At 42.9% G+C, this 144,179-nt stretch overlaps 1 protein-coding gene and 3 long non-coding RNA genes across 4 annotated transcripts; all 4 read left to right on the forward strand.

The window, feature by feature from the left end:
• Positions 1 to 777: 777 nt before the first annotated feature.
• LOC140699579 (uncharacterized) lies at positions 778 to 15,272 on the forward strand. The gene is made up of 13 exons (XR_012077782.1): positions 778 to 978; positions 2,571 to 2,687; positions 3,106 to 3,280; positions 3,399 to 3,490; positions 6,715 to 6,801; positions 7,136 to 7,295; positions 8,390 to 8,477; positions 10,208 to 10,336; positions 10,680 to 10,812; positions 11,200 to 11,253; positions 11,530 to 11,724; positions 13,493 to 13,602; positions 14,998 to 15,272. It is a non-coding gene; the product is annotated as an uncharacterized lncRNA (long non-coding RNA).
• Positions 15,273 to 15,426: 154 nt separating this feature from the next.
• On the forward strand, positions 15,427 to 21,155 carry LOC140699610 (uncharacterized). The gene is made up of 3 exons (XR_012077822.1): positions 15,427 to 15,550; positions 15,651 to 15,766; positions 21,087 to 21,155. It is a non-coding gene; the product is annotated as an uncharacterized lncRNA (long non-coding RNA).
• Positions 21,156 to 25,314: 4,159 nt separating this feature from the next.
• Positions 25,315 to 116,830, forward strand: LOC140699560 (uncharacterized). Its single transcript, XM_072972212.1, has 18 exons — positions 25,315 to 25,569; positions 26,044 to 26,324; positions 26,851 to 26,929; positions 47,877 to 47,903; positions 49,708 to 49,766; positions 49,999 to 50,116; positions 50,653 to 50,776; positions 55,347 to 55,406; positions 55,941 to 56,061; positions 61,163 to 61,272; positions 62,614 to 62,737; positions 86,924 to 87,095; positions 87,513 to 87,685; positions 92,237 to 92,341; positions 115,587 to 115,710; positions 116,147 to 116,207; positions 116,366 to 116,463; positions 116,741 to 116,830. Exons 1-6 carry the CDS (start codon positions 25,377 to 25,379, stop codon positions 50,002 to 50,004), a joined length of 645 nt encoding a protein of 214 aa, XP_072828313.1. The 5' UTR covers positions 25,315 to 25,376; the 3' UTR covers positions 50,005 to 50,116; positions 50,653 to 50,776; positions 55,347 to 55,406; positions 55,941 to 56,061; positions 61,163 to 61,272; positions 62,614 to 62,737; positions 86,924 to 87,095; positions 87,513 to 87,685; positions 92,237 to 92,341; positions 115,587 to 115,710; positions 116,147 to 116,207; positions 116,366 to 116,463; positions 116,741 to 116,830.
• LOC140699602 (uncharacterized) lies at positions 32,962 to 42,638 on the forward strand. Its single transcript, XR_012077812.1, has 2 exons — positions 32,962 to 33,131; positions 42,412 to 42,638. It is a non-coding gene; the product is annotated as an uncharacterized lncRNA (long non-coding RNA).
• Positions 116,831 to 144,179: the final 27,349 nt, after the last annotated feature.

The raw sequence follows: 144,179 nt of genomic DNA on the forward strand, positions 1-144,179 counted from the left end.
CCCTTCCACCATTATGTTTTTGGAAAACCCCGCAGATGGAATGGGCCTGAGAACAGGAGAGCTGGATGCCAGAAGCCACTGCCCAGTGTGAGGCTCCTGGGAGGGGCATCTCCTCTCCGTGGGCTCTGATCTAACCTCCCCTCTCCCCCACCCCCACCCCTCTCCTCCTGCATTTCCTGATTGATCCCTGGATAATGGTCCATACCAGGAATGACCTGGGAGAGGTTTTATCAGTCTTTAAGTGGAAAAAAAAAAAAGAAATCTTTAGACAAGTTACTGAAAGTAACTTCCAGCTTTACCGGGAAAGACCTCATTCCAATGTTTAAGGCTAGTTGACAGGGTGTCAAATTGCTTAACCACTCACATCTGAGCAAGTGCTACCTCTCTCTCCAGCTCCCCGCAGCATCCACCTGTGGCAACTTGGCCAAAAGAAGGCAAGAAAGCTCTTTCCCCTCGCCAGCACCAGCGTGGCTTTGGAGTCAGTGGAGGCTGAGAGAAAGAGCCCCGCCCTGAGGTTTGAGGGGCCTCCAGCCACAGCCAGAGGAGCGGGGGTTTTCAGAGTGGCCCAGCAGGGAAACCAGGCAAGGCCACCTGGCCCAAGTCTTCCCTGCCCAGAGAGCCCCATGAACTGCTTTGGGCCACACTCCCCGTTTGGGCCCCCTGCAAAAAGTTACCACGGGAGCCACACCTGAGAAGGCAGAAGGACAGCCCTTTAGCCTGGGGTCCCAGCAGGTGTGTCCTGTGAGACCTGTGGCCACATAAGTTACTTGTCTCTCCAGGTCACTGAAGGGACTGTGCTGGGCATCTTGGTGGTCAGGGACATGGGAACACCTCTAAACTCTGAAGAAGGACAGAGAGACTCTTCCTGGAAGCAAGGATTCCAGGGAGACCCCTTGCCCAGAACTGGGGGACTGTGTCCTGAGTAGACCCCTGGGAGGCAATGTGGGGCTGTGGGGTCCTCTTCTGAGAAGGGAGCAGGTGAGTTTTCCGGGGGTGGGGTCCTGCTTTGTCCAGACATGTCCTTGTGTAAGACGCATTTACAAACACCTCCAAGTCCACCTAGGGGTGGCCCCAGAGGTGGGGGTAGAGGAGGAGAGTGAAGGGTGCAGACTTAGGGCCCCCTGAGCCACCCAGGGAGCCAAGGGTCAGTGGGAACATCTTGGGAGTCTAGTGCAGGGGTGGAGGACGAGCACTAAGAACATGCCAAGTCATGCAATAAAGTGACCCATGACCACGAGACACAGGTGGCCGTACACCAAAAGAGGCAGATAGAAATTTAGACCCAGGATCTGAGAACCTTGAGAGGGGCTGGAGGGTCCCAGGAACCCTCAGGAACAGCTCTTCTAGGGGCACAGACATCCCAATACACACATTTCTCATGGAAGCTTTTTGGGGTGCAGAGTGAGTTACCAGGATCCTGAACTTAGTATGGAATCCCACCCCCTTGTTCATCACGGTACCTGGCAATAAATTGCTGTCATTTGTCCCTGGACATGCACAGGGGAGCTGACTGCTGTGGGGGTCACTGCAGGACTAGAATCTTCTGGTGTCTGCTCTGTGACCACAGAAACCCAGGGGGATTTCTCAACGGGAGAACCTGGAGACCATGCCTGCAAGGACCACCCTCATGGGATGGCCAAGGAGCTCGTGGTACCCAGGTCACCAAGTGACGAAGTTGTGAGGTTGCCTGGGGTATCCTGGGGGCATGTAGATTTCTGAGGTCAGCACGTGGGCCCAGCACTGCTGGATGGTCTGCACAAAGAGGGCCCTGCCCTCCTGATGATGGCTCTTAACACCTGCAGGGAAACTGCTCCCAGGGCTCCTGGAGGTCCATATTGAGAGTGTCCTGCCAGCCTTGTGGGGTCACCTTCCCCTGATGCAGAAGCAGACCTCTCTCCCTTGAGGCCCAGGGGACACCTGGCTCAGGAGCCACCTGTGTGCCCTGGACACGCAGAGCCCCAGAGCTCTGGCACAGCCTGGGGTGTGGTGGTGTCCGGGCAAGAAAGGCCCTGGGAAGGGGGTCATTCAAGGGCAGAGGCCACTCTGCAGGGATGCTGGACCTGGCAGCAATGCACTGCTTCAGTACTCCCTTGGGTTGGGTCTCCAACCTGTGGGATGGAAGGGCCACTCCTTCCTGCGGTGCAGTCGGGGGATCTAGATCCATCGTCAAGGTCAGCCCTGAAAATGGAGGCTGCGCTACCTCCATTCCTGGAAAGAAAATCAGTCCCCTCCAGTCCAGGTGATTCAGAAAGTCATTCAGCAATGTTCGGGGCCTCCACTTTAGGCTTTGAATTAGAGCTGAGCGGCTTAGGAGGCCAGATCCCTGTCCGTGGCTCCAGGAGCAGGCTTTCTGCTGGGGGACAGGATCCTCACAAACACCTGTGTCTTTGTGGGACACTCCCCTCTGACAAGCTGGGAGGCAGGGTGCAGTTGTGGGAAATCGTGTTTACATGAGCAGAGTGCCACCATGTGGTGGGGGCACAGGAGACTGTGAGAATGAGTCCCACAGCCTTTCTGGAATCAAAAAACTGGCAAATGTGAAAAAGTGCATAATTTGTTTTATTGAACAGGCTGCTTATGTACGTTTGGAGGACCAGGTTCAAGGACTCAGCATCCCTCCAGGACAATAGCCTCAAGAGAAGAACAGACAGAGCAGGAGGAGATCTGGGGTTTCTCCCAGGAATGAGGTGGAACAGGGATTTCTGCAGATTTGCAAGGAGTCCCCGACCACTGAGCATGGGGTTACAGCCCCACGAGCCCCTGTCATGTTTGGCTTGGGCTCTGGTTCTGGCCTGCTCATGTATTCTTCCAGCAGAGTTCCAGAAACTCAAAGGGTGGAATTACAGGGGCTGCGTTTGGAATCTAGTGAGGAGTTGGAGGGTCCTTTATATTGAGTCCCTTCATCCTAATCACCGTAGCTGAAGCCCAACACCCCCCAGGCCCCCATGGTTGCCGTGGAGGGAGAACAAGCCTGGCAGGCGACCTAGGGGTCCCACTACTGTGTCCTTCCCTTGTCTTCGTTCCCTTTCACCGCGGAAGGTGTGATTGTCTCGTGTCATGGTGGCCTCCACAATGTCCCTCCCAGTAATCTCTCTTCTCCATCAGGTGGGGTTCCCAACCCCGCTCAGCCTTCTCTGCATGGATGCTGAAGGACCAGGCCCACCTGAAGTTCTGAGCTCGAGCAGTAAGGTGGAAACAAAGAAACCAATGGAAAAAAGAAGCAAGTGATTGTGGCAAAGCTCCCCACCACAGAGAAGCTGCCCTGAGTGGAAGGGAGAGTGTGGGCATGCCCGTTTGTTTCCTATCTCCCAGTGCTCTTAGCTTTCTTATTGCCTACCTGCATGGTTACAACAAAATGATCTGCAAAACTGAACATATTTACTCTCTCGCTTTTACAGAAAAGGCTGGCCAGCCTCTGGTCCGGTACCAGGCAAGAGATTGGAGTTCCTTTCCAGTTTGGAAACATCTTGGCAGGCCCAGGTTTGCAAAGGTCTTTAAGAGTAGTTACGGAGTTTTGCTTTTAAACTTTTTTACGGCTGTATATACTTGTGAGATGTGGTTGTGATGTATAATTCTGAGTCGGGATTTTCTCAAACTGTTTCTCACTTCTTATACCAGACATTCCTAAATTCCAAGTGGAACTGCATATTAAGGAAGCCATGGAATTTAGCAAAAGGATACAGATCTCATTTCCTTTTAAGCATCGATGTACCTCCATCATGGCAGTATTTGTTATGTGTTATTGATAGGGGAACTAAGTAGTAAACAGATTAATAGAAAATAGGGGATTTTAGGTACACAGGTTCATCTTTTCAACATTGTTTGTAATATTTGCAGTTTAAGATGACCATTCCTGAGAAACAGGCAGCCTCTTAGAATGAAATAGCATTTCCTCTGAACCATAATTAATTTTTATTTTGTAGACAGCAGGAAGGGTAATAACACATCACACATTTGGGGACGTCAAAGAGAAAATGTAACTTTCTGGGAGCGCACTCCCCCGCCTCCCCCTGCCCTTTTTACTGTCCCATTCTCCCTGGAAGGCTCTTTCTTATCTTCTGCTCATGGCTCCAGTAACTCTTTCTTCCTCCTTGTTCCTCAGCTGGTAAGGTTAGTTTTCTACTTTGAACAAGCAAACAAGCCAACAGAAGAGAAATTTCACAAGCAACTCCCAGCACATCCGCTCGCCTTCTGATGTCTGTGACCTCACTCTCGGTGCCCCACCGCTTATTAAAAGTGGCATCGAAAGCCAGTTCCTCCAAAAGTCCCCGAGGCCCCATCCCTCCCATCTTCTCTGGGTTGTCACTCCCAAAACCATCCTCTCTTTCACTGCCTCATCTATTTTGTTCTCCTGCTAGTTGGCACCATCAGTATATAAACGTCCATCCTCTTAAACCAACAGCACTCCTTGACCCTAATTCACCCCCACCAATTGCCACCCTGTGTCTTTGCAGCAAATCTTTAAGGAGTTGTTTAAACTCACTGTCTGCATCTTCTCTTGAGCCATCCCCTTTTACACCCATTCTGGCTTTTCGCCTGATCCCTCGCTCTATGGAAACTGCCCTGTCAAGGCCATCAGTGACCCCATGTTGCTAAATATAGTGGTCAATTTTGACTCCTCATCATGCTTGGCCCCTCGGCAGCATTTGACCCAGTTCTTCCATCCCTCCTACCCCGTGTTCCTGCTTCACTCAACCTCCAGCCCATCTCTCTGTCTGTTTCTGCTTTTGGCCTGCTGGCTGGTCCTTTGCCAATGTCTCCTGTTTTTTCCAAACATATACTGTGGGTGTTAACCAGGGTGGGTTCCTGGGCCTCTCCTCTCTCTCTCTGCTATTCCTTTGGTGGAAGCAACCCAGCCTTGGAAATTGGCATGCCATCAATTTCTCGATTTCTCCAAAATTCCCTGATTTCCCCTTTCCATCTGAGCCTTTATCCCTGAGACTCACATCACATTCTTTTCCTTTCATCCACCTTGCTTTCACATTCATACATATGTTCTACTATGAAATTACTTTTCCAAATTTTGAATCAGTACATATATATCATGTAAAATGCTCAAATATGTATTATTTCCACTAAGATGCTAATTCTACCTTAGAATATTTCTGCACTTCTGTATTTATGTGAATAAAGCGAATAGTATTTCTACAAGCCTCATAGTTAAACACTGTTAGTTTGGGGCTATTATGTAACATGAAATAATGGTACATCAACATAGTCGTTTTTCATTTATTTTTATGTAACACCGAGATGAGGTTTTTGCCCTGAAGACTGGTTTTATTGAAATTTTACCTACGTTACGGACAGTCAGTTTATGTGAAAGCCCTCATTTCTCCCCTTTTTGATATATGCTCCATTTGGCTATATATAACATATAACTTGGCATGAAACAAAATTCCCAAATCATTCACATAATACAATTAATATGTTTAATTATATTTTTTAAATGTTAAAAAGAAAAAGAAAACAGATTCCTCTACCTATTAGGCACTTCTGTGGCAATATGTAACACACCCCTTAACCATGACATTGAAGAACTGAGCTGATACCAGCCCCTTTCCACCTGCTCAGCCCCACCTTTTCCCATCCCCTTTCCCATCCGGAGAGGACATCCCTCCCATTGTCCAGGCCCAGATGTTGGAACCATGTCCTTTCTCTCTCTTTCTTTTACACTCACAGACAGCAAATCCATCTTGTTAGAAAATTCTGGATATTCTGTCTTAATTAAATACCTGCTCTCTGCTCCCCGCCCTCCTAAGAGCCACCTTCAGCCTTTCCTGGATACCAATAGCCTTCTGTTCCCATCTTTGCTTTCCTACAATCTCTCATCCACACAGAGTCAGAGGGAGCCTGTAAAAACATACATTGGGGGTGGTGGGTGTTGCTCAGTGGTAGGGCGCATGCTTAGCATGCTTGAGATCCTGGGTTCAATCACCAGCACATTCATTAAAATAAATAAATTACTTCCCCCCAAAAAACACAAACACAAAAGCATAAGTTGGACTACATCACCCCTCCCCTCAAAACTCACTAAACGGGTCACCATGTCATTAGGAGCCAAAGTCGTCACAAAGGCCTCAGGACCCGGCGTGCTCTGCCTCTCTGCCCACACTCTCCCCCTCACTCTGGGGGCCTCTGGCTCCGGCTCTTCCTTCTTCCTCCGGATCTATTCTGCTTCAAGTTCATTACTCCGTGAGATCTGCCAGGATTGCCTTATTCTCTCCTGCCTGCCTCCCACCCCACCGCCATCACCCGAGTTTGCTCATATCACTATTTTTTAAAAATTTATCCAAACTCTTGCTACCCCAACATGCTGCCTGTTTCCTCTGCTAAAATTCTGAGCCCCCAGTGATGGGGAGTCATGTCTATTTTGTTGACTGATAAAGCCCGAGAGCCTTGGGAATGGTCTAGTTAGGAGATTCCCGTATGTAGTAGGAGCTTATACACATTTGCTGAATGAATGTAGATGCCCTGGTCCAATCCGATGGAGCACTTCTGTGACGTGCTCAAAGAATAACTCTCCTTTCCACCTGAGAGGGGGTGACAACTTCCCTGGTGATTAAAGGCAAGAATTTTTTGCTTTATGCTGTTAACCTTAGGCGGGGAGACTGGGGGATCTTCATATATATTTTTAAATTTGGTTCACTCTGCAGTTGGTCTTTGGTCTCTGTATAATTTTGAGAAACTCTTTATGAGTGATCATTCTTTGATCAGATTGAACAGGTTCCAGGGGGAAGGACCAAGCCTGTCCCATCAGCCATTCTATGTGTCTTGTCCTGGGACCCAGTGGATGCTCAGCATGTAAGTGAACCGACAGGAGTGAGTGAAGAGATGGGAGCATCTCATTATTGTGGCGGATCTCTGTCCAATGCCTTGAGATTTGGGGAAGGGTTTACGAGTGCAGAAGGGAGAGGTCAGGTCCTCTGTGCTTTTCCTGAGTGCCCTGGCCTTACCCATTCCCCCAGCCCCCTCTGGGCAGCCAAGCCAAGGAGCTGGGCCACCAGGGGTTGTGCTGATCAATAATCCACCTTCACCCCAAGTCCGGGGGTAGGTACACATGGTTGTAGACACTGGAGTCAGGTCCTTGGAGGAATTCCTCACCGAACTATGTTTTGGACCTTTTATTTTTCTCTAGAACCTCCAGCTGAAGAAGATTGTTTTAGACACATGAAAGTTGAGGACACCTTCTGTCCCCTCGCAACCCAGGCGGGGCTGGGAGTCTGCTGTTTCTATAGCCGGTGGGCTCGTGTTGATTTGGGCATCCCTGTGCCTGAATTCCTGCAGTACACTCGGTGGTAAGGTTGGGGGTGCCTGGCAGGGAGGGAAGCGGGTTGGGAGACTGTACAGCTGGGCTGATGTTAACCTGGGGTGAGCGGGAGCTTGCTGATGCATGGCATCTCGGGGCAGGGAACTCTCCACACTCAAGAGGGGTTCCCACTCCCGCAGGGTCCCTTTGATCAGGGTGCTGGGCTGTCAGGGGACCACAGGGGTCCCAGTGAGGATTAGGGTGCCTTCAGGCAATGGGAAGTGTGGGGTCCAGTGGCAATTGAATTAACTGTGCACCCAAACCCAGCCCCCACCTCTTTCAGCCTGTTTCCTAATCTGCAAAACTGGAATGTTATTAAACATCTCACGGGGTCATTGATGGGCTGGGACAGACTAGACAGTCAGGAGCTGGAATTCCTCTGTCCCCTGATTGTTTGCCTTCTTTCTGACTATTTGCTCTCACAAGCTCAGTCTCTCTGTCTCTCGCTCTTTCACTTCTAAGTGTCTCTCATGCTCTGGTTTCATTTGATTTCCAACCACCGCCCCTCCCCTCCGCCAAACTCCAGATGAGTGAACTTGATTTCTATGTGTCAGTTCCAAATTCCCAGGAAAGATGCTCTGTCACCCTCTGGATCTGCTGTCCAACCCATGAGTTGTGGCCAGAGGAGCGAGTCCTTCTGGGACCAGCAGAGGGTCTCTGCCGAGCCCCCAGCCACCACTGTGGGAGCACATAGCTCTCCGTGGAGGAAGTACTGGCTGTGACCTTGTGTCACTAAGTGTGAATTTATGTCTTCTCTTGAACCACCTTCATCCTCCTAAACAAAGATGAAAATTAAACACTCCCGGGATTTGTGTCATGGAACACTCAGGGTGGGGGCTAATGGGGTTGAAATTTCTGCTGTATTTAAGGGGCTACACTGAATCCCCAACGAGAGCCTACAAAGGGAACAGCACCGGCCCCACCCGGCACTTAGGGCGCTGAGTCTGCGTGACGGTGAGCCAGGCTTCTGACCACAGCTCAGGGGTCTGGTCTGACCAATTAGCCTTTGAAACCAACCAGCTTTGGATTCCTCAATCCCACCCTGAGGTTTTACCTGAACCATCAGCTTCTGTATCTCTGAAGACAGATGCTGAGGACCCTTCACGTAAGCCGTTCGCACAGCCCTGTTCAGGCCTTTGTGCTGCACGGTCTGCCCGGCGAGCTGACCGAGGTTGGTATTTTACTGATGTTAGAAGTAGTCTGGTTTCCCGATGTACTGTTTCACTGAACAAGCAACAGAAGCCACTTCTCGCTGATAAAAGCAGAAAAGGGACATAATGAAAAGATACTGGGAGGGTGTGTGGAGTGGCCAGGACCGGAGCCAACCCAGGAGCTGTAGGAGGTGTTAGGGAGCCCCAGGCACCAGGCTGGAAGGGGTGCTACCGGGCCCCCTGCCACCCCAGAAGGGACCCCCCTCCACCCGACCCTCCACCTCACTCACTGCAGGTTCATGTCCCGGCAGGGCCAGGTCACACTGAAGCCACCAGCACACACCTCAGTGGGGGAGCTGGCCCCGTCTGAGCTGCGGGCGTGCCTGGTGTGGGGAGAGGCCCAGTTAGAGGAAGGCAGTTCCCCTACTGTTCCGAGATAAGGTGCAAGTCAGTGCCCATCACTCAGGAGAGCCGGGCTGGACGGACCTCATTGTGGTGACTAGGCTGTCTGAGTTCACTTATTACTTTCTATGTTTGAAGGCCCTGGAGGGAGAAAAAGTGAAGGTTCTAGTACTTATTTTGTGTTTCCCACGTACCAGGTGTGGTAAACAAGCCACTTCAGACAAGGCCCGGAGCAACCACGTAAATAGGCCACGGAGCAAGTCGTGCAGTCAGGCCTCTGTGGTCCCGAAACCCGTGTCCACATCGGCTCCATAGTTACCAGTGGAAACTAGGGGGATTTATGGGACTGTGTGCTCCTGTGAGGGCTGGGATATGTGTGTTTAAGTCCACATCTTCAGAAACTCGGCTAGAACCACAGCCACTGATTGCACGGTGGCAGAGGAAGGGAGGATTCCAGCCTCTGGTCCAGCTCGTGTGGAGCTCAGAAGTTCTTCCTCCTGTCCTGAAAATAACACCAAATCTGAGGGAGCTGCAAACCCACTGCTCTTCTTAGATCCCAGAAGACTGAGGGGGAAAGCTGCTTCCAACCCAGAGAGGTTGCAAAGGGAACAGCGGGCAGGCTTGGAGAGTCACAGCTCCCAAGGCAGAACCTGCTTTTGTAAGAACCCCGGGGGCAGGCAGATTTAACAGGTCCCTGAGGCCAGCAGGAGGCTCAGTGTGGGGAAATCAGAGTGTGACAACTCCAGGGGGCCAGTCAGAGGGGCCCCATGCTCTTTTTCATGTATTTTACATCCAGGACCGTGTCCTGTTCTCAGAATGAAGGCCAGAGGATAACTCCTCATGCTTCCTGCCTGGAGAGGAGAAAATAACTGTATTGAAATACACCCAGAACATTCTGTTTCATTGGGGGAAGTTGTTTTTTGTTTGCTTTTTTAATGAGAAATTATTTTACCAGAGCCTAACCAACCTGGGAGAAGGGAAATCCCTTCTGTGTCACCCAAATTGGGGTGGGGGGAAAGAGACACACTTGTGGAGGTCACAGCTCAGGGCACAGGCTCAATGAGAACTAATCACAGGACTGCAGATGCCCTGCTCTGTCCCGCTCCCCCAACACCTTACCTCCATGTCAGTAGGGCCCGTGTGTAATAACAGGAATAATACTAACAGAAGTAAATGTCTCAGGAGTGTCTAGGGAAAACCCAAAGACAGCGGGGAGATGAAAACAAGGACACACAGGCTGTTTTAGCCTCTCACACCAATAGCTGTAGCAAACTACACACAGCCCAGCCCCAGTAGATAAACAGACAACCTCACAGAAGAAATTATTTATTTTGGTTCTCTTACCCAGTTCATTCCATGGTGCATCCTCGCCTAGAATTGAGTGGAAGCAAGTCCATCTCAGAAGGGACATAACTGAAGAGGGATGGCTTCCCAGACTCTGACGGGCAGAGAGAGCACCAGCCTGGGTTAGAGAAAGGTGAGGGGTGGGGTAGGGTGTGGGCTGCCTTCTTCCCCATATAAGGAACCTTCCTGAGGCCAGCACAGTAGGAGGGAGGGCCATGGGGTGGAAGCAGCCAGACTTCATCCTGAGAACTGTTGGGATGCCTCAAAGGGACCATTCAGGTGCCCAAACTGGGCCCTGATTGAGGGAGCCAGTCGGTCTGACTCAGAGCCCAGGACTGAGGTGGGCTCACAGCAGGCCGGTATTACTTGGCCGGATCCATTTCACTTCTCCGAAGCCCTGTGTAAAACATGAAGCGTGGACGGCCTGGTGAGCACAGCTCTGCCCTCAAGACCGGTTTCAACTCCTCTCTTCCCAGAGAACAGCATCTCTGAACCCGTCCTGGGTGACCTCACAGAGATCACCCTAGTGGCCCAGGCTAGTGACCGGGAACATGTACCTTCCTGCAGGCAACCCCTGACGTCCACTGATGCATCATATACTGGCAAAGAGTGAGTCACTGTGCATTGGTCTAACAGCAGAGACTCTGCCAAAGGCCCAAGAGGTGGTGTGTGGGACATGCAGGGGTGCAGGAGTGTAAGCAGCGCAAAAGTGTAACTGGTGACAGGGGTGCAGGGGCTGTGGAGGGCGCAGGCATTTCAGGGGATGTGGGGGTGGAGGGATGCAGAATTGCAGAGAGTAGCAGGGGTGCAGAGGTGCAGGGAGTGTAGGGATGCAGGGAGGTGCTCAGGGACCTGGCCAGGATAAGAAGGCAAGTGCACATCCTTGCAGTCAGCCTGACCCCGGTAGGCTATTGCAATGCTTTTGGGCGGCGGCGGCGGCGGTGGCGGTTGGGAGGCTGCCCGGGCAAGCCGATCGATATCTTCTCTTCCCTGCAGCCTGGCCTGGGGTGGGGCTTGGCCGCCGGAGATTCGCCAGATGTTGCACTCCAGGTAAGCTTGCTCCTGGTAGGTGGGGCGGTTAGGTCAGAGGGCGGTGGCAGCGGCAGAGGGGCGGAGCGGGTCTACCCATGGTGAACGGGTGGAATAGCTGCCTTGTCCCGGCTGCTGGGCCTGGGAGCGGCCTCTTCTTCCCCAGGTCGCCGGACACTCCTGTCCCACTCAGCTTGCTGAGTGCGGAGTGGGGGCGGGGCCGTTAAGGTACGGGACCCACGGGGGGAGGGAGGCTGCCGCGGGGGAGCCGATCAATTCGCTCCGCTCTCCCCGGAGGCGGAGCCAGGGGCGGCTTCTGCTGCCCTAGAGGCGGGACGCGGGTCTCCAGATGAACTTGCTCCTGGGAGGCGGCGGCGGAGGCGGCAGGGGCAGGGGATGTGTTCCAGGAAGTTGCTCCATTTCTTCTCTCCCCCACGGCCTGGCTTGGGGGCGACGTCTGCCGCCGGAGATTTGCCTGAGGTCCGACTCCAGGTGAGCTTGCTCCTGGGAGATGGGTGCGGTGCGGTCAGGGGGCTGGTAAGGTGGTGGCTGCAGGCATAGGGAGGCTGCCCCGGAGGAGATTGTGGATTAGCTCCATGTCTGCACCGCGTGGCCTGAAGGCGGCCTCTGCTGCTCCAGGTCCCGGGACACCCCTGTCCCACTTTGCCTGCTGGGGGCGGGAGGCAGGGTAGTCAGGGTGCAGGGGTGGCGGTGGTCGGGGGCCTGCAGCGGGGGAGCGGACCATTTGCTCCCATCTTCCCCGCGTCTTGTCCTGGGGGCGGTCGCTGTTGCCCTGTGTTATGAGACGCGTGTATCCTAGTCGGCCTGACCCCGGGAGTTGGACTTGGTACTTTGGGGGTGGTGGCAGCAGCGGCAGGTTTTCCCATGGAACTTGTCCATTTGCTCCCACTTCCCCCCATGATTTGCCCTGGGGGCGGTCCCTGTTGTCCCAAGTTCGTCGGACGTCCAACTCCAGGTCAGCCTGCTCCCTAGAGAAGGCCACTGTGAGGTCATGGGCAAGAGTGGTGGCTGCTGCGGGGGTAGGGGCTGCCTTGGGGAGCTGGTGGATTGGCTCCCGTCTCCCCGATGGCCTGGTGTGGGAGTGGCCTCTCCTGCCCCAGGTCACCAGACGCACCTGTCCCACTCAGCCTGCTGGGGGAGGGGCGCCCTGGGCGGTGCCTTTAAGGTGCGGGGGTGGCGATGGCGGGGGTAGAAGACCTGCAGCGCGGAGCCTGTCAATTTGCTCTCCTCTTCCCCGTGACCAATCCTGGGGGCGTCCTCTGCTGCCCAAGAAGCCGGATGCCCGTCTCCAGGTCAGCTTGCTCCTGGGAGACGGGCCCGATGTGGTCGAGGGGCAGAGGCAGTTGCGACGGCCGGCTGCCCCGCCTAATGGGGCCACTTCTTCTCCTCTCCCCTGACCTGGCCTGGGGACGTCCTCTCTGGCGCAAGATTCGCCTGACACCCCACACCTGGTCTGATTGCTCCTGGAAGGTGGGCGCGGTGAGATCAGGAGGTGGAGAGGACAGGGGCTGCCCCTGGAGAGCTGGAGGATAAGCTCCAATCTCTCTGCAGGCCTGACGTGGGGGCGGCCTCTGCTGCCCCTCGTTCCCAGGTCACACTTCTTCGGGTCATATTTCCCCGGGGTTGCGGTAGGGTGCGGGGGCGTCGGGGTGTTGGCGGGGGTATGGAGCCTGCCGCTCGGGAGCTGGGGGTTTAGCTCCCATCTTTTCCGCAGATTGGCCTGAGGGCAGCCTCTGTTGCTCCAGGTCGCAAAGCAATTTCTCTGACAGCTTAGCCACCGGAGGTGGGCAGGATGGGCTGAGAGGGCTGAGGCAGCCGCCAAGGCAGCGACGGAGGGGGCTGTCCCTGGCCAGCTGGTCAATTTGTTCCCATCTCAACCTTTGCTGCCGCAGTTTCGCAGAACGCCCTTCCCCAGTTTATTCTTCTCCAGGGAGGTGGGCACAGTGCATGCAGCCCGAGGTCTGGGCTCTCCCTTGGGAGGGGCAGAACTCTCTTGTTCTCCTTTGTCTTTATTCTTCAGCGAAGTGGTTACTGGACGCAATTCTTAATTCTGAGAAAGTGTAGCCTGTGTTATGGAAGAGCTGCTGGACAGTGAGGTTTCTGGGTGGATTTTCACATCAGCTGATGCCCCAGGCAGGCAGGAAAGCTATTACTCAGAGCTTCTTAGTCTGGGGTTGGGGATGGCCCCGCCATCCTCACCATGCTTTTTAAAAATATGTTACTCCCCTCTTTTTCCTAGGTGACATTTTAGGTTATTGGGTCTCAGATTGCTGGCACACTCATCCCTGTTCTCAGACATCTTTTAAACTTGGGTGAAGTGATAAGTAGGGGAAGATGATTTACTGAAAGGTAAGAATACTTAAATTCGCATTAAAGCTACATTCTGTCAATCTTTCTAAAATGATTTTCCTCTGATTCTAAATCCACGACCTAGTGAATGTTGTACTCCTGTGTAAATTATTGATCTTCACATCACATTTGTTGAGTGGTCAACGAGATTTGTTAATTAGATTATTCCTGAAAGGAAAAGTTCAGGCTTTTCAGAATTCCTTGTCTGATGTCACCCAGGCAGTCACAGTAGAAGACAGAGCTGATATAAAAATCCCTCAGCTGCCTGAACTGCAAAGCTTCTGGGATTACTGATCCCTGAAATGCAGGTGACTCTTGATGATAATCTGGGGGATGGTTTAAATGATCAGATTCTTCCAGTCCTATAAATGGGTTCCGTGGCCCCAGCCCCGGGAGAACTGGACATAAGGGCCATATCGTGTGTGGTGGGATGGGAAGGCAAGGTGTAAGAGCTGGAATCACTGAGATTCCACACTCGCTAAACGCAGACTCCAGAGCCTAATTGTTGTCAGGTTCTGTTCTGGATTTGAGAGTGTGTTCATATATGATTCTTGCCCTTCTGGAGTCACTGCCTGGGTGGAAGTAACCTTTACATAGATCTGTGGAGGATGACATTTAAGTAGATGGGCTGTTATGGTTCTCAATGTGCCCAGGCTTGCTCTTCCAGGCACTCGTGGGACTAACGCGAGTCATGTTATTCACTCATTCACTGATTTATTACCCTTGAATTGATCACTCGTCCCACAGTAAGTGAAACAAGGTAACAGGAAGCTGAGTTTTGTCCCCTCTCCTATCACTGATTGTTTTTCAGTCGGGCGCCCTGCGTATGCATTGTGAAACGGTGGTATTTCGTGCCCAATGGGGCAGCACTGTCAGTTCTGAGAATCAGGGGAGACACATGGGTAGGACAGCACCCTGACACACATGGCACCCCCCATCCCGTGAGACAGAATTGTCGATGCTCAGGTGACCCGATGTAGACTGCGGTGCTAAACCTGAGCATGTTTAGTTATCCTGGTGGCTATGAAAATACAGACTACCAGTCGCTACCTCTGGAGACTCTGAGGGTGTGCACCCCAGAATTCTGCATTTTAAGAAGCACTTTAACGAATCCTGATGAAGAGATCTGAGTGTCCCACGGAGAAACACTGGTGTGCGAGGCACCAATATTGAGGATTCTCAGGGAACGATGTCTTTTTAGGATGGTCCATGGGCCCTCACTTTAGACTTTTGCCTTGGGTTTAATTGTATGTGTTCAGAAGTGATGTCTTTCAATTCCAGTGCATGTCAGCATGCTCTGTGCAGGGATTTACTCTCAGTAGATGGCAAAAACTATGATTCTTCAGGTCACCGAGCTACACTGTGAACGATATTTTATTTTGGTTTTCTTTGTAGCAATGCAGAGTCTCCCGAGAAGAGATTTAGACTCAACAGCTTTGTGTCAGACTTTGGAAGACCGCTGCTGCCCAAGGTGTTCTCTGGCAGTGCAATGACGAATCTAGGTCCCTCTTTCACTGCTACATCAATGAAGTGGACCACTTGGACAAGGCCAAAGCTGGTATCCCTACCATAGCCCTTTACAGTGTTATTCGGCTCCAGGAAGCCATCAGATGCAGCAGGTGGCCAGAGGAGGAGCCGAACAGACTCATGAAATGTGACATCCCCAACTTTATCAACACGGACCAGAACTCTGCCTTTGTGGAAGATGATTTCCTGATTTTGTAACTACCGATTGTTCTAGAAAATAAGCCAGTTGCCCAGAACTCACACAAAGACTTGAATTGAGAAACGTGCTTTCTCAGGTATCTTTCTGAAGATGTGAAGTCTGTCTTTGTATGGAAGGAAGTCCCCTTTCACAAAACTGAATGTGTTTGTGTCTGAGAGAGGGAAATGGAGACAGAAAGACGAAGAAGCAGAAGAGAGCCCCCTCAGAAGAGATCTAGTTAAGGTGAGTTTTTGTGCCTTTAAAAAACATTTGGGGTTTTAGGGGGAACAAAGTATTTACACTGTCTTATTCTCCTCATTGGAAACCTTGGCCCCGTCGTCAGAGTCAGCGGCCTTGAACGGGGGTTGCACGCTGCGTTTCATCTGGCCCTGCGACTTCCACGCTCTGCCTTTAGCACGTTGCTTTGCCTGTCAGGGTTGCCACCCTTTTAACTGTAAGGTGAGGAGTCTGGAGTAGATGATCCACCCCAGCTCTGCTGTTTTTCAAATTTCTGATTTCGTATTCGGATGAGTCTGGGATACACCCAGAGCAGTATAAACCAGGCCCTACCTCCTGCCTATTGCTGTGGCATCCCTCAGGTCTGTGCCTTCTACTCAACCCTTTACTGAGCCCAGCTTTTGTCAGGAGCCCAAGTGCCTACCGGGATGGCAGGGGACTTGTCTTTCGTGGTCACGGTGGCCAAGAATTCTATTGGTGTGCTGAAACAACTCTTCTGAGATCCTCCACCCACCCCTGCTCAAACCTAATGACAGCACTACGGTTCCTTTCCTAGGAGGGGAATCAATCCATGGTGCATTTTATGACAATCCTGTCCCCAGGGATGCACGGAAGTTTAACAGCTGAGTGAGGGGAGGTGCCTCTGTGTCCCTGTATTTCTGTCTGCTCACAGTTCGCTGCCACCGGCTACTGAACAAGAAAAGTGCTATTCACCATGTTGTGTGTTTTCCAAATGTGTAGGTGATGGTCTTGTGGCTCGTGCGTGGGCTTTGATTTGGGATGGTGAAGGGCTTATAAATACCTCATCAACATGTATTCGAGGTGGCCTGGTGCCACACAGATTTGATTCATGAAGGCATCAAGCCTGCACACTGGTTTGGAAACAACTTGGTTTTGATCATTCACACTGCGTGCATGACTCGCTGCTAATCTCTGGGTGGTTTTTTCATTTCAGATTTATTCACCCCATGTCTTGCTTAAGCTGAAAAATACATTTATTTCACCAGAATATTCTCTGATTCTTTGTTTACACACATCCAGTTTTTTTAATTCCTTTAAAAATGATTCTGTGTTTATAATGCCTCCTAATTTCTATCATCTCTATGTTGCCAGTGGCCTGAGACATGCACCAGATTTGATGCCGGAACAGTTCCACCAAAAGAAATCCCTTTGCCGTAATATCTTTTGAGGAAAATATTATTCTTTAAGGCTCTAACAGTAAATCGTAGAAGAAAGCATGGAACATTTCTTGTAGTTAATACATGTTCATGCGAAAAGAAATGATATTTTCATTAAACAATGTTGATTTTAATAACTTTTACAAATGTGAACATTATTATTCATAATTTAAGTAACCAGATAAAACCACAGTTATTTATTATGAAGATTGAAAACTATTTACACGGTCTCTTAATTAGAAGTAGCTTTATTAGAAGACTGAAGGGTATTTAAAAGATGGAAAAATACCCATGATGACACCATCATTTTTATTAACTAAATATCAAGAACTGTGCAGGGATAAGATTTAACTCTCTGCAAACTGCCAAGTTAGCATGAGGTAGTTTGTGGATGCTGCCAGAGGACAGGACACTCCCCCAGGATCAGAGACAAAGGACTTCCTGCCAGCACAGCAGGCAGCCTGTGGTTCAAGTTCATATTGGTTCCTGAGTTCCTTTCCTATTGCTGTTGTAACAAAGGACCACAGACTCAGTGGCTTAAAGCAATACACATTCATCTTCTCACTGTTCTAGGGTGCAGTAGTGCAAAGTCAATGTCAGTGGGCTAAAACCAACGAGTGGCCAAGGCTAAGTTCCACACCGAGGCTCTTGGGAGGGATTCGTCATCCTACCTTTCCCAGCTTGCAGAGGTGCTCACACTCCTTGGCCCAGGGCCCTGTGTCACTGTGACCTCTGCTGCCACTTTACATCTCTGTCTCTGACTATATAGATATAGAGGAAGAGTCTTCTACATCTGGTATGGACCCTTTTTCCTACATGGACATTGTATCCCTATTTATGTGCAGATGAAAACCCCTTCCCTCCAGGGTGCGGTGGCATCAGCTCACAAGATGACCACTCTGGGCTTTAAGTGTCCTCTTTGTATTGTCATCAGGGAACTTCTCTCTCCATAGTTAGCTCTGTGTTAATTTGTTGTTATATTTTACCCAGAATTACTGAAAGTTTTACTTAAAAGGGATCCTAATTAGCTCTGTTTACCTGTTTCCAGAGCTGAAAGCTTCAGTTCTAGAGTATCAGTTTGATTTTTCCTAAAAATACATTCCAGTATATTTCTCTGGTGAAAGTCTCTACCCTGTTATCTATTTTCCCATCATTTCCTTATTTTCTTGAATATATTAAAAGTATTTTATAGCCTTTATTGGTAACTCTGATGCCTACATCACCTGGGGTTTGCATCCTTTGTCTAATGCTCCTTATTCTCATGTTATCTGTCATATAGTCTGGACATGTTGCATGTCTAGAAATTCTTTATTACATGGCAGACATTGCAAATGAAAAATCCATGTTATCTTCCGTGAGAGCTTTTCTACCTTCCCGTTAGGCAGACAGTGTGAGGGACTGATCATGTCACTCCAATCAGGCGCTGAGGTGGATCAGGACTAAAGTGCCTTTTTTCTTAAAACAGCTTTGAGGTATACTTGGCAAAATAATTTTCACACGTTTAAAGTGTACAGCTTAATACGTTTTGACGTAAGTATATCCCCAAGGAACCATGACCACACTCAAGACAGTGAACATACCCATCACCCACAAAGCTTCTCTCCTGACTTTTGTTGTCCCTCCCTCCCTCCCCGTCTCTTCCCCTGGGAACCATTGATCTGCTTTCTATCACAACATAGTGGTTTGCATTTTCAAGATCCTTATATGAATGGATTCATGCAGTATCTACTCTATGTTGTCTGACTTCTTTCATTCAGTGTAATTATTTTGAGAATCATCTGTGTTGCTGTATTAATAGCTTGTTTGTCTTATAGTAGAGTATTGTTTAGTGCTGAGTTTTTACTGAAGAGTTTATTGTGAGCAGTGTTTGTATAGACCATCATTTCTTTCTGCATTTACTTCTTGATGGATGCATGGGTTATTTACAACTTGTGCTATTATAAATAAAATAGCAGTGAATGTTTGGTTACAAGTCTTTGTATGGACATATGCTTTTCCTTTCTAAAGCACCAGATGAGGAATGTCTGGATTATATGGTACACAGGTGTTTACCTTTTTAAAAGAATCTGTTAAAGACTTTTCCAAAATGGTTGTACTATTGTAAATTCCTCGTGGTGTGTATCAGTTCTGGTTGCTCTACTTCCTTGCCAGCACCTTGTAAGGTCAGTCTTTCTAACTGTATTCATTCTAGTATGTATGTGAACTAGTATCTCACTGTGGTTTTTAAAAGCATTTCTCTAATGACTAATGACACCTTTAATCAGCATCTTTTCATATGCTTATTATCCATCTGGATATCTTTACTGAAGTGTGTTTTCTGGCCTCATTCATTCAGGTGTTTGAATTATTATTGAATTTTGAGACCTCTTTATTCTGGATCAGATACAAAGAGAGACCTTTATCAGATATATGATCTGCAAATAGCTTCTGTCTATGGCTTGTCTTTTCATTTGCTTAGCAGTGTTTAGAAGAGCATTGAAGAGTCTTCATGTTCATAAAGTTCACTCTATCAGTTTCTTTTTAAAATAGATGATACTTTTGGTGTCATAGCAAAGAAAAATTTGCCAAACCCAAGGCCATAAACCTTAAGCCTATGCTTGTTCTCCTAGCTGTTTTATAGTTTTAGATTTCCTATTAAGATCTATGATCCATTTTGAGGTAAATTTTGTATATTTTGTGAGGTGTGGATCAAAGTTCATTTTTTTTTTTTTTGCGTATCACGATCTAATTGTTCCAGCACTACATGCTGAAAAGATCCTTTCTCCACAGCATCCTTTTTGAGAATCAATTGTCTGTATAAGTCTTGGTTTAGTTCTGAACATTCTATTGTGTTCCATTATTCTATTTTCCTGTTTTACACCAACACCCTAATTTCTGATTACTGTAGCTTTATAAAAAAAGTTTGAAAATCAGATAGTGCAAGTCTTCCAACTTTGTTTTTCTTGTTCAAAGTTGTTTTGGATTTTTGGGATCCTTTGAATTTTTATATGAATTATAGAATAAGTTTTTAAATTCCTTACATCCTGTTCTGCCAAAATTCCACCCATGTCTTTGGCCGTCTCCAAAGCCACATTTTCTGAAGAAGTCTCTCTAGATCCCAGGTGAAAGGAATTTCTCTTTCGTCTGTGCTCAAATCACATTTGATATTATTTGATTACACTTAATCATATTTGCCTGTATGTACTTGTCTGACCTTTCCAGCCATTTAGTAAATCTCAAAAGATTAGGAATCTTGACTTGGTTCCCTCTGTGTGCTGAGAAACTAGTTCTATGCTTTGCAGGAGTGAGCCCTGCAGTAAGAGGTATCTGCAGCACACATCTAGCTCATTGCTTGAATATTGTCAAGGAATTCTGCAGATTTAGAATTGTTTATTGATTGTTGTCTCCAAGACGGCTCAGTCTTTTTTATTTCTATTGCTACTGCTGCAGTTTCAAAGAACAATGGGCTAGTTATTTTCCAAATATCAAATCATACTCTAATTGTGTTGTCACGCAAATTATGTGCTGCTGTGTCTTAACAACCTGCTTAGTGTTCACAGGCTCCTTCACTCATGGAAAATTTGGGAGAATGTCATATCCTTAGAGATAGCAATGCTGTCTTTGGCGACCTGAGCAGCAGTATCTGAATTCACTCCTGCTGTTTTTCCAGTGTCCCCTCTAGACCTCCTCCAGCCCTCCATGGGGGGCCCTGCAGTTCTGCCCTAGAAAAGCCTGTTGCTTCTCAGGAAGACTTCCCTATGAAACATAACCATGTCCTTCTTGTGGGGACATTCAGTCCAGAGACCTGAAAGCAGGGGAAAATATTTAGCCTGCTTTTGGTAGAACCTAAATTCTTCCATACTTGTTAGAAGCAATTTCAATGAGGAAACTGTTTTGGCATCTAACAAATCAGCATAAATGACTGATGAGGAAGATCAGCTTCCCCATCCCACTCAGTCGTCATGTTGATGTGACACACACATTGGCAAACATTTTCTCCTGTGAGCAACATAAAGTTCAAGACGTTATGAATGGCTTTTTGTTTTTATTTCTTAGTCTTTCCACATTCACTGTGTCTCGTGAGATTATATGAATCCTGCTTATTTTCAGCCCAGCACTAAACTTTTTAAAAGGATCACGTGTTTAAAAGGCTAGTGGACAATTTTTAGAAGACAGAAATCCTTAGATTTTGGTCCCAGAGTTGAATCTTGGTTAGTGGTGAATGAAAATTCCCGTTAAAATTTTAAATTCAGTGATATAAAGTCTTAAAAATAGTTAAATATTAGTCAATTTCATTAAACACTATAAGAGTTATTTACCTTTAAGCCTGTTTCTGGGGCAATTTTGCAATGATTCCCTCCCTTTATCGATTCCCTCTTTATCAGAATCCTTGAGAGGCCCCTGTCATCATTGTCAGTATCATCATCATCATCATGGAACTGATTCTTCTGGAAGATTCTAGGAAAATAAAGAGATGGACGGGATTATGTGTAGGTCAGTGTGTGCATATACAATAAGAACAGCTGTCAGACATTAGATGCAAGATACCCATTTCATTTAGGGGAGAATGTGGTCATGAAATCCTGATGTGGTGAATGAAGGAAGCGGTGGGAACAGGATAGTCAATGGAAAGGAGGAGGAAGTGAGTGAATTGGAGAGCATAGATCCTTGGTTAGTTGATCAGCACATTGGTGAGAATGAGGGGAGTGTGATGGCAGAATCATGTCCCTCCCCGGCCACAGGGTAGCCACCTGTGACATGTTACTGTACATGGCAAAAGGGATGACAGATATTTTAGGATTAAAAATCTTAGAGGATTTCTGTCTCCTAAATTGTCTATTAGTTAGCCTTTAAACCCATGATACATTATTATAGATTAGTGCAGGGGCAAAAATAAAATGGATTCATATAATCTCACCAGACAAACTGAATGTAGAAAGGATAAGGAAGAAAAACAAAAAGTCACTTATAAGTGCCTTGAACCATAAATTGCTCATGAGGAAATGTTACACAAGGTGAATGTCACAGCCACATACATACTGCCTGAGTGGGATGGGACAAGGGGATCCTGAGATGAGACAATAGGGTGAGTAGTCTGGATTGTCCAGGTGGGCTGAATGTAATCACAGGGGTCCTTAAATTGGAGGATATTTCCCAGCTGAGTTTAAAATCAGAGGGAGGTGTAGCGATGGAGCAATGTTCAGAAAGGCTGCTGACCATGAAAATGGAGGAAGTTGAGGGGCACAAGCTAAGGAAGGTGGGTGACCTCTGTAAACTGGAAAAAAAAAAGGAAACATTCTCTTCTAGACCCTCTAGAAGGAAGGAACCCTGCTGGTATCTTGAATTTATCCCAATGAGAACTGTGTTGGATCTCTGACATCCACAGCCATAAGCTAATAAGTCTGTGCTGGTTTAAGCTATTAAGCTTATGGGAATTTGTTACAGTGGTAATAGGAAAATAACATAGTGAGTGGTAGTGTAAGGGATTAAAGGTCTAGGATGGGGTGTGGAGAGAATTCTGACATTTACACCTAAAAAACAACCAGGTGAAGTGGGAAGGTGTTTTAAGGAAGACCTACCTGGCAGGGCTGTCAAGCAGACTGGAGTGAGCGAATCCTTGGAGTTAGAGGAATCAATTAAACCTCACAAGGAAAATAAGAAATAAAATGTAGCAGGGCTTCAGTGTTAGTAGATGTAGGAATGGAAATGGGCAGAGAGATATAAACATTATTTTGAAATTAGCTACAGGTTTGATGACTGCATGTTTGGGAGAGTTAGCCCATGTGTGGACTGAATGCATCCCCTCAAAATCCATATGTCGAAACCTCATCTCCCAGGGTGATGATATAGGGATGCGGGGCCTTTGGGAGGTGATTAGTAGGATAAAATGAGGTCATGAGAGTAGAGCCCTCATGAATGGTATTAGTGTTCTTATACAGGGCCCCAAAGTGCTTGCTTCTCTCTCCTCTCTGGGCCATGAAGATAGTGGGAAGACAGCCATCTTCGAGCTGGCAATCCTCTCCCAGATACATTGACCTTGAAAGCCTCAGCCTCCAAACCATAAGGAATATGCTGGTTGTTTAAGCCACCCGACACACGGTAATTTGTTACAGAATCCCAGACTGACGAAGACAGTGGAGAATGCCACTGTGTTTTGCACTGATTGCCTGGAGAATGTTGAAACCCAGGGAAGTGGGCAGCACAGACGTTTACTCATTTAATCCTGCCAACACTGTAGGGGATAGAGTCTACATTTTCCTCGCTATTTAAAAGGTAAGGAAAAAGAGGCACAAACAATAACAATGACAATGACAACAACAACAACAGCAACAATAATTTGTCCAAGATTCACACAGAACTCCCTGGAGGGAGAGTGAGAATTAATACTTATGCAGGCTGGCCCCAGAGCCCCTGCTCATAACTACTAAGTCAGATCACCTTGCTTATTTAATCAGTTTTTTTCAACTGTGATATGAGTGTACTGTGTCCAGTAACTTATAATTTCAAAATACCTCACTGTAAGGGAAACATTAGTCACAGGCATTACAACCCACAGAAAGCTAGACATACAAAAATAACTTGTTAAGGCAAGATAACCAATAATGTTTTTAAATATTATACCTGCTGACCCTTTGCAATAAAGTGTTTATTTATAATTCTGTCTGGCTACAGAATAACATCATAATCCTGCATGTGGCTGGTGGCTCCCGTGTTGGACAGCACGGGTCTAGAGAATTTAAATGACTTGCCCAGCCTTGCCCAGGAAGCTCGTGGTGGGATCAGAGCTATAGTCTGGGACTGTTCCTTCCTATCCAAGTCCCTCATGGAAGTTTAGAAGCTTCTCCTTTGGTGCCCAGCTGTCTATCCGTACTTATGACATCTTGTCAGGTGCCCCGGCCTGCTCCTGAACATCAGCCAGAACCCACTTCTGCTCTTTTTTGGCCAGGTAATACCTTCTAGCAACTTCCATTGCCTTCTTGGCATCAGTTTTTACATGGAAGGGTAGTGGCTAGAGAAGGAAATGTGTCCACATGACAGGTTTTTCATAAATATAGTAGGAGTGGTCAAGAGAAGAAAACCTCAGGAATACGAGTGGAAGCAGGTCATTTAATATACCAAATGCGTACTTTCAATGTATGTTTGTGTTTCCGAGTCCACGCTTGTTCTACTCGTGCATTATAGGCCAACACATCAGGAGACAAGGATTTGGGGCAAGAAATAGCGGCTTTAATTTGTAAAGCCAGTGGAGAAGATGGTAGACCAATGTCCTGGAGAACCATCATCCCAAGTCAGAATTCAGGCTCTTCTTATATTAAAAAGGGGAAGCAGGAATGCTTGGTTGATGCAAACTTGGTGTATGAATTCTTTGTTTTTAGAATCCTTTGTTCTTGCAGCTCTTCACCTGGGTCAGATCCGTGTAAACCTCCAACAAGCAAATGTTATTTTCTATTCTGTATCTTGTTATCTTTATACGAATGGAAAAGTGATAATATCCTTCAAAGTCAGAGCCTTGAGAATAGGGTCTCCTGTATATTTCAGGATCTAGGCAACATTGTTTCACAAAAGGTGCAGAAACAGCAAGACTAAGCCTAGGAAACAGGGCACAGGTTTAAAGTCAAAGGAACAGATCTAATATGGAGTCAGATTTGTTCTTTCCTATTTCAGTAGTGCCATGGAGAAGGCACTGTGGGCAGCTTTCTGTAGGGTCCTGGAGGCTTTCTCTCTCAGCCTCTGTGCGCCTCTATTGAAAACCCGTCATCGCTATCTGGCCTGCTGGAAAACCAGTCCGCCTGTTTTGCCCTGAAGTTGTGTTCTGTTTATAACTCATCTCTACTCCTTGGAAAACAACTCAATAAAAACTCAGTTGGTTTCCCACCAGCCCTGAGCAGGGGTGAGGGATAGCATGTTATTATTTTATAAAAAAAATATATAAAAATGTTTTAAAACAGCACTGGGCACATAGGAGAGAGACAATCAATGCTTCCTGGCTTAAATCGAAAATGATGACTCAGTGAGTCTATGGCTGCTGTATTTGCTGAACTAGTTACTCCTTTGCTCCATTACACATTTATTTTAACTGAAAAAGAAATATATGCATATGGTTAAAAAAATTCAAACAGAGCAAAAAATACTCAAGTGAAAGAAGTTTTCCCTCATCCTCTGTTCTTACACGCCTCCCTGGAGATGCCAATGTTTACAATCCTTTGTGTGCTTTTCCAGATATGCTATGCAAGTTCCCACCAATGTATGTAAATTCCTTTAAAGTTTTACTTATTTTTAACTTTAAGGGATTTAAATCCTCAAGTGGCTTCTGCCACAGTAATAGAAAAGAAGAAATCTGACTCCATATTAGATCTGTTCCTTTGACTTTAACCCTGTGCTCTGTCTCCTAGGCTTCTTCTTGCTTGTAAAACAATGTTGCCTAGAGCCTAAAATATACAGGAGAGCCTATTCTGAAGGCTCTGACCTTTAAGGGTATTTAACACTTTTCCAAACATATAAAGATAACACGTTGCAGAATAGAAAATAACGTTTGTTTTGTTGGAGGTTTACAGAGATCTGACCCAGGGAGATAGCTGCAAGAACAAAGGATTCTAACAAGAAGGAATTCCTACACCAAGAAGTTTGCAAAAACCAAGCACATAGGAAAGCAGCCTGAATTCTGACTTGGGGAGATGGTTTTCCAGGACATTAGTTTGCCATCTAGGTCTACAGAAACTTGCTATTCCATGCCCCAACACTTGGTCTCCCAACTTACTGGCCTGTCCTGCACTGAGGAGAATGAATTTGGACTCAATAACACTTCTACCTACCTAGCAAGTTGGACACTGGGACTGAGGGCAGCTCTCCCACACACAGGGGCCTACGGTGAGCCCTTGATTATTCCCCGAGGTTGGGGTGTGGTTTACCCAGGAGGGATGGGGACTCTACACCAACACTCAGGCAGTCTGCTCCTTCTGGGGCTCTGACATTTTACCTCCCGCTCCCTGCCAGCCCAACATTTGGGACAGTGGAGCTAAGGCAGAGATCGTGCCTGCCTGTTTCCCAGCGTGTAAAAGGGGAATATGTACTCTTCCCAAGGTAGTTCTGAGAAACAACACCTGCGGGTGCTTGGTTCCCTGAGCAACAGTAAACCTAGCTCCTTGTGGGGGCAACGGGTATGATACCCGTAGGGTTTCTGCAGAGACCTTAGCTGGAGGGCTGGGCCAGGGACGTAAAATATGAGCTGTGGGCAATGACGGGTAAGAGAAGGGTGTATAGGCAGGACTGCTGCCTCCTTCGGGGTGCCACAAGAGGTAAAACGCTTTCTCCCCATCTCTGTTACTCCCCTCCCAATTCCAGATAACTGCCTTCCCTCTGCTCCTCCTGTCCATGTGTCTCCCTCCACTTTTCCCCGCCTCCCCTCCTCCTCCCCTATTCTCCCTCCCTCGGTTCCCCTTCTCTCTCAGGACCCAGAGCGGATCGCTGGCCCTCCTGCGCATGCGCAGTTGCTGCCAGCTGGACCGCGGGTTGGAAGCTCCAGCTCCGAGCCAGGGATCGGCCCCAATGGCTTCTCAGCTCTGTCGCCCTGTAGGCCTTTGGCTACTGCCTGGGGCCGGGGCCTCTGGCTGTGGAAGTGCAAGGTGAGGGGATATCGGGAAAGGGGTGAGGCGGCTGCGGGAGGGCGGTCGGCGTGTCACAGCCCCCCAGGGCGCCAGTCAGCGTGTGTTCAGCTGGATTGCTCGGGCCAGACCCCTCTGCCCGCGCCACCTGCCCCGGCGCACCGGCCACAGCTGCCCAGGGCCAGGTGTGCCCCTGCCGCCTCTTGGCCCAGCCGGGCTCCCCTCAGTCCGCGGCTGGCGTCCGCTTCCCCTCTCCCGCCGGCGAGTCCTCCCCTCCCGGTCTTCCTCTCCTTGGCCGCCGACCCGTCCCCACCACTGGGCGGGCTGTGTCCCGGGCGGGCGGGGTCTGCACACCCGGACGGGGCGGGCGGCTTGGGCTGGGGCTGGGGCTGGCCTCCGAGCGGGGCTGCAGCCCGCGTCCCCCACCCCGCTCTCCCTGCCCCGCGACCCCGGGGCTGCCTTCCTCTCCCTTTCCCGATCCCTGAGGTCCAGATTAGCGGCGTGGGCGCTGCTCCCCAGGCTGAGAGCCCGCGGCTGTAACTCCCAGCTTCTCCTGGTGGAGTCGGGAAAAGGGAGCGGCAGTGCTGAGGGAGCTTCTGTCTCCTTGATCAGGATTTCTGCCCCAGGTAAGTACCTTTAACACTTTCAGGTGTTATGATGGCGGTGCTTGTTGATGTCACATGTTTTTATACTGAGAGGGATTACAGTGGTGAAAGCAGGGCTTGGTTCAGTTAAAAATGAGCTGAAGGCATGAGGCTGTCTCATCCTCCATCATTCACTCTCCCAGGGTGAAACGTGAGACCGTCGATCTTAAAAAGATACTTATAGTCCCTAACTAGTCCAGCCCAGCTACTGTGTGTTAACAGGAACAGCACAACCTGAGGCGTTGGAGACCCAGGGACATTGCACTCCTAAAGAGCTCCTGGCAAAATCTGGTTTGTTTTGGTTTTTTTTGTTTGTTTGTTTTAATTAAATTGTGGGACAGACTAGTAGTATAGAGGGAAAAATAATTGGCAAGAAGGATTTTTTCATATAACAGCTTTATTGTGATATTGTTCACACACCATGAAGTCCACCCACTTGAATGTTACAATTCAGCAGCTTTTAGCATATTCACATTTGTGCAACCATTATTATTCCAGAACGTTTTCATCACATCAGAAAGACCAGTTGAAATGCATGACCTATCCACCCCTTCCCAGTGGTGGTTCTAAAGAAGTTTCTTGGCTGTTCCTGACCATAAATTAACTTGTTACATTCCATGAAATATCTGGGAGGAATTCTAATCAGAATTGCAATGAATCTGTCTATCAAAGCAGGAAGAATTAATGTCTTTATGGCATAAACTTCTTCTACACATGAATATATCTGGGACCCTATCTTTTCATCTGTCCAGAGCCAGGCCTATGGGAAATCCTCATTAATTCTTGGGTTTGTGAATGATGAGATTCAATACATCATTAGATGCAACTGTAGCCTTTCACTGAAGAGAAAAGTAACCTCGTAGAAGCCAAGTGATTCTCTGATGGTTAGAATGAGTGACCGCCAGTGCTGGAGTATTCGAGTGGACTTGGTGCTTGCAGAGTTCTCCACCACCTACAGCTAAGGGGATTACCGTGTTCTTTTACTTTTTTTTTTATGGCGTTGCTTTTATTTTTACTTATTATATAAAATTATTTTTTATTGAAGTGTTGTAAATTTACCATGTTAGCTTCAGATGTACAGCAGAGATTCAGTTATAAGCTTATGCATATGTATATAAATGTTTTTCAGATTGTTTTTAGTACAACTCATTACAAGAAATTGAAAATAGTACCCTGTGCTATATAGTAGGTCCTTGTCATTTATTTTATATTTATTAATGTGTATCTGTTAATCCTCCCTTTCCTGCCTGCTAACAACAGTTGGCTTTCTATGTCCATGAGTCTATTTCTAGCAGCACCGTTTTTGCTAGCAATATATGCTGGTTGGCTCTTTTCTGTTTCAGTAGTTCCATCTTATGTGTGGGCGTTTTTCTTCTGGTGGGCCTGTGTGTGGTTTGCACACGTGATAATAGAGATCTGTATTTGGGAGAACTCCAGGCCTCGTGTAGTCCCTCGTATGGAGCGCCCACTGAACTGATGCTTGAACTTGGAAAAAACAGTAAATGTTGGAATTTCCACTATGGTTGAGACTTCCAGGTTTCTATAACCTCTTTAGCCCACCTAAATTTTGGCTGCACCCAATACTGGATAATTTGGTGGAACTTCATGGTATGGTGGTGTAGAGACAGGGCCTTGTATGCTTCTTCTCTTTCCTTTTTCTAACAATCATTTTCCTGGGCCTTCCAGGTACTCCCCCAGAAGGGCCCAGGGCTGGCTTGGTGTTGCACTGAGGCAATATTTGTTAATAAGTCCCTTTCCTCATCTCTTCTGAGCCTCCATTTCCTTCTCTGCACAATGAGGGCTTAGACTAGATAAGTGCTTTTCAGTTTCTTTTAAAGCCATGCTTCCTTTGAGAAACAGAAAATTCAAATCTCTCCTCCCATCACAACCCTTTAGATTTTGACACGTCCTCCAAGGAGTCACATAGCTCTTTGTGGTAAATTGACGTGATTGTGATTCCACATGGCACAGAAAAGACTCTTCAGAGATTTATTGCAGGGAGAGGGCAGGAAAGGGGCAGTATGTCACACTTTCTTGTGTGAGCACTGGAGCAAAGGCTTGGGTTTAAATACAGTGTCTGATGTGGCATCTCTCTAATCTTGCACAATGTGATAAACCTCTATCCCTAGTTTCTTAATGTGTCAAGTTGGGGTGGTAATGTTTTAAGGCTTTTGTGAAACATTATACACATAAGCCATTTGTGTCTCGGTAGATACAAGACCTGCTAGAGAGTCGGAATTTCTTTAAAAATACATATATATTGTCCACATCACTCTGTCTGTGTGTATTTTGAAGTTCCTGGAGGGTGAGGGTTGAGTGTAATGTCCATCGTGGGACAGGTGGCCCATGGGTCTGTGTGCCTCAGATTGCCCCCTCCTCCCCAGTCCTCTTCCTCTCAGTCCAGGATGAAGTTCCCTAGTAGATTTACACACAGGTCTTGTGGAAATGGCTTTTCATTTTATTGTTTCACCAAGGAGGGTTGCCATCATGATCTCTGTGGTCAGGTTTTGGTGACCTGAAGGCTATGCAATTGGGGATTTCTATTTTATAAAAAGAAAAAAAATTACAAATACAAAATTAGACCTAGGTTGGTGGCAGGGGCTTTTGAAAGTGGGGACCATTAGCTTTTTTAGCTTCAGGTGCAGTGGCCTCTGGCCACGAGGACACATCCTCATGCTCTGAATTTGGAGGGACCAGTGGGTTCAGTGGGAATATTTACTGAGTGCATCTCATGGGCTGCGCATTCTCTTATTTGTACTGTGTGTTCCTTATTTGAGATGGTGAGCTGATTTAAACTCAATAGCCTCTTTAAAATAATAGACTTTTTATTTTTAGATGTAATGTAGATTCCCATGTAGTTGTAAGAGATAATATGGAGAGGGCCTATGGACTCTTTGCCCAATTTTCTTTAATAGTTCCATCTTGCAAATTTGGGGTACTATTCATTCGTGACTCACTAACCCTTTTAGGTTTGTGTTATTGCCCTCATTTCTATTTATGAATAAACTGGTGTTGAGAGAAGCACACAGGTCTGCCCAGGTCACCCACGTGGTTAGTGAAGATTTGGGTGGAACGTGGGCATGGCATTTCCAAGCAGTACCATTATGATGGTCTGTGGCAGGGAGCAGCATTCACTTTGCTTGTTTATTCATTCATTCAACAAACATTTATTGAATAAACTCTGTGGGTCAGATGCTTTCATAGGGTTATCTGATTCTTCAGCAGTATGGAGAATCAGGTAATGTTTTCTTTTTCTTTTTTTTTTTAATATGAGAAAAATATCTCTGAGAGGTTATAATCTCCCCAAAGGAAAAATAGCTCATAAATGAGGGATAGTACATTTGTACAGTTCCTTCTTCTTATGCAGGTGGTACCCTAGGCATTTTACATTTGCAAACTTCCATAATCCAGATATATTCTTGTAAGGCAAGAAGTTTTTTTTTTAATTGAAGTATAGTCAAGTTTACAATGTTGTGTCAATTGCAAGGTGGTTTTTTTTGAATTTTGAATGGAGAAAATATTTTTTGAGGGGGTTAATTAAGTTTATTTATTTGTTTCATTTTTCTAAAATGAGGTACTGAGGATTGAGCCTAGGTCCTTGAACATGCTAAGCACGTGCTCTACCACTGAACTGTACCCTCCTCCACAAAGCAAGTTTTCTTACCCATTATTCTGCACCTTAGGAGTTCAAATAAATTGGCGTTGAAATCCAGATATTTTGATCCTACTATGGTTCTTTGCATTATATCCTGCTGAGGGGTGGGGAAGCAGTTCCTTTATTCATTCATTTATTCAGCAGTTTTGAGCACCGACTTTGCATCAGGGCCTGCCTAGGTGCTTGGAAACAGAAAACAAGAAATGATCCTTTTCTGCAGGGGATGGAAGCCTAGACCAAAAGCTGGGTAATGTGATCTGAGCTTCAGTAGCCATGTGCAGATGCTGAGGACAAAATTATCCCCGATTTGCTTGGACTTCCCTTGCCTTCTGGCTGGTGCACATCAGGTCGCCGCATCCCAGTGAGGCCCGCAGCCCACAGCACAGTATGTACATCGATTTACCCTCCCTTCTCGGCAGGGCCTGCAACATGAACACCCCTGACTACGTGCAGTGCGCTGAGGACCACCAGACTCTCCCGATTGTGGTCCAACCCGTGGGGATCATCTTAGAGAATTTCTTTTGCATCTATAATGGAATCTCCTTGGTGAGCCAGATCAGACCGTGCGGCTCCCAGTGGGCACTCTGTATCTACTATAGGTATCTCTATGCGCCCGAGAATGGATGGAGTGACTTCCAGACCCACCGCAATGTCATGGGCCTTGTCACCATTACTGACTGCCTCTTGGCCAAGACCTTCTAGAAGCTCCATGCACAGAGGAGCTGTATGGCACCACGCTCTACGACTCTCAGCTCTTTGTCTTTATGCTGTATGGGGAGGTGGCCGAGCAGCCGCACACCGACGTGGCCTTCAATCTACGAGGACTGCGGGTGGTGGAGAAGAGGATCGAAGACTTCACTGAGTCACTCTTCATCTTGCCCAAGTCCAAGTGGCTGGATGGGGACCCCGAAAATTCTGGGGAGAAGACCCCCCTCCTCTACATCCTATTTGAGAAGGAGGACTTCGTGGGACTGGACACAGACAGCAGGCAAGTCAACCTGAAGGCCGGGCCACCCTGGCTGTGTGACAGATTGCTTCCTTACATCCAGAATGGGATCATCAAGGAGGAGGGCTTTCTTGTAGCCAAGGCGGGAAGGAGGTGTAGCCCGCCGGTTTTCAGACGTTTAAAACTAAATCCGCCTTTGTTTCAGAGAGATCCTTTTAGGGTTAGTGTGGACACTTACTCCCCCTTTTCAGCCAGGACACTTGGGGGGACCCCTGGAGTTGCTGTCCAATAGAGTAGCCACAGCTACTGATGTTAGTAGTGCTGGGGAGGAGGCCGGTCTGAGCTGAGATGTGCTGTAAGTTAAATGCACATCAGACGCTGAAACTTGTCTAGTAAAAAGAATATAAACTATCTTGTTACTTTCTATATTGATTACACGTCAAAATGATAGTATTTTACATACAGTAGAATAAGTAAGGTCTGTTCTTAAAATCAGTTGCTTGGTTTTTTTTTTGTTACATTTTAAACGTGGCAACTGGGAAACGTTATTTACATGACTCTCATTTCATTCCTGTTGGACAGCCTGTCCTGGGACAGTTTCATCCCTTTGCTTATAAATGAGACTCTGAATCCCGAGACGCAGAACGAGGTGCTGGTTGAGCTCAGGGTGGAGCCGATGTCTCCTGCCTCCCAGGCCCAGCACCAGCACGGCTCAGGCCCTCTCCCCTGCCTGACAGCCACCATGCCAAGTTAGGACATCAGAAACACTGCCAGGGGCTTCCGAATTAGCTCCTTACGCAGGGAAAGGCGTGTCACGGTGTATGGGACACAGCAGGGAAACATTCGTCCTCACTTTGTCCCTGTGATTAGGTCAAAGGCCCCACTCTGCCTTGGAAGTGCAGACGATCACTTCTGGGCTGCCTAACCCCTCACCCTCTACTATGTTTCCCTGTGTATCTTTCAAGCTGTCCCTCGGGCAGAAGAGGGTGAGACGTCTTTGCCGAGAGGTGGTCCCCCTTTACTGGGGAGAGTGAGGTGAGCTGTGTCCCCCCGGCCTACGGCCTCGGGCCTTGAGTCTGGAGAGCGCTCATGGCGGTCCCACAGGTGACGGTCGGAGGACATGGTACGTGCTGCCGGGCCCGCTGTGCAGGAGGGGCTCTGTGATTCTCTGTGATTCTAAGGTCAGATTCTACTTTCTTGTTGTTGGTAAGATGGAGGAGAAGATGCCAGAGAATTGATAAAAAGAAAATCCACACCAGTCCTGTGAATGACAGACACAGGGGATCCGTGTCCCACCTGCGTGTGGTGCCTGGCAGGCTCTGGAATAATTTTCACTTCCTCCCCGGACATTCCTCTATGGCTTAAGGAAGAGGAGAGGCATGTCGTGGCCATGATCTGTACTTGTCCTCACAGGGCCCTGTGATCTACATGCCCACACTACACTTCTGCTCCTTGGAGATGAGGTGTCAGGTTTAGGAAACTGGGCACTGCTGAGGGCATAGCTGCCAGAACCGTGCTACACCAAGGCTGGCTCCGTTCACCTCACCTGTCACCTCCTGTTGAGTCCTAAGGCGTCATTCAAGGTAGGTGCATCGGTGCAATGAAAGCAGGGACCTCCTTCACCCCCTGGACAGACTGGTGGGTGATCAGTGGAAGCCTGGAGCCCTGCCCCAGCCCCACGCCAGTGCCTCCTATTTTGTCATAGGAGGCACTGGTGACATTTTTGCTCAGCAACTGCTTGGCTCTGATTCTGCAGAGCCAACAGAGAATGCCAGCTTGTTTTTGCCTTTTGAAGTCTGCCCTTGGGATTTGGCGGAGTAGCTGGATGTGTGCTTAGCCCATAGTGGTTGACACTGTCACCATTGTTTACCCAGAACCTTGTGTACCAGGCATGGCTGCCGGCATCAAAATACAGCAGCGCATTAAACCTCCCTCCTGGTGGGTCTGTCTGTTCTGGTACCATAAGGGCTCAGCCAGCATCTGAACGTCAGTGAGATAACGTGGCCAATGAGCTCGGGTCAAGCACGTTCTCCGCCAGTGACTTTTACTCCATTGTTGCTTTTACTATTACACAGTCATTAATTTTTTAAACAATGCTTTGGTTCAGGAGCAGAACCTAATTCTCCCCTGTTCCTCTTGGTGGGAGTGAGTAAAGTTGTCCAGCTTGAAATGCGACCACATTTTGTAGCTCAAAAGCTGTCTACACGCATCTAGGTGAAGTTTTGGTTTGGGGCGCTGACCACGTTGGGGTCCCCCGGCAGCATCGCTCCCCTCAGGCCCCTGCCTTCCCTGGATCAGGATGTGAGGGTGGGTCTCACCGTCCCTGCGTCCCTGTCCTCATCACACTGACGTAATTTCTTGTAAATGCTGTCAAAGTCATTTTTGTTCTCGTGTGTTTCTAATTTTGGCTGTTCCTCTATTCCTTTTTCTATTTTCCTTTTTCCCTTATACCACCCCGTGAGCATGTTGTTGGGTCTGAAAATGTGGGCTGTGCACACCCTGCATTGGAATAGCCAGATCGCCCTCTGTGCCGTCTCCATCGCTATAAAAAGCAAAAACTTAACAGTTGCCATGATTCGTATATTATCCTAGTCATCTTATTTTCTACTTTTTTGGAATTTTTGCTATGTTAGCACATCACCCACTGGAGTTTGATATCTGTTAAAGTCCTTGCTTTGAGGAACCTGTTAGTTCGTCCTTATATTTGGTAACAAATGCTCTCTTACTAATTTTGTTTATTTGTTTTGAAGAAGTGAGATGCGAATTGATTTAGGCGGCTGCTGAGGGATTTTTTTCATGGAGTATTTAAACTTGGAAAGTCAAATTCTGCAGCACCTTGCTTGATTCTGGCTTTTACACAAACGTGCTCGGCACGAGGTTCCTGGCTGTTGCTGTGTGACGTGCGTGACGGCGCTTCCTGGCCGGCGGTCACTGGTGAGGAAGTGGCCGGCTCGGGGGTGAGCAGCTGCAGGGGACGCTGTTGGAGGAAGCAGTCACCGGTTTTTTGTTTTTTGGTTTTTTTTTTGCATTCACCTTCCCAGTGCCATTTACTTTACTTTGCATTCATAGAGGGGCAGGAGCGGGCCTAAAACCATGCCACTCTTTTGTTCCCTTTATGAGGCTGGTTTTTCTAAGTATCAGGAAAACATTGCCTTGTCCTAAGTAACTGGTTCACTTGGATCTGGTGGACACAGGGACCGCTAAAGGGGACCGTAGCTTCCTCTCTGCTTCAGCCAGTGGGCATTCAGAGCCAGGTCTGTGGTTTGCCTCAGCAGCCGTGCAGGCCTCCCTGCACCGGCCTTTACTTTTACCCCTTTTTGGCAGTAAATAGCTGACTCTGTGTCTGTTGCAGCTGATGTCCACCACTGACGGCCGTGTGGTTATTTTGCGGTAGTGAGTCTCCAACACCCCTGTCAGCCGTGAAGGGACCTTGCATTCTCACCCCGACCCAGGTTCATCTCACCCAGGGAAAGGGCTTGGCCACCACCGTCATGCTGGACATGAGGCCTTGTTTCTCCTTTCATGCTCTGGTCCAAATGTGGACACTTCATCCTTCACTGACTTGGTCTCGCTTGAGACAGTCCAGACTTTCTGAAAGAGTCCATCACATTCTGGGGGGGAACAGAACAGAAGTAAGTGTCGCAAGTAGGAGTCTAGGCTGTCTGGGTTGGCAAATGCAGGCTGGGATCTGTGATGGCCGGTCTGTGCCCTGGAAACTGGCCTTTCCCGTGGCTCCCGAGAGAAAAGGGGTCGGAGCGAGAACAGACTTGCCTGGGTTCCTACCATCCTCATCTGCTCACTGACAGGAGTGTCAGCTAACTAGGAGCTCCCCCAGACCTCGGGCCCTTCAAACCTCAGATCACGGGAGATCCTTGAGTCCTTTTTCTGGTCCTTCTTTGTGAGAATCCAGTGCCTTCTGAGGTGACTGGTAGCAGGAGATGCCTCCCCCTCCAGGGAACTCCCTTCGGAGGACTGTGACTCAGTGCACCTTGCTGTGAGCTTGTGGGTTTCCATCGTGCTCCCTGCAGAACAAGACTTGAGACTGGCTTAGCGACAGAAATAACAAGACTGATTCCAGGGCAGGGCCAGGTGGAGGGAACAGTGGAAATTGAATGTGACCTCAAACACCTAGGTGGGTGCTGGGGCTGTTACTAAAATGGGGAGCCTGGGAGGTACCTGCCAGGAATCGAAGTCTAGAGTAAATGGTGGACATAAGGCCTTTTTTTTTGACATATGGCATTTTTAAGATGCCATTTGTCATCCAAGTTAGGACTTCCAAGAGGCACTCGTGTCTATGAGCCTGGGGCTCAGGTGAAGGAGCCGGACTAGAGATACACATTGGGATTCGTCATTCTTAGCTGGTGTTCACAGCCGTGCAAGTGGATCAGCTCATCTCAAGAGGTGCAGACTGTGTCTGAGGGGGGGCAGGGCTGTGCCTGGTTTGGAGGAAAGCCCGGACCATGCAGCTTTGGTGTGTCAGTCAGTGGCGTTTGTGATTTTCAGAGCAATGGCATTTATCCTTAAGGTTCTGGGGGGTGGGCAGGGCCACACAGGAAGAAATCTGAAGAGAGGGTTTTGGCCACGTGTGCGCGTCTTGGGACGATCCAGAAGCTGCAGGGTCCAGAAGGGGAAACTCCTCAGAAGCTGGAGTCGGAGTGGGGAGTTGGGAGAATGTAGTCACACTCTCCTGTGATGAAGGGAGGGAGGCCTAGGGAGTCCGCACCCTAGCGGACTCTCTTTCCCACGAACAAAAGGCAATCAGACAGAAGATTTGAGGTAAGAAGGGATGGGCGTTGGGAGAGGAGCCAACCTGGAGAACGGTGGTTGAACAATTCTTGAATAGTCTCCCTGAAACATAGAGTTAAAAAAACCCAGACTCTTAAGAATATTGATAGTGACTGGGGAGGAGGCAGTTGTTTTTCTGACCTCCTAAGGGTAAGGTATGTATCCGGGGATATACAGAAGAATCGGGCAGTCTGTTCCTGGGGCTTCACCCTTACCAGGGGGAACAGTGCAAGTTTAAAGGGGGAGAAGGGCAGCGGAGGGAAACTAGCCAGGCCCCGTGTCACGTACCAGTCGGCCGCCCTACTTGCGTGTTGCATTCACATCCATGCCTCCCAAGTGGGCGGTGGCAGCCCCGTTTTGAAGATTGGGAAGCCTCCTCAGAGGTTTAAGGAATTGGTTCATTTAGCAGCTAGTAAATGCTGTAGCAGGATTCCAGCAGGGCCTTGTCAGACTTCAAGGGCATGTTCTCTCTACTAATTCCGGTTGTACCTGAAATGGTGAAGTGAGTCAGTTTCGGAGCCTTTCAGAGAAAGTACGCTTTAAGTGCCTCAGGACTGTTGCACAAAGCTCAGTGTTCTTTCATGGTTCGGAACCACCGCAGTGCTTTTTGCCCCACAGATGTAAGGTCTTACTCCTTTGACGATGGCGTGGTTGTAAATGACATACAGGTGCAAAACCACACTTAGCAGCTTCTGAAGGGAAACTCTCCTGTTCTCCCTTGATCGGCTTTCTTCCACGGGATGTAACTGTGCTGCAGCTAAGGCCTGAGCTTTCCGTATGGAGTGAGGGTTTGATATCCAAATTTAGCATAAAACAGTCAGATGGAGAAAATCGAAGATGACAATATATTTTGGGGTTTCATTAGACAAGACATACTATCTGTTAATGGCTCATAAAGCTAATGAAATTGAGTACAGAACATTACATTTCTTACTTTCTACTGAGAGCTGTCTTCCAACATAAGGTTCTCTGCTTTGGAACTTCAGCTCAGCCACTAGGGCGCCTGTCATTGTGTTGGTGTGATTGCATTTACACAGTGCATGTAATCTGGGCTTCCTTAGCCCCAAACACTCCAGTGCAGAATCATAGGCTGTAGCCATCACTTAGTTATACAAATACTTCTAAAACTATATGATACCAAAAAAAATAAATAAATAAAAATAAAGAGAGAGAGGGAGATTGCCTTTATCAAAGTTCCTTTGGATTTTAACTGCAAAGTGTTGTTGAGCAGCTCTGGTTTCCTTTGGATATGAATATATACATTTCTTTGCATGTAACTTGGATTTCAGGCTTGAACACCAAGCTCTTGTTTTCCATGAGCCACAAAAATCATAGCCAAATGACACACGTATGAAACAGTTTATTCTTTTTATCTGAGACAGAATCCTTGAATTTGGGACTTGAGCTGCGACTTTCCTGTTTGCTCTTCCCACCCCTCTTGTCACCTCACTCCTTTTTCCCACGTGGCCTCCAAGAGGTCATGGTCTCATAAGAGCAGGTGGACAAATACCAGTTGGTCACCAAGCAGTGCTGCTGTAGATGGAGCCCAGCCAAGAGCTAAAGGACATCATCAGGGAGGACTTCCTGGAAGAAATTGGCTCTACATTCAGTTCTGGGGACAGAGTAAGAGTCAGCCAGGGGAAGGAATCAAGAGGGTGACTCAGGTGGCAGGAGCAGCCCGGGTAGAGGCCTGGAGGCTTGTGGGGTGGGGACTCGGGGAGACTGCCCTGTGTGGTCCAGGGTGGTGGGTGACCCTGCTTTGAAGGACACTGGAGAGGGCCTAGGGGTGGAGGGCTTTGGAGGAGCTTGGTTTTTACTAGAACTGACACAGAAGAGGCAGTGAAGGGTGTCAGCAGGAAGTGACCCTTAGGAGAGCAGCTCTGCCTGTCATTTTGAGTCCCACCCCTTCATTCTTTTATTCACAACACACGCAATTCTGAGTGTCTAGGGGAGAGGGGGTGGACCCACAGTAGTAAGCAAAATGTACTTGCTTCTTGAGAGCTTAGCAGTGTCAGAAGTTGACTTAGATTAAAATGTTTTATTAACACAGCAGGGCACCTAATCCAAAGTGCGGAGGTTGGAGGGAAGGAAGACTTCCTTGACAAACAGTTAAAATGAGCCTGGAGGCTAGTGGGAAGTAGCAGCAGGTCACGGGGCCCCTGAGGTCACTGGGGACCTGGTACTGAGGTGAGGATGGACAAGCAGGGTCGGGGGTGGGGCTAGAACTCTACCAGGGAGCCTCTGATGGGTTTGAAGTGGGGGAGATGTAATCAAATTTGTGCTTTGGGAAGGCTGCCTTGGCTGTGTGTGTGTGTGTGTGTGTGTGTAGCGGGGAAGAGGGGGAGGGTGTCACCAACTGGGAGGGTCATTAGAAGACCATTCACAGGCTCGGAGGCCACCAGTGGGAGAGGGGCGTCGGGACTGCTTGGGGACCCCAGGGGCAGAGTGGATGCCGGGTTTCCTTGTGTGGAGGGCTTGTTAGCGGGGTCGCTCTAGCGACACCTTGTGGCTGGAAGTAAACAGATGGAGGCCGCCAGGTGGACTTACCTCTTCTCTCCTTCCCTGCCTTGTGTGATGATCTTAGCTCTGCCAACATATGGAACAGAAGAGCTAAGTTCCAGAGTAGCCCAGGACTTTGCTGGGCTCGTTCAAGTGAGAGCAGATAGGATTTAGGCTTGTGTTGAGATCTGTAAGTTAACTTAGCTAGAAACGTCCTGTCTTTTGGATTTTCATAGGGGTAGTAATTCTTGATAAAGATTGCTTTCTTGGTGAGAGGAAATTTAATACAACTGATGTCTTTCTCAAAAAATATCTTATCTTTTAAGAAATTTAATATTCAAAATAATAGGAATATTTTAAAATGATAAACTAAGGCTTTCGTGTAGTTTCTTTGGTTTCTGAGTTGATGTGTAGGTAGACCCTTTGCATTACATAATAGCACATCTTTGACAGTATTTAAAGAGCTGTTAGTGAGCGCCCCCAATTTGAAAGCATCATTAAAGCTTGCTCTGAAATAGTGAAGTCATATAGGTCTTGTTTGCAGAAGCCAGATATTTGGTTTATAATCTGCAGCATAGCTCCCTTTATAAAATAATAATAGATTCAAAATTAACAAAGTGGAAAATAATTGATTTTTTTTAAAAAATGAAACATAAACTTTCTTGTGCTATTGTTGCAACTGGAAATTTTGAAAAGAAAAATCCTATTGTAATATCATCTAAGTGAAATACATATATGTCTGTCACATTTGAATAGTAACTGCGCAGTGGTTTTCAAAGTCAGGATCATTCCAGCTCAGATACTGGCAGTGATGGTTGCTGGTTTTCAATGGAAGAGCCTAAATTTGCTTTCTTAGCTTTATTCTTTTCTTTTCTTATATTTTCTTTTCTTTTCTTTTCTTCTCTTTTCTTTTCTTTTCTCTCTCTCTCTTTTTTTTTTTTTTGGGGGGGGTAGTGCGAGGGTTGAGTAGTGCTGTGCCAGCATGATTTGGGGGCAATTTGTGGGCAGATGTCGTGCAGCAGCAGTGAGATATTTCCATGCATTTTACTTTCCGGACATCACCAGGGAACATGTGTGGTTTGTGCCTGCAGGATGGGATGCTGCAGGACTCCCTGGTCCATCAATGTTATGTCTTGGAGCTGCTCCGGTCAGTGAATGATTTTCTGTGGCTTGGAGCTAATGTGGTCTGATGCAGATGATCAGATGTGTAACTAAAGTACTGTTACTTGAAATAAGAGAAAAGCTAGCAAAAATGTCTCTAAAATACAGGATGAGGGAGGAGAATTGGCTGAGCTGCTTGCAGTGGGGAATATTCTCAGGTGACTCCCTCACTGTGTCTCCTGTCACTATCCCCCACAGCCCTGCATGGCAGTCCTACTGAAGCAACCATGCACTTTCTCAGAAACGCGCTGAATTTCCTTGTGCCTCTGATTGTTCACTTTATTTTTTGAAAGCACATCTTGCCCTTTGCTTAAATGCCATCCCTGCTAGCCACCACTTACACTCATTCTTCTGGACCTCATCCATATATAGCTGCTGAATGAAAGAACAAAATGTAGTATCTCCATTTAGTGGAATATTATTCAGACATAAGAGTGAATAAAAAAGAAAAAATAAATAAAGGGGAATATGAAAAAAGACATCTGCTCTGGGTAGTCCACCCTGACTGCTCAACCCGGCCTTTTCCCTTTGAAACCCCACCCCTTATACCCCACTCTACTATTTTTGATAGTATTTACCACCTTCTAATAAAGTTTAACATTTTCAAAAAAAAAGAGACATGCTGATACCACTTCAACATGGGAAAGCCTTGATAACAGCACGTTAACTGAAAGGAACCAGACACAAACAGCCACATATTGTTGATTTCAGTGATCTTAGAAATGCCCAGAATTGGCTCATGCAGTGGCAGAGAGCAGATGATGGTTGCAAGGGGCTGGGTGAAGGGGGGTTGTGGAGTGAGTGCTAGTGACAGGGGTGTTCTATTGGGGTGATGAAGTGTTCTGGAAATAGATGTTGGTGAGGGCTGCACAACCGTGAGTGTGCAGAAGACTGCTGAGCGCTGTCTCTGGGAGTGCTTGTTGTTGGGGCGGCTTTATTTTGTTCTCATCCTGTAATGTGAAGGGTCATCTTGTGCTGAGACCATTCAACTCCTGTGAGTGGTAAGGCTAAGAGACTTTGCAGAGTCATGTTTCTTTTTTCCCCCTTGCTGAGTGTAGGCAAAAATGGTTTAAGCCTGAGAAAGTGCTCCATATGCAGAAATGTCTTTCAGTTTTGGCTGGTGTAAAAATCTTGTGAGCTTTTTAATCATTTAGGACAGTCTGTAGGGGGAAACAGCCTGTGAAGCCTGGGTGAGACTTGGAAGAGCCGCGCTACCCTCCCAGACACGGGTGGGGATTTCACCCCCATTCAGGCAGTGAAGGGCCAAGACCCGTGAGAGGAGTTGACAGTCATGAATATTTATGTGTATCCGCTGCTTCATCTTGGATATTAATTTCTAGCTGAGTCATTTTGTGGCAGCAGCCTCATCCTACATCAGGAATTTATAGTATCTGCTCTTTGAGGTGAAGAGCTGACAGACTTGATTATTTAACAGTCTATCTTGTATTGATATCTCAGATTCCTTTGTCAACCGCAAAACAGCAGAAATACAGACGTCCTTTAATGCCGATGTGACCTGGAGCAGGTTTAGTTTCTGTACCTCAGTGACCTTATCTGCGTGTGGGGAAGATGATAACAGTGCTTCCCTCAGAGGGGCTGGTGAGAGGAGACTGAGAAGCACAAGTGGAAGACTTACACGAGATGCTCATGAATGACAAAATTTAGTGCTCTCAGCCTGGTGAGGCCTCAGGGGCAGAGATGTCAGAACAGAGCAGTCCTAGCCGGAGTTCGATCCGCATTGGCAGGTTTTATGATCACTATCACCACTGTGGGTTATCAGGTAGTTTTAAGACTTGGTAATATGAATTCATGAATAATGTTAAAGACTAGACAACTCAGATCCGGTTTACATAGTTCTCAAGATTTCCTGTGAGAAATGGATATTTTTTCCCCATCTTAAATCTGAGTGGATTCTCTAAAAAAATTCTGTAGTCCTCCATCTTTTTCCTTTAATTCTCCTTTTTTTTAAATAAAAGTTTTTAAATGGAGTTACTGGGGACTGAACTGAGGGCCTCATGCGTGCTGAGCACATACTCTCTCAACTGAGGTATACTCTCCCCCATAATTTTTTTAAACTTTACTTTCTTAGTATTCAGAGGTTAGAGGCCTCTAATTCTTTTTTTGGAGACTTGTCCATAAACCGGTAAATCTAAAATTAATGGACAAAATTTGGTTTATTAAAAAAATCATTAGAACTTTTATCAATCCATTCAAAAGGAAATGCTTATTGAGTTAAAATGTTTCTCCTTTATGGTGATTTCTAATTTTTGGTCTAGCTTAACTTATTAAAAGTAATCCTCATCATCATAATGACCAAGCTTGCTGTGAGTGGACACCTACCAAAGGCTAAACTGTTTTTCTCATGTTTTACTTCAAAGCAGGTGTTTGACGGTAGGTATCAATGTCTCCTTTTTGCAGCTGAGGGATTGAGAGGTGGGCAGCTTGTCCCAAATCAAACGCAGCTGGCGGTGCCTAGCTCGGTGCTGGAATCCAGGCTGCACAGGATGCATTCTCAATTTCTCCTCTGATCAGCCTCCCGTTGAGTGGTTTCCCGAACTCCTGTGAGTCCATAAATGACCGATTTTGGCGATCTCAGCCTGATGAGGCCTTCAAAGGAGAGACACCAGTGAGAATGTGAGACAGAGCGGCATAAATTAAAATTGTACATTTTCACAAATGTTGCATTCTCAGGTAATGACTTAAATAGTTTATGTTTTCTTTATATTAGTGCTATGTAAGCACTAAAAACAAAACATTAAAAATGATTATAGTGCAAAATAGGAGTGGGCTTTGAAAGTCCAATCATTGCTAATGATGTTGCTTGTTTTTCTCTAGTGGTGCTTATTGACAGAATAATTTACAATGACTGAATTTGTTTTATGTATGTAGTCTTAGTATGGAGGAAAAGTTTGTCAGTGCATATTGAAAGTAAAATCTTTACTCTTTTCTTTCCTGATGATAAATATGTACGTTGTTTCCATGGCTTAAGTATATTTCCTCATTTGTGAAATTTGAGTGATGCCGTTTACCATGTCTGACTGTGAGAGGTAGACGCCTTGTATACAAAGCATCCAAGAGCTGCTTAGTAAAAATGTGCTGTCACAATGACAGATAGTTTAGAAGGATCAACTGTGAATACTAAAGAGGGTGGCTTGTTTCTGATGCATATTCAATATGGATATATATGAATATGGCTTAAAGTAACAAGGATTCAGGGTTTTGTGTGTGTGTGTGTGCGTGCAGTATGAAGTTTTAATGAAATCTGTATCATTCTATTGAGACAGGGACTAGTTAAATTGACTTAAGCAGACGACCTTGAAGATTATTTACACAGAATGTGTATTGTTACAACTCAGTGTTCATGCTGCCGTGTAACTATACACTCAGACATTTAAATTCGTAGGACTCTGACCAGAAGCATTAAGTTTAGAAAAATCCACATTGATCATTTTCAGGGAATAAGCTTCTCTCTTTTGTGATTAAAGAAAATTTTGATTTATTTTTCTGCACTCTTAATAGGTTTTAAAATATCAAAACATTGATTTGACATGTCAGCTTTTTTAATAGAAAAAAGCTCATGCTGTTTTAATATGTAAATAAATGTTTTTGTATTTCAATACACTTCTATGATTTCCTGGCTCTTTGAGAAGTATTTTGCAAGATACTTAGATTACCTCCTGTTGGAAAAATACAGACATGACTTTTATGAATATAGGCCTAGTACAGGTCTGTTGGTTTTTGCTACAGTGCAAGACATGAGGACTAGGAGAGCAGTATGTGCTACATAAGCTTTTAGTTATCTGATTCTTGTTTCTGATCCACAGGCAATTTTTGTGTTGCACCTTTCCAGGCAACCAGGAAGGCCTTTTAAGCCATAGGTGGCGCTGTTACACCTTCTTACAGTCTTAACTTTCCTGTTTGTAAAGGAAGTCTTAAACAACTTTTTTTTTTTTTTTGATTCCTTTGCTTAGTGATTCAGGGTAGCACAATGTCCATGTATGTCTGACTACCTGGAACTATTATTCTGCTTATGTCTTAGTTTTATTCTATCATCTCGCTGTGAACATTTCAGACTTCCTGTGCAAACAGTTGCAACATCGGACTTTTCTTGCAGTGTTAGAAACCAGTGAGCCGGGATTTTATAAAAGAGCTAGAAGCGGCCTCTGGAGCACCTTAAAGCTGAAAAGTGTACTGAGTTCCCTAAGTATTATCCCCACCGCTGTGTGTCAATGGGTGGTAGGAGATTTGGTACATATACAAAAGGGTGTGGTGTTTTGACTTGGGTTTGCGTGCACGCGCTGCCACTGAGCTACGTGATCCTGAGTCAGTTCTTTCTGAGTTTTTCCCTCGTCTGTGAGATGGGGACACTCATTTCTGCTTTGTAGAATTGTGAGAATTAGAAATTATGTAAAGTGTTTAGCACAGTGTGTATGACAAGAGGGCTCATAATCTTAACTGCTGTTTGGTGTGAAGCCATCATTTGATATTCTTTGGCAATTACTGAGAAACAGGAAAATAAGAAAAGCTGGTTTTATGATGAAAGATATTTGAGGAGGTTCCATAGTTCCTATACACATAATTTAGCATCAGCAGAGTCAGGACAGTTACACAGTCGCCCTGAACCAATGTTAAGCCACAGAATTTTTGTTACTTCATATATGTTGGGGCTTAAGGGGACCCAATACTTATACACATGTTGTGTCCAGCAGCCAACTGAGAGATGACAAAGAAGAACAGGCAGGCGATAAATGTCTCCTTTATTACTGATGAAGCCACGTTCTCCATGAAATTCAGGGCTGTGGGAGAGTGAGTGTCATGACACTATGTCCCAGAATTAGAGACTTACGCAGTCCCAGGTAACTCTGGTCCACAGCGAGCATTCCCTTGAGAGATTCTGACCCATAATGCACAGGACTGTCTTGCCATGGAACTGAGCATCCCGGCTGCTTCCTAAGGGTGGCCAACACTGGAGGGGAAGGAAAGCTTTCATATGCCCTGCTTGTCTCCCCGGACTCACACCTCAATCTGTTAGTGTGAGGAGGGCTAGCCGTGGGCCAGTGGTCAGGGGTGTGAAGGGAGAAGCAGTCTCCCATGGACCAGAGGAGTGGGGAGGAGGGAATCCCCCCTCAGATTAAACAGGTGGTGGCTTGAAACAGAAGGGTGCTCCTCAAGAGTTTATAAGAGGGGAAATAAGGATTTCCTTTGGGACTCAGAATAGTCATGAAACACAGAAGATGATTAGATGGGAGACTTGTAAATCACTTTCTTATTAAATTGAAATTTGTTGGGCACCAAAAATGTGCTACATTCTTTTCTGAGAGTTTTACAGAAATGAATCCTCCAATTTTCACAACAAGTGAGTAAGAAAGATTTGATTGTTATCCCAGGTTTACAGTGTGGAAATTGAGGCACACAGAGGGTAAGTAATTTGGCCAAGGTAACAGAGCTAGTAAGTGGCAGAGCTGGGATTTAAATCCTGGCTATCTGGTTTCCAGGCTCCCAGGGATGGGCTTTGGGTGTTTACAGGTATCTGCATCCCTGGATCTCTGTACCTCTGCATCAGTTAGACCAGAAAGGACAGGGAAAGTGGAGTTATACAGGTACTCACAGTCGTGTTTCAGCCACTGTCCATGGAGTGTGCCCCGTGATTGGCATTAATTGTTTTCCAGGCAGTAGATCTGTTCTTATAACAGAAATTTAGTCCATTGAGTTAATCTAGAAACCCTTCCTGCTCTGCTTCTGTCCACGCTTGCCATGTGACTGCCTGCCCGAGATTGGGCCGTGGAGGAGAATCTGTACTCATGGTTGAACTCTGATATTTCAATCTGGTTTGTAGTTTCACATCTCCTGTTACATTAATAAATTAAATTTCTGGTTTTCTTGCATCAGTGTGTCATAAGTTTGCTTAATGTGAAACCAGTCCATGGGAGCCGAGGGGTGCTGACGGAATAATTTCTGAGCATGTGGCATTTCTACCCGTGCAGAAATGGCTGGAGGATGTCCACCTTCCTCACTGATTTCTCCCAGCAGCAGGGTCCTCTCCCACCCCCGGATGTGAGGATGGGATCTCTCTGAGTAGGCCATTCAGAGGCCGAGTCCACCAATCAGATGAAGTACCTGGAAGTGGGTTTAATAGAAGAAAAGGGCTTCCAGGTAGTCCGATGGGCTGTTTGAGTCCGTTTGGTGAAAAGATGTCCACTGTCTATGGTTGAGCTGCTTCTTTGCTGTTTAAAAGTCTGTATTACATGAAGGGATTTTAAAAAGCAGAAAGGTGTGATTTCAGGTGGTACATCCGCACCGGTGAGTAGTGCTGGATGACCGCCTGTGTGAGGAATAGACAGAGTCTTACAAACTTCATAAAACAGCTTTTAAAGCTCTTCCATCTGAGTGCACTTCGTATGGGGTCCAGTTCATGACTGGTCGCGCTGAGAGGGCACGTAACTGATGATGGCAGAAAGGACACGGAGGCATCAAAAAGGTCCCAGACATGTTCTGTGTTTAGAGGATGGGGCACAGAGTAACATATTTGAGCTGGTTTTTCATTGAACACTTTTGAGTATTTTCTAGGACTCCCCAATCCCCCATGGTTCCATGCAGCTGGGTGTCCCCTCAGTGCAGCTCTGTCAGCGCTTGCCCTGGGCTGACGCGGTGTCACGGGGAGCAGGACGGTCAGTGTCCCTGGCTCCTCCGAGCTCCGTCTCCTCATCCGCAGAGCCGGGTTTCTCATCCGTGTCTACTTAGTAGGATTGCTGAGACTCACACGTGATGGTTGTCAGGTGTGACTTTTGGTTGTCTCTGTGATTGGCGTATAGTCAATATTTGATAGAAACACTTGTTTTTTATTATAATTGTGGCTCCTAGATTGCAGTGGTTTTTAGTCTGCATTTATTTTTTTATATAAATATATTCTTATTTTTAAGTAAGCACTTGTATTTATTTATTTTCATGAAGGTACAGGGGATTGAAGCCAGGAACATGTGCGTGCACAAAAGGTGCTCTACAATGGAGTAATACCCACCCTCCTTGTCTGCACTTAAAAATAAATATTTCAATACACAAAATATTTCTTAAACACCATCATGGGTCCTATTTTCTGCATAGACAATTGAATACATATGCCATCTCAATAAGAATAAATGTCATGGGGACATACCTTTCTAAATCTGTTTACGTGTTTTAAAACGATCATAGCTAGTGAAAAACACGAGTCTTGGATCCACTACTTCTTAGGGTCTGCTTTGCCATCATGGGGAATTACATTCTGCAGAGAAGGCTTATTGGATCTCATTGATATTTGGATGATTTTGCAATGTTCAAGGCTTTCAAAAGCTGACCGTTTTGTATTTTAAACTAACTACAAAGTTATCTTCTAGAAGTTGTAAGTCCTTAGCTTGTGAAGTGCCCAGTAATTCAGTTTGTATATGTCTGTGTCTCTGTGAACGTGTATGTGTGTGATTTCAGGAATGTAGCAATAAGTTCCATATAGCGTTCTGAAATCTTTCTCCTCCAGTTCAAGGTGTAGGTATATATTTACACAAATAAATTGATACTCTTTTGTGATTTGGCATATTGGTGGGAATAAGAGGTTCTCATAATTGTTTCAGAAGGGTTGGGGAGCATGAGCTTAGAAAATGGGAGGAGATAGAGGCAGGGAGGTTCTTTAAACTTTGTGCAAGATGAGAAACAGTAGCTTTTCTTTTTTCTTCTAAAGCAAACTGGCACTGAATTGTAACATACTAATACTCAGAATTGCTTTTCTGATCAGAGACAAGTGCCTCAGATTTTTCAAGGCAACATGAATGATGAAATGTGTTTTAGCAGTTATCTTTAAAAGTAGTTTTATTTTTCAAGTATAAGTCTATAGACTGTTCTTTTTTTCCCAGCTGTACAAGAATTTCTCATTGATCCAGGTACGTGATCAATGTGTTTAGTTTCTTTGGGTTATTTATTTTTTTTAAGTGCTTGATTCATTCTGGTGTGAATGAATGTTTAAAATTTCTGGATTTTGATCTTTAAAACTTGCTGATTTATCAGAACTGCAAAAAACCTGATGTTTGTTCCTTGTTTGGTGGGGCAACCTATTGATTTATGTTGTCTGTTATAGAGGGAAATTCTTCCTCTAGCCTGTAGATAATTAAGTGAATGGTTTGCAGTGTGCCTTAAAAATTATTTGAATGCATTGAGCACGTTTGTCCAGTGAATTTTGGATTGAGTCATAATAATGACTTTGCTTTGATTCTGTGGCTTTTGTCCTCTCCACAAGAATTTGAATTCTCTGTTGCATTTTGTATTCGTGTTCTTAACAGGGGAAGGAATTTTGCATTTTTTACAGAGGTGGGTTTTCCTATCCCCTCTGTATTCCTTCTGTAATTGATACAGCGAAAATCTGTTATTGCAGTGCTTAATTATTTCATAAAAAATTTTTTGGCTTAATCAGAAACAATGACAAAGAATGATAATAAAAAATACGAAAACCTTCCTTCCTTTGAAGAATAGAAATGAGGTGGTCAGGCTCACGCATGCTTTGTACCTGACACACTTACTCTCATGTCATTGTGTATCATGAGTCGGAGATGGAGTTGCTTCAGGTTTATAGATTTTTGTTTTAACATTTGTGTTGAATTCATTCTCTAGGCATGATGATTCCTGTTGCCTTTGTGGAAAGTGTAGATGAAGGGAAACAAATGCTTTGTTTTGTTTTCAGGAGGCCTGAGATGCTGATGAGAAAAGAGTAGAGGGTGGGCTGAGGAAAATAGTGATAGACCCTAACCTCCAGGCTGAAATTGATGAACAAAGAAATCAATTAAGTGTATCGGTATTTGACTAATAGAAGTCAGACAGCCCAGACTGTCTAGTTATGCCCAAAGGAAAGTACTGAATTCACCTGCAGAATTAGGTGCTTTACCATGTAGAAGCAGCTTAGAGCAATCAGAAAAATCAGTGATGAGATATAAAAAGAATATAATATCTTTTATTTCTGAAACTTTTCTACATTAAGTTGTGTAGAGCTAAAATTAAGTTTCAAGCACCAGGAGTTAAGAGTTTAGGTGGTTCTGTGGGATCGTTATTCAGGGATGTGTCTAGACCCTGCTGGAGTGGCCGAAGCTGGCAGGAAAAGATCCAGAGCCAGGATTTGTCATCCTAGGATGTCCTCCATAATGGTTCCATGTGGGAGCCCATGATTGAGTTAACAAGTTGTAACACATCCCAGCCGCCTGTCAACTTTAAGAAAAAAAATGTGCTTATTAACTGCTTTAAAGCAAACACCTGTGCATCCTCACTCCTGTCTCCTTGCCATAAAAAGCAGAGACAATGCCTTGCTTGCATATTTGAGGTTATAGATAGCACACTGCTTATTGCAGAGCAATGACCCAGGCCCTCAGCTATAAACGCCAGGCCTGCGTGGTGTTAGATAGTCTATTATCCCCAAAACAGGGACCAGGCTGGTCTGGTGGTCTGCTTTGTAATGAACATGTCTAAAAAATGTATCTTGTTCCCCTCAGCCCATGACTTCCCTAAAGGTAAACTAAGCCTTAGTACTCATGGTGGAGTCTACAATCTCTGTCTCATCCCTTCTTTCCCCAAGTTCCTGCCTACTATCTCACAACTGTTATTGACTTTTTACTTTGATTATACACAATAAATATGGGAGCATTTGAGAGACTCGTGGATTTGGCTCCCTAATCCCTCTCGCTTTCTTTCCTTTTTCCACAGTCTTGAGAAATTCATTCCGTGTCGGTAAGACTTCCGCCAGCCAGAACCCACAGTTCCAGGTGAGAAGGATGCAGGCTTTATCCCTCCTACCCGAGGGAGAGAGAGGAGATAATTGAGATATGCTCCCCTGTGGTCCCTTCCTGCCCCAGGGCCACTCCAGTTCACCTGCAGCCTTCTGGCCTCTGCTCACAGGGCCTCTGTCCCAGGATTGACCGCAGCCTTTTATTCCCTTGTCAACATTCCCTGTGCCTTTCAGAGGTTGCTCTCTTCTCTGCAATTCAACCCTGGCAGATGTGATGGTGGTCAGCGTGCTGATGGGCAGTTACTTGGGGACTCCCAGGAGCCATGCTGATTCTCCTGAGTCATTCGGGGTTACAGAACTGTCAAGCACTGCAGGAAGCCCATTCACGTGAGTTCAACACAGCATTACATCACTTTCATTTTATTTTTGAATTTTCAGTGGAGAAATTATTTGTAGCACACTGTTCCAGATTTTAGGCCGCCTGCTTTCCTCACCACCATTCCCTTGTTGGCTCTGGTGCTTGTTTTAAGAACCAGGTTTCTTCTCTGGTCATTTGTAGCAGCTGGGCTTGCCGAATCCTTGATTTGCATTTGAAGCAGAATGCTTCTTCGTGATGTCAAACTGATTTTCCTTGTCATGTCTGAATATTTCTTGTACACTCAGCAACAGTTTCAAGTGAAATGCTCTTGTCCAATTTCAGTTAACTAATATTTGCTGATCTCCTGCTTTCATGCTGAGGGCAGTTTCTTCTTCCTGTAATAAATGTTAGCAATTTGCATTTACTATGGAAGGTACTAATCCGAGGTGCTTTTGTTCTTAACAGTTTTAATACAAATCACCCATTAAAATGTACAGCGGATTTTACTCTATGCCCAGAAATGTGCATCCCAGTCAATCTTAGAATATTTTCTTCCCCCCAACAGGAAACCCAGTACGCATAAGCAGACATTATCAACTTCCCCATCCTCCCCAAGCCCCAGGGAGCCACTCTTCTGTCTCTGTGGATTTGCCTGTGCTGAACATTTCATGCAAATCGAGTCACTTCATGTAAGTGGAACCATCTATTTTGACTGACTTCTTTCACACTGAGTAACGTTTTCAATGTTTGTCCACGTTGTGGCCTGGGTCAGTACTCTATGCTTTGCTATTGCTGAATAATATTTCACTGTATGGCTGGGCCCCTTTGTTTACCCATTCATCACGTGATAGACATTTGGGTTGTTTCTGTTTTTTGGCTCTGAAAATTAATGGCGAAAAGTAATGGTGAATATTCCTGTAGGAGTTTTTATGTTAACATTTGTTTTCAGTTCTCTTACTTGTGTGCCCAGGAAGCAGAATTGCTGGATCATTCAGAAGCCAAATGTTCAACTCTCTGAGGACGTGCCAGGATGTTTTCCAAAGTGGTCACGCTGTGTTACATCCTCACCAGCAATGGCTGCGGGCTCCGCTTCCTCTGTGTCCTCATTAGTGCTTGTTAATCTTTTTTTGATTTTAACCTATTGTAGTGAATGTGAAGTGGTTTCTCCTAGTTGTTTTGACTTGATTTCCTTTAGAGCTAATGTTATTGAACACCGTTTCATTGTGCTTATTGGCCATTTGTATATTTTCCTTGAAAAATATCTTTTCAGATTCTTTTTTCTTTTTTTAATTGAGTTGCCTTTTTATTGTTGAGCTGTGGAATTTTTTTTTTTGATACACAAATTCCTTATCAGATAAATGATTTGAAAAAATTTTCTCCTGAGTGTTGTTTTTTCACTTTCTGGATGGTGTTTTTTGAAGCAAAGTTTTAAAGTTTAATGAACTCCAATTTATCTCTGTTTTCATTTTTCCTTTTGCTTTTGGGGTAATATTTAATATCTGATGTATTTTATTAAAACTTGTATATATAAAATAACTTAATTCTTAGGACCGTTCTAGGAGATGGGTGCGGTTGTTGTCCCCAGTCTATGCATCGGAGACTGAGGTGCAGAGAATTTGACTGACATATTAGTGTCAAAGCTACCCAGTGCTGTGGGAATTCAGACCCTCATGTTTTTCCCTAGCATCTGAGCTCAACACCACCATGCTCCAATCTTTCCAGGAAACGTTAATGAAAAAATCTTTACTTTTTTGATTTCTTGTTAGATTTTTTTCTTATTGGGGACCTCAAATTCTCATTTTCTTTTCGGATATCAGTGTCGATTTATTTTAGGTCTCATGTAGGGAGAAGCATTGCTATCTGTAAACTTCTTTATTACTCACTCTCCAGTGATGATTGTTGCTAGTTGATCTAATCAAGTCATGCTTAAGTCTTTCCTGCTCATGACACTAACAGCAGAGTCATGACTTATAGAATGCTCAAAGAAGAAAGTACTTGATTGATTTTATTTTGCCAACCAATCAAACCAATCAAATAAAACCCTGGTGTTGACACAGACTATAAGCCCTCCAAAATAGGGTCACTGTCTTCATTGTGTTTCATTTGTTGGGTCACAGTGTCTGGATAGTGCCTTGCTGTCCAGCAGTTTTGTGAGGATACGGTGCTCGTGAATCATTGTAAGGACAGAATTTTGACAACAGACTGTGTTGTTCATTTCACGACGGGAAAGGTAATATAGAATTACTGTTCAGATCTGTTTTAAAATTAAGCTTTGAATTTTGAGAATAGTTCAAGAAGCCATACAAAGCTCTTTTTCACTAATTTTAGATCTATCTTAGACACATTATGTTTACATAGCAGAGTAACTTATCAAGTAGATTTGACAAAGGAATGTTATATTGATTATTTGTTTTAGTTGAAATATTCTACCAGGGATAAAGTCATAAGTGCCCATAAATGAACAAATATATTTGTATTTAAATGCAACATGGGAGCAGACTACATATGTTTCTATATAATATATATGACTGTGTGTTTTAATCTTTCTGTCAGTGTTTTAATAGTTTTTCAGCAATTTTGTAACTTTAGAATTCTTCTAAAAAATTCACCCCCAATTCTAGTGCAGTTTGTACTGTGTATCCTGTCTTATGCATGGGATTCCACTGTCCCCTCAGTGAGGAATTTCCTCTCCTATTGTGTTAGGAGCAGAGTTAAAGGAACTGTGATTTCTAGGCCTTTGCTCTCCATGTGTTTGCAGTTGGCTCTCAGTCACGATTTTCCCTTTCCAGAGTTTTCATTGTTAAATTAGAATTTCTGAAAATAACTATTAATATGTTGCATTGGTCTCCCTAGAAACTTGACGTCTTTGTGCTTTTCAGTTTTCAATTTATGAAAAATGCAAATGCACTCTTGTTTTTAAGTTGTCCTTTTTCAATAGATATTTATCTCTTAATTGATAGAATAATTTTTCCCAATGAATGAATTGGTGTGCATGTTTTAAAGGATAACTTACTTTTTATTTTTCTTATTGTAACAGTAATATTCATTGTAGAGAATTTAGTAAATAAGGATTAACACAGTAATAACTTCACAATGGCCTCTAATCTCACCTGGAGATACAGTTGTAAGGTTTGAAATTGAGAATTATATGTCCTCTCAAATTTTTCTTTTTCAAGTACGTATAGGTTACTGAGATCCTCGAATTCCCATATGAATTGTAGCAGCAGATAGTCAGTTTCTGCAGAGGAGCCCGCTGGGATTGTGATCGAGACCACGTTGAATATACGGATCGCTCTGGGGAGCACTGCCATTCCAAGAGCACTTTCTTTTGATAGGGGAATGTGTGTGGAGTGTCTGTCCTGGTATTTAGGTCTTCTTTAACTTTTTTTTTCAACAATGCTTTGAGTTTACAGAGTATTATTTTACTTTAATTATCTTTGCCTTTATATTGAGGACAAGTGTGCAAGGTACTGGGATCAGAAGTGTATTTGAGCCCCGCAACTTGCTGCCACCATGGACGCTGCGCTCTTGCTTCACCCGCTGTACAATCTTGCACAGAATACGACCTCAGTAACTCTCTCTTGAATGAATGATTATATGATTGTTGGATGATGCTTGAGAGTCCTTGTGATGATTTTTTTCCCCAGCCTTTCCCCAGTTCTTAACTATGCCCTTTCTCTTCCTAAACTCCAGCCTGGGTTTCAGCCTGCCTGTGGCATTGATTTTCCTTGTCTGTGGACTCTTCCTTTCACTGGTTCCCGATAATGTTACATGTGGGCTGTGGAAACTTGCTAGATGTCAAGAAAGAGCTAATCCATTGTAGGCCAGTATTTTTAGAGTTTGTTATTGTTTTATTGATTGAAATTAAATGAGGCTGCCCCCTGAGCCCTCCCATGAGCACTTTTGACCTTCCTACAGCTGATACTGCTCTAGTTGCTGCATGTGCCCTTTCCCCAGCCTTGATTTTGTAATTGAATAAGTCACCATCACTGGAGCCCTCTCTTTAAAAGATAAAGAGAACATTTGCTCCTTTTCCCTGTTTGGGGACTTCAATGAGATGAGATCCCAGATAAAGAATGGAGCCCCACCTCTTTCTGACCCCCGCTGTTTCCGTTCCTTTCTTCAGGGGAAAAGAGTACAATTCAACAGTATAAAGATTGATTGTGAGCTAATGAGATAGACAAGACAACCGATCATTTATTAAATAACCTTTCATGATAGAAACAAATGTATTATACACACAAACAGCACACAAAGCACTGTAGTACCATGGTTACAATCGTGGGTCCGAGTTCGTGTCCTGCTCTGGAGAGACCAGTCCTGTGAGATGGAGAACTGGTAAGTCGGCTTAGCCTCTCCAGAACTGGTTTTCTGTCCTGCAGAGACGGGGCTCGCTAGGCGTCCCCCCCGTAGAGGTGCTGTGGGGTGTAAATGACGCGCGTGGGCAGCCTGAGCACAGCTGCTCATTCCTCGTAAGTGCAGGGTAGCATAGCTTTTGCGGTGATGGCTTTATGACCGCCCCATGTAGACTGTCAGTGCTCTGAAGGGATGCCTTGTGGTTTGGAGATGGGATTCTCACTTCTGTAAATACCCAAGTATAGTGTTATTGGGTCCTGCTGATTTCAGTCTATTCTTTAGAAAGTACATATTGTAGATATATTTTTCAAGCATGCGTGCTTTTTTTCTTTTACTATTAAAGTTCTACCCTCTCATCTCTTGGTGTTACTTTTCATGGAATCCAGGAAACAGTCCTAAGCTACCTGCCTCTTCACACTTTTCCGTGGTGGTTTCCTTCCCTGATTAGAAGAGGGTTTTGCATAGGAAATTTTATTTGTTCCCCTTTTCTTGGAGTCTCTCTCTCTGTCTGCCCATCTCTCACCTCTCAATCTGTCCATTTCTCAACCCACTGCTTCTTCTGACATGTTCCAAAACGCATTTCAGGTAGCTTACAGAAGAACAGATACCAAATAAACAGGTGAGAAAATGGGGCCCAGTTCAGACAGTGAGGCTAGGAGGCGAGCCTGTGTGAGGGTTGCAGGCGTGAGACACATGCCTCTGCCATGTGACTTATAAGATCGACAGCAGCAGTGTGTTTCAAGCTCCCAGCAGACACAGGGAAGCAGGATTTGAGGGAGATGCTTACTGGCTGTGAAATAAATAAGTGACTTAGGAGAAGCCCAGCCTTTCCAGCTACTAAGGCTTAGGAGAATATTTTGAGTGTCTTCCAAAATCAGAGTATGGCATCTTTTCTTTTTTCAGAGTTCTATGTATAGTTGGTTACATTCTATACCTGGAAATTTCTCCAAAACTGCTTCCCACGTGAGTCCCATGGCTCGGGGATTGGGTGGTTCTGCTCATTGATGGGGGTTGGCCAGAAACAGAAAATGAGAGCCTCAAAGGGGCCTGGGATTTGTCAGTTATGTTTTGTCAGTGCTGTAGGGTTCAAGAAATGCTTTCACCGTTTCTCTCCATCTGAGGCGGCAGCGTAATCTCTTACCAGCATCAGGAGCTCAGGGCCACGGGATGGTGGGGGCTGACTGCACTGCCGTCAAGACAGCTGAGCTAGTCACTGCAGGTGTGGTTCTTTTACATACTGCAGTTCATGCTCTTTACTAGAATGTTTCAACAGGGAGTTAATTAACTGAGTTAATTAACATTTAATAAATATGATCTTTGTTGAAAAGACAGTTATAGGCAGAATATAAGCTGTGAAGTCTTTAAAAACGGTTTCATTACTGAAATTTCATTTGGGGAGATACACGGTTTATCTTATATATGGCTCTCTTTTAAAGTAACAAAGAAACAAGACAGAAAAGGCAGAGGATGATTTCTGTTCTTCCTCTCGGCTTGCAGGTGCCTTCACCTCCAGTGGCATCCATCCAGACACCAGCACTGACACTGGCCGTGCTCAGAACTGCCTCAGCCCTGAAGACACTGCTGACAAATAGAAGGGGGCCACGCCCTGTTACAGCAGGTGCTCTCACTTTGTGGGTCCTTATGTAACTGCGTGGTGTTAATCAGGATCGCCCGTCCTACATTGTGTGATGCTGCTGCTTTGTCTCCTAGTTACTTGTTTCTCTAAGTATTCTTGTATTATTCTCCAATGCATAGTACTACACACCTAAAAATGCTTTTTTTCAGATGAAAAAGAATGTGCATTTAAAATAATAACTCTGAAAAAGGGGGCAAAAAAGGCTATCCTTGTCCCGCTATTCAAAGATAATAATTAACACGTTAACGTATATTTTCATCAGTGTGGATCACCTCTGTCATAAAAAACCAGAGAGCACTCTGTGACTGTTTACTGTGTGGACACCTCCATTTTCCATTCGGCTTTTTATATGTTTTTCTACAATATTCTATCTCCTCTGGCATGATTTTTGATGAACAGTATAGCATTCTGCCTTGTGGAGGCATTGTCCATTTTACTTCGGACTTAAATAAACTTTTAAATTCCAAGTATACTTAACTGAAATACTGAAAAGAGAACTGTGGTGGTAGAGGAAGGCCCTACCTCCCTTCCCCTTATTTCCGAAGAGTAAAAACTGTTGAAAATTTGATATATATGTTTCATGACCTTTATGCCTATGACATACATATATACACACATATGAGAATTCCATGTATACGTGTGTGTATATATGCTTTATTTAAAAATGAGACCATACTATATGTTTTTCTGCAGCTCGCTTTAATCACTCAGGTGTATATCATAGACGTCCTCCCACTCCAGACTCACCCGGTCCTTTCAGATAGAGTGGAGGGGTCTCCTGATTTGCGGGTGTGGTCTCTTTCCCACGTACACCTTTGGTGAGAGAATGCTGTGGACAAGGCCCTGGACCACGGCGAAATGCCGGCTCCCTCATTGCTCGCAGCTCGTCGTGATTTAACGCATCATTGTCTTGATGGTGGACAGTTAAGTTTTCTCCATTTTCCACTGTCAGAAAGGATATTTGACTGGCATCCTTCTTGTACAGACATTCCTGTGATCTTTTATGAGTATTCCTTTAGTTAAGGCTTCTGGAAATTTAGTCCCTGGATGTGACATTTACATTCATCACAGACTCCATTCAAGTAACTCTAGAAATTCCTTCCATAGGGGAATGAAAAGATGCACAATTACTTATGTAACCAATTCTCTATTGCTGGATATGATTTCACTTCAGTTTTTCTTCCCACCATTGTAAACAGTGCTGTGTAAATGCCCTGATGGGTACATCTTTTTGGACTAAATTTGTTTTTTCCTAGAGGAAACGATTCGTAGAAGTGGTGTTGAGTCAGTGTGTACGTACGTTTTTCAGAGTTTACATATCCATTGTCATGTCGTCCTCTGAAAATGTCGCTCATGGTTTCTTCTCCCACAGATGGACACTAGATAGAATATCTTTTAAAAATATTTGCCAATATGATGAGCAAAAGTGCTTTTTCATTGTTTTAGTTTGCATTTGATGACCAGTGAGGTATTGAGCATTTTTCACTCATTAGCCATTTGACTTTTTTAAAATGAATGATTCCTTTTATCCTTTGCACACATTTAAGTGGGGGAGCTTCTTGTTGGTTTGTGACAGCTCTTTGTATGTTATGAACATTAACTTCTTGTCTTCAACAACATGTATCACAGAGCTTTTTCTTGTCATTTCTTGCCTTTCATTTTGTTTAGGAGGATTTTAATTTTGGTAGTGTCTCAAAATATTCTTATGATAATAAATGTATTCCTTATGTGTTTTATCTTTGAAATTATTCTTAAAAATAATTTCTTATACTGGAATAAATCTCCTCTGTAGGTTTTTTTTAATCTCTAAGATGGAGATGATAATAGTACTTGTTAATGTAAGGGTAAGTTGAGTTAATAAGAGCAAAGTGTTGTATTTGCTGTTATTAGTACTTTTTTATATTTACATCACTGTCTGTAAATTATCTTGTGGTCCTTATGAGAGGAATAGTATTTATTCTTTCTAGGTGATTGTCTGATTGTCTCAGGACAATTACTGAAGTCATACTTTTCTCTTTGATTTGAAATCCCACCTTTACAAAATACTTATGTACACTAGAGTCTCTTTTTGAGCTCATGGTTCCCTTCTGTCAATCTGCCTTTCTTACTCCAGCACCATAACTTACATATTGTAAAAATTTATTTAATAATTGGCAGTCTGAGTTTTTTTTCATTCTTTTCTTCCATCCCAAATTTTCTTGTCTAGTATTATGATTTTATTATTCCTGAAGAATTCCAAAATATTTTGTTCAAGTTAAAAAAAAATCAGATTGGAGTTGTCATGGGAGTTTTCAGTAAGTTTTGAATTATTCTGATGAGAACTTACATCTTTACAAAACTGCTTTCCTCCATGCAATTTGTTGATGTCTCTACATTCTCACCTCTTACTTTACCCCTCAGTACAGCCCTGAAGTTTCTCCATTTAGAACATGGGCATTATTTTTTAACTTATTCCAGATTATTGTTTATGTTTTTGTCAATTTTGTAAGTGAAAATTTTTTGCTATTATATTTTTAAACGCTTAAAACTGAAATTTAGAAAGGAAGATTCGGTTTGTAAATACTCACTATGTAATTTGTCATTTAAAATTGTAAGTATTAAGTAGTTGTTCCAGAATCCTTTCTTTTTTGTTTTTAAAAATTTGTGTCGAAGATTCTCAAAATGTTCATAGCTAAGTAGTATAGGTGGGGAGACAGATGGAGAGAGGTAGTGTGGCTCATGTACAAACTGTGAGCAGTTTCATGGCTGCCTTTAGGCTGGAGAAACCACAGAAGAGCCCAGGTTAGACAAGGAATGGCTTTGTATGCACTTGAAAGCCAGCTTTCCTGCCTGTATGGTGAAGCCTGGTGGGCGTGGCAGGTAGATGATCAAGGTCTGATCAAGGTCATTTGCTGCACAGAGCGCTGTGTCTGTGAGAAATGGTGACCATTGCCATGGCAAATGCTTGGTGCCAGGAACAATGCAGGGGAGCTGGGGAGCCTGTGTTAAGGATTTTCCAGTCCTGGGAGTGGGAAGATAAGACTCTGCATTCAGATCTGAGTTTGAATTAATCCTCTTTAGTTTACTGGACCTCTGACTTTTGTCAAGTTATGCATCCTGTTTGAACTCCTGCTTTGTTGTCTCTCAAAACAGAAGAATTACAGCCTGCTGCTAGAGTGTTTGATCAGGGTAAATGATTTGTGTCTATAAGATGCCACGTACAGTCACAAGCTCAGTGAGCAATGAGCTGTCCCCTCTTCTCCTGCAACTCAGTGCTCGATAAGTCATCAGCAGAAAGCGAGTCCCTAATTTGTATGTGGTGCAAGGAAGAACAAAACTAACGTCTTGCCTTTCCCTGGCAGTATTCTTAGTTCTTTGCTTCATGTACCTCTTTCCTCCTTCACTCTCCCCTTTCACCTCCTCCACCAAGAGCCCGAGACTCTCTCAGAACACTAGATTCAAATTATTTAAATGTTGGCTCATTCCCATGAAATGACAGTGACTTAAAAAAACTGTACACATCCCAGAATTCATTGTATTTGATTTACACACACACACACGTGCACACACACACACACACACATCAGGCTACCTCCCATTTACTGAGGGAGAAGGGCCACTTTTTCTGAGTTTTCATTTACTCAGCGTGAGAGCAGTCTCTTAAGCAGAATTTCACCTGGCTTCGTGCATGGTTTTTTAAATTGGATTTCTGCTTTTTGTCCATAAAAATATTCTCCTATTAGAAGACAGGAAGTGGAGACATAGATATTCTGCTGAGATATTGGTGTTATCATATTTGAGTTTTAATGGACATAAGGCGGCATAGAGTCATACATTATTATGGATGAGAATCCTTGATGATGTAACTTGGACAAGAATCTGGGTCTCCTGCCATCGTGTCCATGCGGGTGAAGAGGCAACTGGGTGGGGGATGGCAGGGAACCTTCTTGCTTGAGTTCCAGGTTCTTGTTAGTTTTCATTGCTCAGCTGCCTTTAGTTTATGTCCATGAGGCCTCTCATGGGAAGGTCACTATGTCCTGAGAGACTGAGTTACTAATCAGCAGAAAGCTCTGGACCCACTCATATTTTCCAGAGTTTTTCTGCTGACCTGCTGACACTTTATATAAATGAGACCTAACAAACTACTGGATATAAAATCCTTATTGTTATCATTTGCCCTCAAGTTCCATAGGAATGGGGTGCTGTCTCAGGCTGTCTAAGGCTAGATCTGAACAAAGATAGGGTGATAGGCTCCACTGCTGGACCCTCCCCAGTCGAATGGGATTTCCACCTTAGTTTTTAGAATCAGGCAGATGAGTTCAAATCTTGTCTTTACCAGTTATTAGCTTTGTGACCTTGGGGAAATAACTACTTTTTTGGTTCCAATTTTCTTTATCTGTAAATAAGTTCAGTATTTATTTTAGGGTTTTTGTTTTAGAATTGAATGTGCTAATTCCCTAATTTATTCCTAAAATACTGATCACATGGTTCTATGCTGGTGCCTTAGTAGTTGATTGCTAAGGGACTCAACAGTGAGAATGGGGATGGGGCCCCCTGGATCATACAGCTTATATTCCAGGATATGCTTGTAAAAGACAAGATTGCAGTGGATTTTTAGTAAATGTCCATTCCTTTCCTAATCCCCATTGATTGTGTATATATCTTTATACTAATATATGAACAATTTTTTTTGCAGTTTAAATCTCTTTGTAGTATTTAAAGAATGTAACTATAACAAAAATACGTGAAATAAAATGACTTGACTTTTATTTTCCTTTCAATAAGCAAAACAAAATAAAATAGAAAAGAAAAGAAAAAGTATTGAAGGAGTAGAAATAATTTTATTTCCGTGGAATCAACTCCCTATGTTAGGTTTTTCCATTGTGTTGTTCAACATCATATAAAATTGACAGGTTGTGACTTCAGTGTTGATAGCTAGGTGAGTATAGTTTCTTTTTGTGGTTGTCTTTGATGAATTATTTGCACTAGATCATAAATGATGTGCATGTTACATATTGGAAACGAGGAAACATTGGAGACATACTACCTCCAATGCAGTCATTTTGTTACCGAGTCCAAACTCGTTCTGCTCGCCGCATGACAGGCCAATAAACCGGGAGATGAGGTGTTGGAGCAAGGAATAGTGACTTCACTTGCAATGCTGGCAGACCCAGAAGACGGCAGACTGATGTCCTGGAGAACTATCTTCCCCAAGTAAGAATTCAGTCTCCTTTTATACTAAAAAGGGGCGGGGTTGTGGTTGGTTGTTGCATACTTCTTGCTTTATGAATTGTTTGTCCTTTGAATCCGCTGTTCTTGCAGCTGTCCATGTGGATCAAATCATGGTACCCCTGTAAATCCTCCAAAAAAACAAAGGCTATTCTCTATTATGCAACTTGCCATCTCTACAGAAGTGCAGATGAGCTAACATTTTTAAAGATCAGGGCCAGGAGAATAGGCTTTCCTGCAGATTTCAGGCTAAAGGCAACTTTCTTTTTCAAATGGTGCAGAGCTACCAAGTCTGAGCCTAGGAAACAGGGCACAGGTTTAAACTCAAAGGAACAGATTTAACATAGGGTAAAAACTGTTACATTTTATTACAATTCCGTTTCCAGCTTCATAGATAATATTAGTAAGAAATATGAGCAATTTTGTATTTTTGCTTCTTAATAACCGATAAGTGTACCAACTATATTTTGTGAGCAGGGATGCTGTGCAGGCATTGGGGTGACAGCAAACTCTTGTAGGGGGTGGCCGACCCTGCAACATCTCTGATGCCCCGTGAGTGTTGGTGAGGGTCCCCGTAGCCAGGGGCTCTCTTCAGGAACCAGCATATGGGCATTGACCTCTGGAGACCTCTTTTTCGGCTGCAGGAATTTTTTCAGATATTGAGATTGAAAAATCACTCCAGCTGGGAATAATTAGGGAAAAAAAAGAAAAGGAAAAGGGTTTGGAGTAGAGTAGAAGAGTAGGACTTAAGATCACGGAGCCTGAGTGCTTGGCAGCGGAGCCTCGGGAGAGAGGGGAGCAGAGGTGGGGAGGGGCCTGGCTCCGGAACCAGCTCCTGTAATTGTCCCTGCACGCAAGCCACATAGCTTTAAATTGGCCTGGGCCACCTCTCTGGGCTGGATATCACCCTGGGCAGAACCGTGGTATCTGTAAAGTAAAATGACTTCACAACTATTGCACAGAGCTGCAGGTGTAAGAGAGCCTAAGCCTGTCTCAGAGTGCAGGGGACAAGCGGAAAGGAATGGCAAAATTTCCACTGACAATTGAAATTTTGTTAAATAGCCTGCTACAGTTGTTTGCATCACTTGAATGAATGCAGGCATATTTCTGTGGGCATTTATAGGTTCACTGAACCCCACCAGCCCCTCTTGCCCCCATCGGAGATGGGCTTTCTCAAGCACAGTGCCCCTCCTGCTTGGGTGGAAAACGCTGCTGGTCCTTGCCTGGGGCCGGGCTGCTGCAGGGCACTGAATCCCCGAGGCACGGCCTGTGAGACACGACAGGAACATCTCTGCTCTTGACTGGGTGCCTCCGTTTCCCCTGCAGTGTAAAAATGCCGGTGACTGAGTTAGAAGCATGCTTCCAAGCTGTCCATGTCCTTGGCATCCAGAAGCGGAGCCTGGAAGCTTTCGAATTTATCCAGAATGCGGTTTACATTCACCTTCAGCAGGTGAGTGTATGTCCTTACACAAGTGGAGGAATTACTGCAGTTTTCCTGGAACTTTCTCACTACAAGTCCATTTGATTTTTCTGTGCTAGGATTCAGTATGGCCTGCTAAAAACTCTGGAGTGAGATCTTGAAACCCTGATGAAGAGCATTATTTATTTCATTTCTCTATATGATACTCTTTTACTTTTAAAATTCAGAATTTTTGGTTGTTTCAAAAATTTTTGGGGGGGTTGGAGAATCATGTTTACTCTTACCATCTTTGCAACCTGTTGCTTTGTGCCTCTCACCTGTCTTCTGTCACTTGTGAGGCGGTTCCATTTGTGACCCTGTCCGGGTTGTTCATGTTATAAAACATAAAGCCTGTAAAAGTACAGTCCCTTTTCCTCCGAAGACATTCCACAAATACTCCTTTAACCTGGGTGTGGTTTTAAGAAGACAGAATCTTTAGAACATGTCCTTGCAGGTTGCTAGTGCAAAATCCCAAAATCAATAGTCTAGCTCAACATCTAAAATCTTTCTAATTTACCTTGGAATTGTATGGATAAGTGAAGCAGTTTGCTAAGAACTCAGACCAGGTTTAGAATACAGGTTGGTGTAGCTCAGCAGGTCCTCCCAAGCTGATGCTCTGCCAGAGGGTGGGGCCGAGGGGAGAGGGCGGGTCCTGCCCTCCCTGAGGTGACAATTTCATGGCAAAGACTTTCACCTGGTGAAGAACTTGGAGTTTCTTCTAAGAAGAGTGGGTCTTAAAAGAGTCCAAAAAGCGCGGGAGTGGCACAGTCCCATTTGTCTCAAGTAGGGGAGAGCGGCTGTGGGGCCACTTAGGAGACTCGTGAGTCCAGGTGGGCAGTGTTGGTGGCTTCCACTTGAGCTGTGGGACGGTCAGTGTTTAAAAGCGAACATATTGAAGGCATGTTTAGATGGTAAAAAGGAAAGGATGAAGGCTGGCTGTGAATGCAGGATGGAGTAAGGCCCAGGTTTCTGGGTGGATTAATGAGGTAAATGATGGTCCTTCTGTGCTCTGAGGAGGGAAAGCTGCAGAGGGAGTTCTGGGGGAAAACTGATGAGTTCAGCTGTGGGTAAAGTGAAAGGTTGTTAGATGTGTGGTCTGGGAGCTCAGGTGAGAGCCAGTAGTGAGTAGGGGGAGGTGAGAGAGACTTTCAAATAATTTTGTATTGTGAACATACAAATAAGTATGAGTAATGACACATTTAACACCTCTATATTCTGGATTTAAAGCCCAGTAACATTTTGCTATACTGACTGCAGAGGTTCTTAATATTTTTTAATAGAAATAAGTAGAAACAAAATAGTGGAGTTAGTGAGCATCTTAGAGTAGATGTGTGTCCTTGTATGTATTTTTATACCTCATCTGTTTATAACCATAATCTACAAAAAGTTATCTTGCTTAGCATAAGAGTTAAACACAGGGACGTGACACACATTGTTGGGGGTTGAAGCTGATCTTCTCGGGCAAATTATGGACCCTCTCTTTGCCTTAGTTGCATCGTCTGTGACTGCCCCAGGGCCCCTCATCACAGCTGATTTCCTAGAGTAGATGTTGGGAGGGAGGCTGCTGAAGGGAGTAAGAGGTGGCAACTGCTAGGGATATTGAAGAGAGACAAAAACAGATTAAAGCCGATAAACTGAGTACAAATACCCTCTAAATAGAAGGAATCCCGCAGTGTTTTGAGCCGCTTATCATAAGGGAAAGAAAATCACTTGGATCCAAAGCTCTTGAGCATATGAGTATTGTGGGTGGGAGGGTGTCATTATAAAAGTGTTGAGAAAAGGCCTCTTTGTTTTCCTTGACATTACCAGTAAGGATGGGGAGCAGAAGCGAAACCCTCTGCTTACCGGTTGAAGGTGCTGTTTTGTGCGAAACTGACCAAAGTTTGGAAACCAGTCATCAGCGATGCTGGCAAATGAAGAGGCTTCTGGATTGGGTGGGGCACTTGCTGTGACTTCCAGGTGACCTGCTGGCTGGGGGCTGTGTGGCGGGCAGTAGTTTTGCAGGGTAGCCCGGGCATAATCCCTAGCTCTGATGCTGCTGGTCTGATTAACAGACCTGGGCGCACACTGTCCTAATGGGGCAGCTCGGGATGTGGCCCTGCCGTGCTGAGAGCGAGAAGAGGGCTCCCCTGAGGAGGTGTCCCTGCAGAGACTGGAAACGTCCTCCTGCAGGGGAGGAAGAGCCTCTGAGCAGCGGGCCGGATGCACAGGCAAGACCAGCATGAGCACTGATGTTTCCGGGAGCCGAAAGTCATACAGTGGCCCAAACGGCCTTGTTCCTGAGAGACTGGAGGAAATAGATGCTGAAAAGGCAGGCTAGGGTCAGACCCTGTGGTGGGCTATGAGTGACAGGAGAGGATTGTTCAGGCAGGCATGAGACAACCCTGTGGGCGTCCCAGCTGGGGCGTCACGCCGAAGGGAAGAGCAGAGTTATAGACTTTGCCACTTATTAGCTGTGTGACTTTGAGCAATATCACCCCACCTCTCTATATATATATCTTCATCTGTAAAGTGACACAGTGACAAGGTCGTGTCATCAGAAGTATTAGCTTAGCTCTGATCCTCTTTGTCGACTCCTGTCAGTGCTTCCCTGCAAGGTTCTGCAACGGCTGCTTTTACCCTGAGACGGGAGGGCATAGAGGGACACTGTAATACCCGAGGGAAGGAAGGGGTTGCTTTAAAAGCAGACATGTAACAGCCTGCAGCTGCAGACCTGCAGGCAGTTTGGTTGACGGTCCTTGAGAGGACTTTGGAGGCCTTAGCGTCGTCTTAAGTCTTGTTTCCTCTTGGGGACCGGATTTGCCTTTGGGGATTGATGTTGAAGATTTGAGCTTCTGCAAAGTTGTTTTCAGAGATGTGTATATACGTAAAATATCATATAAAATAAAATGATTTATTTAACGTGTGCGAATTTGTAGCTGTTAGGAACAGCTCTGTTGGCCTGGTCTCCACGGAGGACACCAAGGGTCAGCAGAGCGTGCAGGAGGGCAGGCAGCCTGCAGTGCTTCTGCGGGGTGTTCTCCCCAGCAGGGTGCTCTGCTGAGTTGAGTCTTCTACGAGTTTTGTTGCCAGAGGAGCAGACAGCAAATTAATGAGTTCTAGAGGGATTGTATAATGACAGGAAGAAATAGGAACCCGGAGATTTTCTGGACTAAAACACGCTTTGGTTCCTGATTCAGTGTGTTCCATTACAGAATTGATGAGTTGTGTCTATTCTGGAACGTCATTGAAATAAACGTTCAGCCTATATGTTAAGGGCTTTGTTTTATTTGGCTGGAGGACTCGAGCCGGGATGACAGCCTCTCAGATCACTCTGAGGGACTGCTCCCAAGAGGTAGGGGAGGAGCTAGGATATATAGAAGCTTACAACAAAGACCAGGTAATTGGAACAATAAAATATTGCTTGTTATCTAAAGAAAACCAGATATCTCAAGTTCAAGTATTTACTGCTTTTCTATGTATGGTGAGAAGCAAACATTTGAGTCATTGAATTCATTCCTTTGGCAAGCCCCTGGCTATCTAGGGCCAGTATCCTGTCCCTTCTTACTCTGAGTCTGCTCAGAGGGCACCACTGTGAGTGGCTGAGAGGCCGGGCTGTAGGCATGTACTCGCTGGGGGTTGGCAGCAGCCGCTGATGACTCGGATTCAGCATTCTTTGTTTACTGTCATGGTTGCAGTATTTTCATGCACATTGTAGTATTTTCATTCACAGTGCTCCCACTTGGTCCTAAATTTGACCAATATTTTGAGAGAAATTTCATGACCAATTTTGTCCCACGGTGCTAGGATGGCTCATTCCTAGTTCAGGTGAAGAATCTTCTAAGTTGCCATTCAAGGTGTAAGTTTTTTTTTGTCAGACCCTGTTGATACTAAAACTTCTCTGGATCACCTGTCTTACTAGTCTATTATGATACAGAAAGTGTTTACCCATCTTTGCTCATTCCCATAAATAGAATCACACTATTATATTTATTTTATTCAGGGTTATAAATTTTATCTGTTTCTTCAAGATGTTTAGCCATCATCAATCTTGTGGGCCTAGTTACACATTGGGAAATGTAACAGACAACAATTTTATAAAATAGACAGGATATAAGTAATACAGCTAGTAACGTTAATAAAGTCACGAGTAAGAATTTAATAGTCGAGAAGTTGTATTTTTGGGTTAAAATTTTGCTTGTGTTTCTGAGTTTGATCCTATGAGAAAGTTCATATTTATGGTCAGGGTCAGAGCAGGTATTAATTGGCCAGTTGAAATCTCCCACATTGTAAGATCAACAGTGGCCTAAACAGAACTATAAATTCTTTTTAGAATAACGTTTCTGAGGGCTATCTAATTAGAGCCTTGGAGTAGGGAAACCCACCAAGGTAACACAGAAGTACTAGACATAGGTAATTTATCATAAACTTAACAAGTGGAGTAGATCATAATCAAAGGTTGGAGAAATTATCAAAGTAATTGGTATACAGTCCTGGTCCGGTGTCTTGGGTCAGCTGTCTAGCTCAGATGTCGTCTTCTTCTCATCCTGGTCTGGTAGCTTTTTCTCCATTTGGGCATTGTTTTAAGGTGAGCAGCACTCGATAGGCCAGTGCAGTGCAGGGGATGTTTCAGATAGGAAATGAATCGGAGACTCCGTTTCCTTCAGCTTTGGTGTGTATGGTCTGGTAAAGAGTACCTGAAAAAGGGTCTTTCCATTCAGGTTGGAGACAGTTCTTTAAGTCATGCCTGTTGCAGTATGTATAATCCCCTGGCTGCAGGTCATGGGGCATTGGAACTTTACCCAAGGATAGATTTCTGAGCTTCAGAAACAAACCTAGAGTATCCTTTTCATAATTCAATTAAACCGTACAGTAATGTGACATGACAGCAAGGAATAATCTGGGAAGTGTCTTAGTAAATATGGACCTCAATTAACAAAACTAGAATTTAATATCCACTAAAATATAATTTATTTTCTCTCTTAAGTTACCCTCAGTTTTCTCAAATATAGCCAAATCAAGATTAATTTTTTACAAGTTAAGTCTGATTATTTGATCATATAGGCTTTTTTAAATTGGCTGTGTTGGAAGTTTTAATACGGAGTCTCAGGGTAGAATGTTAAGGTTTGCTAAGGCCAAGAAAGACACGTCAAGGCTTTTCATGGGTTTCTGCCTTACAGATTTAGGTAAATTCTTTTCTCTTTAAAATCCTTAAAATATCTTTATACTCCTATATCTGTTAGGAGATGATCTCCCTAATTTGTTTGATAGAGCCACTGGGGACCTAAGTGTTTTTAGTCTCTTGAGGGATCAGATAGAGAGAAAAGATAAGTGTTCCAAGTGTGATTACATAGGTATAATTTATCAAATTGCTGTGAACCATAACTAGCTTAAGGAGAAGAGATTCTTTACGTCTGGGAAACAGGTTAAAAGCCAGTAGTATTTCAAACAATATCAAAAATTATAACCATATTCAGCAGGTTAATCAGTCCCATGTAACTAATTCTTTTAATGAGAGTTTTCATTAGAACTTTAAAATGTCTTACCCAGTTTAGTTCAGTGCTATAGTGTGAAATTTATTAGGAATCAGTAAATCTCCTTGAAGAGAAAGCATTTTGCAAAACCATCAGAAGAAAACAATTAACTGTCTATAAATGACAAAAGATTTAAAAGCATGGTTAAACACCGTTACACTATAATCAATAAAGAAATCTGTTCACTATACCCATAATTATCACTGGTAACATTTCAGATATACCAGAATTTTAGGGAGTCCATATAATTTCTACAATATCTATATTAATAATATTGTCTCATTCAATATAACCTTAGAAGTTTTATGATTCATTTGACAATTCCATGTTATTTAAAATGCCAAATGAAACTTTATAGTTAAAAATCTCTCTTTGGGATGTTTCAGGGGCCTTCTGTAGCATCCCAAACTTAACTGGAGATTAAAAGAATTTTAATTAATTAAATTAATTTTTATTTAATTAATTAGAATTTTATATTTGGGGAGCTTTTTGAAAGATTTCAGAACACTTGATCAGATAAACATATAGATCACTGTAAAGTAGTACTAATTCATTAACAAGAAAATACGTCAAAGGTAAAGGCAGAACAGATCAGCTAAGTGGTATAAGAAGTTTTACAATCTGTTACTGAAGGAGGATTAACATTTTAAGAAAATTTTTTCCTCTTAACAGAGAGAAAAACAATTCTAATCTTGTACCAGCTTACTTCTAAGATTCATTTACGTTGCCCAATTTGTTTCTAAACTTAGCCAATTCTGACCATGTACAAAACTCTTCCCTCAGGGTTCCTTTTCCACAAGCCTTCCACAGCTTTCTATACTTATATTAGTGTGTCCCTTATTTTTCTTCTATTCAGAAGTAACCAGGTTCAGGAGAAAGTCACTATTTTTCATTAACAAAATATAATTCCATTCTTATATCTTCCTTTACGCATTTATATTACTTTCCTAGGATACTGAGATCATTCCCTTACTAATAGAGACTATTTCAGTGTGGCACCAACCATTTATTAATATTTCTATATACCTTTAGTTTCACTGTAAGAGGAAGTTAAATGTTAAGTAATTTGTATTTCAATGTTATTTTATCTGAAAATGGCATATCTATTTAATAAAATCTTGTCATTTAACTTAATTTAGCACAACACTAGAATTTAAAGATACCAAACACTTAGAGATTATCTTAAACATACATTTTAAAAATATATTTTAAATATTTACCCAAAGCTCTCATCTCATTTGCATTTAATTTAATTAAAATTTTACCACAGCACATTACTTTTATTTTTTTTTTGACAAATCTGCAACAGATATAACAGGATCTTATTTGACTTTCATTAAACCTAGGTACAGTAAAGGTATTATACATAATATTGATGACTTTAAAGATGTCTATATTAATTAGAACATACTTAAACTAAACAATATCAAATATTATCTTAATATTGAATATTTTCCATTTCACATGACGCTGAAAGTCAATTTGTTCAGTTGTTATTTTAAAAATACTTAATGTTTAAGCTCTTATATTTTTACGTCAATTAAGCAGAGCTCTATGACTTTGAAATTTTTTTCTTTAGCAGTAGAAATATCTCACTCCTATAATGTGTACACAGGCTTATAATCGGAAAAAAGCTAGAGATCTCATAACTTCACTTTAAAACTTACTTATAAGATAGGTATAATAATAGTTGGAGTAAGCTGAATTTGCTTGCTCAAATTATTAAGGCTTACTATTTATGAAACAGACAGTTAAAATTTCTTCACAATGTCTGAAGGACCCTTCAGAGTTCTGAGTTCTAATATGCCAAAAATTTCTTGGCCTTAAGGTTTATTTCGTTGAGCTAATTAGACTCAGTCCTAGGTCACTGTTTGTTGTATTTATATTTCTGATGTGCAAGACAAAGACACTGTCCTCCAGGTCCCCAGAGAACTGCTCTCTCACCCAGGCCGTATTTTATCTCCTTAAATGGCATTTTTGTATCAGTGAGAAGAGCTGTAAACAAAGAATTCCATGTTTTAAAACTTTAAGGCTTACTTAAATATGTCTTCCAAAACTTGCATAAGGCATTTAGTAAGATCTCTTTTCCTTGTGTTATAAGTTAAACCCAGGGTAAACCTGTATTTTTTTATTAGCCACTCAAATTAGTTTTTAGTTTTACATTATATTGGACGGCTTATGTAACTATATTGGTTTATTTTAATTTGTTCAATTAATATTTTCAGAGGGACAGATATGTGCCTAGCCTTATAATACCAAGAAGGGGAAGTGTTTTTCCTCTTAAACATATGTATCCCACAACACAAGCAAAAGTTTTGTATAAAGACCACTTAAATATACCAATTTCACAAACTTTTATCTCAATTTTATTAAATCTTATACCTTTAATTTTTATATTTATTAAGTTTAATCAATAATTCTTATTTCTAGAAGGAGTGCCAGAAACCTTTTTTTGTGTGTGTGTGCATTGTATATAATTTTATAGAAGTCTCTAGGATGCCCAAGATTCAGCCAAAGAGCTTAGGCACTTCTCAGTTTTTAATTTCATTAATTGGTCTGTTATCCCAATTATTGATCAAGTATTTCAGTCTATATATACATATATTTCAAACTGTGGTAAGTAAAATGGGCTTGTTTGAACTTTAATCTTGGGGGGGAGTAGGTGAACTCTTTGGCCCTTTTTTTTTTAACTTTACGTTGTGTAGTATCAAAACCCTGTATGTAAACCCAAAAATGTCCATTTTATTTATTTGATTCAAAATAACCATATAAAAATATTTATCCTTTTGGGATAAGCCACTTATTTTTTTTTTTCGACATTTTTACAATCATTTTTCCAGTTATTCAACCTAATTAACATTAATTATTCTAAGTTTTTATTAGCATATCTAGAAACATTTATCAGAAAAGAAAACACAAACGTAGCTTTTCAAACCAGTTTTATTTTTTTAACTAAGTTCTTAGGTTAAACATTAGATATATTTTTCTACTTTTAAACTTGATTTTAATAGAAACCATAAAACAACTGTTTATAATGAGATCTCTTTAAACTTTCACCAATTAAAAAGTTTTTCCAAATTAAAAAATCCATCATATGGCCGTCAATTTATATACAAATATAATATATATATAGTGATTTTAAACCAATAAGATGCAGAGGCCCTTCCACATGAGAGTCGGGGTGTTGCCTAAATAAAATTCAAAGGTTTACTCTCCAAAAGCTAAAAGCCTTTGTGGTCCAGGCTGATGCAGCAAAGTTTAAGATGGCAAAATATCTGAAAATTGGTACAATCAAAGAATTGCTTAGAATCCCAATTTATTTGCGTGGCCACCATATGTACACAATACTTGAAACTTTTGTATGGTGGAGTCCAAGGTTTCCTTTAAAAAATAAACTAAACATACATATACATACATACACACACTTAAAACACCCAGAGAAAGATAAAACATTTACATTTCAAGGACACAGGAAGAGAAATCCAAGTTACCCCTAAAGGGGATTTTGTTTTTATAAGTTCAGAATTCCAAAAAATGTTTTTATCAGGCCTGGTTAGTTATTTTCAGAGTGAGTTTTTTTTTTTCTTATTCCCAATTAATGTTGTAAATTTTGTATGTACATAAACCTGGCTGGGGTAATAGTTGGAGACTGGCAATCTGTCATTTCTTTTTCTTTTCTTTTCTGTTCTTTATTTTTTTTTTTTGAAAGTTCTATTCCCCATTGTAAGGTTGGGTTCTCAGAATAAATTTGCTAGTAAGATTTCCCACAGGGACAACTCTGTGTCATGAAGTCTTTGTGTCTACCACTCCTGGAAGATTCTCTGTCACCCGAGAAAGCTGTTACCAGCCAGGAGGATGGTCCGAATTTTGGAGTTGAAAGTTTCCTCATAGGAGTTTTACTTTTATCCTGAAAAATTCAATGGAGGTAACCAAATTGAGGAAAATATTAGACCAGACTCTTACCTAACCACTCAGTCCTGAACCCAGTGTCTTTCAACTTGGACTCACTCAGGATGTCTCCACTGGGTGAGTATTTTCCTCATATGTTTCCACCAGCCCCACTTTGGACATATCCTCAAGGTGGATATTTCCTGTTATCTTTCAACCAGGCCCCACTCAATATGTCTCCACTGGGTGGGTAATTCACCTCAGTTTCTTTCAACTGGAGGGCCACGTACCTGGATACACCGCCAGATAAAACTTAGGATCATCAACCAATATGTGAGATCCGAGAACCTAGAGAGACTCACCCAAATTCATCTGGACTCCCCGAGGAGGTGGATGGGCACAAAGGGCCACTGCTGGTACCAAGGCTCCAGTTACTTGGAGAGTTCAGGTGGAGAGAAATCTGCTGTGGTGCTTCATGGTGTCCAAAACTGTTGACTGAAATACATGTGCAGCCTAAAAGTTAAGAGTTATGTTTCATTTGGCGGGAGGACTCGAGCCAGGATGACAGCCTGTCAGAACTCTCTGAGGGACTGCTCCCAAGAGGTTGAGGCAGAGCTAGGATATATAGGAGCTTTACAACAAAGACCAGGTTGTTGGAACAATAAAAGATTGCTTGTTATCTAAAGAAAGCCAGGTATCTCAAGTTCAAGAATTTAGTACTTTTGTATGTGTGAGAGGAAGCAAATATTTGGACTCACTGAATTCATTTTTTAGACAAGCACCTAGCTATCTCGGGCCAGTAGCCTGTCCTTTCTTATTCTGAGTCTGCTCAGATGACACCATTGTGAGTTGCTGTAACAGCTGAGCTGCAGGCCTGTCCTAGCTGGGGGGTGGCGGCAGCCTTTAATGACTTGGTTTCAGTATTCTTTGTTTACTGTCATGGTTGCAGTATTTTCATTCACATTGTAGTATTTTCGTTCACAGACTGATTATGGATAATCTGCAACCTTGGAAAGCAACCGAGATGGAATTACTGCAGGTACCTTCTGCTTTAATAAGCCGTGTGCAAACATAAACAGGGAGGAAGCATACACTTGGATTTGGAGGTGTAGGAAAGGGATCCTGCACATTGCAGGAGAACGCAATGCAGAATTCCTTAAGTCCACCTTTCTTTACTGTAGTGGTTTCTGAGAACAGTTTATGGTAATTAACCAACATTGACAAACTGCACAAATTGCATTTAAGAGCTGGCCGGCTGAAACTTGTGTATTGGAGAGGTGGAATTCAAAGGCAAGTGGTCAGGTGGATTGGAGAGAGATGGAGCCAAGGCCTGGGCCCAGATTCCGGTTTAAATTGCCATTTCTTCACCATAGGGCCTTGGAATAGAATTCAAAATCTCTTAACCTGTTGGTGAATCTGTGAAATGGGCATAATATTCGTTTCACCCTGGGATTGTTGTAAGATCTAAAGAGTATTATAGCACACATGAAGCACTTAACCCACTGGCACTTAGCAGTGTTCACTGTGTGGGGCCGCCCCGCTTAGCATGTGTCAGAGCCGTAAAGGCAGCATTTGTCTGTTGAGGATGCACTTGCAGCCCCTTGGCTAGGTTATGAATTTGGTGATTTCCTATAATCCTTGTAATTCTATGTGCCATGGACAGTTATTTTCATGGACAGATGAGGAATCTCATGGTAAAAAGACTATATAATTTGCCCAAAATCAGACCATAATTTTGGGTTCAGAGGCCTCGGTTCAGCATGGGCCCCTGGGCCTTCTGCCCTCTCTGTTCAGCACCAGAGCCAGATATGGAGTCGGCTGTTTCCCTGCCCAGAATATCCGGCAGGCCGCAAGACACATCTGGCCCTGTGCTGCTTGAGCAAAAACTCCGAAGGAGAGACAGTTACAAAAGGGATAAACATAAAAACAGACGACAGCAAATTGTGATCAGCTCTGAGAAGGAAAGGAACATGTCTCGCCGTGCAGAGCTGGGAGCTTTCCCGTCTGGGCTGCTCTGGGGGTGTTCATCTCAGCTAAACAAGTTCTGCTGCTGCACCAAGGCAGGAAGGCAGGGCGCGTTTGGCCAGGTAGACAGGGCCTCGTTGATCTTACTCATTCCCCATTAAGCGACAGTTGTCTCGGGCACTTAACTAATAAACAGATGTTGGCCATAATCATCACGCACTTTGCTTGGTAGTTTTATTGGCCCCAGCATTGAGATGAGGTCATTGAAGCTGGGGAGTTTGCTGCATGCCCGTGATTACCTTGCAAATACCCCGACTGTTCTTTCAATCTAGACTGGTGTGGCTGTCATGTCCCAGCCCTGTGAATGGCATCGTGTAGCTTCTCCCAAGTGGCCCAAATGACTGACATTGATATGCTTAATTCGTTGGAAATAGTATGTGACAATAATAGAAAAAGGTAGTAAGAAATTGTTTGGAAAACTGGAAAAAACCTTTTCTTCCCCAGCTGGGGGAGCGTAACCTGTATCACTCACCCTACTCACTGCCTGTCACCTCCTGCCCGCCGACTCCGTGTTCATAAGCCACACTGAGTCTTGGGAGAACATTTTGCCTCATGACACTTTTGACTAGGACCTGCAACTTCTTTGTCCCTGGTTAACTCTCTCTTCAAAGCCATTCAACTTTTTTGCAGGCTCCTCCACTCAGATGTAAGAATAGCCTCTTTAAACTTCTTGATGCAGCTCCTTAATGAAGATCTTGTGATGGAAACCTAGCCAAAACTGGGATGTATGCATATAGTGACTGCAAACTCAGCACTTTGTTAGTTCAGAATCAGAGGGGTGAGTGACTCAGGAAATGCTTTTTTAAGGTAACAAGGGGAAAGTGAAAGGACGCTTGCTGTGTGAGAAAGAAACATCTCAATCACAGCCAGTAAGGCACCTGTGTTCAGGATGGGGTGTGGCGAGTGCAGAGTTCTCACAAAGAAAATAGTGGTGTGATGGGAGCGAGGACAGTTGGGTACTTTATTGGGGAGGAAAAAAAGTGGGCTGAACATTTCCTTGTTGAACAAGAGGATTGTGACATGATGTGCTTGTATTTTGGAGAGAAGGGTTTTGTGGGGACAAGCCTAGGAGTACGCTGTATGTCTGGGGAGTCAGCACAACAGAGAAACACAGAGAACCGGGCAGACCCCAAGACCCATGCTGGGGGAGAGACTGCCCACCAATTGGAGCCCTGGAGGCTGCTTCTGTCCCTTAGCTGTGGCCACAGACCTCCCTTCACAGCCCAGTCCTGTTGATACAAGAATAAAAAACGTTGGGCATGAGAAGGGCTGTGTCCCAGGCTTTCATTGAGCCCCTGGGATGTGCCCCACCAGATTTTGTTCCTTAACTTCATGCAGTAAAGAATTCAAGAGAAAGCCAGTGTTGAGTAAAGGTAGATTTATTCAGAGAGATACATTGATAGGCAAGAGAAACTTCACGAGGTGTGGGGGTTTGATGCTCATATTAGAAGTAGGTACACACTCCACACATTGTGGGCCTTCCCCAAAGAGGGAGAGAGAGTGGTGACCGCGAGGTGGCGCTGTGTTGCTTGTTTTCTTGGGCTTGGTGGTTTCATATGCTAATAAGTAGAAGGACCAGCCTTAGGGCAAGGGGCTAGGATTCCCAGGGAGTTGGCCATTTCCCACCCTTTGACCTTTTGTGGCTAGCATTGGGACTGCCATGTTGCCTGGGGCATGTTATTCACCAAGTTACTATTACAATGGATGTTTACTGAAGCTCAAGATCTGCTAGAAGTTAAATCTCTTCATCCTGAGCCTCAAGGCCTATTGGGGTTTGAATCCTTTAACATTTTGATGTTAATTGCTGTGGCCTTCCTTGAATGGCTGTGCTCTTCCCCCTTCCATCCTGTCTCACTGTGATGACACAGAGACAGCAAAGGTCGGGCCCTACCTGTGCTCCTGCATTTAAAGGTGTGAGGTGTGAGGTGGGCTTATGATGACCCTGAATGGTAAGAGAAATGTTTCAGATTTTCCTACGTGAGACATGGGGACCTGACATCAACCTCCGCAGATTTATCTCACGGGCATTATCGCTTGTGTTGTTATAGAAACAACAGGCAAGCCAAGAAACAAGTATAACTCACAAGGTTGTAGTACTGAGATTTATTTCGCTGGCACGCTCAGAGGGGCTTCATTTCCAAAGCTCTGAGCACCTCCAAGACGTGCACATGAGGTTTTATAGGGTTAATTACAAGTATGGGGCTATTAGCCAATAAGGCTCAAACAACAAAAAGCAAGGACTCAGTACACTGAAGCTTATCAATTTGGAACAGATCCCGTTACTGACAATTGTTGTCCTTGGATTTACGTGTTAGCTTATTAGCCCATTAAACTGACACTAAACTTCAGGTTTACCAGGTAGCTCAGCAAAACTTAGATCAGTAAACCGACACTTATCACACTTAGATTTGTGACTTAGCTTGTTAGCCCAGCTGGGGTTTTCCTTCACAGTGTCACTTATATTTTTTATTTTTCTTTTTATCTTTTTTTAAGTATTTAACCCAAATTTAATATCAGGGTTCTTTGGGAAAGAAATTTCTCTTTATCTTTTCTTTGGGGTTCTTTTTGGGGGGAGGTAATTAGATGTATTTATCTGTTAGTGGAGGCCCTGGGGCTTGAAACCAGGACCCCGTGCACGCTAAGCACATGCTCTACCACCGGCCCCTTCATCATTTTCTTTTTGCTTTAGCTGCCAAGAATCTTACAGCTGAATTTGTAGTCGGCCTTTAACACTTGCCCTGACTTCATGGAATCCATTTTTATGAGTTTATCTCCCCCTGGTTTCATTTAAGTATTGAATCTCCATTTTCTCTTCACTCTCCGTTTTGCATTTTTGTTGTTATGGTTGTTAAGCTGTGTTTAACAGAATTGTTTAAATTCTCTTTTAGCAAGAGGCTGAATGTAAATAAATATGTAAGCAAACAGCACAATTAAATGCTTTTATACATTCTGAGCTGTTTAGTAGTAACTTAAAAACCGAATTGAATATTAAAGTGATAGCATTTTAAAAATATTTTTTAATTTTTCATAAAAATATAGCTGATTTAAAATATGATATTAGTTTCAGGTGTACAATAGATGCTCCATTTATAGTTACTGTAAAACATTGTCTGTATTCCCTGTGTTGTAAGATACATCCCTCTAGCGTGTTTACATTACATGTTGCAGTTTGTATAAGAAAGTTGGGTAACGCAGAGTCTGGAACGTGGCTGTGTATGACTCAGGTTCACGCTCACCCTGCCTGTCAGAGCTCAGGCCTTCACTCCTTTCTGCAGGGGAGCGAGTGGAGGCAGCTCTCATCAGCGCTGGCACCACCCTCTGAGTGGCAGTGACAGCAGTGACTGTGTGTGGACGTGCAAATTGTTTTTCCAAGAGCTTTATATGCGTTTCTGCATTTAATAATTAAAGCCCTCCTGTGAGGAAGCGTTTTTAATGCATAATACATTTTATTTTGATATTGATAGATTTCAAACCTCTGGAAAATTTACAGTAGTACAATAAACGCTTAGATACAGTTCACCTTATAGGCACTATTTGGCTTTCTGTGTCTGGCTTATTTTAGCATAAAATTTCAAGGTTCTTCCATATTGTAGCCTGAATCAGTACTTTATTCTTTTTGTTTGATAATATCCTTTTCCATTTTTTTTGGTTTTAGTTTATTTAAAAATATTTTCATTGAAGTCTAGTCAGTTTATAATGTTGTGTCAGTTTCTTGTCTACAGCACAAGACTTCAGTTAAAAAGGAACATACCTGCATTCATTTTCATACTGTTTTTAAACATAAGTTACTATAAGATATTAAATATATTCTCCTGTGCTATACAGTATAAACTTGCTGTTTATTCTTTACGTACTCAGTAACTGCAAATCTTGAACTCCCAATTTATTCCTTCCCCCACCCTCCCCCCTCTGGTAACCACAGTTTGTTTTCTGTGACTCTGTGTCTGTTTCTGTTCTGTAGATAAGTTTATTTTTTTGTTCCTTTCTTTTTTTTTTTTTTAGATTCCACATGTCAGCAATCTCATGTGGTATTTTCCTTTCTCTTTCTGGCTTACTTCACTTAGAATGACATTCTCCATGTCCATTGATGTTGCTGCAAATGGCATTATTTTATTATTATTTTATGGCTGAATAGTAGTCTATTGGACAAATATGCTACAACCTCTTTATCCAGCCATCTGTCAGTGGACATTTCGGTTGTTTCCATGTCTTGCTATTGTAAATAGTGCTGCTGTGAACATTGGGGTGTAGGTGTCTTTTTTAATTAGGGTTCCTTCTGGATATATGCCCAGGAGTGGGATTGCTGGGTCATCTGGGAGGTCAAGGTTTTGTCTTTTGATGAACCTCTATACATTTTTCCACAATGGCTCCACCAAACTGCATTCCCACCACAGTGTAGGAGGGTTCCCAATTCTCCGCAGCCTCTCCAGTATTTATTGTCTGTGAACTTCTCAATGATGGCTATTCTGACTGGTGAGAGGTGATATTTGATTGCAGTTTTGATTTGCATTTCTCTGATAATGATATTGAACATTTTTTCATGTGCCTACTGGCCATTTGTGCGTCTTCATTGGAGAAATGTTTCTTTAGGACTTCTGCCATTTTTTGAATTGAATTGTTTGTTTTTCTTTCTTATTAAGTGTAAAAGCTGTTTACATATTCTGGGAATTAAGCCCCTAGCAGTTTCATTTATTGCAAATATTTTCTCCCATTCCATAGGTTGGTTGTCTTTTTGTTTTGCTTACTGTTTCCTTAGCTGTGCAAAAGTTTGTAAGTTTAATTAGATCCCTCTTGTATATTTTTGGTTGTTTTTCTATTGCTTGAGTAGACTGCTCTAGGAAAACATTGCTGAGATGTATGTCACATGTTTTGCCTATGGTTGCTTCTAAGAGGTTTATAGTGTCTTGTCTATATGTTTAATTCTTTAACACATTTTGAATTCATTTTTGTGTATGCTGTGAGGGAGTAGTCTAACTTCATTGATTTACATGCAGCTGTGCAGTTTTCCCTGCACCATTTGCTGAAGAGGCTGTCTTTACTCCATTGTATGTTCTCACCTCCTTTGTCAAAGTTTCAATGACCAAAAGTTTGTGGGCCTATTCTTGGTAAATGTGTTTATCCGTTCATTGATGGATGGATATTGTTAGTAACTTTTGGCTCCTCTGAATGATACTGCTATGAATATTGATGTGAAATTTTTATGAGAATATGTTTTCATTCTGTTGGCTGTACAGTTGGCCCTCCATATCTGTAGTTTCCACTACATGGATCCAGATGGCTGATTGTAAAGGGACTCGAACATCCTTGGATTATGGTATCCAGGGTGTGGGGTTCCTGAAACCAACCCCCCAAGGGTATTGAGGGATGACTCTACATATAGGAGTGGAATTGCTGAGCCGTATAACTCTAAGCTTTTGAGGAAATACCAGGCTTCTCCAAAGAAGTTGCACAATTGTCCCTTTCCCCTGGCCGCATATGAGGTTTCTCTGCCTCCTGAATGACATTTGTTATTGTCCGTGATTTGGTAATAACCATCCTAGTGGGTGTAAAATGAGATCTCATTTTGATTTTGATTTGTCTAGTGATGTTGAGCATCTTTTCATATGCTTATTGGCCATTTGTATATGTATCTAAATTCGTGGTAAATTTAAAAATTGGGTCTGTTTTATTGTATTGTTCAGTTGTAAGAATTCGTTATATATCCTGGATGCTACTCTCTTATTAGATACATGTTTTGCAAAATTGTTCTTCTATTCTGCACATTGTCTTTCACTATATTTTTTTAAACATTAAAACAATTTCTTTACAGGGGAGGTAGTTAGATGTACTGATTTATTTTATTTTTCTTGCTAAGCAAGCACTCTCTGACTTGATATACCCATTTCCCCTGTCATTTCACTTTCTTGATGATGTCCTTTGTAAGAAAAGGGTTTTAATTTTGATGAAGTCCAGTTTATCTGCTTTTATCTTCTATCACTTGTGCTCTTTGTATTGTATCCAGGAAACCAAAGCCTATCCTAGGACCACAAAGATTTATACTGTGTCTTCTTTTAGAAAGTTTATAGGTTTAATTTTTACATTTCTGTCTGTGATCTACTTTGTTTTAATTTTTATTTGTTATATAAAATATGGGTGTTCAGATTCCAGATTGATTCTTTTGCCTGCAGACACCCAGCTGTCCCTGCACAATTTGTTGAATAGACTATTCTTTCAATGGGGTGTTTTTGGCCCCCTAGTGGAAAACTGTCTGTAAATGTAAGTTTTTCCCCGTGGGTTTTTATTGTGTCTCATAGATTTATTTATCCAAACTTAGGCCAGCAACATACTGACTTATTACTGTAGCATTTTAGTACCTTTTAAAGTGAGTCCTCCAACTTTACTCTTCTTTTGCAAGGTTGTTTTGGCTATCCTGGGCCCCTTGCACGTCCATATTAATTTTGGGATCAGTTTTTCAATTTTTGCAAAGAAGTCAGCTGGAATTTTGATAGGGATTCCACTGTATATGTAGATCATTTTGAGGAGTCTTAATATTTTTAATAATACTGTCTATCATTCCATGGAAATGGGATGTCTTCCATATATGTAGATCTTTTAAAATTTATTTTGGTGATACTTCAAAAAGTTCAATGTACAAATCTTGTAAATTTTTGTTAAATGTATCTCTCATTTTATTTTTAATGCTGCTGTAATTGGAAATGCTGAGTTTCTTATGGGTGGGACTATATATCAATCTTCTTATTTCTAGAATTCCTTAACAGCAATTACCCTAGTTATATATTTGCTACTTAAATCTATCCACAACAATTCCCCACCCCGTGTTATAAGAAACCAAGACCCAAGTTAAGCTACCTGAACACCTATGTGGAAATGTGAAATGAGACCCTTGGGTGGGGCTTTGTGCAGATGATACTGGAGCTTATTCAGGATGGCTTCATCGTTATTTCTTTTAAACAACCCTATCGGTGTATTTAGTCAGATACATTAAGAACATGCCCTTTTGATGTGCGGAGTAGCTAAGACTATGATTTTCAAATAATTTCTAATGAGAGTGTTGTTCTTGAAACCTAATTTGCATCAATCTTTGAAGATTTATGTTTCAGGGGCTTTGACTAAAGAACACCTGTCTTTAATCAATAACGACAACTAAATGCTCAAGCAACATGTAAGAGCTTGAGCAAACTGCCCCTACCCCATAGTGCTGGGTGGCTGCAGCTGCAACTGGAGTCAGCGCTTACCTATCCCAGTACGCTTGTGTTGATCTGCTCAAAGTGGTTCGTCCAACAGTTTGTCAGTAGTCTGTTGGACAAAATCATTAAAAATTGATTGAAGGTTGCTGGAATGCAATATAATCTTATTAATATTAATTAAGCACATATTGAGTGCTTATTGTATGATGGAATTGTCCCTCAGCCTCACATGAATATTATTTCTCATAAAACCTCACATATTTCCTTGTTAATCTCACTTTACAGATAAGGAGACGGACAATTAGGTCTTCTCTCTTTTGGGGGAGCTCATTATCAATGATGGGAAGTTATAAGGAAAAAGATATTGATTCATCATGAGAAAACATTTTTCTGAGGGTCAGCAAAGAAGAAGATGAACACTGAAGAAGGTGATCATTGTTCAAGTGAGACAAGCCCTTGGTTGTGCGGAGTCAGCATCCCTGTCCTAGAGAAGGCACGTGTAGAGCTGCGTACTGGGTGAGGCGGCGCGGCCGCGCAGGGAACGCGGATGCTGGACCGTTGGGCTGTGCTCAGGCCCGGTGGGGCTTTCTCCTAAGGGCAGTGGACCATCATTGACAGATTTTATGTTGGAGAGTGGGGTGCTCTCGTAGTTCACTTTTGTCTTGTAGAGTGCTTGGAAACATTTAGAAGGCTTGGCAGGAGGTGATGTGATGAGTCAGAGTAGGGTGGCTGCGAGGTGTAGCAGTGTTCAATTTTCAAGTTGTTTTCAGGCCCAGGCTTGTGGCTCAGTAGCCGTGTCAGTTTGAATGACGCACTCAAGGAAGTGAAACAATTTATCTAATCAATTGAAGCAGTGATGTACCCAATTCCCAGGACTGTTGTGGAGATCCAGTGAGATACACTGTGCAGTGTGCAGCATGGTCCCAGCACAGAGTCAGTGCTGAGTGAGTGCCAGTGAGTATCTGGTAGGTCAGGTGTGGGTGGTGGGACTCGGTGTCTGAGGATATCTGGGCCCTGAAGGAGGGGTCCATTCACATCTGTGAGTGATGGGTCTGAGTTGGGAGAGGCACGGAGAACTTAGCCCCGGACCAGAGGCCCTGGGCAGGACGGCTATTGGAGGAGCACCGTGAAGTCAGCTCTTTGCAGGTGGAGTTGGAGGTGCCCTTGTGACATCTAAGTGCAGTGTCACGAGCTGAAAGAGGAGGTCTGGGCCAAGGCTGTGCATTTTCGAATAATGTCAACTCCTGAGGACACCGAAGTATTGATCACTGAACGGAAGTCATACTTTACAGGACAAATGAATAGTAGTATCACCTCTGTCATCAAAGCTCACGTCTATTTATTCATCACTCAGTTTGCTAATTGGGTACTTACAGAGCTCACTTCACCGTCCTCCCGTGGGCTCAGGCTCCACAGAAAAGAGCTGGTGTGTCTTCCTCTTTTCCAGAAGAAGACACATTTAGCTTGTAGACTTCTGTACCTCGCCAGACTTAGGATATTAGTTTGTTGGTTTAATTGTATTTTCTGTTGGCCATGTCCTGACAGGAGAGAAATTTTACCTCATGGTCATGTTTCAATTAGCTGTTACTGAGAATTGCTGATCTGATACATAGTGTATGTATTATATTAACTTTGTAGAGTAGTTATCATTTTTCTGTCTTTGCCCTTTAATTTTGATTGCCCCTTCAGTGTTCTATCCTTTTTGGGGCCTTATTTTTTTTTAATTAAAAAATGTCTGTTAACAGTTAAGAAAACTAAAACAAAGAAAAAATGCACATGGGAGCTAAATTTAGAAAATGTCTAGTGTGTTTTCTATCTCGGCAATGGAGGGTTCTAGAAACTCGTGAAAACTTTCATTACACAAGTTCCTTAAAGTGCTGATTAAGAAATAAAACCTTCCTTCCTCATCTTTCAAGCTGCACAACAAATTGTCAAGAAAGTGAGGGGAAATTCTCAGAAGCCAAGACAAATGAGAAAGCAGGGTTTCTGGGAGATATGCGAGCCTTAGAATCCCTGGGGTGCTGGTTCGATCCTGAACTGATTTTCAGTTGCCTTGACAGGAGGGCAGGATGTGAGCCCCAGGCCTCTGACACTAGGAGTTGGATGGGGGATCATATTATGGGCCAAGCCCATCCTGAGGATCTTGGTTTACTAAAGGGTGAAATAGGAAAAAAAAAATTCCTCAAGGCAAGAAAATAAGGAAAGTCAATTTTGTTGGAAGAGGGGAAAAATAACAAATCCAAAGTAAGGATATAGTTTAAAGTTGTTCTGGCATGAGAGTGACCACAAACACCTGGCAGAAAAGCACAGCTACTCCTTGATTGATAAGTTGTGTTTTGAATGAATCAGTGAACAGCCATTCTGAAAAAGGCCTCCAGAGTCTTGTGGATCAAGATACTGGACAGCAAACACCTCCCTTCCAAGGTCTCATTCAAATAACCAGAAAGGTTTTAAAGGAAAGAAGCCATGATCATAGTTCTATTTATTAACATTTCTATATGCTACGAATTCAGAGGTGACTATGTAGTTGTCTCCTCTATTATGGACCTTACTTTCTCTTTGGGGAGACAAAATGACATAGTTGGTAATCTTGGTGGAGGGAGGTGTTAGTCTGTTGCACTTAGCCAGGAGAGGAGATTAAGAAAACAGTGAAGGGTGGGTGAAATTTTTAGCTGAGGACAGTCTTGTTCACTTGGCTTTTAATTGCAGGCTCAATGAGCTGTCACTGGAGGGACTAGATCTTACAGAGGATGGACTTAGCTCAGGCCTCATTGGAATGGACAAATGAACCTGGAGAAAGACAGTCAAATCTGTGCAGACATTAAAGTTCACTTGAACGTGCTGCATCCCTGAGCCAAAGATAGGACAAATATGCAGCAATTCTTGAGGACAGAAGAGTGGTTTTTAAGGTTCTCCAAGAATGAATCCCATGGAACCGAGATGGCCAGTTGTCAAACTGAGACTTTGTTCTTTGGACGGTGTACCCAGCAAGGGTATTGGCCTTTTATATGTTTCCATTTGTCTTTAATACATGTCTGTTGATGAGGACATGGGCACAAATGTTTGACACCTTGTCGAGGCGATTTTGGATACCTGCCTAGAAGCATGGGCACAGTTGTGGCTGCTTCATACATCTTGCAGCCCGTCCCTTTCCCCGGCTCCGTGATCACGGCAGAGTGGTTCCTTGTTGACCTGTCCGTTTCCTCTGTGACATCATAACCCATGAAAAGACCGGAGCATATTAACTTGGCTTTTTAAAGTCAAAGAAACAGATCAAATATGGAGTCAGATTTGTTCTTTCCTATTTCAGTAGTACCATGGAGATGGCAGTTTGGGCAGCTTTTTGTAGTGTCCTGGAGGCTTTCTCTCTCAGCTTCTGGGCGCCTCTATTGAAAACCCTTCTTTGCTGTCTGGCCTGCTGGTAATGCACACTGCCTGTTTTGCCCTGAAGATGTGTTCTGTTTATAAACTCATCTCTACTCCTTGGAAAACAGCTCAAGAAAAACTCAGTTGGTTTTCCACCAGCCATGGGCAGGGGTGAGGTATACCATGTTATTATTTCATAAAATAATAGTAATAATAGTAATAGTAATAGTACTAGAAATAATAATAGTATTATAATAATAATAATAATATAAAAGAAGTCTTAAAACAGGACTGAGCACACTGGAGAGAGTCAATAAATGCTTTCTGGCTTAAATCAAAAGTGATGACTTAGTGATTCCATGGCTGCTGTATTTGCTAAGCTAGTTACTCCTTTGCTCCATTACACATTATTTTAACTGAAAAAGAAATGCAAGCAAATGGTTAAAAAAAAAACTCAGACAGAGCACAAAAATACACAAGTGAAAGAAGTTTTCCCTCATCCTCTGTTCTTTCAGCCCTGTCTGGAGATGCCACTGTTTACTATCTTTTGGGTGCTTTTCCAGATATGTTTTGCACATTCCCACCTATGTATGTAAATTCCTTTAAAATTTTAGTTATTTTTAACTTAAAGAGATTTAAATCCTCAAGTGGCTTCTGCCCGGGTAATATAACAGAACAAATCTGACTCCATATTAGATCTGTTCCTTTGAATTTAACCCTATGCTCTGTCTCCTAGGCTTCATCTTGCTTGTAAAAAATTGTTGCCTAGAGCCTGAAATACACAGGAGAGCTTATTCTGAAGCTCTGACCTTTAAGGATATTTAAAATTTTTTCATTCATTAAAAGATAGCAAATTGCAGAATAGAAAATAACGTTTGTTTTGTTGGAGATTTACAGGGATCTGACCCACGCAGATAGCTGTAAGAACAAAGGATTCTAACAAGAAGGAATTCCTACACTAAGAAGTTTGCAACAACCAAGCGCGTAGGAAAGGAGCCTGAATTGTGACTTGGGGAGATGGTTTTCCAGAACATTAGTTTGCCAACTAGGTCTACAGAAACTTGCTATTCCAAGCCCCAACATCTAGTTTCCAAACTTATTGGCCTGTCCTGCACTGAGGAGAATGAATTTGGACTTGGTAACACCCCTATCTACCTAGAAAGCTGGGCACTGGAGCTGAGTGTTATGGAAACAGGCCAGCCAAGAAACAAGCACCAATCGGAGTGCTGGAGTACTCAGAATTATTATGCCGGCGGGCTCAGAGGGGCTTCTGCTCCGAAGTTCTGAGCACCTCCAAGACGTGCACATGAGGTTTTAAATACTTCAATACAAGTAAGGGGATATTAGCCAATAAGACTTAAAGAACAAAAAGCAAGGAATCAGTACACTGGAGCTTATCAATTTGTAATAGATCACGTTACTGACACTTGTTGAGCTTGGAATTACGAGTTAGGTTGTTAGGCCAATAAACTGACAGTAAACTTCAGATTTACGAGATAGCCCAGCAGAACTTAGATCAGTAAACCGACACTTATCACACTTAGATTTGTGACTTAGCTTGTTAGCCCAGCTGGACTTTTCCTTCACATGAGGACAGCTCTCCCACCCCCACGAAACCACTGTGAGCCCTTGATGTTTCCACTAGGGTGGGGTATGGTTTACCCAGGAGGGATGGGGACTATGCACCAACACTCAGGCAGTCTGCTCTGTCTGGGGCTCTGATCTTGTACCACACCACTCCCCCCAGCCCAACACCTGGGACAGTGGAGCTAAGGCAGTGATCCTTCCTGCCTGTTTCCCAGCGTGTAAAAGGGGAATATGTGCTCTTCCCAAGGAAGTTCTGAGCGACAACACCTGCGGGTGCTTGGTTCTCAGAGCAACAGAAAACCCAGCTCCGCATGGGGGCAACGGGTGTGATCCCCGTAGTGTTTCTGCAGAAGCATCTGATGGAGGGCTGGATCAGGGAGGTAAAACATGAGCTGCGAGACTTGAACGGTTACAGAAGGGTACAGAGGTAGGTCTGCCATCTCAGGGTGCCCTAGAGGTAAAGCTTTTTCTCTCCAACTCCGCTACGACACTCCCCTATCCAGACCCATCCCTTCTCTGCTCTTCCTGTCCATCTGTATCCCTCCACTTTTCCCCTCTTCTCCACCCGCTCCCATCTTCTCCCTCCCTCGCTGTCCCACCTTCTCTCGCAGAATCCAGAGGATCCATGTCCCTCCTGCGCATGCGCTGTCGGTGCCTGGTGGTCCGCTGGTTCGAAGCTCCATGTCCAAGCCGGGGATTGGCCCCAAATGCTTCTCAACTCTGTCGCCCGTTAGGCCTTTGGTTCCTGCCTGGGGCCGGGGCTTCTGGCTGTGGAAGTGCAAGGTGGGGGGCTCCCGGGAAAGGGTTCAGGCGGCTTCGGGAGGGTGATCCGCCTTTCACAGCCCCCAAGGGCGCCAGTCAGCCCGTGTTCAGCTGAATTTCTCTGGCCAGACCCTTCTGACAGCACCACCTGCCCCGGCGCCCCGGCCACAGCTGTCCAGGTCCAGGTGTGCGCCTGCCACCTCTCACGCAGCCGGGATCCCCTCAGTCCACGGCTGGCGTCCCCTTCCCCTCTCCCGCCCGCGAGTCCTCTCCCGGGCTTCCTCTCCTCGGCCGCCTGCCCGTCCCCACCAATGGGCGGGCTGTTTCCCGGGCGGGCGTGGTCTGCGGACATGGACGGGAGCGGGCGGCTTATGCTGGTGCTGGGGCTGGCCTCCGAGCAGGGCTGCAGCCCGCACCCCCCCTTTCCCTCCCCCCTAGGGCTGCCCTCCTTTCCCTTTCACCCTCCCTCAGGACCAGCTCAGTGGCGTGTGTGCTGCTCCCCGGGCTGAGAGCCTCTGGCTGTAGCGCCCAGCTTCACCTGGTGGAGTCGGGAAAAGGGAGCATCAGTGCTGAGCAAGCTTCTGTCTCCTCCCTCAGTGTTTCTGCCGCAGGTAAGTACCTTGAACACTTTCAGGTGTTATGATGGCGGTGCTTGTTGATGTCACGTGTTTTTATAGTGAGAGGGATTAACAGTGGTGAAAGCAGGGCTTGGTTCTGTTAAAAATGAGCTGAAGGCATGAAGCTGTGATATCCTCCTTCCTTCCCTCTCCAAGGGTGAAACGTGTGACCGTCGATTTTAAAAAGACAGTTACAGTCCCTAACTAGCCCAGCCCAGCTAGTGTGTGTTAACAGGAACAGCATCACCAGAGGCCTTGGAGACCCAGGGATATTGCAGTCCTAAAGAACTCCTGGCACAGTTTGGTTTGTATTGGTTTTTTGTTTTTCTTAAATTGTGGGACAGACTAGTGGTATAAAAAGAAAAATATTTGTCAAGAAATATTTTTTCATATAACAGCGTTATTGTGATATAGTTCACACACCATGAATTCCATCCATTTAAATGGTAAAATTCAGCAGCTTTTAGCATATTCACAGTTGTGCAACCATTATTATTCCAGAACGTTTTTATCACTTCAGAAAGAGCAGTGGAAATTAATGACCTATCCACCCCTCCCCAGTGGTGGTTCTAAAGAAATTTCTTGGCTAATCTTGACCATAAATTCACTTGTTACATTCCAAGAAAAATCTGGTAGGAATTCTAATCAGAATTGCAATGAATCTGTCTATCAAAACAGGAAGAATTAACGTCTTTATGGCACAAACTTCTTCTACCCATGAATATATTTCGGACCCTATATTTTCCTCTGTCCAGAGCCTGGCCCATGGGAAGTCCTCACTACTTGTTGGGCTTGTGAATGATGAGATTCTATACATCGTTAGTTGCAGCTGTAGCCTTTCACAGAAGAGAAAAGAAACCTCAGTGAAACAAGTGACTCTCTGATGGTCAGAAAGAGTGACAGCCATTGCTGGAGTGATCCAGTGGACTTGGTGTTTGCAACCAGAATTCTCCACCACCTACAGCTAACGGGATTAGAGTGTTCTTTTATTTTTTCTTAATGGCGTTGCTTGTATTTTTACTTATTTTTTAAATTATTTTTTATTTAAGTGTAGTCAATTTACAATGTTAGTTTCAGGTGTACAGCAGAGATTCAGTTATAAACATATGCATATGTATATACATATGTTTTAGATTGTTTTTAGTATAACTCATTACAAGAAATTGAATATAGTTCCCCTGTGTTATATAGCAGGTCCTTGTCATTTATTTTATATTTACTAATTTGTATCTGTTAATCCCTCCTTTCCTGCCTGCTAAATACAGTTTGCTTTCTATGTCCATGAGTCCATTTATAGGAGCACCATTTTTCCTAGTAATATATGCTCTTTGGCTGCTTTCAGTTTCAGTAATTCCATCTTATCTGTGGGCGCTTTTCTTCTGGTGGCCTTTATGTGGTTTGCACAAGTGGTAATAGAGATCTTTATTTGGGAGAACTCCAGGTCTCGTGTAGTCCCTGGTACAGAATGCCCACTGAATTGATGATTGAACTGGGAAAAAAGCACAGTAAATGCTGGAATTTCCACTATGGTTGAGAATCCCATGTTTCAATAACCTGTTTAGACAACCTTACTATTGGCTGCACCCATACTGGGTAATTTGGTGGAAATTCATGGTATGGTGGTGTAGAGACGGGGCCTTATATTCTTCTTCTCTTTCTATTTTCTAACACTCATTCTCCTGGGCCTTCCAGATCCTCCCCCAGAAGTGCCCAGGGCTGGCTTGGTGCTGCACTGAGGCAATATTTGTTAATAACGCCCTTTCCTCTTCTCCTCTGAGCCTCCGTTTCTTTCTGTGCACAATGAGCGCTTAGACTAGATAACTACTTTTCAGTTTCTTTTAAAGCCATGTTTCCTTTGAGAAACAGAAAATGCAAATCTCTCCTCTCAACCCAACCCTTTAGATTTTGGTATGTCCTCCAAGGAGTGACATAGCTCTTTGTGAAAAATTGATGTGATTTTGATTGCAGGTGACACAGAAAAGACTCTTCAGAGATTTATTGCAGGGAGAGGGCAGGAAAGAGGCAGTATGTGACACTTTCTAGTGTGAGCAACGGAGCAGGGACTTGGATTTAAATACGGTGTCTGACGTGGCCTCTCTCTAATCTTGTAGAATGTGATAAACTTCTCTACCTCAGTTTCTTGATGTGTCAAGTTGGGGTGATAATATTTTAAGGCTTCTGTGAAACATTATACAAATAAGACATTTGTGTCTCGGTAGAAACAAGATCTGCTAGGGATTCAGTGATTTGTTTAAAAATAATTCTTGTCCATAGCACTCTGTCTGTGTGTATTTAGACGTTCCTGGAGGGTGAGGGTGAGTCTAAAGTCCATTGTGGGAGAGGTGGCCCATATTTCTCCGTGTCCCAGTTTACCCCCTACTCCCCAGTCCTCTTCCTCAGTCCAGGATGAAGTTCCCTAGTAGATTTACACAGAGGTCTTGTGGAAATGGCTTTTCATTTTATTGTTTCACCAAGAAGGGCTGCCATCATGATCTCTGTGGTCAGGTTTTGAAGGGCTGCCATCATGATATCTGGTAAGAATTCTATGCAATTTGGAGTTCCAATTTAATGAAAAGAAAAAAATTACAAATAGAAAATTAGAACAAGGGTGGTGACAGGGGCTCTTTTAAGTGGACACCATTAGCTTTGTTAGCTTCAGGTGCTGTGGCCTGTTGCCACGAGGACCCATCCTCTTGCTCTGAAGTTGGAGGGACTAGTGGGCTCAGTGGGAATGTTAACTGAGTGTATCTCATGGGCTGGGCATTGTCCTATTTGTACTGTGTGTTCCTTATTTGAGACAGTGAGCTCACATAACCTCGATAAACTCTTTAAAATATTAGACTTTTAATTTTGAGATGTAATGTAGATTCTCATGTGGTAGTAAGAGATTATATGGAGAGGGCCTATGGACCCTTTGCCCAGTTTTCTTAATGGTTCCATCTTGCAGTGTTGGGGTACAATTCATTACTGACTCACTAACAATTTGAGGTTTGTGTTATTGCCCTTATTTCTATTCACGATTAAATTAGGGCTTCGAGAAGCACACAGGCCTGTCCAGGTCACCCACATTGTTAATGCAGAGTCGGGTGAACGTGGGCTTGGGATTTCCAGGCAGTACCATTATGATGGTTTGTGGCAGGGAGCAGCATTCACTTTGCTTGTTTATTCATTCATTCAACAAACATTTATTGAGTAAACTCTGTGGGTCAGATGCTTTCATAGAGTTATCTGATTCTTCAGCAGTACTGAGAATCAGGTAATGTTTATATTTTTTAATCTGAGAAAATTAGCTCTGAGAGGTTATAACCCCCCAAAGGAAGTATAACTCATAAAGGAGGGATAGAACATGTGTACAGTCACCTCCTTTTATGCAGGTGGTACCCTATGCATTTTACATTTTCAAACATCCGTAATCCAGATATATTCTTGTAAGGCAAGGCTTTTTTTTTTAATTGAAGTATAGTCAAGTTTACAATGTTGTGTCAATTGCAAGGTGTTTTTTGACTTTTGAATTAAAAAATACTTTTTCAGCTGGGTAATTAGGTGTATTTACTTGTTTCATTTTTAAAATGAGGTACTGGGGTTTGAACCCAGGACCTCGTACATGCTAAGCATATGCTCTACCAATGAACAGTACCCTCTACCCCAAGGCAAGTTTTCTTATCCATTATTATGAAGCTTAGGAGTTCAAATAAATTGAATAGTAATCCAGATCTTTTGATCCTACTGTGGTCCTTTTCTTTATATTCTGCTGAAGGGGGTTGGGGAAGCATTTCCTTTGTTCATTTCTTTATTCAGCATTTTTGAGCAGTGACTTTGCATCAGGGCCTTGCTAGGTGCTTGGAAATAGAAAATAAGAAATGACCTTTCTCTGCAGAGGCAGGAAGCCTAGACCAAAAGCTGGGTAATGTGATCGAGCTACAGTAGCCATATGCAGACTCTGAGGACAAACTGTACCCTTGGATTTGCTTTGGCTTCCCTTGTCTTCTGGCTGGTACACACCAGGTCACCGCAACCCAGATGGGCCTGTAGAACACAGCAGAGAATGTACCTCGATCTCCTCTCCCCTCTCGGCAGGGCCTGCAAAATGAGCATCCCTGACTACGTGCAGTGTGCTGAGGACCACCAGACTCGTCCCGTTGTGGTCCAATCCATAGAGATCATCTCAGAGGAGAATTTCTTTTGCATCTATCAGCTACTCACCTCAGTTAGCCATATCAGCCCTTCTGGCTCCCAGTGGACACTCTGTATCCACTACAGGCACCGCTATTTGCCCGAGAATCGGTGGAGCGTCTTCCAGAAACACCCCAAGGTCGTGGGCCTTGTCACCATTACCGAATGTCTCTCTGCCAAGGCCTTCGAGAAGCTCCACATGCAGAGGAGCTGTATGGCACATCGCTTAATTACTCTCAGCTTTTTGTCTTTGTGCAGCATGGGGAGGTAGCCGAGCAGCCGCGCACCGACGTTGCCTTCAAATTTAGAGGACTGCAGGGTGGTGGAGAAGAGGATCGAGGACTTCACTGAGTCGCTCTTCATCTTGCTCAGGTCCAAGTGGCTGGACGGTGGCCCCACGAATTCTGGGGACAAGATCCCCCTCCCCTGCATCCCGTTTGAGAAGGAGGACTTCATGGGACTGGACACAGACAGCAGGTAAATTTACCTGGAAGCCAGTCCACTTTGGCTGTGTGCTGGATTGCTTCCCTACATCCAGAAAGGGATCAGCAAGGAAGAAGTTAATCTTGTAGCCAAGGGGGGAGGGAGGTGCAGCCCGCCGGTTTCCAGACATTTCAAAGTGAATCCGCCTTTATTTCAGAGAGATCCTTTTAGGGTTAGTGTGGACACTTACTCCCGCTTTACAGCCAGGAACATGGTGGGACCCCTGGAGTTGCTGTCCAACAAAGTAGCCAAAGCCACTGATGCTAGGAGCACTGGGGAGGAGGCTGGACTCAGCTGAGATGTGCTGTAGGTCAAATGCACATCAGACGCTGAGGCTTGTCTAGTAAAAGTACATAAACTATCTCTTTACTTCCTATATTGATTACATGTCAAAATAATAGTATTTTACATACAGTAGATTAAGTAAGATCTGTTCTTAAAATCACATTCTAGTATTTGTTTTTTGTTTGTTGGTTTGTTTCTTTGTTTCAAATTTTAAACGTGGCAACTGGGAAACTTTCTTTACATGGCTCTCATTTCATTTCTGTTGGGCAGCCTGTCCTGGTACATGCTCATCCCTTTGCTTATAGATGAGATGCTGAGCCCCGAGAGGCAGAACGAGGCGCTGGTTGAGCTGCGGCTGGAGCCGCTGTCACCTGCCTCCCAGGCCCAGCACCTTTTCAACTCAGGCCGTCTCTTCCTGCCCGACAGCCACCATGCCAAGTTAGGACATCAGAAACACCGCCAGGGACTTCCGAATGAACTCCTTATGCAGGGAAAGGCGTATCACGGTGTATGGGACAGAGCAGGGAAATGTTCATTCCCACTTTGTCCCTGTGATTAAGTCAATGGCCCCACTTTGCGTCGGAAGTACAGATGAGCTCTTCTGGGCTGCCTACCCCCCACCTTCTGCTCTGTTTCCCCGTATATCTATCGTGTGGTCCCTCGGGCTCAAGAGGGTGAGATGCCTTTGCCGAGACGTGGAAACCTTTGCTGGCGTGAGTGAGGGAAGCTGTGTCCCCCCGGCCTACGGCCTCGGTCCTTGAGTCTGGAGAGGGCTCATGGTGGTCCCACAGGTGGCGGTCAGAAGACCTGGCATGTGCTACCGGGCCCACTTTGGAGGTGGTGCTCTGTGATCCTTGAACTTACCTAAGATCAGATCCTACTTTCTGGTTGTTTGTAAGTTGGAGGAGAAGATGCTAGAGAATTAATAAAAAGAATGTCTAGACCAGCCCTGTGAGTGAGAAGCACAGGGGACACTAGTCCCACCTGCGAGAGCCCACCTAGCAGGCTCTGGATGAATTTTCTGTTCCTCCCCGGAAATACATCTATGGCTTAAGGAAGAGGAGAGGCATGTCGTGGCCATGATCTGTACTTGTCCTCACAGGGCCCTGTGATCTACATGCCCTCACTCCCCATCTGCTTCTTGGAGATGAGTTGACATGTTTAGGAGCCTGGGCACTGCTGAGGGCATAGCTCCCAGCACCGTGCTACACAGAGTCTGGCTCTGTTCACCTCACCTGTCAACTCCTGCTGAGGCCCCAGACATTAGTCAAGGTAGGTGCATCAGCGAAAACTAAGCAGGGACCACCTTCTCCCCCTGGACAGACTGGTGAGTGAGCAGTGGAAGCCTGGAGCCCTGCCCCAGCCCCCAAGCCAGTGCCACTTCTTTTGTCATAGGAGGCACTGGTAACATTTTTGCTCAACAAATGCTTGTCTCTGAGTCTGCAGACCCACCAGAGAATGCCAGCTTGTTTTTGCCTTTTGAAGTCTGCCCTTGGGACTTGGCGGAGTAGCCGGATGTGTACTTAACCCACAGTGGTTCAGCGCATTAAACCTGCCTCCTTGTGGGTCTGTCTATTGTGGTACCATAAGGGCTCAGCCAGCATCTGAAAGTCATTGAGATAACGCGGCCAGTGAGCTAGGGTCAAGCACATTCTCCTCCAGTCACTTTTACTCCATTGTTTCTTTTAATATTCCACAGTCATTAATTTTTTAAACAATGCTTTGGTGCAGGAGCAGAGCCTCATTCTCTCCTGCTACTCTTGGTGGAAGTGAGTAAAACGGTCCAGACTGAAATGCGACAAGAATTTGTAGCTCAAAACCTACCTAGACGCTTGTAGGTCGAATTTTGGTTAGGGGAGCTGAACACGTTGTGGTCCCCCGGCAGCGCCGCTCCCCTCAGGCCCCTGCTTTCCCTTGAGCAGGAGGTGAGGTTGGGCCTCACCATCCCCGTGTCCCTGGCCTCACACACTCACATAAATTCTTGTACATGCAGTCAAAATCATTTTTGTTCTTTTGTGATTCTAATTTTCTCTTGTTCCTCTTTTCCTTTTTCTTTACTCCTTTTTCACTTGTACTGCCCAGTGAGCATGTTGTTGCTTCTGAAAATGTGGGCTGTGCACACCCTGCATTGGAAATAGCCAGATTGCCCTCCGTACAGTCTCCATTGCTTTAAAAAGCAACAACTTAACAGCTGTTTTGATCCATCTATTATCTTAGTCATTTTTTATTTTCTAATTTTTTGGAATATTTGCTTTGTTAGCTCATCACCCACTGGTGTTTGATACCTGTTGAAATCCTTGCTTTTGAGGAACATGTTTGGTCCTCCTTTTATTTGGTGACAAATGCGCCCTTATTAAATTTGTTTGATTGTTTTGAAGAAGTAAGATGCGAATTGATTTAGTCGGCTGCTCAGGGATTCTTTTCATGGAGTATTTAAACTTGTAAGGTCAAACTCTGCAGCATTTTGCTCGATTCCTGCTTTTACACAAACGTGCTCGGCACGCGGTTCCTGGCTGTCGCTGTGTGACGTGCGTGACGGCGCTTCCTGGCCGGCGGTCACTGGTGAGGAAGTGGCCGCCACGGAGGTGACAGCTGCAGGGGACGCTGTTGGAGGAAGCGGTCACCGTTTGGTTCTTTAATTTTTTTTTTTGCATTCAACTTCCCCGTGCCATTTACTTTACTTTGCCTTCATAAAGGGGCAGAATTGGGTCTAAAATCCATGACACTATTTGTTCCCTTTACGAGGCTGGTTTTTCTGGGTATCAGGACAACATGACCTTCTCCTAAGTAGCTGGCTCACCTGGATCTGTTGGACACAGGGACAGCTAAAAGGGCCGTAGCTTCCTCTCTGCTCCAGCCAGTGGGCATTCAGAGCTGGGTCTGTGGTTTGCCTCAGCAGCCGTGCAGACCTCCCTGCCCCGGCCTTTACTTTTAACCCATGTTGGCAGTAAAGAGTTGAATCCGTTTCTGTTGCAGCTGACATCCACCACTGACAGCCGTGTCGTTAGTTTGTGGTAGTCAGTCTCCAACACCCCAGACAACCGTGAAGGAAGATGATTTGGCCGACCTAGGACCCTGGATTCTCACCCTCACCATGGTTCATCTCACCCGGTGGAAGGGTTTGGCCACCACCATCATGCTGACCATGAGGCCTTGTTTCTCCTTTCATGCTCTGGTCCAAATGTGGACACTTCATTTTTCACTGAATTTGTCTCGCTTGAGACAGGCCAGAATATCTGAATGAGTCCATCACATTCTGGGTGGGGAACAGAACAGAAGTAAGTGTCGCAAGTAGATGGAGTCTAGGCTGTGCGGGTTGGCAAATGCAGGCTGGGATCTGTGATGGCTGGGCTGTACACTGGACACAGGCCTTTCCCGTGGCTCCCGAGAGCCCATGAGTTGAAGTGATAACAGCCTTGCGTGGGTTCCCCCATCCTCATCTGCTCATTGGCAAGTGTGTCTGCTAATTAGGAGCTCCCCCAGACCTCGGGCCCTTCAAAGCTCAGACCATAGGAGAACCTTGAGTCCCTTCTCCTGGACATCCTGTGTGAGAATCCACTGCCTTCTGAGGTGAACAGCAGCAGGAGATGCCTCCCCCTCCAGGGAGCACCCTACGGAGGACTGTTAGTGCACCATGCTGTGAGCTTGTGTGTTTCCGGCCATGGTCCCTACAGAACTACAGTTGAGATGGGCTTATTGATGGAAATAACAGGACTGATTCCAGGGCAGGGCCTGGGGGAGGGAACAGTGGAAATTGAATGTGACCTCAGACACCTCGGTGGGTGCTGGGGCTGTTACTAAAATGGGGAGTCTGGGAGATACCTGCCAGGAATGGAATTCTAGAGTAAATGGTGGACATGAGGCATTTTTAAGATGCCATTTTTCATCCAAGTTAGGACTTCAAAGAGGCACTCGGCTCTATGAGACTGGGGCTCAGGTGAAGGAGCTGGACTAGAGATACACGTTGGGAGTCGTCATTCTTAGCTGGTGTTCACAGCCTTGCATGTGAATTAGATCATCTCGAGAGCTGCAGACTGAGGCTGAGGGGGGCAGGGCTGTGTCTTGGTTGGAGGAAAGCCCAGACCATACAGCTTTCGTGTGTCAGTCAGTGGCGTTTGCCATTTTCAAAGCAATGCCAGTTATCCTTAAGGGGCCAGGGGCTGGGCAGGGCCAGCCAGGAAGAAATCTGAAGGGAGGGTCGTGGCCACGTGTGCATCTTGGGAAGGTGCAGAGTCTGCAGGGTACGGGAGTGTAGACTCCTCAGATGCTAGAGTTGCAGTGAGGAGTGGGGAGAAGTTAGTCACAATCACCTGTGAGGGAGGGAGGGAGGTCTAGGGAGCCCCACCTTACCGGACTCGCTTTCCCATGAACAGAAGGCAGTCAGACAGAGGATCTGAGGTGAGAAGGGATGGGCACTGTGAGGGGAGCCAACCTGGAGAATGGTGCTTGCAAAATTCTGGAATAGTCTCCCTGAAAAATAGAGTTAAAAATACCCAGACTCTTAAGAACATTGTTAGTGACTTGGGAGGAGGCAGTTGTTTTTCTGGCCTCCTAAGGGTAAGGCATGTATCCAGGGATACACAGAAGATACGGGCAATCTGTTCCGGGGGCTTGATCGTTACCGGGGGAACAGTGCAAGTTTAAAGGGGGAAAAGGGCAGCGGAGGGAAACTAGCCAGGCCCCGTGTCAGGTACCAGTCGGCCGCCCTACTTGCGTGTTGCATTCACATCCATGCCTCCCAGGTGGGCGCTGACAGCCCCCTTTTGGGGATTGGGAAGCCTTCTCAGAGGGGTTAAAGAATTGGTCCATTTAGTGACTAGTAAATGCTGTAGCAGGATTCAAGCAGGGCCTTGTCAGAATTCAAGGGCATGTTCTCTCTACTGTTTCCAGTACTTCCCTGTTATACCTGGAATGGTGAAGTGGGTCAGATTTGGAGCCTTTCAGAAAAAGTATGATTTAAGCGCCTCTGGACTGTTTCACAAAGCTCAGCATTCTTTGATGGTTCTGAAGCACGCAGTGATTTTCGCCCCAGAGAGGTAACGTCTAACTCCTTTGATGATGACGTGGTTGCAAATGGTGTACAGGTGCAAAACCAGACTTTGCAGCTTCTGAAGGGAAACTCTCCAGTTCTCCCTTGGTCGGCTTTCTTCCACGGGATGTAACTGTGCTGCAGCATAGGCCTGAGCTTTCCATATGGAGTGAGAGTTTAATATCCGATGTTAGCATAAAACGGTCAGATGAAGAAAATCGACGTTGACAATTTATTTTTGGGTTTAATTAGTCAAAATATACTATCAGTTAATGGCCCATATAGCAAATGAAATTGAGTACAGGACATTGCATTTCTTACTTTCTATTTAGAGTTCTCTTACAGAATAATGTTGCCTGCTTTGGAACATCAGCTCCACCACTCACGGCACCTATCAGTGTGTTGGTGTGATTGCATTTACAGAGTGAATGTAATCTGGGCTTCCTCAGCCCCAAACACTTCAGTGCAGAATCACGGGCTGTAGCCGTCTGTTAGTCACGCAAATACTTCTAAAATTATATGATTCCAGAAAAGAAAGAAGAGAGAGAGAGAGATTGCCTTTATCAAATTTCCTTTCAGTTCTAACTGAAAACTGTTGTTGAGCAGCTCTGGTTTCCTTTGGATAAGAGTATATACATTTCTTTGCATGTAACCTGGGTTTTGGGCTAGAACACCAAGTTCTTGCTGTCCACAAGCCACAAAAATAGTAGCCAAATTGCACACGTGTGAAATAGTTTATACTTATTTCTGAGAAAGTATCCTTGAATTTGGGACTTGGACTGTGATTTCTGCTTTTTGCTTCCCCCACCTGTCTTGTAATCTCTCACTCCTTCCCACGTGGTTCCCAAGTGTTCGTGGTCTCAAAGGAGCGGGCAAACACCCAGTTGGTCACCATGTACTGCTGCTATAGATAGAGCCCAGTCAAGACCTAAAGGACATTATCAGAGAGGACTTCCTGGAATAAATGGGCTGTACATTCAGTTGTGAGGACAGAGTAAGAGTCAGCCAAGAGAAGGAGTCAAGAATGTGGCTCAGGTCGCACGTGCAGCCCGGGCAGAGGCCTGGAGGCTTTTGGCGTGGGGACCAGGGGAGAGTGCCCTGTGCGGTCCAGGGTGGAGGGAGTCCCTGCTGGGGAGGACACTGGAGAGAGTCCGGGGTGTAGGGCTTTGGAAGAAGTTGAGTTTTACTAGAACTGACACAGTAGGCAGTGAAGGGTGTCAACAGAAGTGACCCTCAGGAAAGGTACTTCTGGTTTTGCTTCTGATATACTACAGACAAAAGGGTCGGGACAGGCGAGAGCAGGTATGTCTGTCCCTTTGAGATCCAACCCGTCATTCATTTATTCATAACACGTGCACTTCAGTGAGTCTAGGGGAGAGAGAGTGTAGCCACATAAATAAGCAAAATATATTTGCTTCTTGAGAGCTTAGCATTGTCAGAAGTTGACTTAGCCTAGAATGTTCTAGGAAGAGAGGAACAAATTGTGGAGGTTGGAGGGAGGGAAGGCTTCCTTGGGAAACAGTCAAAATGAACCTGGAGGCAAGTGGGAAGTAGGAGCAGGTCAGGGGGCTCCTGAGGTCACTGGGGACCTATGTACTGAGATGAGGCTGGGCGAGCAGGGTCTGGGGTGGGGCTAGAACTCTACCAGGGAGCCTCTGAATTGTTTGAAGTGGGGTTGATGTAATCAAATTTGTGCTTTGGGAAGGCTGTCGTGGCTTTGTGTGTGTGTGTAGCGGGAAAGAGGTGGAGGGTGCCACCAACTGGGGGATCATTTGAAGACCATTCACAGGCTGGGATATGGGCTTCGGGGCTACTTGGGGACGGCAGGGGCAGTGTGGATGCCGGCTTTCCTTATGGGGGACTTGTTAGCGGGGCTGCCCTAGAGGCACCTTGTTGCTGGAAGAAAACTGATGGAGGCTGCCAGGTGGACATTCCTCTTCTCTCCTTCCCTGCCTAGTGTGATGATCTTAGCTCAGCCAACATTTGGAACAAAAGAGCTAATCTCCAGGGTTGCCCAGGCCTTTGTAGAGCTCCTTCGAGTGAGATCTGATAGGATTTAGGTTTGTGTTCAGATCTGGATGTTCACTTAGTTAGAAACATCCTGTCATTTCGATTTCCATAGGGGTTTTTATTCCTGATAAAGATTGCTTTCTTGGTGAGAGGAAAATTATTACAGCTGTTGTCTTTTTCAAAAAAAATCATATGTTTTAAGAGCTTTAATATTCAAAAGAATAGGAATATATAAAATATTTAAGGAAGTCTTTGGTGTAGTTTATTTGCTTTCTGAGCTAATGTGGAGTTAGAGCCTTTGCATTACTTAATAGCACATCCTTGTCAGTATTTAAAGAGCTGTTAGTGAGCACCCCAGGCCCCACCTCTCAAAGAATCGTTAAAGTTTGGTCTGAAATAGTGAGGTCATAAACGTCTTGTTTTCAGAAATCAAAAGGTTTTAAATACGCACCATAGCTCCATTTATAAAATAATAATAAGTTCAAAATTAAGAAAATGGAGGATAATTGATTTTTTTTAAAGCCTAAACATAAAATTTCTTGTGCTAATGTTGCAACTGGAAATTTTGAAAAGAAAAATCCTACTGCAATATCATCTACGTGGTATATATATATGAGTTTCACGTTTGAAAAGTAACTGCGCAGTGGTTTTCAAAGTCAGGAGCATTCCAGCTCAGATACTGGCAGTGATGGTTGCTGGTTTTCAATGGAAGAGCCTAAATTTGCCTTCTTAGCTTTTTTTTTTTTTTGTACTGAGAAGGTTGAGTAGTGCTTTGCCAGGATGATTTTCGGGCAATTTGAGGGCAGATGTCGTGTTCCAGCAGTGAGATATTTCCATGCATTTTATTTTCTGGACATCACCAGGGCACATGTGGGGTTTGTGCCTGCAGGCTGGAATGCTGCAGGACTCCCTAATCCATCACCATTATGTCCTGGTGCTGCTCCGGTCAGTGAATGATTTTCTGTGACTTGGAGGTAATGTGGTCTGATGGTGATGATCAGACGTGCAGTTAAATGCTATTAATTGAAATAAGAGTAACCTAGAAACATTGCTCTAACAATACAGGATGAGGGAGGAGGATTGGCTGAGCTGCTTGCAGTGGGGTGTCTTCTCAGGTGACTCCCTCACCGTGATTCCTGCCAATATCCGCCCCAGCCCTGCACGGTAGTCCTGCCGAAGCAAGCAAGCACTTTGCTCAGAAACGCACTGAATTTCCTTGTGCCTCTGTTTGTTGGCTTTTTTTTGAAAGCACATTTTGCCCTTTGCTTAAATGCCATCCATGCTAGTCATCCCTTACACTCATTCTTCTGGACCTCGTCCATACATAGCTGCTGAATGGATGAACAGAATGTAGTATCTCCATGTAGTGGAACATTATTCACACGTAAGAGTGAATAAAAAAGAAAAAAAAAAGAGGAAAATGAAAAATGCCACCTGTTTTGGGAAGTCCACCCTGACTGTTCAACCCACACTTTTCCCTTTGAAACCCAATCACTTATGCTCCACTCTACTCTTTTTGATAGTACTTACCACCTTCTAATAATCTTTAACGTTTCCAAAAAAAATAAATAAATAAAGAGATGCTGATGCCACTTCAAAATATACAAGCCTTGCTAACAGCATGTTAATTGAAAGGAAGCAGACACAAACGGCCACATATTGTTGATTTCAGTGATCTGAAAAGCCCAGAAAAGGCACATGCAGAGGCAGAGAGCAGGTGATGGTTGGAAGGATCTGGGTGGAGGGGGATTGCGGGGTGAATGCTAGTGATAGGGGGATTCTTTTGGGCTGATGAAGTGTTCTGGAAATAGAAGGTGTTGAGGGCTGCACAACCGTGATTGTGCAGAAGACTGCTGAGCGCTGTGTCTGGGAGTGCCTGTTGTTGGGGCATCTTTATTTTGTTCACATCCTGCAATGTGAAGGGCCATCTTCTGCTGTGGTCATTCTACTCCTGTGAGTGGTGAGGGTCAGAGACTTTGTAGAGTCCTGTTTCTTTTCTCCCTCTGGCTGAGTGTAGGCAAAAAATTTAAGCCTGAGAAAGTGCTCCATCTGCAGAAAAGTCTTTCAGTTTTGCCTGGTGTAAAAATCTTGAGAGCTTTTAACCGTTGAGGCTAGTCTGTGGGGGTAAATAGCCTATGAAGCCTGGGTGAGCCCGGGAAGAGCCGCGCTTCCCTCCCAGACACGGGTGGGGATTTCACCCCCTTTCAGGCAGTGAAGGGCCCAGACCCGTGGGCAGACTTGACAATCGTGAATATTTACGTGTATCCGCTGCTTCATCTTGGATATTAATTTCAAGCTGAGTCAGTTTGTGGCGGCAGCCTCATCCTACAGCAGGAATTTTTAGTATCTGCTCTTTGAGGTGAAGACCTGACAGACTTGATTATTTAACAGTCTGCTTTGAATTGATATCTCAGATTCCTTTGTCAAAAGCAAAACAGCAGAAATACAGACGTCCTTTAATTCCAATGTGGCCTGGAACGGGTTTAGTGTCTGTGCCTCAGTGGCCTTATTTGCGGGTGGGGAAGATGATAACAGTGCTTCCCTCAGAGGAGCTGGTGAGGGGAGAGTGAGAAGCACAAATGGAGGACTTACACGAGATGCTCATAAATGACCGAATTTAGTGCTCTCCGCCTGGTGAGGCCTTAGGGGCAGAGATGTCAGAACAGAGCAGTCCTAGCCGGAGCTCGATACGTGATGGTAGCTGTTATGATCAGTATCACCACTGTGGGTTATCAGGTAGTTTTAAGACTTGGTAATATGATTTCATGAATAATGTTAAAAGACTAGACATCTCAGATCCAGTTTACATAGTCCTGAAGATTTCTTCTGAGAATTGGATGGTTTCTTCCCCATCTTAAATCTGAGATGAGTCTCTAAAAATTTCCGTATTCCTCCATCCTTTTGTTTTAATTCTCTATTTCTTAAAAAACAAAGTTTTTAGATGGAGTTACTGGGGAATGAACTGAGGGCCTCATGCATGCTAAGCACATACACTCCAAATGAGGTATAATCTCTTCCCTGATTTTTTTTAAAATTTACATCTTAATTTTCAGAGGTTAGAGGCCTCTAATTATTTTTCTGGAGACTTGTCCATGAACCTGTAAGTCTACAATTAATGGACAAAATTTGGTTTATTAAAAAAAATCTATAGAATATTCTGCAGTCCATCCAAAAGGAAATGCTCATGGACTTAGAATGTTTCTCCTTTAAGGTGATTTCTCCTGTTTGGTCGAGCTTAATTTGTTAACAGCCATCCTCATCATCATAATGACCAAACTCGCTGTGAGTGGACGCCTAACTGAGGCTAAAATGCTTTGCTCATGTTTTACTTCATAGCAAGTGTTTGATTGTAGGTATCAGTGTCTCCTTTTTTGTAGCTGAGGGATTGAGAGATGGGTCAGCTTCCCCCAAATCACACGCAGCTGGTGGTGGCTAGCTCGATGCTGGAATCCAGGCTGCACAGGATGAATTCTCAATTGCTCCTCTAATCAGCTTCCCGTTGAGTGTTTTCCCGAACTCCTGTGAGCCCATAAATGACCGATTTTAGCTATCTCAGCCTGATGAGGTCTTCAAAGGAGAGACACCAGTGAGAATGAGAGGCAGAGTGGCATAAATTAAAATTGTACATTTTCACAAATGTTTTATTCTCAGGTAATGACTTTAAAGGTAATATTTTTTTAATTTAGTGCTTTGTGAGAACTAAAAACAAAACATTTAAAATAATTATTGTGCAAGAGAGAAGTGGTCTTTGAAAGTCCAACTGTTGCTAATGATGTTACTTGTTTTTTCTAGTGGTGCTTATTTACTGAAAAATTTCCAAACACTGAATTTGTTTTATGTAGTCTTAGTATGAAAGAAAACTTTGTCAGTGAGTATTGTAAGTAAAATCCTTACTCTTTTCTTTCCTGATGATGAATATCTTAGTTGTTTACATGGCTTAAGTATATTTCGTCATTTGTGAAATTTGAGTAATATGGTTTACCTTGTCTGACTGTGAGAGCTGGACGCCTTGTATACAAAGCACCGTAGAGGTGCTTAATAAAAATGTGCTGTCACAGTGACTGATAGTTTAGAAGTATCAACTCTGAATACTAAAAAGGGTAGCTTATTTCTGATGCATATTCAATATGTATATATATGATATACATTAATATGGCTTAAAGTAACTAGGATTGTTTTTTTTTTAAGTGCAGTATGAAGCTTTAATGAAATCTGTGTCATTCTAGTGAGACAGGGACTACTTAAATTGCCTTAAGCAGACGACCTTGAAGATTATTTACACAGAATGTGTATTGTTACAGCTCAGAATTCATGTTGCCGTGTAACCATCCATCAGACATTTAATTTCTCGGGATTCTGACCAGAACCATTAAGTTTAGAAAAACCCACATTGATTATTATCAGGGAATAAGCTCCTCTCTTTTGTGACTAAAGAAAATTTTGATTTTTTTCTGCACTCTTTTCAGGTTTTAAAATTTCAAAATTTTGATTTGACATGTCACTTTTTTAATAGAGAGAATAAAGCTCATGCTGTTTTAATATGTAAATAAATGTTTTTGTATTTCAATACCCTTCTATGATTTCCTGGCTCTTTGAGAAGTATTTTGCAAGATACTTAGATTACCTACTGTTGGAAAAATACAGACGTGACTTTTATGAATATAGGCGTAGTACAGTTCTGTTGGTTTTTACTACAGTGCAAGACATGAGACCTAGGAGAGCTTTGCTGCTGATTGCCAGGAGGACAGATCTCAGGTCTCAGTCTCCCCTGGTGTAAAATGAAGTGGCTGGACTGGATTCTTTCCTCTTCTAAGATGAGCTTCCATGAGCCTATGTCTTTTGTTTATATTTAGGAGTATTAGCAATATCAGATTAAATACTGAATACCCCTCCATCCCTCCGAAGCAAAGTGCAGTATATGCTACATAAGCTTCTAGTTATCTGATTCTCGTTTCTCATCTTACAGTCAATTTTTGTGTTGCATGTTTCCCGGCAACCTGGAAGGTCTTTTTAGCCATAGGTGGCGCTGTTGCAACTTTTTACAGTCTTAATTTTTCTGTTTGTAAAATAAGGCTTAAACAATGTGATTTTATTTTGATACCTTTGCTTAATGCTTCAGAATAGCACAACGTCCATTATGTCTTTCTACCTGGAAAATTTTTTCTGCTTATATCATAGTTTTATTCTTTTATCTCGCTGTGAACATTTCAGACTTGCTGTGCAAACAATGGCAAAATCGGGCTTTTCTTCTAGTGTTAGAAACCAGTGAGCCGGGATATTTTAAAACAGCTAGAAGCTGCCTCTGGAGCACCATAAAGCTGAAAAGTGTGTTGAGTTCCCTGAGTATTGACCCCGCCGCTGTGTGTTAATTGGTGGGAGTTGATTTGGTACATATATGATGGGGTGTAGTTTCTTGACTTGGGTTTGCCTGCACGTGCTGACACTGAACCACGTGATCCTGAGTCAGCTCGTTCTGAGTTTTCCCCTCGTCTGTGAGAAGGGGACACTCATATCTGCTTTGTAGAATTGTGAGAATTAGTAATTATGTAACATGTTTACCACAGTGGGTATGTCAAGAGAGCTCATAAACTTTAGCTGCTGTTTTGTGTGCAGCCATCATTTTATAGTCTTTGGTAATTACAAAGAAACAAGAAAATAAGAAAAGCTGATTTTATGATGAAAGATATTTGAGGAGGTTCCATAATTCCTACACCCATAATTTAGCATCAGCAGAGTCAGAACTGTTACACAGTCGCCCTGGACCAACGTTAAGCCACAGAAATTTTTGTTACTTCATATATGTTGGGGCCTAAGGGGAACCAATACTTATACACATGTTGTCTCCAGCAGCCAACTGAGAGATGACACAAAAGAGTAGGCAGGTGATAAATGTCTTCTTTGTTACTGATGAAGCCACGTTCTCCATGAACTTCAGGGCTGTGGATAAATGAGTGTCATGATACTGTGTCCCAGAAGTAGAGACTCACCCTGTCCCAGGTATCTCTGGGCCACAGCAAGCCTTCCCTTGAGAGAATGTGCCCCATCATGCACAGGGCTGTTCTGCAATGCAGCTGAGCATCCAGGGTGCTTCCCTAGGGTAGTCAACACTGGAGGGAAAGGAAGGGTTTCACATGCCCTGCTTGTCTCCCCGGAATCACAACTCAATCTGTTAATGTGAGGAGGGCTAGCTGTGGGCCAGGCGTCAGGGCTGTGAAGGGAGTAGCACTCTGCATGGCCCAGAGGAGTGGGGAGGAGGTATCCCTTCCATCAGTTTAAACAGGTGGTGGGATGGAACAGAAGGGTGCATCCCATGAGTTTATAAAAGGAGAAATAAGAATATCCTTTGGGTATTAGTCTAGCCAGGAAACACAGAAGATGATTAGGAAGGAGACTTGTAAACCACTGTAATATTAATTTGACATTTGTTGAGCACCCAAAATGTGCTACATTCTTTTCTGAGCGTTTTACAGAAATGAATCCTTCAATCTTCTCAACAAGCGAGTAAGGAAGGTTTGATTGTTATCCCAGTTTTACAGTGTGGAAATTGAGGCACACAGAGGGTAAGTTGACCAAGGTCACAGAACTAGTAAGTGGCAGAGCAAGTATTTTAACCCTGGCTGTATGGTATTGTGGCTCCCAGAATGGGCTTTGGGTGTTTAGATGTATCTGCATCCCTCGATTTCTGTACGTCTGTGCATCAATTAGCCCAGAAAGGACAGGGAAAGGAGAGTTACACAGGTGCTCACAGTCGTGTCTCGGCAACTGTCCACGAAGAGTGCACCGTGATTAGAATTAATTGTTTTCCAGGCAGCAGATCTGTTGGTATAACAGAAATTTAGTCCATTGAATTCATCTAGAAATCCTTCCTGCTCTGCTTCTGTCCACACTTGCCATGTGACTGCCTGCCCGTGTTTGGGCCGTGGAGGAGAACATATACTCATGGTTGAACTCTGATATTGCAGTCTGGTTCATAGTTTCACATCTTCTGTTACATTAATAAGTTAAATTTCTGGTTTTCTTGCATCAGTGTCTCATGAGTTTGGTTAATGTGAAACCAGTCCATGGGAGCCCAGGGGTTATGATGGTATAAATTTTTAGCACGTTGTGGCACTTCTAGCCATGCAGACATGACTGGGGGATGTACGCCTTTCTCACTGATTTCTCCCAACAGCAGGGTCCTCTCACGGATGTGAGGCTGGGAGCTCTCTGAGTAGCTCAGTCAGAGGCCAAGTCCACCAATCCGAAAATGATGAAGTACCTGGAAGTGGGTTTAATAAAAGTAAAGGGCTTCCAGGTAGTCCGATGGGCTGTTCAAGAAATTTGGTGAAAAGCTGTCCACTGTCTGTGGTTTAGCTGCTTCTTTGTTATTGAAAAGTCTGGAGTAGATGAAGGGATTTTAAAAAGCAGAAAGGAGTGATTTCAGGTGGTACGTCCACACCGGTGAGAAGTGATGGATGACCGCCTGTGTGAGGCACAGACAGAGTCTTACAAACTTCATAAACCAGCTTCAAATGCTCTGCCATCTGAGTGCGCTTCATATGGGGTCCAGTTCATCACTGGTCACGCTGTGAGGGCAAGTAACTGACGATGGCAGAAAGGACACAGAGGCATCAAAAAGGTCTCACTCATGTTCCCTGTTTAAAGAATGTGGCACAGTGTATTATATTTGAGCTGGTTTTTCACTGAACAGTTTTTAGTGTTTTCTGGGACTCCCCAGTGCCCCAAGGTTCCATGCAGCTGGGTGTCCCCTCATTGCAGCTCCGTCAGCGCTTGCCCTGGGCTGATGTGGTGTCACGGGAAGCAGGACGGTCAGCGTCCCCGGCTCCTCTGAGCTCCGTCTCCTCATCTGCAGAGCCTGGTTTCTCATCCGTGTCTACTTAGTAGGGTTGCTGAGAATCACACGTGATGGTTATCAGGTGTGATTTCTGGTTGTCTCTGCGATTGGCAAATAGCCAATAATTGACAGAAACTCTTGTTTTTTTTTTATTGTAATTGTGTCTCCTAGATTGCAGTGGTTTTTAGTCTGCATTTTTTTATAACTTTACTCATTTTTAAATATGCCCTTATTTTATTTATTTTTTTTTGAGGTACTGGGGACTGAAGCCAGGACATTGTGCATGCTATGCAGGTGCTCTACAACTGAGTAATACCCACCCTCCTTTTCTGCACTTAAAAATAAATATTGCAATACACAAAATAGCTCTTAAACTCCATCATGGGACCTGGTCTCTGTATAGGCAAATGAACACGTATACTATTTCAATAAGAATAAATGCTGTTGAGACATACGTTTCTGAATCTGTTAATGTGCTTAAAAACGATCATAGCTAGTGATAAACACGAGACTTAGATCCAGGACTTTTTAGGGTATGTTTTGCCATCATGGGAAATTACATTCTACCGAGAAGGCTAATTGGGTCTCTTTGATATTTGGATGGTTTAGCAGGTGATCAAGGCTTTCCAAAGCTGACAGTTTTGTATTTTAAACTAACTACAAAGTTATCTTCTAGAAGATGGAAATCCTAAGTTTGTGAATTTCCCAGTAATCCAGGGGGTATGTGTCTGTGTCTGTGTCTGTGTCTGTGTCTGTGTGAACGTTTGTGTGTGTGATTTCAGGAATGTAGAAATAAGTTCCATATAGACTTATGATATCTTTCTCTTCCAGTTCAAGGTTTAAGCATATACTTACACAAATAAATTGATTTTCTTTTGTCATTTGGCATATTGGCGGGAATAAGAGGTTCTCATACTTGTTTCAGAAGGGTTGGGAAGCATGAGCTTAGAAAACGGGAGGAGAAAGAGGCAGGGAGACACTTCACACTTTGTGCAGTATATGAGAAACAGTAGCTTTTCTTTTCTCTTTTCTTCTAAAGCAAACTGGCTCTGAATTGTAACACACTATTACTCAGAATTGCTTTTCTAATCAGATACAAGTGCCTCAGATTTTTCAAGGCAACGTGAATGATGAAATGTGTTTTAGCATTTATCTTTAAAAGTAGTTTTATTTCTCAAGTAAAAGACTATAGCCTGTTTCTTCCAGCGTCTCAAGAAATTCTCATTGATCTATGTACATGTTCTATGTGCTTATTTTCTTTTTTTTTTTTAAGTGCTTGTTTCATTGTGGTGTGAATGAATGTTTAAAATTTCTGGATTTTGATCTTTAGAAAATGCTGATTTATCATAACTGTTAAAAACCTGATTGTTCTTTGGTCCTTGTTTGGTGGGGCACCCTATTGATTACTCTTGTCTGTTAAAGAGAGAAATTCTTCCTCTAGCCTGCAGATCATTAAGTGTATGGTTTGCAGTATGCCTTTAAATTTCATTGAATGCATTGAACATGATTGTCCAGTGAATTTTGAGTTGACTCATAGTAATGACTTTGCTTTGATTCTGTGGCTTTTGCTCCTCTCCACAAGAGCTTGAATTCTCTGTTGCATTTTGTATACGTGTTCTTCACAGTGGAAGAAATTTTGCATTTTTTACAGAGGTGGTTTTTCCTAACACCTCTGAATGCCTTCTGTAATTGATACAACAAAATCTGTTATTTCAATGCTTAATTATTTCATACACTAGTTTTTGGCTTAATCAGAAACAATGACAGAGTGATAATAAAAAATAGGAAAACTTTCCTTCCTTTGAAGAATAGAAATCAGGTGGTCAGGCTCACCCATGCTTTGGGCCTGACACACTTAATCTCATGTCATTGTGTATCATGATTCGGAGATGGAGTTGCTTCAGGTTTATTGATTTTTGTTTTAACATTTGTGTTGAATTCTTTCTCCAGGCTTATGTATCCTGTTGGGTTTGTTGAAACTGTAGAAGGGAAACAAAAGCTTTTTTTGGTTTCCGGAGTCCTGAGTTGCTGATGATAAAGAGTTGAGGTTGGGCTGAGGAACAGAGTGACACTCCCTCTGCTCCCAGCTGAAATTGATGAACAATGAAATCAATTAAGTGTATCGGTATTTGAACAATAGAAGTTAGCGAGCCCAAACTGGCTAGTTATGCCCAAAGAAAGTACTGAATTCACCTGCAGAATTAGGTGCTTTACCAAGAAGAAGCAGCTTAGAGCAATCAGAAAAATCAGTCCTATGATGAGATATAAAGTAAATATAATATCTTTTATTTCTGAAACTTTTCTACGTTAAGTTGTGTAGAGCTAAAATTAAGTTTCAAGCACCAGGAGTTAACAGTGTGGGTGGTTCTGTATGATCATTATTCAGGAATGTGCCTAGACTCTGCTAGAGTGGCTGAAGCTTGCAGGAAAAGACCTAGAGCCAGGATTTGTCACCTTAGGGTGTCCTCCATAATGGTTCCATGTGGGAGCCCATGATTGGGTTAACAAATTGTAACAGACCCCAGCCGCCTGTCAAATTTAAGAAGAAAACGTATGCTTAGTAACTGCTTTGCAAGCAAGTGCCTGTGCATCCTCACTCCTGTCTCCTTGCCTTAAAAAGCAGAGATAATGCTTTGCTTGCGTAGATGATGTTTTAGATAGCACTCTGCTCATCGCAAAGCAATGACCCAGGCCCACAGCTATAAAGGCTGGGCTTGTTTGCAGTTAGATACTCTATTATCCCCCAAGCAAGGACCTAGCTGGTCTGGTGGTCTGCTTTGTAATTCACATGTCTAAAGAATGTATCTTATTCCCCTCACCCCATGACTTACCTAAAGATACACTAAGCCTTTGTACTCATGGTGGATTCTACAATCTCTGTCTCATCCTTCTTTCCCCAAGTTCCTGCTTACTATCACACAACTGTTAATGACGTTTTCCTTTGATTATACACAATAAATATGGGATCATTTGAGAGGCTCGTGGAGTTGGGTCCCTACGCCCTCTCTCTTTCGTGACTTTTTCCACAGAGTCTTGAGTATTCATTCCCTGTACGTAAGACTTCTGCCAGCCAGAACCCACAGTTCCAGGTGAGAAGGATGCAGGCTTTATCTCTCCTACCCGAGGGAGAGAGAGTAGAAAATTGAGATCTGCTCTTCCGTGGTCCCTTCCTGCCCCAGGTCTGCTCCAGTTCACCTGCAGCCTTCTGGCCTCTGCTCACAGGGCCTCTGTCCCAGGACTGACAGCAGCTTTTTCTTCCCTGGTAAACATTTCCTGTGCCTTTTAGAAGTTGGTCTCTTCTCTGCAATACAACCCTGGCAGATGTGATGGTGGTAAGAGTGCTGGTGGGCAGTCACTTAGGGACTGCCAGGAGCCATGCTGATTCTCCTGAGTCTCTCATTCGGGGTTACAGAACTGTCGAGCAGCAGAGGAAGCCCTTTAACGTGAGGCCAGCTCAGCATTGCATCACTTTCATTTTATTTTTGAATTTTCAGTGGAGAAATTATTTGTAGCAAACTGTTCCAGAATTTTGGCTGCCTGATTTCCTCACCACCATTTCCTTGTTGGCTCTGGTGCTTGTTGTAAGAACCAGGTTTCTTCTCTGGTTATTTCTAGCAGCTGGGCTTGCCGAATCCTTGATCTGCATTTGAAGCAGAATGCTTCTTCGTGATGTCAAGCTGATTTTCCTATTTCTGAATATTTCGTGTACACTCAGCAACTCTTTCAAGTGAAATGCTCTTGTCCAATTATGTTAACCCATATTTGCCGATCTCCTGCTTTCATGCTGAGAGCAGTTTCTTCTTCCTGTAATAAAAGTTAGCAATTTGCATTTACTATTTGAAGGTTCTGGCCCTAGGTGCTTTTGTCCTTAACAGTTTTAATACAATTCACCCATTAAAATGTGCAGCGGTTTTTACTCAAAGCCCAGAATTGTGCATCGCAGTCAATCTTAGAATATTTTCATCCCCCAACAGGAAGCCCTGTATGCACAAGCAGTCATTCCCATCTTCCTCATCGTCCCCCAGCCCCAGGCAGCCATTGTTCTCTCTCTATGGATTTGCCTGTGCTGGACATTTCATGTAAAACAAGTTATTTCATGTAAATGGAACTGTCTATTGTGACTGACTTCTTTCACACTGAGTAACTTTTTCAATGTTTTTCCAGGTTGTGGCCTGGGTCAGTACTCTATGCTTTGCTATTGCTGAATTATATTCTACTGTATATCTGGGCCCTACTGTTTACCCATTCATCAGGTGATAGTCGTTTGTGTTGTTTCTGCTTTTTGTTTGTGAAGAGTAATGGCGCCGTGAATACTCCTGTAGGAATTTTTATGTGGACATTTGTTTTCAGTTCTCTTACTTGTGTGACCAGAGAGCAGAAATGCTGGGTCATTCATAAACCAAATGTTCAACTCTCTGAGGACCTGCCAGGCTGTTTTCTAAAGTGGCCACACTGTGTTACATCCTCACCAGCAAGGGCTGCGCGCTCCGCTTCCTCTGTGTCTTCATTAGTGCTTGTTACACATTTTTTTTATTATAACCTATTGTAGTAAGTGTGAAGCGGTTTCTCCTAGTGGTTTTGACTTGATTTCTTTTACAGCTAATGATATTGAACATCGTTTGATTGTGCTTATTGGCCATTTGTATATTTTCTTTGAAAAATACATTTTCAGATACTTTATACACATTTTAATTGAGTTCTCTTTTTCTTGTTGAGTTGTAGGAGTTTTTTCTTTTATTTGAAGATACAAATACTTAATCAGATAAATAATTTGAAAAAATTTTCTCCTCTCTGTTGTTTTTTCACCTTCTGGATGGTGTCCTTTGAAGCAAATTTTTAACATTTGATGAACTCCAATTTATCACTGTTTTCTTTGTCCCTTGAGCTTTTGGGGTAATATTTAAAATCTGAGGTATTTTATTTAAACTTTTATATAAAAAATAACTTAATTCTTAAGACCGTTCTAGGAGATGGGTGCTGTGGTTGTCCCCAGTCTATGGATAGGAGACTGAGGTGCAGAAAATTTCACTGAAATATCAGTGTCACAGCTACCCAGTGCTGTGGGATTTCAGACCCTCATGTTTGTCCCCAGCATTTGTGATCTTCACCACCATGCTCCACTACTGCCTGGAATCATTAATGAAAAAGTTTTCCTTTTTTGATTTCTTGATTGTTTGTTTTCTCATTGGGGAACTCACCTCTTCATTTTCCTTGCAGAGATCTGTGTAGGTTTATTTTAGATCTCATGTACTTATTTATTACACAGGCTCCAGTGATGATTGTGCCTAGTTGTTCTAATCAATTCATACTCAAGTCTTTCCTGCTCATGACACTAAAAAGAGAGTCATGATTTACATAATGTTCAAAGAAGAATGTACTTGAGTGATTTTATTTTTCTAACCAATCAAACAAATCAAATAAAAACCCGGTGTTGGAACAGATTATAAGTCCTGCAGAATAGGGTCACTGTCTTCCTTGTGTTTCATTTGATTTGTCACAGTGTCTGGATAGTGCCTTGCTGTCCAGCAGTTTTGTGAGTATACGGTGCTCGTGAATCATTGTAAGGAAAGAATTTTGACAACAGACTGTGTTGTTCATTTCACAAGGGAAAAGGTCATATAGAAATACTGCTCAGATTTATTTTAAAATTAAGCTTGGTGTTTTGAGAAGGGTTCAAGAAACCATACAAAAATCTTTTTCAATAATTTTAAATCTATCTTAGACACATTATGCATACATAGCAGAGTAACTTATCAACTAGTTTTGACAAGAGGAGTGTATTATTGATTATCTATTTTAGTTGAAATATTCTACCTGGGATAAAGTAATCAGTGCCCATAAATGAACAAATATGTTTGTATTTCTATGCAACATGGGGGCAGACTTCATATGTTTTTATATAATATATATGACTGTGTGTTTTAATCTGTCTGTCAGTGTTTTTATAGTTTTTCAGCAATGTTGTAACTTTAGAATTCTTCTATGGAAATCACCCCCAATTCTAGTGCAGTTTGTACTGTGTATCCTGTCTTATGCATGGGATTCCACTGTCCCCTCTGTGAGGAATTTCCTCTCCTATTGAGTTAGTAGCAGAGTTAAAGGAACTGTGATTTCTAGGCCTTTGCTCTCCATGTGTTTGCAGTTGGCTGTCAATCAAGATTTTCTCTTTCTTGAGTTTTCATTGTTCAATTAGAATTTTGGAAATAACAATTAATATGTTGCAACACTCTCCCTAGAAACTTGATGTGTTTGTGCTTTTCAGTTTCCAATTTACAAAAAATGTAAATGCAGTCCTGGTTTTAAATAGTCCTTTTTCACTAGATATTTGTTTACTTCTTTATAGTCAAAATATTTTTTTCCCAATGAATGAATTGGTTTGCATGTTTTAAAAGATACTTTATTTTTTAAATTTCTTATTCTAACAGGTATATTCATTGTACAGAATTTAGAAAATAAGGATAAACAAAATTATAACTTAAAAATGGCCTCTAATCTCACCTGGAGATACAGTTGTAAGGTTTGAAATTGAGAATTACAAGTCCTCTCAAACTCTTCTTCTATTTCAAGTACGGTTTGGTTACTGAGATCCTCGAATTCCCATATGAATTGTAGCAGCAGATAGTCAGTTTCTGCAGAGGAACCCACTGGGATTGTGATCGAGTCCACGTTGAATATATGGATCGCTCTGGGGAGCACTGCCATCCCAAGAATGCTGTCATTTGATTCAGGAATGTGCGTGGTGTGTCTGTCCAGGTATTTAGGTATTCTTTAATTTTTTTCAGCATTGCATAGAGTTTACATTGGATTATTTTACTATATATTTTGCCTTTATACTGAGGACAAGTGTGCAAGGTACCGGGATCAGAAGTGTATTGGAGCTCCGCAACTTGCTGCCACCATGGACGTTGTGCTCTTGCTTCGCCCACTGTACAATGTTGCACAAAATAGGACCTAAGTAACTCTCCCTTGAAAGAATGATTATATGATTGCTGGATGATGCTTGAGATTCCTTGTGATGATGTCTTTTTCCCAGAATTTCGCCTCTTCTTAACTATGCCCTTTCCCTTCCTTTCCTCCAGCCTGTGTTTCAGCCTGCCTGTGGCATTGATTTTCCTTGTCTGTGGACTCTTCCTTTCACTAGATCGTGATAATGTTACATGTGAGATGTGGAAACTTGCTAGATGTCAAGAAAGAGCAAATCCATTGCATGCTAGATTTTTTAGAGTGTGTTATTGTATTATCGATTGAAATGAAATCAGGCTGACCCATTGAGCCACCCCCTGAGCTCTTTTCGCCTTCCTACAGGTGATACTGCTCTCGTTGCTGCATGTGCCCTTCCCCCAGACTTGGTTTTGGAGTTGAGTAAGTCACCATCACTGGAGCCCTCTCTTTAAATGATGACGAGAACATTTGCTCTATCTCCTTGTTTGGGGACTTCGATGAGATGAGGCAACAGATAAAGAATGGAGCCCCACCTCATTCTGATCCCCGCTCTTTCCGTTCCTTTCTCCATGGGAAGAGTACAATTCAAAAATATAAAGATTGTGAGCTAATGAGATAGACAAGACAACCGATCATTTATTAAATACCCTTTCATGCCAGAAACAAATGTATTATACACACAAAAAGCACATAAAATACGGTAGTACTGTGGTTACAAACGTGGGTCCGAGTTCGAGTCCTGGTCTGGAGTGACAAGTCCTGTGAGATGGAGAAATGGTAGATCGGCTTAGCCTCTCTTGGACTTGTTTTCTGTCCTGCAGAGATGGGGCTCGCTAGGCGTCCCTCCCCCGTAGAGGTGCTGAGGGGTGTAAAAGACACGTGTAGGCAGACCGAGCACAGCTGCTCTTTCCTCGTAAGTGCAGGATAGCATCGCTTTTGCGGTGATGGCTTTATGACCGCACCGTGTAGACTCTCAGTGCTCCAAAGGGATGCCTTGCAGATTGGAGATGGGATTCTCACTTCTGTAAATACCCAAGAATTGGGTTATTGGGCCTTGCTGATTTGACTCTATTCTTTAGAAAGTACATAATGTAGATATATTTTTCAAACATGCATGAATTTTTTCTTTTATTATTTAGAGTTTTACCCTCTCATCTCTTGGTGTGACTTTTCATGGAATCCAGGAAACAGTCCTAAGCAACCTGCCTCTTCACACTTCTCCGTGGTGGTTTCCTTCCCTGACTAGAAGAGGGTTTTGCATAGGTAATTTTGATTGCTCCCCTTCTCTTGGAGACTCTCTGTTTTTCTGCCCATCTCTCACCTGTCCATCTGTCCATTTCTCTACCCACTCATTCTTCTGACTTGTTTCAATAAGCATTTCAGGCAGCTTACAGAAGAACAGATACCAAGTAAACAGGTGAGAAAATGGGGCCAAGTTCATACAGTGAGGCTAGGAGTTGAGCCTGTGTGAGAGTTGCAAGCGTGAGACACACGCCTCTGCCTTGTGACTTATAAGATAGACAACATCAATGTGCCTGAAGCTCCCAGCAGACACAGGGAAACAGGGTTTGTGGGAGATGCTCATTGGCTGTGAAATAAATAAGTGGCTTAGTAGAAGCCCAGCCTTTCCAAGTACTAAGGCTTAGGAGAATATTTTAGTGTCTTCCAAAATCAGATTATTGCATCTTTTCTTTTTCAGAGTTTTATGTATAGTTGGTTTACATTCTATACCTGGAAATTTCTCCAAAACTTCTGCCCACGTGAGTCCCATGACTCGGGAATGGGGTGGTTCTGCTCATTGACGGGTGTTGGCCAGAAACGGAAAATGACAGCCTCAAAGGAGCCTGGGATTTATCAGTTATGTTTTGTCAGTGCTGTAGATTTCAGAAAATGCTTTCACCTTTTCTTTCCATCTGAGGCAGCAGCGCGCTCTCTTACCAGCATCAGGAGCTCAGGGCCACGGGATGGTGGGGGCTGACTGCACTGCCGTCAAGACAGCTGAGCTAGTCACTGCAGGTGTGGTTCTTTTACATACTGCAGTTCATGCTCTTTACTAGAATGTTTCAACAGGGAGTTAATTAACTGAGTTAATTAACATTTTATAAATATGATGCTTTGTTGAAAAGACAGTCATAGGCAGAATATAAGTTGTGATCACTTTAAAAATGGTTTCATTACTGAAATTTCAGTAGGAAAGATCCAGTTTATCTTATTTCCGCCTCTCTTTAAAAGTAACAAAGAAACAAGACAGAAAAAGCAGAGGATGATTTCTGTTCTTCCTCTCGGCTTGCAGGCGCCCTCACCTCCAGTGGCATCCATCCAGACACCAGCACTGACACTGGCCGTGCTCAGAACTGCCTCAGCCCTGAAGACACATCTGACAAATGGAAGGGGGCCGCGCCCTGTTACAGCAGGTGCTCTCACTTTGTGGGTCCTTATGTAACTGCGCGGTGTTATTCAGGATCGCCCTTTCTACACTTTGTGACGCTGCTGCGGTGTCTCCTAGTTCTTTGTTTCTGTAAGTACTCGTGTAATTTTCCAATGTGTTGTACTAGACATCTAAAAATGCATTTTTCAAATGAAAAATAGTGTGTATTTAATATTAATATCTGAAAAAAGGGTCAAAAGGATCTATCCTGGTGCCAGTACTCAGAGATAATAATTAACACATTAACATCTATTTTCTGTTCTTTTCATCAGTGTGTATTACCTCTGTCATAAAAACCAGCGAGCAATGTGTGCCTGTATACTGTGTGGAGACCTCCATTTTCCATTCGGCTTATTACACATTTTTCTACAATATTCTATCTCCCCTGGCATGATTTTAATGACTAGTATAGCATTCTGTCTTGTGGAGTCCTCGTCCATTTTACTTTGGACTTAAATAAACTTTTAAATTCCAAGTATACTTAACTGAAATTCTGAAAAGAGATCTGTTGTGGTACCGAAAGTCCCCTACTTCCTTCCCCTTTTTTCCTGAGAGTAAAAACTGCTGACAATGTGGAGTATATATTTCATGACCTTTAGGCCTATGTCATATAAATAAACACATACATACACGTATATGAGAAATCTATGTCTATGTCTGTGTATATATGCTTTATTGAAAAATAAGGCCATACTATATGTTTTCTGCAGCTCGGTTTATTCACTCAGGTATATATCACAGACGTCCTCTCCCTCCAGACTCACCCGGTCCTTTCAGATAGAGTAGAGGGTTTTCCTGATGTGCAGGTTTGGTCTCTTGTGTAAGGACACCTTTCGTGGGAGCGTACTGTGGACAAGGCCTTGGACCACGCCGAAACACCGGAACTTTAGTGGCCACAGCTCACCGTGATTTACCGCATCATTGTCTTGATGGTGGACACTTAAGTTTTCTCCATTTTCCACTGTCAGAAAGGGTGTTTGACTGGCATACTTCTTATACAAACATTCCTGTGATCTTGTATGAGTATTATTTTCGTTAAGTTTTCTGGAAATTTAGTCCTTGGATGTGACAACTACATAAATCACAGGCTCCTTTCAAGTGAATCAAGAAATTCCTTCTCCTGTGGGGCATGAAAAGATGTAGAATAACTTATGTAACCAATTCTCTATCGCTGGATATGATTTCACTTCAGCTTTTCTTCTCACCATTGTAAACAGTGCTGTGTAAATGCTCTGATAAGTACATCTTTTTGAACTGAATTTTTCTAAATGAAACGATTCCAAAATGTGGAGTTCAGCCTGTGTGTACACACGTTTTTCAGAGTTTACATATCCATTGACATGTCATCCTCCAAAAGATCGCTCACAGTTTGTTCTCTCAAAGATGGACACTAGCTAGAATATCTTTTAAAAATATGTGCCAATATGATGAGCAAAAGTACTTTTTCATTGTTTTAATTTGCACTTGATGACCAGTGAGGTATTGAGCATTTTTCACTCATTAGCCATCTGACTTTTAAAAAGTGAATGATCTCTTTTGTCCTTTGCACACATTTAAGTGAGGCAGCTTCTTGTTGCTTTGTGACAGCTCTATGTATATTATGAACATTAACCCCTTGTCTTCATCAACATGTATCAGAGAGCTTTTCCTTGTCATTTTTTGCCTTTCATTTTGTTCAGTAGGTTCATTTTTGTTGTGGCCCAAAATAATCTTAAGATTGTAAATGTCTTCTTTTTGGGTTTTATTCCTGATATTATTCTTAGAAATACTTTCTTATAATGGTATAAATTTCTTCTGTAGGTTTTTTTAATCTCTAAGATGGAGATGATGATGGTACTTGTTATAGTGAAGAGAAGTTGAATTAATATGAGCAAAGAATTATATTCGCTTTTATTAGTACTTTCTAATATTCACATCACATTCTGTAATTTTTCTTGCGGTCATTATGACTGGAATAGAATTTGTTTTTTCCAGGGGATTCTCTGATTGTCCCAAGACAATTATTGAATTCCTACTTTGCTTTTTAACTTGAAATCCCACCTGTAAAGAATACTTATGTACACTAGAGTCTCTTTTGAGCTCATGGTTTATTTTTATCAATCTTACTTTCTTACACTAGCACTATATCTTACATATTGTAAACATTTATTTAATATCTGACAGTGCGATTTTTTGATTCTCTTTTCGATCCCAAATTTTCTTGGTTAGTATTATGACTTTATTATTCCTGAAGAATTCTAATATAATTTTTCAAGTTAAAAAAAAAAAGAAGTGCTGTCGTGGGATTTTTTAGTACTTTTGAATTATCTTTAGGAGAACGTACATTTTTACAAAACTGCTTTCCTCCATACAAAATGTTGATGTCTCTACTTTCACACCTCTTACTTTACCCCACAGTACAGTCCTGTACTTCCTCCATGTACAACATGGGCATTGTTTTTGAGTTTATTCCAGATTATTGTTGATGTTTTTGTTAATTATTTAAGTCAGAATTTTTTGCTATTGTATATTTTAACTGTTAAAACTGACACCTAGGAAGGCAGATTCGGTTTGTAAATACTCACTTTGTAACTTCTCATTTAAAATTGTAAGTATTAAGTACTTGTTACAGAATCCTTTCTTTTCTGTTTTTAAAAATTTGTTTCCAAGATTCTCAAAATGGTCATAGCAAAGTAGTATAGGTGGGGACAGAGATGGAGAGAGGTAGTGTGGCTCATGTACAAACTGTGAGCACTTTCATGGCTGTGTTTACGCTGGAAAAGCCGCTGAAGAGTCCAGGATAAAACAGGGGTGGCTTTGTATGCAGTTGAAAGCCAGCTTTCTTGCCTGGTGAAGCCTGGTGGGCGTGACAGGTAGATGATCAAGGTCGAATGGAGGTTATTGGCTGCACAGAGCACTGTGTCTGAGAACTGGAGAATATCGCCATGGGAAATGCTTGGTGCCAGGAACAAAGCAGAGGAGCTGGGGACCCTGTGTGTTAAGGAATTTCCAGCCCTCGGAGTGGGAAGATCAGACTCTGCATTCAGATCTGAGTTTGAATTCATCCTCTTTAGTTTACTTGTCCTCTGACTTTGGTCAAGCTATATACCCTCTTTCACTTCCTGTTTTCTTATCTCTCAAAATAGGAGAATTACAGCCTGCTGCCAGATTGTTTGATCAGGTTAAATAATTAGTGTCTATAAGATGCCACGTACAGTCACAAGCTCAGTGAGAAATGGGCTGTCACCTGTTCTTCTGCAACTCAGTGCTTGACAAGACATGTGGGAAAGCCAGTCCCTAATTTGTGTGTGATGCAAGTAGGAACAAAATTAATGTCTTGCCTTTCCCTAGCAGTATACTTACAGCTTTGCTTCATTTACTTCTTTCCTCCTTTCCTTTCCCCTTTCCCATCCTCCACCAAAAGATCCTGAGACTCTCTCAGAATAGTAGATTCAAATTACTTTAAAGGTTGGCTCATCCTCATGAAATGATAGTAACATAAAAAAAATCTGTGCACATCCCAGAATACATTGTATTTGATTTACACACACACGTGTGCACACATACACACACACAATCAGGCTACTTTCCACTTGCAGAGGGATAAGGACCACTTTTTCTGAGTTTTCACTCACTGAGCTTGAGAACAATGTCTCTTACACAGACTTTCACCAGGCTTCGTGCATGGTGTTTTTAATTGAATTTCGGCTTTGTGGCCATAGATGTAGTCTCCTAATAGAAGAGAGAAAGTGGAGACATAGACTATCCGCTGAGATATTGGTGTCATCATATTTTAGTTGGAAAGGACTTAAGACAGCATAGAGTCGTAATATTATATGGGTGAGAATCCATGATGTTGTAACTTGGACAAGAACATGGACCTTCTGCCGTCTTGTCCACAAAGGTGAAGAGGCAACTGGGCAGGGGATGGTAGGGATCCTTCTTGCTTGAGTTCCATGTTCTTGCTAGTTTTCATTGCTCAGTTGCCTTTAGTTTATGTCCATGAGGCCTCTCATGGGAAGGTCACTCTGTCCTGATAGATTGAGTTTCTTATCAGCAAAAAGCTCTGGACCCACTCATATTTCCCAGAGTTTTCTGCTGACCTGCTGACACTTTATATAATTGAGACCTAAGAAACTACTGAATATAAAATCCTTATTGTTATTGTTTGCCCTCGAGTTCCATAGGAAGGGGTGCTGTCTCAGGCTGTCTAAAGCCAGATCTGAACAAAGATAGGGTGACAGGCTGTGCTGCTGGTCCTCCACAGTTGAAGGGGATTTCCAACTTAGCTTTATATTCAAGGCAGATGAGTTCAAATCTTGCCTTTACCAGTTATTATCTTTGTGAATTTGGGGAGAAACTGTACTTTTTTGTGTCCAAATTTGTTTATCTGTAAGTAAGTTCAGTATTTATTTTAAGGTTTTTGTTTTAGAATTGAATGAGCTAATACTCTCATTTATACCTAAAATAGTGATCTCATGGTTCTATGCTGGTGCATTGGTAGTTGATTACTAAGGGACTCCGCAGTGAGATTGGGGGTGGGGGACCCTGGATAATAGAGCTTATATTCCAGGATATGCTTGTAAAAGACTGGATGTGCAGTGGATTTTTAGTAAATATCTACTCCTTTCCTAATCTGCATTGATTGTGTATATATCTTTATACTAATATATGAACAATTTTTATTGCAATTTAAATATCTTTGTAGTATTTACAATATCTAGTTATAAAAATACGTGAAATAAAAAGATTTGAATTTATTTTCTTTTCAATAAGCAAAACAAAATAAAATAGAAAAGAAAAAAGTTTTGAAGGAGTAGAAATAATTTTATTTCTGTGGAATCAATTCCTTGTAATAGGTTTTTTGTTCATGTTGTTAAAAAGCATATAAAATTGATAGGTTGTGAAATACTGGAAATGAGGAAACAGTGGAGACATACTACCTCTAAGGCAGTCAATTTGTTACCAAGTCCAAACTCGTTCTGCTTGCTGCATGACAGGCCAATTAATCGGGAGATGAGATGTTGGAGTAAGGAAAAGAGACTTTATTTGTAAAGCTGGCAGACCCAGAAAATGGCATATTGTTATCCAGTAGAACTCTCTTCCCCAGGGCAGAATTCAGTCTCCTTTTATACTAAAAAGCGGCGGGGATGTGGCTGGTTGTTGCAAACTTCTTGCTGTATGAATTGTTTGTCCTTGAAATCCTTTGTTCCTGCAGCTGTCCATGTGGGTCAAATTATGGTGCCCCTGTAAAACCTCCAAAAAAAAAGAAAGGTTATTCACTATTTTACAACTTGCCATCTATACATAAGTGTAGAAGAGCAAATATCCTTAAAGATCAGAGCCCGGAGAATAGACCCTCCTGGATATTTCAGGCTAAAGGCAACTTTCTTTTACAAAAGGTGCAGAGATAGCAAGTCTGAGCCTAGAAAACAAGGTACAGGATTAAAGCCAAATGAACACATCTAACATGGAGTGAAATTTGTTCTTTCTATTACAATTTCTTTTTCTCCCTCATAAATAATTTTAGTAAGAAACATGAGCAATTTTTTTATTTTTGCTTCTTAATAAAGGACTACAACTACAATTTAGTGAGCAGGGATGCTGTGCGTGCCTTGGTGTCACAGCAAACTCTTGTTGGTGGTGGTCGACCCTGCAACATGCCTGATGCCCCATGAGTGTTGGTGAGGGTCCCCCTAACCAGGGGCTCTATTCAGGAACCACCATATGCGCGTTGACCTCTGGCACATCTTTTTCAGCTGCAGGAAATTTTTTCAGATTCTATGATAGAAAAATCACTCCAGCTAGGGATAATCAGGGAATAAAGGAAGAGGAAAAGGGCTTGAAGTAGAGTAGAAGAGAAAGACAGAAGCTCAGGGAGCCTGGGGGCTTGGCAGCCCTGCCTCGGGAGAGAGAGGAGCAGAGGTGTGGATGGGACCGGCTACGGAACCAGCTCCTGCAGCTTTCCCTGCACCCAAGCCACACAGCTTTTAATAGGGCCCAGGACTCTCTCCTGGCTGGATATCACCCTGGGCAGAACCTTGAGAATCGAAGGTAAGGGGTGGGCAGCACTCACCTAGGGGGTCACTGAGGACTTTGGTCCAGTCCACATTGACTTTTCCAGTCATGTGCCTTCACCTGTTCTTTATCTCAGGATCTGAGAAGCAGGAGCAAGGAACTCAGGGAGAGATCCAGGAAGATATCTGACTGTGTTAAGAGACGACAGTCACAGTGACACTGGGAGCGAAGACACTTGCAGCAAAGTAAAATAACTTCACAACTATTGCATCAGAGCTGCATGTGTGAGAGAGCCTAAGCCTGTCTCAGAGTGCAGGGGACAAGCGGAATGGAATGGTAAAATTAACACTGACAATTGAAATTTTGTTAAATAGCCTGCTACTTTTAATTTTTTCACTTCAATGTATGCAGGTGTATTCCTATGAGCATTTATAGGTTCACACAACCCCACCAGCCCCTCTTGCCCCCATGGGGGATGGGATTTCTCAAGCACAGTGCCCCTCCTGCTTGCTTGGGCCACGCTGCGGGTCCTCACCTGGGGCCGGACTGCTACAGTACACTGAGTCCCCGAGGCATGGCCTGGGATACATGACAGGAACAACTGTGCTCTTGGCTGAGGGCCTCCATTTCCCCCTGCAGTGTAAGAATGCCGGTGACTCAGTTAGAAGCATGCATCCAAGCCGTCCTTCCGTGTCATCACCATCTAGAAGCGGTGCCTGAATCTTCTGAATTTCTGCAGAATGTGGTTTACAATCACCTTGAACAAGTGAGTGTGTGTCCTCTTTCAAGTGGAGGAGTTACTGCCGTTTTCCTGGAACTTACTCACCACTAGTCCATCTGATTTTTCTGTGCTAGGATTCAGTATGGCCTGCTAATAACTCTGCAGTCAGATCTAGAAACCCTGATGAAGAGGATTATTTATTTTCTTTCTTTATATGATAGTATTTTACTTTCAAATTTCTGAGTTTTCAGTTCTTGGAGGAATTTTTTCGGGGGTTGGAGAAACAACTTTGCTCTTACCATCTTTGTGACCTGTTGCTATATGCGTCTCACCTGTCTTCTGTCACTTGTGAGGCGGTACTATTTTTGACCCTGTCCGGGTTGTTCATATTTTAAAACATAAAATCTGTAAAAGTACAGTCCCTTTTACTCCAAAGACATTCCACAAATACTCCTTTAATCTGGGTATGGTTTTAAGAAGACACAATAATTAGAATATATACTTGCAGGTTGCCAGTGCAAAATCCCCAAAATAATAGTCGAGCTCAACATCTAAAATCTTTCTAATCTACCATGGATTTGTATGGATAAGTGAAGTAGTTTGCTAAGAACTCAATCCTCCCAAGCTGATGCTCTGCCAGATGGTGGAGCCGAGGGACTAGGGTGTGTCCTGCCCTTCCTGAGCTGACAGTTTCATGGCAAAGACCTTCACCAGGTGAAGAAATTGAAGTTTCTTCTAAGAACAGTGGGTCTGAAATGAGTCCAAAAGCGTGGGAGAGACACAATCACATTTGTCTCAAGTAGGGGAGAGTGGCTGTGGGGCCACTTGGGAGACTCATGAGTCCAGGTGGGCAGTGTTGTTGGCTTCCACTTGAGCGGTGGGACGGTCAGTGGGTAAAAGCGAACAGATTGAAGGCATGTTTAGATGGTAAAGAGGAAAGGATCAATGATTTCTGTGAAGGTAGCATGGAGTAAGGCCCAGGTTTCTGGGTGGATTAATGAGTTAAATAATGGTCCTGCTGTGTTCTGAGGAGGGAAAGCAGCAGAGGGAGTTCTGGGGGAAAACTGATGAGTTCAGCTGTGGGTAAAGTGAAAGGCTGTTAGATGTGTGGTCTGGGAGCTCTGGTGAGAGCCAGTAGTGAGTAGGGGGCGGGGAGAGAGACTTTCAAATCATTTTGTCTTGTGAAAATACATACAAGAATGAGTAATGACACAACCCCTGTATATTCTGGATTTAAAACCCAGTAACATTTTGCTATATTGACTGCAGGGGTTCTTAATTTTTTAATAGAAATAAAATAAATAGAAACAAAATAGTGGAGTTAATGAATATCTTAGAGTTGATGTGTGTCCTTGTATGTATTTTCATACCTCATCTGTTTATAACCATAATCTACAAAAAGTTAACTTGCTTAGCATTAGAGTTAAACAGAGGGACGTGACACACTCTGTTGGTGGTTCAAGGTGATTTCTTGGGCAAATTATGTAGCCTCTCTGTGCCTTAGTTGCATCTTCTGTGACTGCCCCCGTGCCCCTCATCACAGCTGATTTCCTAGACTAGATGTTGGGAGGGAGGCTGCTGAAGGGAGTAAGAGGTGGCAACTGCTAGGGTCACTGAAGAGAGAGACAAAAACAGATTAAAGCCGAGAAACTGAGTGCTAATACACTCAAAGGAGAAAGAATCCCTTAGTTTTTTGAGCCACTTAGCCTAAGAGAAAGAAAATCATGTGGATCCAAAGCTCTTGAGCATATGAGTATTGTGGGTGGGAGGGTGTCATCAGAAAAGGGTTGAGAAAAGGCCTTTTGGTTTCCCTTTACGTTTCCAGTAAGGATGAGGTGCAGAAGAAAAACCACCCGTTTCACTGTAGAAGGTGCTGTTTTGTGCGAAACTGACCGAAGGTTGGAAACCATTCATCAGTGGTGCTGGCAAAGGAAGAGACTTCTGGATTGGGTGGGGCACTTGCTGTGACTTCCAGGTGACCTGCTGGCTGGGGGCTGTGAGGCGGGCAGTAGGTTTGCAGTGTGACCTGGGTATAGTCCCTGGCAGTGAGGCTGCTGATCTGACTAGCAGAGCTGGGCAGACACCGTCCTAACGGGGCTGCTCGGGATGAGGCCTGGGACACCTGCCATGCTGAGGGCGAGAGGAGAGCTCCCCTGAGGTTGTGTCCCTGTGAAGATTAGAAACGTCCTCCTGCAGGGGAGGAAGAGCCTCTGAGCAGCGGGCCGGATGCACAGGCAAGACCAGCCTGAGCACGGAGATTTCAGGAAGCCGGAATTCATACAGGCCCGAACAGCCTTGTTCCTGAGAAACTGGAGGGAAAAGATGCTGCAAATGCAGGCTAAGTTCAGACACTATTGTGTGTCATGAGTGATAGGAAAAGACTGTTCAGGCAGCCACAAGAGAACCCTGTGGTTGTCCCAGTTGGGCGTCACACAGGAGGGAGGAGCAGAGTTATATACTTTGCCACTTATTAGCTGTGTGACTTTGAGCAATATCACCCCACTTCTCTCTATATATATCTACATCTGTAAAGAGACACAGTGACAAGCTCGTGTCATCAGAATGCTTTGTTTAGCTCTGATCCCCTTTGTCCAGTCCTGTCAGTGCTGCCCTGCAAGGTTCTGCAGCGGCTGCTCTTGCCCTGTGATGGGAGGGCATAAAAGGGCACTGTAGCACCCGAGGGCAGAAAGGGGTTGCTTTAAAAGCAGACATGTAGCCTCCTGCAGCTGCAGACCTGCAGGCAGTTTGGTTCATGGTCGTGGAGAGGACTTTGGAGGCCTTAGCGTCGTCTTGAGACTTGTTTTCCCTTGGGGACCTGATTTGCCTTTGCAGATTAATGTTGAAGATTTGGGCTTCTGGCAAAGCTGTTTTCAGAGATGGGTATATACGTAAAATATCATATAAAATAAAATGATTTATTTAACGTGTGCGACTTTGCAGCTGTTGGGAAGAGCTGTGTTGGCCTGGTCTCCACGGTGGACACCAAGGGTAAGCAGAGCGTGCGGGAGGGAAGGCAGCCTGCAGTGCTTCTGCGGGGGGTTCTCCCCAGCATGGTGCTCTGCTGAGTTGACTCTTCTCTGAGTTTGGTTGCCAGAGGAGCAGACAGCAAAGTAATGAGTTCTGGAGGGATTGTATAATGACAGGAAGAAATAGGAACCTGGAGATTTTCTGGACTAAAACACGCTTTTGGTTCCTGATTCAGTGTGTTCCATTACAGAATTGATGAGTTGTGTCTATTCTGGGACTTCATTGAAATAAACGTTCAGCCTAAATGTTAAGGGATTTGGTTTATTTGGCTGGAGGACTCAAGCCGGGATGACAGCCTCTCAGATCACTCTGAGGGACTGCTCCCAAGAGGTAGGGGAGGGGCTAGGATAAATAGAATCTTTACAACAAAGATCAGGTAATTGGAATAATAAAATATTGCTTGTTATCTAAAGAAAACCAGATATCTCAAGTTCAAGTATTTACTGGTTTTCTATGTATGGTGGGAAGCAAACATTTGGGTCATTGAATTCATTCCTTTGGCAAGCCCCTGGCTATCTAGGGCCAGTATCCTGTCCTTTCTTGCACTGAGTCTGCTCAGAGGGCACCACTGTGAGTGGCTGAGAGGCCGGGCTGTAGGCATGTACTCGCTGGGGGTTGGCAGCAGCCGCTGATGACTCGGATTCAGCATTCTTTGTTTACTGTCATGGTTGCAGTATTTTCATGCACATTGTAGTATTTTCATTCACAGTGTTCCCCCTTGGTCCTAAATTCGACCAATATTTTGAGAGACATTTCATGACCAATTTTGTCCCACGTTTCTAGGATGGCTCATTCCTAGTTCAGGTGAAGTATCTTCTGAGTTGCCATTCAAGGTGTTAGTTTTTTTTATCAGGCCCTGTTGATACTAAAAGTTCTCTGGATCACCTGTCTTACTACTCTATTATGATCCAGGAAGTGTTTAACCTTCTTTGCTCATTCCCATAACTAGAATCACACTATTATATTTATTTTATTCAGGGTTATAAATTTTATCTGTTTCTTCAAGATGTTTAGCCATCATCAATCTTGTGGGCCTAGTTACACATTGGGAAATGTAACAGACAACAATTTTATAAAATAGACAGGATATAAGTAATACAGCTAGTAACGTTAATAAAGTCACGAGTAAGAATTTAATAGTCGAGAAGTTGTATTTTTGGGTTAAAATTTTGCTTGTGTTTCTGAGTTTGATCCTATGAGAAAGTTCATATTTATGGTCAGGGTCAGAGCAGGTATTAATTGGCCAGTTGAAATCTCCCACATTGTAAGATCAACAGTGGCCTAAACAGAACTATAATTTCTTTTTAGAATAATGTTTCTGAGGGCTACCTAGTTAGAACCTTGTATTAGGGAAACCCACCAAGGTAACACAGAAGTACTAGACATAGGTAATTTATCATAAACTTAACAATTGGAGTAGTTCATAATCAAAGGTTGGAGAAATTATCAAAGTAATTGGTATACAGTCCTGGTCCGGTGTCTTGGGTCAGCAGTCTAGCTCAGATGTCGTCTTCTTCTCATCCTGGTATGGAAGCTTTTTCTCCATTTGGGCATTGTTTTAAGGTGAGCAGCGCTCTATAGGCCAGTGCACTGCAGGGGCTGTTTCAGATAGGAAATGAATCCGAGACTCCGTTTCCTTCAGCTTTGGTGTGTATGGTCTAGTTAAGAGTATCTGAAAAAGGGTCTTTCCATTCAGGTTGGAGACAGTTCTGTAAGTCATGCCTGTTGCAGTATGTATAATCCCCTGGCTGCAGGTCATGGGGCATTGGAATTTTACCCAAGGATAGATTACTGAGCTTCAGAATCAAACCTAGAGTATTCTTTTCATAATTCAATTAAACTGTACAGCAGTGTGATATAACAGCAAGGAATGATCTGGGAAGTGTCTTAGTAAATATGGACCTCAATTAACAAAACTAGAATTTAATATCCACTAAAATATAATTTTTTCTCTCTAAAGTTACCCTCAGTTTTCTCAAATATAGCCAAATCAAGATTAATTTCTTTACAAATTAAATCTGATTATTTCATCATATAGGCTTTTTAAATTGGCTGTGTTGGAAGTTTTAATACGGAGTCTCAGGGTAGAATGTTAAGGTTTGCTAAGGCCAAGAAAGACACGTCAAGGCTTTTCATGGGTTTCTGCCTTACAGATTTAGGTAAATTCTTTTCTCTTTAAAATCCTTAAAATACCTTTATACTCCTATATCTCTTAGGAGATGATCTCCCTAATTTGTCTGATAGAGCCACTGGGGACCTAAGTATTTTTAGTCTTTTGAGGGATCAGATAGAGAGAAAAGATAACTGTTCCAAGTCTGTATACATAGTTATAATTTATCAAATTGCTGTGAACCATAACTAGCTTAAGGAGAAGAGATTCTTTATGTCTGGGAAACAGGTTAAAAGGCAGCAGTATTTCAAACAATATCAAAAATTATAACCATATTCAGCTGGTTAATCAGTCCCATGTAACTAATTCTTTTAATGAGAGTTTTCATTAGAACTTTAAAATTTCTTACCCAGTTTAGTTCAGTGCTGTAGTTTGAAATTTATTAGAAATCAGTAAATCTCCTTGAAGAGAAAGCATTTTGCAAAACCATCAGAAGAAAACAATTAACTATCTATAAATGACAAAAGATTTAAAAGCATGGTTAAACACCGTTACACTATAATCAATAAAGAAACCTGTTCACTATACCCATAATTATCACTGGTAACATTTCAGATAAACCAGAATTTTAGGGAGTCCATATAATTTCTACAATACCTATATTAATAATATTTCTCATTCAATATAACCTTAGAAGTTTTATGATTCATTTGACAATTCCATGTTATTTAAAATGCCAAATGAAACTTTATAGTTAAAAATCTCTCTTTGGGATGTTTCAGGGGCCTTCTGTAGCATCCCAAACTTAACTGGAGATTAAAAGAATTTTAATTAATTAAATTAATTTTTATTTAATTAATTAGAATTTTATATTTGGGGAGCTTTTTGAAAGATTTCAGAACACTTGATCAGATAAACATATAGATCACTGTAATGTAGTACTAATTCATTAACAAGAAAATATGTCAAATGTAAAGGCAGAACAGATCAGCTAAGTGGTATAAGAAGTTTTACAATCTGTTACTGAAGGTGGATTAATATTTTAAGAAAATTTTTTCCTCTTAACAGAGAGAAAACCAAATCTAATCTTGTTCCAGCTAACTTCTAAGATTCATTTACGTTGCCCAATTTGATTCTAAACTTAGCCAATTCTGACCACGTACAAAACTTTCCTCAGGGTTCCTTTTCCACAAGCCTTCCACAGCTTTCTATACTTATATTAGTGTGTCCTTTATTTTGTCTTCCATTCAGAGGTAACCAGCTTCAGGAGAAAGTCACTATTTTTCATTAACAAAGTATTATTCCATTCTTACATCTTCCTTTACGCATTTATATTACTTTCCTAGGATACTGAGATCATTCCCTTACTAACAGAGACTATTTCTGTGTGATACCAACCATTTATTAATATTTCTAAACACCTTTAGTTTCACTGTAAGAGGAAGTTAAATGTTAAGTAATTCATATTTCAATCATTTTATCTGAAAATTGCATAGATATTTAATAAAATCTTGTCATTTAACTTAATTTAGCACAACTCTAGAATTTAAAGATATCAAACATTTAGAGATTATTTTAAGCATACATTTTAAAAATATATTTTAAATATTTACCCAAAGCTCTCATCTCATTTGCATTTAATTTACTTAAAATTTTACCACAGCACATTACTGTTATTTTTTTTTGACAAATCTGCAACAGATATAACAGGATCTTATTTGACTTTCATTAAACCTAGGTACAGTAAAGGTATTATAGTTAAGATGGATGATTTTAAAGATGTCTATATTAGAACATACTTAAACTAAACAATATCAAATATTACCTTAATATTGAATATTTTCCAATTCACATGACACTGAAAGTCAATTTGTTAAGTTTTTATTTTAAAAATACTTAATTTTTAAGCTCTTATATTTTTACATCAATTAAGCAGAGCTCTTTGACTTCGAAATTTTTTTTTTTAGCAGTAGAAATATCTCACTTCTATAATCTGTATGCAGGCTTATAAACATACAAAAGCTAGAGATCTCATAGCTTCACTTTAAAACTTACTTATATTTATAATAATAGTTGGAGTAAGCTGAATTTGCTTGCTCAAATCACTAAGGCTTACTATTTATGAAACAGATAATTAAGATTTCCTCACAAAGTCTGAAGGACCCGTCAGAGTTCTGAGTTCTAAAATGCCAAAAATTTCATGGCCTCAAATTTTATTTCATTGAGCTAATTAGGCTCAGTCCTAGGTCACTGTTTGTTGTATTTATATTTCTGATCTTCAAGACAAAGACACTCTCTTCCAGGTCCCCAGATAACTGCTCTGTCACCCAGACCCAATTTTATCTCCTTAATTGGCATTTTTGTATCAGTGAGAAGAGCTGTAAACAAAGAATTCCATGTTTTAAAACTAAGGTTTTCTTTATTTTGTCTCCCAAAGCTTGCATAAGACATTTATTAAGGTCTCTTTTCCTTGAGTTATAAGTTAAACCCAGGGTAAACCTATATTTTTTTTTTAGCTACTCAAATTACTTTTTAGATTTACGTTATATTGGACGTCTCAAGTAACTATATTGGTTTCCTTTAATTTGTTCAATTAATATTTTCAGAGGGACAGACATGTGCCCAGCCTTATAATACCAAGAAGGGGAAGCGTTTTTCCACTGAAACATATCTATCCCACAACATAAGCAAAAGGTTTATATAAAGACCATCTAAATATACCAATTTCACAAACTTTTATCTCAATTTTATTAAATCTTAAACCTTTAATTTTTATATTTATTAAGTTTAATCAATAATTCTTATTTCTAGAAGGAGTGACAGAAACCTTTTTTTTGTGGGTGTACATTGTATATAATTTTACAGAAGTCTCTAGGATGCCCAAGTTTCAGCCAAAGAGCTTAGGCCCTTCTCGATTTTTAATTTCATTAATTGGTCTGTTGTCCCAATCCTTGATCAAGTATTTCAGTCTACATATAAATATATTTTAAACTGTGGTAAATAAAACGGACTTGTTTGAACTTTAATGTTGGGGGGGAGTAGGTGAACTCTTTGGCCTTTTTTTTTAACTTTACGTAGTGTAGTATCAAAACCCTGTATGTAAATCCAAAAATGTCCATTTTATTTATCTCATTCAAAATAACCATATAAAAATATTTATCCTTTTGGGATAAGCCACTTATCTGATTTTTTGACATTTTTACAATCCTTTTTCCAGTTATTCAACCTAATTAACATTAATTATACTAAGTTTTTATTAGCATCTCTAGAAACATTTATCAGAAAGGAAAAACAAAAATGTAGCTTTTCAAACCAGTTATATTTTTATATCTGAGTTCTTAGGTTAACCATTAGATATATTTTTCTGCATTTAAACTTTATTTTAATAGGTACCAATAAAACAGCCGTTTATAATGAGATCTCTTTAAACTTTCACCAATTAAAAAGTTTTTCCAAATTAAAAAATCCATCATATGGCCATCAATTTATATATATATATATATATATATATATATATATATATATATATATATATATATATATATATATATAGTGATTTTAAACCAATAAGATGAAGAGGCCCTTCCACATGAGAGTCGGGGTGTTGCCTAAATAAAATTCAAAGGTTTACTCTCCAAAAGCTTAAAGCCTTCATGGTCCAGGCTGATGCAACAAAGTTTAAGATGGCAAAATATTTGAAAATTGGTACAATCAAAGAATTGCTTAGAATCCCAATTTATTTGCGTGGCCACCGTATGTACACAATACTTGAACCTTTTGTATGGCAGAGTCCAAGGTTTCCTTTAAAAACTAAACTAAACATATATATACTTACATGCACACACTTAAAACATCCAGAGAAAGATAAAACGTTTACATTTCAAGGACACAGGAAGAGAAATCCAAGTTCCCCCTAAAGGGGATATTGTTTTTATAAGTTCAGAATGCCAAAAAATGTTTTTATCAGGCCTGGTTATTTCCAGAGTGAGTTTTTTTTTTTTTCTTATTCCCGATTAATGTTGTAAGTTTTGTATGTACATAAATCTGGCTGGGGTTTTACTTGGAGACTGGCAATCTGTCATTTCTTTTTCTTTTCTTTTCTGTTCTTTATTTTTTTTTTTTGAAAGTTCTATTCCCCATTGTAAGGTCGGGTTCTCAGAATAAATTTGCTAGTAAGATTTCCCAGAGGGACAACTCTGTGGCATGAAGTCTTTGTGTCTACCACTCCTGGAAGATTCCCTGTCACCCGAGAATGCTGTTACCAGCCAGGAGGATGGTCCAAAATTTGGAGTTGAAAGTTTCCTCATAAGAGTTTTACTTTTATCCTGAAAAATTCAATGGAGGTAACCAAATTGAGGAAAACATTAGACCAGCCTCTTACCTAACCACTCAGTCCTGAACCCAGTGTCTTTCAACTTGGACCCACTCGGGATGTCTCCACTGGGTGGGTAATTCACCTCAGTTTCTTTCAACTGGAGGGCCACGTACCTGGATACACCGCCAGATAAAACTTAGGATCATCAACCAATATGTGAGATCTGAGAACCAGGAGAGACTCAGCCAAATTCATCTGGACCCCCCGAGGAGGCGGATGAGCACAAAGGGCCACTGCTGGTACCAAGGCTCCGGTTACTTGGAGAGTTCAGGTGGAGAGAAATCTGCTGTGGTGCTTCATGGTGTCCAAAACTGTTGACTGAAATAAACATGCAGCCTAAAAGTTAAGAGTTATGTTTTATTTGGTGGGAGGACTCGAGCCAGGATGACCGTCTCTCAGAATTCTCTGAGGGACTGCTCCCAAGAGGTTGAGGAAGAGCTAGGATATATAGGAGCTTTACAACAAAGACCAGGTTGTTGGAACAATAAAAGATTACTTGTTATCTAAAGAAAGCCAGGTATCTCAAGTTCAAGAATTTAGTGATTTTGTATGAATGGGAGGAAGCAAATATTAGGACTCACTGAATTCATTTTTTAGACAAGCACCTAGCTATCTCGGGCCAGTAGCCCGTCTTTTCTTATTCTGAGTCTACTCAGAGGGCACCATTGTGAGTTGCTGCAGTGGCTGGGCTGCAGGCCTGTCCTCGCCGGGGAGTGGCGGAAGCCTTTAATGACTTGGTATCAGTATTCTTTGTTTACTGACATGGTTGCAGTATTCTCATTCACATTGTAGTATTTTCGTTCACAGACCGAATATGGATAATCTGCAAACTTGGAAAGCAACCGAGATGGAATTACTGCAGATACCTTCTGCTTTAATAAGCCGTGTGCAAACATAAACATGGAGGAAGCATACACTTGGATTTGGAGGTGTAGGACATTGCAGGAGAACGCAATGCAGAATTCCTTAAGTCCAACTTTCTTTAATGTAGTGGTTTCTGAGAACAGTTTATGGTAATTAAACAACATTGACAAACGGTGGCACACATTGCTTTTAAGAGATGGCCGGCTGCAAACTTTTATATTGGACAGGTGGAATTCATAGGTAAGTGGTCAGGTGTATGGGAGAGAGATGGAGCCAAGGCCTGGGCCCAGATTCCGGTTTAAATTGCCATTTCTTCACCATAGGGCCTTGGAATAGAATGCATACTCTCAACCTGTTGGTGAATCTGTGAAATGGGCATGATAACATTCATTTCTTCCTGGGATTGTTGTAAGATCTAAAGAGTATTATAGCACACATGAAGCATTTAACACCCTGGCACTTAGCAGTTTTCACTGTGTGGGGCCGCCCCGCTTAGCGTGCGTCAGAGCCGTAAAGGCAGCATTTGTCTTTTGAGGATGCACTTGTAGCCCCTTGGCTAGGTTGTGAATTTGGTGATTTCCTTTAATACTTGTAACTCTGTGTGACATGGGCAGTTATTTTCATGGACAGATGAGGAATCTCAGGGTAAAGAAGACTGTGTAATTTGCCCAAAGTCAGACCATAATTTTGGGTGCAGGGGCCTCAGTTCAGCATGGGCCCCTGGGCCTTCTGCTCTCTCCGTTCAGCACCAGAGCCAGATATGGAGTTGGCTGTTTCCCTGCCCAGAATATCCGGCAGGACCCAAGACACACCTGGCCCTGTGCTGCTTGAGCAAAAACTCCGGAGGAGAGGGACTTACAAAAGGGATAAACATAAAAACATACGACAGCAAACTGTGATCAGCTCTGAGAAGGAAAGGAACACGTCTCGCCGTGCAGAGCTGGGAGCTTTCCCGTCTGGGCTGCTCTGGGGGTGTTCATCTCAGCTAAACAAGTTCTGCTGTTGCAGCAAGGCAGGAAGGCAGGGCGCGTGTGGGCAGGTAGACAGGGCCTCATTGATCGTACTCATTCCCCATTAAGCGGCAGCTTTCACGGGCACTTACCTAGTAAACATTGGCCATAATCTTCACGCAATTTGCTTGGTAGTTTTATTGACTCCAGCTTTGAGATGAGGTCATTGAAGCTGGGGAGTTAGCTGCATGCCCGTGATTACCTTGCAAATACCCCTACTGGTCTTTCAACCTAGACTGGTGTGGCTGTCATGCCCCATCCCTGTGAATGGCATCGTGTAGCTTCTCCCAAGTGGCCCAAATGACTGACATTGATATGCTTAATTCGTAGGAAATGGTATGTGGCAATAAGAGAAAAAGGTAGTAAGAAATTGTTTGGAAAACAAGAAAAAAACCTATTCTTCCCCAGCTGGGGGAGCGTAACCTGTATCACCCACCCTAATCACTGCCTGTCACTTCCTCCCTGAGGATTCTGTGTTCAGAAGCCACTCTGAGCCTTGGGAGAACATTTTTCCTCATGACACTTTTGACTAGGACCCGCGACATCTCTGTCCCTGTTAACACTCTCTTCAAAGCCGTTTAAATTTTTTTCAGGTTCCTCCACTCTGATGTAAGAATACCCTGTATAACTTCTTGATGCAGCTCCTTAATGAAGATCTTGTGATGGAAACCTAGCCAAAACTGGGATGTATGCACATAGTGACTGCAACTTCAGCACATTTTGAGTTCATAATCAGAGGGGTGGGTGACTCAGGAAAGGCTTTTTTAAGGTAACAAGGGGAAAGTGAAAGGACGCTTGCTGTGTGAGAAAGAAACATGTCGGTCACAGCCAGCAAGACACCTGTGTTCATGATGGGGTGTGGCGAGTGCAGAGTTCTCACAAAGAAAGAAGTGATGTGATGGGAGGGAGGACAGTTGGGTAATTTATTGGGGAGGAAAAAAGTGGGCTGAACATTTCCTGGTTGAACAAGAGGATTGTGACATGACGTGCTTGTATTTTGGAGAGAAGGGTTTTGTGGGGACAGGCCTAGGAGTACGCTGTATGGCTGGGGAGTCAGCACAACAGAGAAACACAGAGAACCGGGCAGACCCCAAGACCCATGCTGGGGGAGAGGCTGCCTGCAAATTGGAACCCTGGAAGCTGGTTCTGTCCCTTAGCTGGGGCCTCAGACCTCACTTCACTGCCCAGTCCTGTTGATACAAGAATAAAAAACGTTGGGCATGAGAAGGGCTGTGTCCCAGGCTTTCGTTGAGCCCCTGGGATGTGCCCCACCAGATTTTGTTCTTTGACTTCATGCAGTAAAGAATTCAAGAGCAAGCCAGTGTTGAGTAAAGGTATATATATTCAGACAGATACATTGAAATGCAAGAGAAACGTCACGAGGTGTGGGGGTTTCATGCACAGATTAGAAGTAGGTACACACCCCACAGACAGAAGGTCTGTCTTCTCCAAAGAGGGACAGAGAGTGGTGACCGCGAGGTGGCGCTGTGTTGCTTGTTTTCTTGGGCTTGGTGGTTTCATATGCTAATAAGTAGAAGGACCAGCCTTAGGGCAAGGGGCTAGGATTCCCAGGGAGTTGGCCATTTCCCACCCTTTGACCTTTTGTGGCTATCATTGGGACTGCCATGGTGCCTGGGGCATGTTATTCACCAGGTTACTATTACAATGGATGTTTACTGAATCTCAAGATCTGCTAGAAGTTAAATCTCTTCATCCTGAGCCTCAAGGCCTATTGGGGGTTGAATCCTTCACCATTTTGATGTCAATTGCTGCGGCCTTCCTTGAATGGCTGTGCTCTTCCCTCTTCCATCCTGTATCACTGTGATGACACAAAGACAGCAAAGGCCGGGCCCTAACCGTGCTCCTGCATTTAACGGCAGGAGGTGTGGTGTGGGCTTATGATGACTCTGAGTGGTGAGAAGGATGTTTCAGATTTTCCCACGTGAGACATGGCGACTTACCAGCAGCCTCCCCAGATTTATCTCACGGGCATTATCGCTTGTGTTGTTATGGAAACAAAAGGCCAGCCAAGAAATAAGAATCACACAGAGGGTTGGAGTACTGAGAATTATTACGCTGGCGGGCTCAGAGGGGTTTCTTTTCCAAAGCTCTGAGCACCTCCAAGACGTGCACATGAGGTTTTATAGGGTTAATTACAAGTATGGGGCTATTACCCAATAAGGCTCAAACAACAAAAAGCAAGGAATCAGTACACTGAAGCTTATCAATTTGGAACAGATCACGTTACTGACAACTGTTGACCTTGGATTTTCGGGTTAGCTTATTAGCCCAGTAAACTGACACTAAACTTCAGATTTACCAGGTAGCCCAGCAAAACTTAGATCAGGAAACCGACACTTATCACACTTTGATTTGTGACTTAGCTTGTTAGCCCAGCTGTGGTTTTCCTTCAGTGTCACTTATCTTTTGAATTTTTCTTTTTTTCTTTTTTTTTAATATTTAATCCAAATTTAATATCAGGGTTCTTTGGGAAAGAAATTTCTCTTTTTCTTTTCTTTGGTGATCTTTTAGGGGGGCAGTTAATTAGATGTATTTACCTGTTAGTGGAAGCCCTGGGGCTTCAACCCAGGACCCCGTGCACGCTAAGCACACGCACTACCACCCGCCCCATCATCTTTTCTTTTTGGTTTCGCTGCTAAGAATCCTACAGCTGAATTTCTAGTCAGCCTTAACACTTGCCCTGACTTCATGGAATCCATTTTTATGAGTTTACTTCCCCCTGGTTTCATTTAAGTATTGAATCTTCATTTTCTCTTCACTCTCAGTTTTGCCTTTTTGTTGTTATGGTTGTTAAGCTGTGTTTAACAGAATTGTTTAAATTCTCTTTTAGCAAGAGGCTGAATGTAAATAAATATGTAAGCAAACAGCACAATTAAATGCTTTTATACATTCTGAGCTGTTTAGTAGTAACTTAAAAACCGAATTGAATATTAAAGTGATAGCATTTTAAAAATATTTATTAATTTTTCATAAAAATATAGCTGATTTAAAATATGATATTAGTTTCAGGTGTACAATAGATGCTCCATTTATAGTTACTGTAAAACATTGTCTGTATTCCCTGTGTTGTAAGATACATCCCTCTAGAGTGTTTACATTACATGTTGCAGTTTGTATAAGAAAGTTGGGTAACGCAGAGTCTGGAACGTGGCTGTGTATGACTCAGGTTCACGCTCACCCTGCCTGTCAGAGCTCAGGCCTTCACTCCTTTCTGCAGGGGAGCGAGTGGAGGCAGCTCTCATCAGCGCTGTCACCACCCTCTGAGTGGCAGTGACAGCAGTGACTGTGTGTGGACGTGCAAATTGTTTTTCCAAGAGCTTTATATGCGTTTCTGCATTTAATAATTAAAGCCCTCCTGTGAGGAAGCGTTTTAAGTTTTTAATGCATAATACATTTTATTTTGATATTGATAGATTTCAAACCTCCGGAAAATTTACAGGAGTAGTACAATAAACGCTTAGATACAGTTCACTTTAAAGGGCACTATTTGGCTTTTTGTCTCTGGCTTATTTTAGCATAAAGTTTCAAGGTTCATCCATAATTGTAGCCTGAATCAGTACTTTATTCTTTTTGCTTGATAATATCCTTTTCCTTCTTTTTCGTTTTTGGTCTATTTAAAAATATTTTCATTGAAGTCTTGTTAGTTTATAATTTTGTGTTTGTTTCTTGTGTACAGCACAACACTTCAGCTAAATAGGAACCTACCTGTATTCATTTTCATCCTCTTTTTAAACATAAGTTACTATAAGCTATTAAATATATTCTCCTGTGCTATACAGTATAAACTTGCTGTTTATTCTTTACATACTCAGTATCTGCAAATCTTGAACTCCCAGTTTATTCCTTCCCACACCATCTCCCCACTGGTAACCATAGTTTGGTTTCTATGTCTCTGTGTCTGTTTCTGTTCTGTAGATAAGTTTATTTTTTTGTTTCTTTCTATTTTTTTTTTTAGATTCCACATGTGAGCAATCTCATTTGGTATTTTCCTTTCTCTTTCTGGCTTACTTCACTTAGAATGACATTCTCCAGGTCCATTGATGTTGCTGCCAATGTCATTATTTTATTATTATTTTATGGCTGAATAGTAGTCTATTGGACAAATATGCTACAACCTCTTTATCCAGTCATCTCTCAGTGGACATTTCGGTTGCTTCCATGTCTTGATATTGTAAATAGTGCTGCTGTGTACATTGGGGTGTAGGTGTCTTTTTCAATTAGGGTTCCTTCTGGATATATGCCCAGGAGTGGAATTGATGGTTCATATGGGAGGTCAATTTTATGTCTTTAGAGGAACATCTATACACTTTTCCACAATGGCTCCACCAAACTCTATCCCCACCAAAGTGTAGGTGTGTTCCCAATTCTCCGCAGACTTTCCAGTATTTATTGTCAGTGAACTTCTGAATGATGGCTATTCTGACTGGTGAGAGGTGATACTTGATTGCAGTTTTGATTTGCATTTCTCTGATAATGATATTGAATATTTTTTCATGTGGCTACTGGCCATTTGTACGTCTTCATTGGAGAAATGTTTCTTTAGGACTTCTGCCATTTTTTGAATTGAATTGTTTGTTTTTCTTTCTTATTAAGTGTAAAAGCTGTTTACATATTCTGGGAATTAAGCCCCTAGCAGTTTCATTTATTGTAAATATTTTCTCCCATTCCATAGTTTGGTTGTCTTTTTGTTTTGCTTACTGTTTCCATAGCTGTGCAAAAGCTTGTAAGTTTAATTAGATCCCTCTTGTATATTTTTGGTTGTTTTTCTATTGCTTGAGTAGACTGCTCTAGGAAAACATTGCTGAGATGTATGTCAGATGTTTTGCCTATGGTTGCTTCTAAGAGGTTTATAGTGTCTTGTCTACATGTTTAAGTCTTTAACACATTTTGTATTCATTTTTGTATATTCTGTGAGGGAGTAGTCTAACTTCAATGATTTACATGCAGCTGTTAAGTTTTCCCTACACCATTTGCTGAAGAGGCTGTCTTTACTCCATTGTATTTTCTCACCTCCTTTGTCAAAGTTTCAATGACCAAAAATTTGTGGGCCTATTCTTGGTAATTTTGTTTATCCGTTCATTGATGGATGGATATTGTTAGTAACTTTTGGCTACTCTGAATGATACTGCTATGAATATTGATGTGAAATTTTTTATGAGAATATGTTTTCATTCTGTTGGCTGTACATTTGCCCCGCCATATCTGTAGTTTCCACTACATGAATCCAGAAGGTTGATTGTAAAGGGACTCAAACATCCTTGGATTATGGTATCCAGGGTGTGGGGTTCCTGAAACCAACCCCCCAAGGATATTGAGAGATGACTCTATATGTAGGAGTGGAATTGCTGAGACATATAACTCTAAGCTTTTGAGGAAATACCAGACTTCTCCAAAGAAGCTGCAACATTGTTCCTTTCCCCTGGCCACATATGAGGTTTCTCTGCCTCCTGAACGACATTTGTTATTGTCCATGTTTTGGTTATAACCATCCTAGTGGGTGTAAAATGAGATCTCATTTTGTTTTTGACTTCCCTAGTGATGCTGAGCATCTTTTCATATGATTATTGGCCATTTGTATATCTATTTAAATTCGTGGTAAATTTAAAAATTGGGTGTATTTTTTTGTATTGTTCAGTTGTAAGCATTCGTTATATATCCTGGATACTACTCTCTTATTAGATACATGCTTTGCAAAATTTTTCTTCTATTCTGCACATTGTCCTTTAACTATATTTTTTAAACATTAAAACAATTTCTTTACAAGGGAGGTAGTTAGATGTAAAGATTTATTTTATTTTTTTGCAAAGCACGCACTCTCTGACTTGAGATACCCTTTTCCCCTGTCATTTCACTTTCTTGATGATGTCCTTTGTAAGAAAAAGGTTTTAGATTTGATGAAGTCCAGTTTATCTGCTTTTTCCTTCTATCACTTGTGCTCTTGGTTTTGTATCTAGGAAACCAAAGCCTATCCTAGGCCCACAAAGATTTATACTGTGTCTTCTTTTAGAAAGTTTATAGGTTTAATTTTTACATTTCTGTCTGTGATCTATTTTCAATTAATTTTATTTGTTATATAAAATATGGGTGTTCAGATTCCAGATTGATTCTTTTGCCTGCAGATACCCAGCTGTCCCTGAACCATTAGTTGAATAGACTATTCTTTCAATGGAGTGTTTTTGGCCCCCTAGTGGAAAAGTGTCTGTAAATGTAAGTTTTTCCCCGTGGGTTTTTATTGTGTCTTTTAGATTTATTTATCCAAACTTATGCCAGTATCATACTGACTTAGTACTATAGCATTTTAGTACACTTTAAAGTGAGTCCTCCAACTTTACTCTTCTTTTTCAAGGTTGTTTTTGCTGTCCTGGGCCCCTTGCACGTCCATGTGAATTTTGGGATCAGTTTTTCAATTTTGCATAGAAGTCAGCTGGAATTTTGATAGGGATTCCACTGAATATATAGTTCACTTTGAGGATTCTTAACATTTTTAATAATATTGTCAATCATTCCATGAAAATGGGATGTCTTCCATATATGTAGATCTTTTAAAATTTATTCTGGTGATACTTCAAAAAGTTCAATGTACAAATCTTGTAAATTTTTGTTAAATGTATCTCTCACTTTATTTTTAATGCTGTTGTAAATGGAAAGGCTGAATTTCTTATGGGTGGGACTATGTATCAATCTTCTTATTTGTAGAATTCCTTCACAACAAATACCCTTGGTATATATTTGCTACATAAATCTATCCACAACTATTCCCCGCCCCGTGTTATAAGAAACCAAGACCCAAGGTAAGCTACTTGAAAACACCTATGTGGAAGTGAGAAATGAGACCCTTGGGTGGGTCTTTGTGCAGATGATACTGAGAGCTTATTCTGAATGGCTTCTTCTTAATTACTTTTAAACAACCCTTTCAGTGTATTTAGTCAGATACATTAAGATTATGCCCTTTTGATGTGCGGAGTAGCTAAGACTATAATTTTCAAATAAATTCTAGTGAGAGTGTTGTACTTGAAACCTAATTTGCATCAATCTTTGAAGATTTATGTTTCAGGAGCTTTGACTAAAGAACAACTGTCTTTATTCTATAATGAGAACTAAATGCTCAAGCAACATGTAAGAGTTTGAGCAAACTGCCCCCGCCCCGTATTGCTGGGTGGCTGCAGCTGTAACTGGAGTCAGCACTTACGTCTCCCAGTATGCTTGTGCTGATCTGCTCAAAGTGGTTCGTCCAACAGTTTGTCAGTAGTCTGTTGGACAAAGTCATAAAACATTGATTGAAGGTTGCTAGAATGCAATATATTCTTATTAATATTAAGTAAGCACATATTGAATGCTTACTGTATGATGGAATTGTCCCTCAGCCTCACATGAATATTATTTCTCTTGAAACCTCACATATTTCCTTGTTATTCTCACTTTACAGATAAGGAGACTGAGAATTAGGTCTTCTCTCTTTTGGGGGAGCTCATTATTAATGATGGGCAGTTGTAAGGAAAAAGATATTGATTCATCATGAGAAAACATTTTTGTGAGAGTCAGCAATGAAGAAGATGAACACTGAAGAAGGTGATCATTGTTAGAGTGAGACAAGCCCTGGGTTGTGCGGAGTCAGCATCCCTGTCCTAGACACGGCACGTGTAGAGCTGCTTGGTGGGTGAGGCGGCGCGGCCGTGCAGGGAAAGCGGATGCTGGGGCCTTAGGCTGTGCTCAGGCCTGGTTGGGCTTTCTCCTAAGGGGAGTGAACCATCATTGACAGATTTTAAGTAGGAGAGTGGGGTGCTCTCATAGTTCATATTTGTCTTGTAGAATGCTTGGAAACATTTAGAAGGCTTGGCAGGAGATGATGTGATGAGTCAGAGTAGGGTGGCTGCGAGGTGTAGCAGTGTCCAATTTTCAAGTGGTTTTCAGGCCCAGGCTTGTGGCTTAGTAGCCGTGTCAGTTTGAATGACGCACGCAAGGAAGTGAAACAATTTATCTAATCAATTGAAGCAGTGATGTACCCAATTCCCAGGACTATTGTGGAGATCCAGTGAGATACACTGTGCAGTGTGCAGCGTGGTCTCCAGCAGAGAGTCAGTGCTGAGTGCGTGCCAGTGAGTATCTGGTAGGTCAGTTGAGGGTAGTGGGACTCGGTGTCTGAGGATATCTGGTCCCTGAAGGAGGGGTCCATTCACATCTGTGAGTGATGGGCCTGAGTTGGGAGACGCAGGGAGACCTTACCCTCCGACCAGGGGCCCTGGTAAGGACGGCTATGGGAGGAACACCGTGAAGTCAGCTCTTTGCATGTGGAGTTGGAGCTGCCTTTGAGACAACTAACTGCAGTGTCACGAGCTTAAAGAGGAGATCTGGGCCCAGGTTGTGCATTTTCCTAAAATCTCAACCCCTAAGGACGCCAAATTATTGATCACTGAACGTGAAGTCATACTTTAAAGGACAAACGAATAGTAGTATTATCTCTGTCATCAAAGCTCACGTCTATTTATTCATCACTCACTTTGCTAATTGGGTACTTACAGAGCTCACTTCACCGTCCTCCCTTGGGCTCAGGCTCCACAAAAAAGAGCTGGTGAGACTCCCTCTTTTCTAGAATAAGACACATTTAGCTTGTAGACGTCTGTACCTCGCCAGACTTAGGAAATTAGTTTGTTGGTTTAATTGTATTTTCTGTTGGCCATGTCCTGACAGGAGAGAAATTTTACCTCATGGTCATGTTTCAAATAGCTGTTACTGAGAATTTCTGATCTGATACATAGTGTATGTATTATATTAACTTTGTAGAGTAGTTATCATTTTTCTGTCTTTGCCCTTTAATTTTGTTTGCCCCTTCAGTGTTCTATTCTTTTTGGGGCCTTATTTTTTTTTTAATTAAAAAATGTCTGTTAGCAGTTAAGAAAAAAAAAGCAAAGAAAAAATGCACATGAGAACTAAATTTAGAAAATGTCTAGTGTGTTTTCTGTCTCGGCAATGGAGGGTTCTAGAAACTCCTGAAAACCTTCATTACACAAGTTCCTTAAAATGCTGATTGAGAAATAAAACCTTCCTTCCTCATCTTTCAAGCTGCACAACTCATTGTCAAGAAAGTGAGGGAAAATTCTCAGAAGCCGAGACAAACGAGAAAGCAGGGTTTCTGAGAGATACGTGAGCGTTAGAAGCCGTGGTGTGCTGGTTGGCTCCTG

The sequence above is a fragment of the Vicugna pacos genome, chromosome 11 (genome assembly GCF_048564905.1).
Source record: "Vicugna pacos chromosome 11, VicPac4, whole genome shotgun sequence".
NCBI classification, from domain to species: domain Eukaryota; kingdom Metazoa; phylum Chordata; class Mammalia; order Artiodactyla; family Camelidae; genus Vicugna; species Vicugna pacos.

Coding starts and splice junctions, on each gene's coding strand:
- LOC140699560 (XM_072972212.1), top strand. CDS start 25,377: ATGGTTTTCCAGGACATTAGTTTGCCATCTAGGTCTACAGAAACTTGC. Junction 26,325..26,850: donor TCTGGCTGTGGAAGTGCAAG/GTGAGGGGATAT, acceptor TGTAACTCCCAG/CTTCTCCTGGTGGAGTCGGG. Junction 47,904..49,707: donor AGAATTTCTCATTGATCCAG/GTACGTGATCAA, acceptor CTTTTTCCACAG/TCTTGAGAAATTCATTCCGT.